A 144,179-nucleotide genomic window follows, 5' to 3' on the forward strand; every position below is an offset into this window, starting at 1 on the left:
GATTGGAAATGTGAATACCATATCCACTAATCCTAAGGGTCTGAAAGATTACATCATGTGGTGGGAAAGACAAGAGTCATTGAGCCCTCTCTCAAGTTCCGACAACCACCTGAATTCTCGTCTGGATTTAGGGGTCTAGAACGCAAAAGTGTCTATTAAGCTGAGTTAGAGTCATGGTTCTTTTCATGAACTATAATTCTTTCTCTCTTCCTTCAACTTAGGCCAAGATCGTAAAGAATAAACAAGAATTATTTGTTATTATTATTATTATTATTATTATTTTGGCTTTGTCTCTCCTCACTTAAATCCTGTGGGATTAAATGAGATTGATTTAACTGAAATCAGTTAAGCACAGGTCTGTTTTGGAGGTGCTGGAGACATGTGTAAATGAGGGTAGCAGTCCTCACGCGCTGTGACAGAGTGTGGCATGTGTCAGGAGGGACAAAAAGACAAGCACATTATCAACGTTAATACTGTCAGGAGTATAAACACAAGAGGACATGAATGAGAAAGACACATTGGCTGTTTTCCGAAAGTTCTGTAGGGTTTATCTGTGGAATATAGGTGAGAGGTTTTCTCTTGCTATTCCTGACGTTTCCCTCTGTGAATGCCTCCATCTTATTTAGTCTTAATCTGCACTGTTTTCCTTCTTCAACTTTTTTAAAAGAAAGCCACTTTATCTGCTAACAGATGAAATGAAATAATGATAATGCAATTAATGCTTTGGCAGCAATAAATGAAAATCTGAAATGCAGAAAACAAATGCTAGAGGTTATATAATTACTTGTAAATATGTGTTTAGTAATTCACATCCAACTACTGGTAATTAATTCTAAAGTTATGTGTCAAAAGAACCCTTTCAGATGCCATTCAACAGAGTCACCTAAAACATTTGGGCTTAAACTGACCTGGGCCATCAAAGATCCGATAACCTTTGTGGGCAGATCTGGTGAGTGATGTGGGAAACAAAGGCAAAAGAAAAATTGAATTTCCTTACCACTTACAGCCTAATGACAAGTCCTTGAAATAGGCAGAGTGACCTTCCTCTAGAAACTCAGCTGCCTTGATGTTAATATTTTGCTAAAGGCAGAAGACAATTCTGGTCTGACTGCCCCCCCCAATCCTATAAGTCTACTTTAACATATAAAGATTCCTTTTGAAACTTCCTTTTTCTTTAAACCCCCACAAGATACGTGTTGGCAGTCATCCCCCAAGCATATGGCCCACTGATACACATCTGAAGGGTCTCATGACTATGGTTTTATTAGACAGTAATAAATGACCTTTTCCCAACAATAGCTAGCTCCCTCAAGGTCCTGGAAAACTTGCTTCCAAAATTCCTTAGAGACTTACACTATCCCTAAGCCCCCCCCAACTTGAAAGTATATAATGGGCCCCTCCTCACGACCCCAGTGCAGCTCTTTCTGCCCACAGGTCCTGTCCCCGGGCTTTAATAACATCACCTTTTTGCACCAAAGATGTCTCAAGAATTCTTTCTTGGCCGTCAGCTTCAAACCTTAACATCTTTTCTACATCAGTGAGGACTTCCTTTAGGGGATGATTTTGAACACAGATTTGAGTCTTATGAGTGACAACTTCATCCTTTCCTACCCAGATCTGTTCTCTAAAAAATTGATGTCCCGCATGCCTGAAGGACAAGAGGAATCTTGGTTTTATCACATACCTGGACTGGAAAGGGGGTGGATGGATTGGAAGAGGATCCCAGAAGGAGAAAAAGAGAGAAGCAAAAGCAAGAGTCTGGCTTTGGGGAAGAATGCCGGAAAATGCGGTCAGAGATGAGTTCCTTGAACTAGAAATCAATCAAACTCTTACTTCCCTGTCTTTTCCGCTGCCGCAAGCTCATCTGCTCATATTTTCAAAGTTCAGAGATAGCAATCGTGTTGGGATTCTGGGGTGTTCCAGCTACTGGTGAAAGGAAGTTTCCCACAGGCTCAAGTCTGGTTGGCTGGAAAGAGAAAAGGGAGAGAGTTGGTGGTGATTGACATGGAAGAAGGATCCTCCCTGGGACTTAGAATCACATCTTCATTCAGGCAGTAAGTAATGGTGGCATTCTTGTTTGCTGCTTCCAAAAGGATTCTGGGGATGGGAAGTGGAGTATAGGAAGAGCGACACCTCGTAAGTAAAAACTTCAATGCTTTTACCTGAACCCCTGTCTTCATGGAGGATCATCTGCTCTTCCATCTGTTAGTGTCTGACTGGGAAACTTGTGTGTTAGAGAGATACGTATTAGTCCATGGACAGTCATGAAAAAATGATACTGGGTATCTTTCTTAAACCACCGAAGAGACTTGCAGTGACCTCAGCATCGTGGGTGGGAGGTAAGCTTATTGACTACACGTTTCCTGTTTCTATTTCCTGCCTGCCCAGGGGGGAGTGAGGCAGTAACCAATCAATTTTGTTTAGATTAACGGGTCAGTGTCTTACTTTACTGACCAGAATAAGGCAAAAACATTAACACAGAGAGATTGAATAGAGACTGTGATACTCCAGAGCTTGAGTAAGGTGTTGTTAACCATGAAACCTTAACTTAAAAAAACAATTAATTGTTGCTATGAAACAACAACTCCTACCTACTGCAATTACTACTCATTATGGAATTCGAAATCTTTGCTTGAATTTGCCATCATGAAGGAAAAAATAAAAAAAACTCAAGTGTTTCAAATTACGTTAGGCTGGAAATTCCTGATTTTCCATGTGTTTCCAGTAAGGTTTGATTTCGAGATGATTTCCGGAAAATAAAGGGAGAAAAAAAAAAGAACCTGGGTAACTCATAAAAGCAAGTAATATGCGCATAATTGTGTGAGAAAGGCTAAAACAACATTTCACAGCTGGTCAGCATAAAAACTGACTTGTCGGTTTTACTTTACAGATAGCACCTGTATGTCTTAAATAATACACATGTACATTATTCATTTGAAGATTTTTATACAGTATAAACTTTCTGTATATAAGAAAAATAAAAATCTATCTTTTCAAAAATTTGTTTTTCATAATATTAAGTAAAACTGACTCTGAAGTGTATGCTATCCATCACAACAGAGAGAATGCTGTGTAATACATCCTAGGCAGATAGCAGAGACAATAGTTTTAATCAGGAATTGAAGTAAATTTCGCTACCAAAAAAAAAAAAATTATCTACTACGCCTGTCTCAAGAAAGTTTTCTTTGCAAAGGGCAAAGAGAAGTTGGTGTGATACCCTCCTCTTACTATTCCAGCTTTATTCTCAGGACTTTCTATGCATGGGTCAGTGGAGCCTAGAGGGGAAACTGAGTTAGGGGTGACTGTGTGTGCGTGCATGCATATGTTGATGTGTATTATGTGTCCAATGTGTGCGAGATTGTGGATTGGCGCGTCCAGGTGCATGTTAGACCATTGTGGGAAATAAGATTTGTAGAAGGAGGTAAAGGGTTGGGAAAGGAGAGAAGAACTGATCAGGTAGAGTTTCATCCTCTAAAAATTTAGGATTCATATCAAAGCTAACATAGTAAATACACTCCTTTCCATATTCCCTACGTGTACTCTTTGGTTTTGTTTTGCTTTGTGGTGAGAACATTTAACACAGAAATGTACCCTCAATACATTTTTAAGTGTACAATACAGTACTGTAAAATGTAGGCACGATGTCAATGATGTACAGCAGATCTCTAGAACTTATTCATGTGGCAGAACTGAAACTCTGTACTCTTTGAACAGCAATTGCCCATTTTCCCCTCTCCCTGGGCTCTGGCAGTCACCAATCTGCTCTCCACTTCTATGAGTTTGACGATTTTATAGGCGATAACATGGATGAACGTGGAGAACATTCTGCTAAGAGAAATGAGCCTGTCACAAAGAAACCAATACAGCATAATTGCACTGCACGAGGTGACTAAAATAACCTCTAGTTCTGAAGCAAGTCTTCTGAAAACTAGAACTTGCAAAGCTGAGTAGCGCCTGAGAGAGGGCTGGCCCAGTGTCTTTAAGGCATTCCTAAAGGGCCTTAACGCCCAGGGGGTGGGGCGAAGTTTCTGCTCCCTGCACCCACCACCAGACCTCAGAGGGAGATGATACTAAGGAAGCTCAAAAGTCAGCAAGGCCAGGGGTAGGGATCTTGATGCGGGAAAGGAAAATTATTGCACGGAGTTGAGAGGCTGTGATTCTCCTCCATGGGAGGTAAGGACCAGGTGTTTGGTTAGAGTGCAATGTTTTATTATCAGTTATTTCCTCAGTAAAATTATAGATGGGGAGGGGGAGGAAATGACACTTTAACAAATGAAAATTTGAGCAAACACTACTTAGGAGGATACACAAACCCTATGGACTGAAGCTGTCCTGGAAATACATCACTCAGAGCACCTGTAGTTCTTCTCTTGCTCTTTTCCCTCCCTATTTGCATTTTCCAGCTTGCACTCCCAAGTATCTCCTGGTAGGATTGGTTCCATCTCTGAACTGTGAGCTGCTCTGAACGTTAGTCATGGCTTATTCATGTTTATGTGCCTCCAGAGAACTTCACACAGCAGGGCCGCCAGCCCTCAACAGATATTTGTTGAACTGGATAGATTTTAAGAGGTGTCGTAGATTGAACACCAATGGAGAGAGTAAAGTCTTCAGGATTCAGGAGAACTGGCCGCTAGTGGACTTTTTATCCATGGGCAATCACTTTGGTCTCTATTCTTAGCTTCTTATTGGTAGATGGAGGAAGTTGCCTTACATGATCTCCAAGATAACTTCCTACTCTAACTGTCTGGCATAGAAAGTCTCGCTTCCTTTTCGGAAATGTAAAACTATATATCAGGTGTGATCACATCCTCCATAAATGCAGGAAAAAGTTCTCATGAAAAATGTACAAATAAAACTGTTTTTTGGAATAATGAAAGACTGAAGTGGCAATTAGTCCACCTAAACACGACTGCTAATATATTTTAGCTTTCTACTGTAAAAAGAAAATAAAAACTTGGACGACTCTCATCCAGTGCAAATTACTTCCTTGGACTGACAAGACATTCATTGTTCTGGAACACAGCACTTCATCCTAATCCACTAGGGTAATATTTGAAAAGTATTACCAAATGAACTTCCTAAAGTATCCAAGTTACTCTCACAGAAAAATAAAAATTATACCCAAGGAGAAATTTTCTGAATATGTAAGAATTGACTCATTATATTTATAAGCTGTTTATGTGCTTTTCTTTGTGAATATGTGGTTCTAATAAGTATTTAGTACTTGATACTCATGATTGGAGCTTTATCTTCTTCTGTCCTGTTCTCCAATATAGTTCTAAACATTTGAATAATCTGAGTATAAATGTCATTATGTAATTAAATTTAGAGGCATAAAATCCAGAGGCATGATTCACTGAAAAAATATAGTGGTTTTTGAAAAAGGAGAAAAACTTTCACTAAGAAGAAAATTCATCTGGAGTTTGCTCGCCATAGACATAAGGACCACAAGGCTTTAAGGTTACTGGAAGGACAAAGAAGACTACTGGAATCTAGGTTCTCCTTCTTTAAATCCTCATCCTGAACATCTCTGGTTCCTCACAACATTCAACCAGTAGAACCAGCTTTGGGCAACTGACCACTTGGACACTGAGGGATTGTGGAATAAGAAGGGGATGATGGCCTTAAGCAACAGCAATTTCCTGCCAAGTCTGGAGGTAGTTCAGAATCCACTAGGGGTTGTTGGGTGGTCCCCAGTCTCAACAATCATTTCATTTATGCAAGTGAACTAATTCTCAGGATATGCTTCCCTCTGCCTCCCAGATGACTGACTCCAGAGGGTTCTCTAGGCACTGGCCATTAGGCTTCATTGCTGGACAATTCTGAGATTCCCACCTGGGCTCACCACCACCCTGAGAACCTCGAATCACCCCAGGACCCTCTGATTCTCTCCCTGAAAAAGGGATCAGGTCTTTTAGCAAGGATCTGGGAAAAACCACCTGCAGCTTAGGGTCCACAGAGGCACCCCTGCTCTCCTCCGCATCTCTGTAAATTAAAGGTAAGAAAGACAGAACTGTGCTAATCATTCCGGATCCACTTTTACTGATGTAATCACTAATTAGCCCTGAAGAATGAAGGAGGGTGGGAGGTGCTCCTGCAGTGACAATGCCACTCACCTACTAAGAAGCACCGACCGGAACCCCCTGTGCCCCGGTCTTTTTTTTTTTTTTTTTTTTTTCTCCTAACAGGAATTTCTGAGAATGATAGTAAATCAAGGCCTGGAGCGATGAGTGGTTGTTTTCGGGTATCTAATTCTCCTTTAAGCAGGAGGAAGAAGAGAAAGTGTAGGCACAAATTTTGCAAATCTTAGGAAGAAAAAAAAAAGCTCAATTTTCTGCCACAGTTAACACTTTCTCGCCCTGCCTTCTTAAAGTAAAGCGAAGGAAGTTCCAATCACCCGGGATTAAGGGACAGATTGCGGGCACCGATGAAAGGCGCGCGGAGAAAGGGAGAGCCCTGGGCTCGCACACAAAGGAGCGGAGTTCCCAGGCGGCTGGCGGCCCTGCCCGGGGCACCGAAGCACTCAGGGCGCAGGGGCGCGCCAGGAAGCGCCTGCGGCTCCCCGGCTGCCCGGCCCCTCTGCTGGTGGCTGGGAGAAGTTAGTCACCCGGGGCCCGAACCCGACGAGCGTCCCAGCGCGCAGAGGCCGGGAAATGAGGAGGGAGGAAACCCGGTACCCGGGCGGCTGGAAGGAGGCGAGAAGAGCGCGGGGCGAGGGGGCGCACGGGAAGCTCAAAGCCCTCGGCTGGTAGATGGAGTTGCAAGGTCTTCGAGACCCGAGCGCAGGGGCGTGCGAAGAGGAAAAACTTGCGGCGGGAACTTCCTACCGAGGGAAAGAAAAGCAGGAGAGAAGGAAGCAGGGAGAGACTTGAAATGTCTCAGTAACTTTAAAAACACACCAAAACACCCCTTGCAAGAGATGAGGTAAGCCGGGGTTAACCAACCCCGATTGGTTGTGAAATATCAGACAAACCCGGAGCCACTGTGGCTTTAAATGAGGCCAAGTTAATCTGTTTTTCTTACCCCAATACTTTTTTTTTTTCCCCCTCGCCCTCGCTCCCTCCCTCGTCCCTCCTTCCACCTCGCCGGGTCCTTCTCGGTCTCCCTTTCCTAGATCACCCCCCTCGCCCGCCCTCCCCCATCTGATTAGGCGCGGACCGGGAAGGGTGGGAGGAGTGGGGGAAGCTCTCCCTTTAAGAGGCAGCTTGCAGTGACGAATTGTTGAAATTGCCATTGCAGGATGGCATGCCGCTATAAATTCATTGTTCCACCTCCTCGCATCTTCACAGCGCTCGCGCTGCTCTCGGCGCTCGCAGCGGCCGACTGGGGATGACCGCGGGCAGGAAGACACTGCATCCGAAGGAGCACGGACGCGCCGCTTCACTGGCTCCCCGCAGGCCGCCCCTTACATTTTTTGTTTTAATTTTTATGGCTTTTTTTCTCTCTTTCTTCCCGTCCTCCTGGTTCCAGTAGAGTCAAGGAAACCCACAAAATAAGAAAGGAAGTGGGCTCCGGAGCTTGGAACCCCCGCCGCCGGCGGGTCCAGAACAGCAAGGGGCGGGAGGCAGCGCGCACCAGTTGCCCGCCTGGTGCGCGGCACCATCCTTACTTTTCTTCGTGCCGCGATAGTGGCTGCACTTGGGGTTGGATTTAGGTTGTTGTTGTTGTTGTTTTCCCCCTTTCCTCGTATTTGCGGAACCTCCACAACCCGGCTTTTCTCTTAATTTTTTCCCTTTTTTCCGGAGCACAAATCCAAACATTTTCCAAACCAACAAAGAAAAGTTCGCACGCTGGCACTGAGGCTGGGACAGGCTGGCGCTGCCGCCGGGTCCCCCTCCTTCCGACACTTGACTCAACCTTGCAAGCAAGTGTGTGTGTGTGCCCCCACCTCCCGCCCCGGTAACTTCCATAGCGAATAACAAATACCCATAAAGTCCCCGTCGCGCAGCCCCTCCCTGCGGGCAGCGCACTATGCTGCTCGGGTGGGCGTCCCTGCTGCTGTGCGCGCTCCGCCTGCCCCAGGTCGCGGTCGGCCGCGACGCGGCACCTGCCCAGGATAAAGCCGGGCAGCCTTGGGCTGCTGCAGCTGCCGCCCAGCCCCGCCAGCGGCAGGGGGAGGAGGCGCAGGAGCGGGCCGAGCCTCCGGGTCACCCGCACCCCCTGGCGCCGCAGCGCAGGAGCAGCGGGCTGGTGCAGAACATCGACCAGATCTACTCCGGCGGCGGCAAGGTGGGCTACCTCGTCTACGCGGGCGGCCGGAGGTTCCTGCTGGACCTGGAGCGGGATGGTTCGGTGGGCGCCGCTGGCTTTGTGCCTTCAGGAAGCGGGCCGAGGGAGACCCGGCGCCACGGGGACCACTGCTTCTACCGCGGTACGGTGGACGGCAGCCCCCGCTCCCTGGCGGTCTTTGACCTCTGCGGTGGTCTCGACGGCTTCTTCGCGGTTAAGCACGCGCGCTACACCCTGAAGCCGCTGTTGCGCGGGCCCTCGGCCGAGGCCGGGCGAGTGTACGGGGATGGGTCCTCGCGGATCCTGCACGTCTATACCCGCGAGGGCTTCAGCTTTGAGGCCTTGCCACCGCGCACTAGCTGCGAGACTCCCGCGTCCCCGCCGGGGCCTCGCGAGCGCCCCCCGGCGCACAGCAGCGCAGACGGACGCTGGGCGCTGGCCCCGCAGTTCCTGGACCAGTCGGCTCCCTCCTCCGACGGAGGCCAGGGACCCCAGACGTGGTGGCGGCGGCGGCGCCGCTCCATCTCCCGGGCCCGCCAGGTGGAGCTTCTCCTGGTGGCTGACGCATCCATGGCGCGCATGTATGGTCGGGGCCTGCAGCATTACCTGCTGACCCTGGCCTCCATCGCCAACAGGCTGTACAGCCACGCCAGCATCGAGAACCACATCCGCCTGGCCGTGGTGAAGGTGGTGGTGCTGGGTGACAAAGACAAGAGCCTGGAGGTGAGCAAGAACGCGGCCACCACGCTCAAGAACTTTTGCAAGTGGCAGCACCAGCACAACCAGCTGGGGGATGACCACGAGGAGCACTACGACGCGGCCATCCTGTTTACGAGAGAGGTAAGTCCAACCTGCGTGGGTGGTCCAGGAGCTGGTGCAAGGAGGTAGGTGGAGGTCCAGTCTTGCTCACGGCCTCGCTTTTCCCACAGACCTCCTGCCTCTAAGGATGTGCTTCACTGCTCCTTGCAGGAAACCCAGCCAGCCTTCAGCCCTGCTCGGTAGTCAGGGTCTCCCAGCAGCAATTCCTGCCTTCAATGATTAGCACTGCACTGACAATCCATCAATCAGGCAGGCTGTTTCTAGTCTGAGACATGGTGTCCTAGATGCATAAATGGATAAGAAGGGACTGGAATGTTTGGGAAAATGTACATAGCTAAATGGGAAGAGGGGGAAAGCAAGTTTGTCTTTGGAATGGGCGATCTCTCTCTCTCTCTCTCTCTCTCTCCCCCCCTCTCCCCCCTCCCCCTCCCCCTTCCTTTCTTTCTTGTTTTGGTGGGGGAGTTCCTCTACTTGCCAGTGAACCTCAATATACAACTTTGTCCAACCTAATGGGAAGGGTTTTGTTGGTTCATCCACTGTAGTCACTTTGATCCACACCTTTCCTTTGTAAAGGTCCATACCTTCTTCCTTGAATCACTTCTGTGACATAAGTTGAGGAAAGACTTTCCAAGGGAAGGACTCTTTTTCCCAATCTGGCTTTTTAATGGAGTTCTTACATGTCCACCTGGTGGAATTTCAGTTTCCGGGAAGGAAGGAATTCAGGAGGGCAGGGAGGCAGGGAGGATATGGAAACTAATCCTGTCAGGTTCCTTAGCAACTCCTCTGCCTAGCCCAATAACGCACCACAAGCACTGCCGGTCCCTCCAGAGCTGCCAGGGAAGGGTCACATCCAGCTTGCATGTTTGGGGTTTGGATGAATATGTTTCTGAAGCCCCAGTGTGGAAAGATCTGGGCAAAGAGTCAAGACATGAGGAAGGAATGTTTGCCCAGGATTTCCCTCTTTTAAGGAAGATGGTTACAGGACGGGAAAGAAACTGATCTTTATAGGCCCAGAGGTTCTGGGCGGAACACAGTATCTATTTGCTCAATCATTCCATCACCGCGCTAAGTGTGACTTTCAGACACAGAGTCTGGGCTGGTTTGGAGCCTTGGCTTGCTCAGAGCTCTGAGCCTACTTCATGACTCTCCTCTGATTGGCAGCTTTAAGTCATGCCTCTTGGAAACCTGGTAAGAGCTGCCTTTTAAAGCTCATTCTTTATTTTATTATTATTATTATTATTATTATTATTATTATTATTATTTGTAGTGTTTGGGATCCACCCAGGGTAGCTGAAGGATTCTGAAATTTTGAAGTGTCATGCAAAAGCGTGGTATGAAATGGGGCACCCAGAGCTAGGATAGGAAATGCACTGATGGCTTGTAGAAAGCTTCAGAATCACACAGCCCCACTACCTAATTCTCTGTTTTTACTGAGGCACCGCTGGTATGAAGGAAAAGTGTCGATAAATTTGGAAAGGAGAAACACTTGTGGTCCATGGGGTGGTTTACATAAATGTAAACCACATGTAAACAAGGGTGCCAGAGGGCAACAGTTTAGGAAGAAGCTGCCAGCCCACGATGCTAGGCACGATGGAAAATCTGCCTTCTCATTAAGTGATCTAAAAACCATCCTTTAATTTCTCTGCGCTACATAAATCTTTGACACGGAAGAACATTTGTTTTTTAGCCTTCCATATGAAGTGGAGTTCTCCTGTAAAACTAGCCCTTTCTTCTTTGGTTTCCAAGTCTTTTTCTTTTCTTTCTTTTTTTTTTTTTTTTTTTTTTTTTTTTTTTTTTTTTTTTTTTTTTTGGTAAGCAGTTTTCCACGTCTGGATTTCTTGCTTTGCTGCATCACAAGAAGCTGCCAAGAAGAAGGCTTCAGAGAGTTTGTGGAAGAAAGTTCTCTAAAGACAGAGGAAAAAATACTTTTGTAAGCACACTACTCCAAAGAGTAGGTCATTTTAATAGTTCAGTTTCATTTTTGAATACAAATGCACATTCTGCAACTCTTAAGACAAATAAAAATTCATAGAAGACCCCATTCCTGCCTACCTCCTGCCCCAGCATTTTCCTTCTTCCCAGAAAAAAAGGAAAACTAGTCGGTGGTTCTGAATGATCTGTCTGCTGCTTTTTCTGGATTTGTGTTTTATTTGGATAGTTAGCAATTCTTATTTTCCAAGTTTTGAAACATATCAGTACATTTTAAGTAGATAAAAGCAAGGGAGAAAGAAATTAACGGTCTATCTTAATGTTAATAAGTATTATAATAACATACATTTTCCAAACTAGTCTGCACATGGAAAATATTTTACACGGGCCTTCCCTGGCCTCCCTGCCAAGCAGAAGGATACTTTTGGTAAAGCAAATCTCGTTTAGCTTGTGGTTGGCCCTCTGGTATATAAATCTAACTTGAAGGGAACCAAATATTTGAAAAAGCATGTGTATGGTGAATATATATACTTAATTTAAAAGAATGCTGTTAATTAGGGGGCTGAGAAAAATATTACAAGACCCTTTCGCAGCACTCATTAAGAGTACTTCAAAATGTAAAGTTAAGCTCCATCTAATACTTCCAGCTGTGGAAAATGAGAGGACTAGAGCAGAAATAATCTGAGCTCTTCTACCATAGAAATCAGATATCTTAAGACCTAAAAAAAAATGTTCATGACTATTTTTTTCTTCAATGAGAAATACCCTGAGTTGGCACCAGGATCCTACTTTTACAACTCTGTTTTGAATGTAAGAAGTACGTTGCTTAGCAGCCAGACGCCAAGCCATCAAATCCATGTTTTGATGGGCTCTGAGCACTGTTCAAATTTTGTGTCCAGATGTCTTCTCTTAAATTGCTTGTTTTTCGGGCATGAAGCAAACGTGTGAGGATATGTCTTCCACCCCTGTTTACTAGCCCAGGCCACCTTGAACGTTGTGTCTGGGAGTCAGCAGAATAGTGCTAGTAATTCTTTTATCAAACTAACACACTTCACCGAGCCCCAGCACTCTAATTAGAGAAACTTAGCACCAGCCAATTTTCTGGAATAGGAGCCGTTTTCATTCTGAAATAGCACTCATGCTGGAATTCACACCACTTCTGCCATCAAACAGTAGAAATCTGATCTCCTCGGGATTTAATTTTGCTTTCCAGAATCCTTTCCTTGTCCCTGGTTTCCTCTTTTATTTTAAAATAGGTTCTTCAAAGACATACTCTTAAACCCACTTTGGAGATCACGCATTCTTCTTTAGAAACAAAAGCCCTACCTGGCGGATGATAAAATCAGAGATTGTTTAACGTCCCCTCATCCCAAACCTCACATGAATCAAAAGCCTTGGACTGAAAATGAACCAGCTACAGACTATGCAAAATACAAGGTCTACTCACTTTCATTAACTATGACTGTGCCAGTTAAAAGGCAATTGTCTCTAACACCTCTCTTTATGGTCTGCCTCTCTTTATGTTCTGGGTCCCACAGAGAGCATTTCTCCTCTACCCGCCAGCGCTTTGTTAGGTTGTGACAATAGAGAGCCCTGAAGGGGGAGACCAGAAGCTAGGAGGAAGAAGAAGGATGTACGGCTTATTTGCTTGCTGACTAGATCGACTAATCCAATTGCATATTTGAGTTCAAATCCCATTTAAAGTCTGAAGTGAACTCTTAGCCGGTATTCCTAGCCTATAGATCGATCCCAATCAATATAAATCTAAATAACTCAGAAATGGGAAGACTGGGAGCAGATTAAACAGCTCTAGTTGACATTTTAAAAACACATGTGAATTGCAAGCTGCTAAGAGAATAGATCTTAAAGGTTCTCATCACAAAAAAAAAATTGTAACTATGCATAGTGATGGATATTAAAGAGACTTATCGTGGTGATCGTTTCACCACATAGACATATATCAAATCATCATGTTGTACCTAAAACCAATATAATAAGTCAATTATACCTCAATGGATAAATAAATAAATAAATAAATAAATAAATAAATAAAGTGAAGAATATTCTGAAAAATCTAATGTCCGTTACAGACAATATACCACAACACACAGGAGGATGTACGTCATGATCGTCTCTCTCTCTCTCTCTCTCTCTCACACACTTTTGGTGCATAGCTAGGAGTGCCCCCTATGTGTGAGGCACTCGTTTATGCCGCTGAAGGCAGCAAGACAGAATATACCTGTTCCCTGCTCCGGGGCTCGTCACTAGGGGAAAGGAAGCAGATGCACGCACGAGTCTCTCTAATGTTTGGAAAACTGGGGTAAATGTTGTGACTAAGTTGTAAACAAAGTCTGTGAAAAGAGAGGGGAGGAGTAATCAATTCTACCAATGGATCTTTATATAGGCTTCACTACAGATGTACAATTGAATTGGCACTCAAAGGATGGATAGCTTTTATTTGGATTCAGCCAGCTTTTATTGAGCATTTCTTAGGTGCTATCCATAATCATAAACCACTTTACAATTAATCCAGTCTATTATCTGCACCCATACTATCATCATAATTGGACAGATAAGGACATTCATGAAAAGAGATAGTCTTCTAAGAGTAATGACTGCCAAATGGCAGAGAGAGAATGTAGTCTTGTCTAGTGCTCTCTAAACAAAATATTATATCTAATTTATTCAGACAGAATAATAAACAGAGAGGGATTCAGAAATTTGAAATGTAACCCCTTTCATAAGAATCTGTTCCAGGAAACAGGCAAGGAAATGGATAATTGTTATATAGCATGATGATTTTTATGATACATGTGGTCGTTAGATATCATGGAAAGACATTAGAAGGTTGACTAACCTGTCTGGGTTCAATTTGGAAGAAGGTCTAGGAGTTAGCCAGGCCCATAAGGAGGACCTAGGCTTGCAGACATGCCCAGCTATCCTGTGCAATGGCCCAGAGGCAACATGTGAAATGTAGGGGGTTAGGAGTGTTAGCTAGACAATATGAGGACAGAAGGGTGACAAGTACAGTCTAGAGAAGATGATAGCAACTAGATTATAGAAGAAATTGTGTGGAGAGAGAGGAGTTCTCTTCTTTTAAGGACACTAATCCTATTGGATCAGGGCCCCACCCTTAATGATCTCATTTAATCTTCACTAGCTTCTTAAGGGTAAGTCTTCAGCATATGAATCAAGTTTTGGTGGGGCAGACACAAGTCAGTCCAAAGCACCCTGCTTAAGAGTTTAAATTGTAAATTAAATCCAGTGGGAATCTATGGAAAGAAAACAGCAGTGACCAGAAGTATGTTCCAGAATGAGCCTTCCAACGTGAGTCGTTGAATTCAACCCAGGGGGAGCCTTTGCAGGCTATTTGAGTAACCTCCAGGAAGAGACTTGAGATGGTCAAAATTAAAGCATTAGCATGAGAAATTGAGAAGCAGGGACCAAATCAAGAAATTTTGAAATGAGGTGGATGTGAGTTCATTAAGCATTTCCAGCAAAAGGAATGTTTGGGCTAAGGTTTGGCACCAAAGGGTTGATAAGATATGCAGGAAAGAGTGCACAAGAGGGGTCATAACTGTGCAGTGAAGGCTGACAGGAAGCCTGACTTGCATTGTGCAAGGTTGAATGCATGGTGCAGGCTAATCAGATCGGGGCTCTAGAACGTAACTGACTGCAGCATACAGGCAGGGGAATTATAGGAGACAAAGGGACCACTTAAAAGCCTCAGATGACAGTGCAAGCAGGAAGGAATAATGGAAGGAAACGAGAAGGAGTAAACAGTTACCTGCAACATTTGGTAGATGGAATCAGTGACTTACAGTGGCGAATCAGACGTGGCAGGAGAGAGAGAGAGGTACAGGAAAAGATGTCCAGATTTCTTATCCAACACTTGCATTTTCTTCTTTTTTGGAATATCTTTCTCAGCACACTTTGTGAGTTTTGTATGCTTCTAAATTATTGAGTCTTACCAAACACACCATAGAGATAAAGACCATGCCGTAGTATTTGTCTCAGTAAAGGAATTTACTTGGCCAGGCACAGATTATAAATGTAAAAGATAACAGTAATGTCAAGAAAAGCATGTGTGATGATTTACCAGTATCCTGGTGAAGGTGGTTCAGGAATTGGGATGTTTAGATATAGGTCTGAATTTTGACTTCCCCAGTCTCAAGCTTGCAACTTTGGATATTTACCACCCCTGAGCTTTAATTTCTCCAACTATAAATTGAAGTGTTTTCATTTAATACCAACAAAGGTAGAACTGGAAAGATGTAGAGATCAACTGATCCAGATTCCTTATGTTAATGATGAGGGAACTTTGTCTCAAAGCGTATAAACAACTTACGTAATGACTCTTACTAATAGCGTTAGAATTAAAAAGTGATCTACTTTGTATTCACTGTGTCTAATCGGCTTCCATTCCTGTTCTCCAAAATGATTCTTCCAGGCATCTCCACTCAGCAATCCCTAACTCGCTGCCTCCCTCTCGCCCTTCTTATGTCATGTTTACAGACAAAATGTCCCATCTTGGAACTCTGGGCCCAGACTGTCTTTCCAGCTTCCCCTGATTGCCTTCCACCCAACAAATCCTGTATTCTCCAGTCATGACAAACTTTCTGTCATTCTCCCAAATAGAACCTACCTTTTACCATCCCCTGATGTATTGATCAGTCTTTCCTAGTTAGGATCCCTTCCTCTAAAACTGTCAGACTTCTATTCATCCCTTGATATCTAGTTACCTCCTTCGAGATATTTTATTGATTCACTCAGGGAGAGCTTGTCGGTTCCTCTTCTGCAGTCCCTCAAAAATCTGTTCATAATAGCATGTCATAATCTGCTTCCCTCTTGGCATATCTGTTCTGCTCACTAGACCGTGATGTTTCTTAAGGTCAAGATCAGATCATATTTATTTATCACAGTGTCAGCAGATTGTGGGTACACATTAACTGTGTTAGGAATAAGTGAATCTGGATCCCTTGGTCCCTAATCCAGCTGGGCTCTGTATGTTCGATATTACCTGGTTGTATTCAGAAGCATGGATAGAGATTGTATAATATGGGTCATTATAATAATCAGACTAATAGACCCGATTAATATAGTTTCTCTTGAGATCTAAATCAAGACCTCTGTGATCAGGGATTGCTGTATAGGTAGCCAGAAAGATAGATGACACCTCAAGAATTGGATGAACAAGATAAATGTAAAATATGGTGTGTAAGTGTATGTGTTTTTTGTTTTTATATTTTTATGCAATCCCAGTTTTTTAAAATATTTTATTTACTTATTTGAGAGAAAGAGTGAGAGAGAGGGAACAGGAGCAGAGTGAGGGGCAGAGAGTGAAGCAGATTCCCCACTGAGCAGGGAGCCTGATGAGGGGCTCATGACCTGGGCAGAAGGCAGACACGTAACTGACTGAACCATTGTATGTTTGTATAATACATATAACTTAAATATGTAACACACCAGATTAATTCTTCTATCACTAATCCCTCTTCATAGGAATTGGGAAGAGAGACAGACATCTAAGACTAGTTAAACCCTCTTCTGTGTCCTTCTCTTGAATTCCATGCTTTACCATGCTTACGAGATGGGAATATCTATGGAAACAGAAGTTGCTGTTGTTTAACTTCAGATTCCATTGTACAAGGTATTCTTGATTAATTTGGGCTTCTGTTGTTGCAATTGTGATGACATCTGCTCTTCTCCCCTTGTGTTTCTTTTGGCTCCTTCCCTCAGTGTGTTTATGCTGCTTGAAAGACCAGCCTACCAGTCAAGGCTAGAAATCCTACAGCCTCTATTACTCATTCTACTCTGTGCATTCTCATGTGTGCTTGGTTCATTTTCCCCGCCCAGTGCTGACCACTGGGATTTGCTAAGTTGCACAGTCTTCTGGGCAACTGCTTCTCATGGTAGCATACTTCACTGGATCCCTACCCCCTACTCCATCCAAAAGAATAGATCTGGGTGCTACGAGGCCTTCTAAATTACATGATGAATCACAGTATTGACATATTCATAGTCCTCTAAATGGCTACACCTGGTGAATGGTCACCATGTCAACGACCTCCTCGTCAAGTCTTCATTGGTCTTGCTGACCATCTCAGCTCTGTTTTTGAGTTACATACGTACTTTTACAACCCTTCCATTTTACTAAATCTTCCTTTGCATTGCTATCTACACCATAGTGAGAAGATATTGATCTTGCATGAAAAGAACCATCTTTAACATAACAAAGATGTAACTTACCTTCTATCTACACTGACCAAGCAGAATAACTGTAAGCACTTGTAATTTAATTAGCTTTGCTGTGGACAGTGTATGTGATTCACATTTTCCCAGTATTCACCTGCCTCCAGATCCATAAGATGGATGGATGGATGGATGGATGATAGATAGATAGATAGATAGATAGATGATAGATAGATAGATAGATAGCTATTGCCACTTTAGTTTCCTTACTCCTGTTCTGAATTAAAAAAAAAAAAATCCTACAAACTTTAAATAAGGTTTGCACCTGTAAATGTTGTTATAAATCTCCACCAGTAAATAGACATGAGTGTGATGTGCTGTATTCTTAATAATTCGATGCACAAGTTGAGTTTTAATCCATTGAAGTGAACCTTGGATCGCAAAGAAATACAGACATTCATTGTAAATCTTGGGAATGAAACCATAACAGGGCTGTCAGGGTTTGAAATTCTGTGAATGAAATTGAGAGGTTGCCAGTTTACATAATTATTGTTACAAAAATATATAGAATATGGCCATGTCGTCAAGGGGTTTTTTTCAGTGTGGTTAAAAAAAAAAACTGCTTCTGTTCACAATTTTGTCACATGCACACATTTCTATGGCAAAGGGCCAAATGCATTTAATGTAATTCAAGGGTAACAAGGACAGTTGATAGCCTCTAATGAGCAACTGCTACCAGCAACAGAGAGATACTAAGAATCCAGTTTAAACTCTATTCAGAACAGGAGGGCCATTTCCATTCACTGTGGTTCTTCATCTGAGCTTATAAATGACATATGGAATAAGAAGGGGAAACAATTCTTGCATTTTATTATTTGAAGATAACGAACCCCAAATCGTGAAGATAAACATAAATCTTGGTTTAAAAAAATGTGTGCAGAAATAACCTACGGTGTCTAGCAATGACAACTGAGTCTTTCGTCTTAAAGTTACTGAAATGATCGGAGAAAAACTGGATTAAAAACGTATTGTACTATATTATTATCTCAAAGACTGATTATTATGCGAAAGCGTGTTCCAATTTCAATTTTAAAAACTACTGATTTGTTCTCAACAGCTGTAATTTGAGATCCCACGGATGACATATGAGGATACACAGGAAACTTGGGGAAGCTATTGCTGGTTTGGTGACTTGATTCACCAAGGCTACTCGGCCGAGATTTCCACTGTCTGAAGCTATAATAACATGGTGGCAGCGATGTAATTCATCACAGCTGGGATCTCATAATATATAGAACACAATAAGGACCTGAAAATGTACTAGAGAGATCATAGGGTATATCTTTTAGATATTCTTTACCTTGGTTAGATTTGTATGCAGCAACATAGGGAAGAGTTAGAAGAGTATGTTGACATTGAGTAGGTGACGTTGGTTATGTACTAATAACATCTTGCACTGACTTCCGAGAATCTGTTGAGATCTTGCTAGCATACTGCATATTAAGGTGTGCAAGGTCTACATTGCATCTGACTGTATGTCACAATTCACCTCCATTAAGCAAATGTTCGTTGAGTTTGTAGCATAAGCCAGACATTGTGGTAGTTGGGGATACAAAGATGGTAGCTGTAATCTTTCATAATAATTGATGTTTTTTTAAAAAATTCTTTCCTTCTACGATTATTCACTTACGGCTTACTAGGATATTGTCTTGCTTTTTTGGATGTAAATGTACATGATGTTAATTAATTTTCATTGAAAACAGTAGTCAAGCATAAGAAGTTCTAATGTCTCTTAATGCTCAAATAGCATATAAGGGAAAGCTGTTTATTACAAATCTATCATGTCAAAAATTTTGGTTTATTTTTTCTCTTTATGCTTCATAACTTAAAATTATCTTGTGATGTCTCTTTCATCCAAATTGATCATTTTTAATGAACATTTTAAGGGGGTGTAATCATGTTTTTCTTTGAGAATCTCTTAAGAGCTCTACAACTTCTCACCAAAAAAATGCACACACTCACTTATACAAACACAATATACTCCATATATTTTCTGTGGATTGATCAAATTGAGAAATCTATATGAAATCTACATCTTCAATCTACATGAAATGCTATGAGTAAGAGCGTATACATTTTTGAAGACACAACCTATGAAATTACAGCTCCATTTGGAAATTGGGAGATGATCTTTCCAGGAATTACACTTTTGGATTACAATTTAGTTTCCCGTTTGAATTACTGATACACTGATATTTTGCCACAAATAGGTGGTTGCAGTGTGCCCCAGTGATGGAAAATAAATTATTAGGCCAGGCTTCTGATAAATTTAACATGAATTCAAGCCAGAATATTAGGGCTTTAGTAAGCCGGACTCTATGTGAAAGTGATCCCAGACAAATGTGCCTGCAGATATGCAGCAGAGCTTTGGGAAAGCTGCAGCGGCTGTTGTAAGGGACAAACCGCAATCCTAGGACATCTTTTTTAAATGTAATTGAGTCCCATCATCCTTCTGTGCCTCTGGGAGCCAGAGAAGCATAGAAGAGTCGATGCCGTTAGTTTATCTTTGGACCATTTCCAGAGCTGAACAGGTGATACCATAAACATATCCCACTCTTGCCGTTTGGAGTGAGCAAGTGGCTCTACAAGGTGGCTCCTTCTGGATGTAAATTGATTTTAATGATTTCTTTCTTTCTCCCGGGCAGGATTTATGTGGGCATCATTCATGTGACACCCTGGGAATGGCAGACGTCGGGACCATATGTTCTCCGGAGCGCAGCTGTGCCGTGATTGAAGATGATGGCCTCCATGCAGCATTCACTGTGGCTCACGAAATTGGTATGCAGCGCCTTTTCCCTTCCCTCGCCAAATCAAACACTCCTAACAGCTGCAACAGGAACCAAAATACTTGGCAATTAATTCCAGATTTCTCCAGGTTCAGATGGACTGTTGGGGATTACATTTGTTTACATTTGCACTTTTAGGGTTAACTAGTTAGGGAGGAGGAAGGCAAAGCCAGGCACACAGTAGATGTTTCCTTTTCGACAGTGTCATTTGAGAGTTTAAAAGAAATTTGCTACTGATCCTGTCTTCTTAAGCATCCGGCCATGACTCTTAGATGGAATTTGTCACAGTTGATTATGGAATGCAGGGATGTCCCTCTTAAAAGTTACTCGAGGCTCTACTGACTCATCCAGGGCTAATCAGTTTGCACAGAAATTTGTCAGGTTTATTCCATTGTGAGTGATCAGAGCTCCTGTCAAAGGTAAACAATAGCTCATGGTAAACAGTCCTGTCTCCTTTTTTAATAGCAAAGACAGTGAAACCAAGACCCTCAGGCAACAGGGTTTGTCTTCCAATGTCCCCTGATTTGTGTGTCCTAAGAAACACATCTGAATCTTACAATTAGAAATTTAGGACTGAGTTCGTTGTTGAAAAATATCCCACCAGTTAGGAAATGTGTTTCCCAGGCGATGACCCAGGCTCGGTGTATGAGTACTTTAGTACTTAGGATTAGACATTAGTATCAGACACATCTGGGCTCAGTTCTTGCTAGCACACTTTCTACTGGTCTTATTATTTAAACTCTCAAAGCTTGTTTTCATATCTGAAATACAGAAATAATGGTGCCGATTTCATGGAGTTATTTGAGGGACCAAATTGGGTAGGTTATAGATACCGGTTGTTATTTAGACCCACATACACTTCTGTTTTTGCTTTTTAGTTAACTAGCTCATTTCATTTTAAATGTATGTGTCACCTTTTATCATCATCCTTTCGGGAGCAAAGTACGGTCTGATACCTTTTTTTGCTGTATTTCTATTAAACGGATTTAGTTTTTAACCTAAAACCATAATTTTTAAACAAAAATTAAAGCTTCCTTTTCACATTCCTGGTAGTAGTAGGCAGAGAACATTTCACAAGGGTAGATTTCTAGCTGCTATGTTTTCTTTGGAAAATTAAAATAACTTCAAAGCAAAGATGTCATTGTGTAAGGCAATTTACATGTTATTAATTAGACTTCTTTAGCCTCAAGATGGAGCCCCATCTCTGCCTCGATGGTCTCTGTTTGGTCTCATGCAAGAGATTCAGACATCCAGTCTCAGTCTCTCATCTATAAAGTGGGCTAATAATGAGGTGTGACTCTCTGGTGTGCTTCTCTAGAAGACCTGGCATATCCTAAAAGCTTTTTTAAAACAATAAGCCACCTGAGCTTCTGGCCTGGGAATATGTTTTCACTTATCTCTCATTCATACCTATTAAACTGATAATAGAACAGCCAGATATAGATCCTTAGTATTTCTTACCCATCTATGTCGGTGCACGAGTCAGTGGGAGAAACACAAGAGCTGCCCAAGGCAACATTCAGAATGTGCAGTGGAAGCCAAGAAGAATTAGCCCAAATCCTTGAGAGGATTGTAATTGAGCAGAGATGATTTCAAAAGTACACCAGTAATTAATCACCATTATTCAGAGTGATGGACGTTCCAAAAGAAAGGTCCTGAATCCCTGGGTAGGCAGAGGCTGGTTCGTTTCGGACTGGGTAAGCAACACAGTTGATTTGTGGCATCATCCATCCATGAGATGACGAGCCCTAAATCCTGATCTCTCAGGAAGGGATTACAGAGGTCTTGAGGGAAGGGCTATCTTTTCCTTCAATCCTGCAGTGATCCGCTCTCACACATTGTTAGCATTGGGGAGGTTTCTCTGTAAGAATACCACTGTGGCAGTAAATGCAACTTCTCCCGGGCTGCACTGACTCTCAAGACAGCTGGGCTGGAATGAAGAACCTTCTAGCATCACCTTTCCCGGCCCTCCTGAATTCCTAAACCAGGGGTTGACACCGGCCGACCCAGCAGTCTGAGAGGTAGGAAGACGGTTGCTGATGAGAACAAATGTTTTATTAAAACGGTGTATGTACAGTAAGACCTTTTCCTAACAGTGCAGGATTGGACACAGTTTTACAAGGGAACGATGCAGGAGAAATGCAGGCTTCTATGTGGAAAATCAAACTTGAATCTTTGATCCATGACTCTGCCCTGGGTCCCCTTTAATTTCTTGGTTGGGCCAGCTCTATTTAATTCTTTAGAATTCTTTATGAGCCGTTCTTCATTCAAACACTGCCTACTTAATTTGTCTTTCTGCATTACGTATAGCCGAATCAGAGAAATTTAAGGTCTGGGGGTGCGGGATATGGACTTAATTTCCCCTTCATAAGGGGATCTGGCTTTCATTTGCTTTATTTTCTAGTTGCTTTATTATTCTTTAATTTCACTTTTTGCCTAAATATTGTGAGCATGTGTTATAAAGTACGAGCCTTAAAGACATTAGAGACGATAACCTCGCAAAATATTTCCTAATCATCTGTCTATGATTACCGTCCTGCCTCTGCAGCGACTGTGATCTTTGGTAATGCTTCTGGCTGATCTGTTTCCAGCGCTTTATTTTTAGATTGTTGCATGAAACCATGGGTCTGAGCTAACCATGCTCTGGATTCTAATTCCACTCCATTCTTATGTAATTTCCTCTCTTCCCTTTTATTAGACACTTACCACTTCCCAGATTGGGAGGTTATATATACAGGCCACGGACGGTGACAAAGTGACCTCAGTCTTGCCCGAGTGCGTTGACTCTGCTTGAGCCCATTGCCAAATGTGCAATCTGCTTCGTGTACACAGAGCAAATATATGACTGTGCTCAAAATGTAAACAGTGGAGAAAATTTCCAGGCTGTTCCCGTAATTTTTCTACTTTATTTCTCCTATATGGAGTAAGAGGATATATTTGATTAAGAATAAGGCTTTTATCAAAGGACTTAAATTCATGCAATGCCCCACTTTGCTGCTTTCGGCACATAGTGGTTTAAAATACAAAGTCATTGTATCTGAATCAAAACTTCCCTTTGGTCTTTTACCCCCTCTATCTGAAAAATGTCCTGACTTGCAAATGAACATGTAAGATAAATAGCAGCAAGTCTGAAGTACCTATCTTATACCTTTTCTATCCATCCTGTAAAAATCAGGATGGTTTCAAGGAACAATTCTGAAAAGTGACTCTTTTCCTAGACCACATATTAATTGTTTTCCTGCTAATTGTTTCTAAAAAAAAAAAAAAAAAAAAGATGGGGCGCCTGGGTGGCTCAGTCGTAAGCGTCTGCCTTCAGCTCAGTCATGATCCCAGGGTCCTGGGATCGAGCCCCGCATCGGGCTCCCTGCTCGGCGGGAAGCCTGCTTCTCCCTCTGCCGGCTGCTCCCCCTGCCTGTGCTCTTGCTCTCTCTCGTGCTCTCTCTGTCAAATAAATAAGATCTTAAAAAAATAACAAACAAACAAACAAACAAATAAATGAATAAATAAAAAGAGCTAGACTCTGAAGGTATATCATCAACTGATGCCGATACAGGCTTCTGGAAAAAAAGATTTTGATAAGTATAGACTACATAGGCAGTAATAATTTGTCTTCCCCCTTGCTCTTATGTATGTGTAAACATTAACTAAACCATTAGGACATTTTAAAAAGTGGCTTTAAACCATCAAGAACACAGTCCCCATCCCTGTGCCTTGAGTGGAGTTAAGAAATGTGGTTATGGTCATTTTACAATCCAAGTGTGAACTGTAGAAAGTTTTCAGATGAATGTAAGTTTACATTTTGAGTTTATATTTTTAACTTGTCAAACTTTTATTATTGGCTTGTAACAATAAAGATTTCACCTGCTGCCCACATGGTTCTTCAAAATAATAATTTTATTGATGTTGGGCCAGCTTCTAATATGCTAGGGGGAACAATCTGATTTTATTTAGACTAATGAAATCCATAATTTGCAAACTTGCTGAAGCTTGGCTTTATAGTAGTTAATTATAAAATGTGCTAAGTGATTCTCTCCACCATGAAAGACTCCAAAGTGCTTCCTAAGCTAAAGTCAGGCAACTTGGAAAGTCGAGCTTGGGTGGCTCAGTCGAAGCATCTGACTTTGGCTCTGGTCATGATCTCGGGGTCCTGGGATTGGATCAAGACCTGCATCGGGCTCCCCGCTCAGTGGGGAGTCTGCTTCTCCCTCTCCCTCTGCCCCTTCCCCCCTTAACTGCCCCCCCTGCTCTCTCTCTCTCACTCGTGTTTTCTCTCTAAAATAAATACATAAAATCTTCAAAAAGAAAAAAAAGTCAAGACCAAATATTCAGCGGGAGGCTAAGGAAGTGGCTGAGAGGCAACCCCATGGCTGCCCATATTTTGCTGTGGTTAGGAGTTCTCTGGTTGTGCTGATCCGCGTGTGACTGTACTCCCATGGATGATTAGATTAAACAAGGCTGGGTTTTGAAAAGATGCAGAGGCCCTAGAAACACTGTAGACCGAAGCCAATGCCCAGAATCAGATGTCAGGACTGGCTGTGAGATGTGAAGTGAAAGGAAACTAGGATTAAACTTGGTATTTACCCCCAAACCTAAAGCTTTAATCAACATGAACTGAGCCTTTTTTTTTTTTTTTCTGTCTAGCCTGGAGCAATGTTACACTGTGTCTTTCTTGGCCCCCAGATGAAAGGTGGGAATGGGTCTATACTAATATGTCCGGCAGCACTGAGAAATTTAGTGTTGAGTGTCAGTTCTGTATTTTTTAAATCCTATCCCAATTTCCATTCCTCTTGCGGAGGCCAAGAGATTGTCTGCCACACGTGTGGAAATCCAAGTTAAAGGTTGCATAAAAAGTAAATATATTACAAACGTAATGCATGATATTTTTTCCTCTAATGAGCAGTCAATTAACCCTTCTCTCCCAAATCGAGAGTGTCTAGTAATATCAAAATTTGTCAAGGCTACTTGAGATTAGAGTACCTGTAAGTAAAAGTATAACAAAGCCAGGATATCAGTGAGAACAATAAAGTTAGCTCACAATCCCTGGGCCTTTTGATATTTGTCAAGCACATTTTCTAAGCACTTTGCATCTTTTATGTCATTCAGTCCTCACTGAAAGCTATGGGGTCAGTACTCTCAATGAGACACCCAAGAGAGGAAAAAACTGACACACAGAGATACAAGTGTTAGTAAGAAGTTTCTAAACCTGAGGTCAACAACTAGTATACTGCTAGGGTAAGATTTGAACCCAGTTCACCTAGCTCTAAAGCCCAGGATCTTCCTGCTACCCTATAATAGTTTGTTAGTGTTCATTTTCCAGGAGATAATCCTGAATTTGATTCAAAAGGAGATAGACACAGCTAGCTATAAGGTGAAAAATTAAGTTTTCTTCCTTCCAATTTATATAATTGATACAACATTTACGTACCATTTATGTTTAATGTTTTGAAATGGGAGTTTAAGGATTTTATCACTTCTACATAAGGATTTGCATTTGAATAGATATGCATGATCCAATATTTGGAGCTTCTGGTTCTCTTCTTCAAGGATTCTGGATTCTGATTCCATGTGAGCTGTTGGCTCCCTCTTCAACCCCTGGCAAGACCTTCTTACACCTCAATAATCCCAGCTGGAAAATTAGGTAAAATAAAAACATGACTTCATTAAGAAACAGATGCTTCATCTGAGCAGTGCTTTCTTAAGTAAACACATTACAGAGCTTCTTGTGACTATTTTTTTAGGATGTAGTGCTGTGTCCATTTGTTCATTGGTCAGTTTGGGGTCAAGAGACAAGAGTTTGAAATTTTGTTTAATTTTCAGACCAAAGTTTAGAAAAACAAGCAAATTTCCCTCCTGAGGTTAATGTGATAAGTCAGCCCTCATGGTATAGTAATACTTGAGCTGAATAAGGAGCTGGACCAGTATTTTCCTTTATAGTAATGTGTCTTCACCTGGTATACATGATCTCTGATTATCTAACGTGATTCATTTGTGAATTTAAGGAGGCAAGATACTTTTTAAGTCTATATTGTGAATATCAGAGATGAAGTGTGTTTAATGAAATGTCACCCATTGACCTTTAAAAGGACGATTATCATACTAGAGAAATTACTGGGTGACTCATTATTTGCTAGTTCCGAGATAACGATATAATTCAGACTCTTTTTTTTTTTTAAAGATTTTATTTATTTATTTGAGAGAGAGAGAGAATGAGAGATAGAAAGCACGAGAGGGAAGAGGGTCAGAGGGAGAAGCAGACTCCCTGCTGAGCAGGAAGCCCGATGCGGGACTCGATCCCGGGACTCCAGGATCATGACCTGAGCCGAAGGCAGTCGCTTAACCAACTGAGCCACCCAGGCGCCCTATAATTCAGACTCTTACCCTATAGATTTTGCTTTGACATAATTTACTGTGAAACTCATGTCCTTAATGTAATCCAAAGAAATTCCTTCCTGATGTCATTTTGTGTGATGGGCACTCATTAGCAAGGCTGTTGTATTTGTGATATGATTTAATATCTGTTAAGAATAGATCAGTATTTTCTCCAAAAGTGCAATTTACACCTTGATTTTTAATAATGATTTCAAAAAGCAAGGTAGAGTTCTGAGGTTTGCATCACATGGGAAAATATTGGATTACACAGTTTCATTATTCTCTGAGTTTCCCTGACTCCTGCAATACCTTTTATTTTCTTACTGTGTATGTAAACACAAATGCCATTAACAAGTGCACCCACGACTCGAGTGCGTTTGTTCCTTCATTGCCTCGGGATTTGAGGTGAGAAGTTTCCAATTACATCAATCAAGAATTAAAGATTGACTAAGAAAGATAGCATCCTGAGCAAGATTGCTTAAAGCAAACTGCTCTTCAATCTTTTGCATGTGACTAATTACAAAATACTAATACCTGCAAATAAAAATACGAGTACAAATACAAATACTAATTCTTCCAAATGCAAATACTGATTGTTCCTTAGAGCGGGACCTTGGGGCCTCTACTTGAAACCCTGACAGGAAATTGTCGCCTTAAATCTAGTATTGGAGGGAGAGATGAACCATGAGAGACTATAACAAACAGGGTTTTGGAGGGGAGGGGGGAGAGGGGATTGGTTCACCCGGTGATGGGTATTAAGGAGGGCACGCACTACACGGAGCACTGGGTGTTATACGAAAACAATGGATCGTGGATCACCACATCAAAAACTAATGATGTACTGTATGGTGACTAACAGAACATAATAAAATTAAAAAAAAAAAATCTAGTATCTGCATTGTCTCTTCTCAGGAGGGGTTTTACTATCTGAGCTTGGCTGAGCTCCTTCAAAACTCTTACCTTCAAAACTGCTCTGACTCCCCTTCACTCTTCTTTTCTACATGGATTCGAGAAAGAAATATCTGAATTGCCTTTCTCTGTGCGTTTCCTGACTCTGTCACCCCGCCTCCAAGGACCTCACCCCTCAACTAACTCTGCTCTGTATTGTTCCAAAAACTCATCCTGAAATATATCTCGATAAAACAAGTTAGTTTAGGGGGTGTAAATATTGTCTCCAACAATTCCTTATATTCTTCATGTACTGTCTTAATCTCCGGCACACATTTGTGTAAATCCCATTTGTGCTAATCCCGCTAGAGCCTGCTTAGCGGAGAAACGCTTCGTCTCCCACCCACCCCTGTAATTTTAAACATCTCTGTGGGTGATTGATCAGCCAACTCTCACTGGAAAAGGCGGATGTCCTAGGAGATCGGTAACATCATGATACATTCTGATTAAGCCTTTCACGACACCTACTTGAACTGTATTACTGTCAGCGACAACATTATATTTTAAATTTCCTGGATTTTTCAGTTCATGAGCTTTTAGGATCGTGGTGTGTTTTCTCTAATGTGAGTGTCCTTTTAAAATAGCTTGTGGTTTTATATGTCCCTTGCCATTTCAGGGCTCAAAGATATGGGCATTTCAGACTGACATTAGATGTCTTAGCATCCTGACTGGGTGATCACATTTGAAAATAACCACCTCTTTTGCTGTTCCCAGCCCTTAGTATGGCTGTCACGTCTCTCCTGAAGAGCATCCAAACATTCCTCACATTGATCTTCCATTTTATTCCTGTCCAGCTCCTGAAGGGAAGTCACATGGGTTTCTCTCACTGTGCCCTGGTTCCAGCTACTGGAACCAGCTGCCTGTTTCCGTGGGTGCTTAAATGTTCTTCGCGTTGACCATGACTCCCGTTGTCCTTGAGAGAGCATGCCTCTCCCAGCCAGCTGACAGACTTTCTTCATGGAAAACAAAACATTCCTCCAAAGAGTCTGTCTCTCAGTTGACCCTTAAGCAGCCCATTCCTGACTCACTTTTGCAGATCTGACAAAATTCACATCTTCTTTTAGCTCTTGCTGAGGTGGAACTAAGATTTGTTCATTCTCAGAATGGCAATCTTTTCCGGTTGCCATATAAAAATTTCTTACATGCATCTTTGGCAGCAATTAAGTTACATTGATAAATTAGTACATTTAGGTAGTATAAAATTCACGATATTATGCCAAGTCACATGCCAAAAGATTCATAAAACTATACCAAAATATGTTTAAATAAACAGCTTTGCTTATATCATTGAAATCTATACAAAATTAGATGCCTCGCCATTCTGTATGAAAGAAAAAATTGAGGTACTCTGCCAGGTTTCTCAAAGCGAATCTGATGTTTGCTGCATGGCCTGTATTTTAAATCAGAAATCTGAAACTTACCTTCCAAATGAAGTGAAAATCACTTGGATGCTATAATAAAAATTCATCTAGGAGCACCTGGTGGTTCAGTTGGTTAAGCATCTGCCTTCAGCTCAGGTCATGATTCCGGCCCTATGTCAGGCTCCCTGCTCTATAGGGAGTCTGTCTCTCCCTCTCTCTCTCTGTACCTACCCCCTGCTCATGCTCTCTCTCTCTCAATCTCTCGCTCTCTCTCAAATAAATAAAGTCTTAAAAATACTCATCTGGAAAGTGCTATTTTTTAGATACATTTGGAGGAAAAGACTGTTGCTTCATTAAATAAGTATGAATATCTTACGAACTAGAGTGCAAAATCACATTTTTCTAAAATATAAAACCTGGATTCAAATAAATGTTATGTGGCAGAGGTCGCCTTAGGCCACTTTCCCTCTCTCTTTTCTATGCCAGGGAAAAAAGCCCAAGTGCGAAATTTCCACACAAATCCCACAGTGTTAGCCGATAAAGGTTCAACGGTGGAAAAGTTCAAGAAGCACGGGATGCCTTCTCAACACGTGTTAGATGTACTAAGTAACTTTAAGCCATTTTGAACAGGGCATGATGAAAGGTTCTGTTTTTTTCTGAGCTGTGGGTTGCAGGAAAAAAATCAACATACCACCCAAAACTTGGACAAAGTCCTGCCAGTCTTTTGCATGTGATTTGGGACTTACTTCACAAACTCTGATGCACATTTGTGCTACTGAGCAAATAAAATGTGAGAGCAGGAGGGTTTCCCATCGAAAACTTGCTAGGCTGGCAAATGCTATTGAAGTAAATAACTGCATAAATACCATAAAAATGTGGGGCTTTGGAAGGTCACCGAGCCCTAGCCACTTAATTTCAGCCACAACAGCAAGCAGCTGCTCAGTGGACAATTTTGTTATGAGGTGTTGGTGATTTAACAAGTTGGCCAAAAGTAGTTGGAATGTGGCATGAAAGATTTCATCTCGGTTGAGTTTTACTGTTGCATGCTGGACTTTCTTTTTTGGCAGAATGGCCAAAAGCCCCTGCTTTTGGCATACAGGAGCCTAAAGAGAATGCATTAATCACTTTTCTGTAGTATTTTATATACCCTTTTTAATGCTTTGTGTATGATTCTATAAAGCTTTATCCAAAAAAAAAAAAAAAAAAAGCAACTAAGGTCTACTTGTCTGCTTTTTTAGAGTCTCTACAAACTACTGTCCTGGAATTTTTTTTAATTGGCGTTTCAGATTTACTGGTGAATGTCATTTTATCCTTAGACTGTATGAAAATTAATCTTATATGATAAAAAACAATTTTGATAATAAGAATGTGGTTAGGATACCTAGCTTGATAGACTGGAAATGCAGTGTGGGATTACAGAAACCATGTGTGGTGGGCCGAAGCAGAAACACCCGCCTCGCTGAGTGCTTTTGGACAATGACTTACCTTTCTAGTATTGTTTTCTCTTCAAGCTCTAACACTCCATGATGGGCTTCTTAGGATTTTAGACATTTCTTCAATGTAAATGGGTATGTTTTCAAAATATGTTACTTATTTGTGGGATTAATCAACATGCAGAAATTTCCAAATGAAAGAATTGAAAGGGTGAAAGCAAGCTTACCTTTGCCTGGAATCGGCGAGTTCATTTCTCTTTCTTTTCCCCCCTAGTCATCTCTCGGATAGCTAGCTACCTATTAACTTGGCCAAGAAAATAGAAGTCACTGATATTCAAAAACCATCTATTAAGTGTTTGCAACTTGCAGAACATTGAGTTAAACACAGAGATTTCAACAGTGGATGGAGGAGATGCTCTCTGATCTCATGGGGCTCATGGTTGATCAGAGAAGGCGGAAAATTAGACAAGTAATCAAAATAATATGTAGTGAGGCTATGACATAATCCCACAGTTGCCTTGCAAATTCTGGATTCTAAATAAGGCCTGTTTCTACATGTCATTGGGCATGTGTGATCCAGATGGATTATGGGAACATCCACTCCTTAGTGTGATTTCTCAGTTTTCCCCTGAATGTTCACCCAAAGTGACTGCTCTGACTACACACAGCTTTAATTTCCCTGGGGGTCCAATCTGTGCATGAGAAGGCAGTAAAATGGACTCATGTACAGCTTGGAGGGGGGGCCCGAGGTGGGAAACCAAGTGCTCATGTAATTGTCATGGAAAAGTAGAAATGCAAAATCACCCATGATTGCATTCCTTCTCTTCTCTGCTTTAGGACATCTCCTTGGCCTCTCCCATGATGATTCCAAATTCTGTGAAGAGAATTTTGGTTCCACCGAAGATAAGCGCTTAATGTCTTCCATCCTAACCAGCATCGATGCATCCAAGCCCTGGTCCAAGTGCACCTCAGCCACCATCACAGAATTCCTGGATGATGGCCACGGTATGTATCATTTAAGACAACACAGGCTCAGTAACAACACTTGGCAGGGGGGTGGGGGGGTGGGATCATTACCAGTGCTACTTTATGACATCCTCACGAAGCAGCAGGCCCCCTGAGACAGTGGTTGTTTAGATAGGGTCAGGGAAGGAGCAGAGGGACGGTCTGTTGGTATAGAATGCCAACGTCCTTGGTGGTATTATAACTATGGTATTTTTGCTTTGGAATTGAGAAGTTCAAAAGAGAAGCAGTGTGGGAGACCACACAGAATGCCTAGCCAGTGCCCTGAAAGCCTGGCTTTTATTCCGCCTTTCACCACTAGCTTCCTGTGAGAATGTTGGCAGACATCTTGTTTCCCTGCTATTAATATGACGCTCAGAATTATTTGTTACATGCCTATTATAGGGGTGTGGTTAAAATGTAGGTGACAATTCTGTCGGATCCTCTTCATGGCAACAGAAAACCAGGAAAGGAAGCTCTTTAGATTTGCATTCACTGGAAGAATCTGGCTTTATCCTGACAGCAGATTCTCCTGAAAGGAGAGTGAAAACTGCAGAACAGAAAAAGAAAAATCAATCTGAATAGTGGGAAAACACTTTAAGAACTTCAAAAGAAAATCTTTGGCTTTGTCCACTAGATACAGTTCAAAAGCATAACCTACTTTATTAAATTCTGCAAATCGAGGATTAGTCCTGTAAATTATATAAAAATACCAAAGAAGTCGCGGTTTTTAGAAATAATAAATTCTGACCGTTAAGTAATCTTCAAAACAAGCTGTTGCTAATTTCCTAGCATCCCTTATGACTTGAAACTGCTAGGGGCACAGGAGGATAGATTCATTAGAATTGAAGTGGTTCAACTACACACACCATGTAGTTCAAGTTTCTCATGTTATAGAAATGGACATATTCTCATTCCTTTTTTTTCTCTCTTTCCAAAACTGGCGGTTGAACCGAATATGAACAGAAATTTTTGATCATAATAATTGTCCATAAGATTATCTCATGTTGTATGGTTTAAAGTTGGCTAAAGGGAGTCTGTGATAGTTGTTTTTCCTAGTTCCACAAGGTTTATGGCCTAATATTTCATAATATCTTAGTGCGGTGGCCACCTTGAACTTTGGCTGCGTAATGTCAAAACAATTGTTGAATTCAACTCTTTTCAGACAAAAAAAAGAATTCTGTCACACAGTTCTTTGGTCTCTCGGAGGAAAAATCTGTTCATTAACTCAGTTTTGCTACATTAGTGGTGAACTGGTAATGTTTTAACTACTTTAAACTTTTTTAAAATACCCTATTCCTGAAAACAATCCATGCCTAGCCTAGTTTACAATTTCCCTCAATATAAACTGTTCTCTGTTTATTGAAAGGACATCCCAATAGCTCAAAGATTTAGAAAAAAAAAAATCTAAGAATCAATGTATTGGGCTCTTCCTTTAGACTAACAATAAGTGATAATTTTCTGTGTAGCTCACTTTACAATGCTGATTTAATGCTGATAAAGTCCTGTAATGAATGTTTACCTAATTATCTCCCTGTCCACATTAATCAAGTCAAATATCTAATAAAGGCCCTTTTGGGTGGAGCCCTACTCTCCACTCCTAATACTGCTTTTGCTGCTTTTATTCAGGTTTTCTGAAAAAGAAACATTAATATTTTATTTCAGTATCACACATTACACATTCCAAAAGTTTGAGCTAAACTTTGAATCCCTAAATGAATGGATTTAGTTGCTAAGGCAGCAAATACTTATGGCTAAAATGGGACCAATTTTTTTTTCCTGTGCAAGTATTAGGTCAGCTAATTACAATGCTGTGCAGAATTTTGTTCCTTATTGCCATAATTTTGGAATGATTCGTTTATTTCATGTTTGTGGAATTCATGATCTTACTTTTTGTGCAGTAAATGTGCTTTCAGTATTGTCTTCATTTCTTAGCATTACTTCTGTATTTAAGAGTCCACACTCAGCTTTTTAAAATTTTGCAACAAATTTGCATATTTTATACATCTCACTATATCCATTCCAGAGATCCTCATGGTAGATAACAACCAAAGAACATACATTTAGTAGACATAGATTTTATTCACTGGCACTAATACAATCTTTTCTGAGTTTCCCATGTACATGTTAAATAAGTTGATTAAATTAGCAAAATTCTTGGAACAACAAATTCTTAAGGAGCCTACTTATTAATTAACTCATTTCATCAAGGTTAGACTCTCTCACTTTTTTATATGTTGGTTAGGCAGTCTTGTGTTATAACAAACACACACACAAACACACACACACAGTGATTTTATCAGTAGCCTATAATGAATAAAGTCATTTCAGAATATGGAGAGCCAAACAAGGCAATAGAACCAAAGTTAGGGTTAGCAAAGCTCAATTATGCTCATTTCAAAACAGCACTCAGAGATACTGAAACAGTGGTACGCTTAAGCACTGTCATTTAAATGTGAATTCAAATAATTTAGTAACTTTTACCCTGCCACCAAAAAACTAACTTAAGTCAGTTTAAGTGAAAGTGTGGTGATAGGAACTAGTAAGCACGATTTTTGAGATGGTTGAGGCTCTGACATTTCATCTTCAGAGCTTAGGAGAGAACCGGGGAGAACATCAAAGTCCTAGAGGAAAGGAAAACAAACAAACACATCTTTCTTGGAAGACTGGACTGATACCAAAAAACCATATGATAAAACCCTTTTACTTTGCTGGTAGGAAATGACTCAGACTTCCATCCTGAGCCCATTCATTCAGAGTTAATAGAAATGGTTCTACTATTTTTCTGTACTAATTTTCTAGGCCATAACAATTTTAAGCAATGAAAGAGTCATGGCACGGGGGTCTGGGGGTGCACTTTAGACAGAGAGACAGAGAGCGAGGAGGGGTATCATTTGACAATAAGGGAGAAACCAGAAAAGCTGTCATGTGTAGCCCTGAATTATTGAAAGCTCAGAGGTCTGGCTCCTTTTCCCAAAGGGTCAAAAGTGGTATCACACCACCATGATCCCTGAAGGTATCTCTGTATTTCCACATGATACCATCATCGATACTCAGAAAAAAACGTGATTTGCAATTATTGAGGAAACTTAAATTGTGGCACTAATATAAAGACAGCAAAGCCATTGCTATGGTGAAGGAAGATACTCTCACAAAACTTACACAATTTTTCGATGGGACCTAAAGAGTACCTTATCTGGAAAATCCATTTATGGCTAATAGCTCATCTGTCTCCCGCTCACCTCTGGCGGCACTAGAGAAATGACGTCTTAAAGCACAATTAAATTCAAATCATTTGATTTGTTTTTAAAATTATTAGCCATAAGTAGCTGGACATTTGTAGCACTCTCCCACTGCCAAATTTAAATTCATTAATACGGAGTGTTTCCTGATTTAGTTCCAAGAACTATGTAGCAATTCGGTTATGGTTGAAAAGTCCACGTGCACACTAAAATAACTGTGCTTGCAGATTTGCGATTCAGAAAAGGAGAGCCATGTCTCAGGGGAAACATTGCCCCCCCGCCCCCCCCGCCACCAGCCTTGCCAAGATACTTGTAGACATTCTGCAGTGTTTATACAAGTTAGTTCTAGGCAAGCTGGAGAGGCCTCAGAAATAAAGGTAAGAACTGGCAGGGAAATTGTGCAGTGAAAGCAGGTTATTGAATTTCCTTTCTCAAATGTTAATAACCTTGAAGCCAAGAAAGATAGCCACATCTGCTATATCCCTAAGTCCACGGTGCCACAATGAGAAGGGCCACCTCCCAAACAGGCACAGCCCAAGAACCCTCTTGACGCAGACTGCTAAGGAAAATCTAGAAACAACTTTGGAATATTAACGTGCAGCATGTTTAAAGAGATAAGTTTACACCCATCCACTAAACACAGAACTTTGGAGATAAAATGCTATTAGAAACCCAGTTCCCTGAATCCTTTGTCTGTGGAGACTATAGGCTGGTAATAAATAAGATCTTAACATTCAGTTTTTAAGGTAGTACTCATTCACAGTAAATGTGCCTTTGGAAGAATCTGCAAATAAGACATATATTTTAAGGACATGGTGACCTGTGTTTTTAAAAAAACTATGCTTCATCCTTTAACAAGGAGACGTTTCCATCTAATTTCCTTGGCATTACCTTTGCTAAAAGGGCCCTTAAAGCTTGTGACGGTTTCACAAACAGATCCCCCCCCCCCGATTGCTTTTGGTTCAGCAACCATGCTCTGTACATTTCAATGCCCTTAAATTTTCTCTGCTACCTGGCCCGTAATGCATCAGTTTCTCTTTTATGTTAGCCGTTCAAATGAAGACCTAAAGAACTTTGAGTTGCCAGGCCAGGGAGATATGTTTGGAAGTAAAAGGGGACAGTTTGCAATGGACGAGTTTCATTAGGAATAGAAATTGATTTCTGATATGCTGTGGATATTTGGGCCGATGCCTAATTTCGTGCATGTGTACTGGACAGGAAGAGAGGACAGAAATAACCATAGTGTTGGAAACAGAGAAGAAAATATGAAAAGACTAGAGAACAACTAACTTTGATCTGATAATTTTCATTAATCATGAAAATGAAGGACAAACAGTGCTGGCCGTCAGATACAAAAAAGGCAGCGATTTTTCTGTTCCATTTCCCGGAGGTCTGGCGTGCCTTCCATCACCCTTAGTGCACTCTGTGGCCGTGGGGTGACTTCCGCTTTCTTTCCTTTGTTTCTCCGTCACACATCATTGCCTTTTACTTTTTAATTTTTCACCTTTAAGCATTTAACTGAACACGGTAAAAACAAATATGCATTATGAGCACACTTCTGTTGTCTTTCTTTTGGAAACTATCCATTTTTATACATAGGAAACGTTAAAACAAAAGAAAAGAAGGAAGCAGGGAGGAAAAGAAAAAACAAGTTGGCAATTTGTGAAAAAGAACAAGCAGGCAAAATGTAGGTAGCAAAGCCCAGATAGAAGTGAAAAATATGTGAACTAGATAGGAAGAAATGGTTGAAATTAAAGGCCAAGCAGATTAAGAAAAGTCAGTAGGAGACTGGCTGCTTTTAGAGCTCAATGCAAATGATACTGAAAGATTGACAGATCTGTCTCTTTCACTCTTCCCCCAAACTGTAACATTAAAAAAAAAAAAATGGACAATGTATATCCAGTTCACTATTAGATTTTAAATATTTCACACCATGAGATTCAGAATCGGGCTCTAGATTCATTTTTTTTTATTTTTGTTCCATAGTACAACAATGGAAGGCATTCCATTTGCGAGAGACATCTATACCTATTTTATTGCAAAAGGACATAATTCAATGTATTGATGAAATTGATAGGCTGTATGTTTCAGGGTAAATAGAAACTAATGCAGCAACAAATCCTGATGAGAACATTGGAATAATAAGTTAATGGCAATTCTGAAATAAATCATTTGATTATTAGCAGGAAGTCATCCCCAGGTGACCTCTAAGGGAAAACCATAGAGCTGAGATACAGTATCTTTCAAAGCAAAGCAAATGTGTGATTCATTTTTAAAACTTACACTTTGGACCTGAGACTAATGTAACATCATGGGTCAGCTATAGTCAAATCAACAAAAGCAGAACAAAACTTATACTTTGGTATTAAGCTTTTTAAAGAGATGCCACATTTTGAAGTCTCCTTGTTATAAGTTGATTTCAAATTGAATTCTACATTTCTTTCTGCCCATCATGTCATAATGAGGTAGAATGTGGTCAGTGACTATAAGTCCACAAAGCGGTGGTGAGTTATTTTGGCTCGAGACAAACAAGGTAGACCCATGCCACGTGCACCCACACAAGTTAGAAACTTCCTGGCAAATCCTTAAGTGACGCAGTCTTAATGGTTCTGTGCTTTTTAGTAAAAGTTTCTTAAAACAGCACTTGTGAAGAATTGGAGAGCATTCTTGCTGTCTCAGAGATTTGTTGACAATCTTGTAACATCAGCAATCTGTCAAGCCTTCCCTGGTTTATAGAGTCTTCTTTTTTTTTATTTTATGTAACAGTGAGATAACACTTCTCACGGAGTTCTTGGTGCTTCATCTTACCGTCTCCTAAACAAAGCTTAGTGAAGGTTTACTGTCATTCTTTCCTATTGACTCGATGTTGTTTTTCTTTTAACTTGATGTTTTTCTCCCAAAGTTCCCTTTGGCTGGATACTTACTTTTAATGCTTTTTCTGGCTTGCCTTCAGAAGCTTTACCTCTTCAAAGATTCTGGCTCAGAAATTAAATAGGAACTCTGCTCTGTATTCATTTTCATATAATGCTTCCATCACAGATTGACAAGTTCTAAGGCATTCACTTTGAAGAAACTTGAATATAGTTGTGAAAATGTTTGCAATATACTTAAAACATGCTGACTATTCCATGTCTCGGTGGAAAGTAGGATTGAAATGTGATTTTCTTTTGTTAGGTAAAGAGAATGACTCTAATATGTCTAAAATTGTTGAATACGTTGAGCATAGTATCAACTGTGATTGTTTTGTATTTTTCTGGTCACCCTCTATATCTCTTATTTTTACCCTTACAGTGTCACAATGAGAAGAGAAACATTTCACAGAGCTTGAAAATCATTTAGAGAGAGGTTAACTGACTTGGTCAAGAACACTCAGCCACTTAGGGTTTCACCAGAATTAGACTTTAGACTGGGTGTTTCTACCATTAGCCACGGTATCCACCCTTTAAAGGATCCCTCCACACACACACCTTCCCGGTCAGCAATAAAACAAGAGATCTATCCACATGCAGAGCAGAAGCGAGATGGTATATGATGAGGAAAGCAGGCTCTGAGCATAAACCCCTAATAGCTCTGTGACCTTGGCTCAGTGACCTGTTTTTTCATTTCTCAGTTTCCTTATTTGTAAAATAAGGAAAGTACTAGAATCTGCTCTGTAGAGTTCTTGTGAGGATTAAATAAGTGAATACATTTAAGAAAGGGAGAATAGTGTAAATGTGTAACAAATATTTGTTATTTTTAGTACTCTGAATAGTTAATGAGCAAATCCCAAAATCCCAAATAAACAAAAATGGGCAGAAACTGATGGGCAATGTGCATGCTCCCATAGGCCCAGAGAAAATTCATGGTGTTAACCACAGGTCAGGGATTCTTAGGGAAGCTTTTGAGGGGAGGGGAGGCACGTATCATCTTCTGAATTTGCATTGCCCTCATGCGTGCTCACTTCTATTGATCCCCCCAAACTCACTCCTTTATACCCCCCGTATTATGTAAGGAGAACACCAACTTATTGGTGTGACATACGTCGAGCACCCAACAACTACTAGTTGCATTAAAGAACAGACCCAAATAGCGACAAAGAAGAAGGATTAAAAGATGAGCTTCATCCCCCAAAGATAATGTCTTTTCTTTGCCCACTGCTCCTTTACTCTGTGACTCTTGAATTCTTTACTATATTTCACATAAGTCTAGAGGAAATGTTTCTCCACTTTATTGGGAGACCCTGGGGGGTGGGGGTGGATCTGGGTCATTTTTGTGTTTTCCCAATATCTAGTGTGTTTCCTAGAACATTGTAGGTGTGACCAAATGCTTATTGAGGGCAAGAAGGAATGAGGTCTGGCCTTGTTATTATTTATGGAATTAATGGGGAGGAGACTTGGGTGGGCACATGAGGAAGAGAAAAGCTGAAAGTGAAGAAGCCTATAAATAGAGCACATGGATAAACTGTTTCTTAGAGTTGTAAATGCTTATTTACTATTATTGTTGTTGCTGTTGTTGTTATGACCATTATATTATTTCCTGGAGGTCCATCCCGATTTCTCCTAGTCCCTCAGCACAATGGCTATTTTCATAACTAATTTTTACAAAATAATTTTATTTGATCATCCCACTGCCATCATTAGCTATGCCCCAGAGCACATAGCCCATTGAAAATCCCAGAGGCGGGGCGCCTGGGTGGCTCAGTCCTTAAGCGTCTTCCTTCGGCTCAGGTCATGATCCCAGGATCCCGGGATCGAGACCCGCATGGGGCTCCCTGCTCAGCAGGAAGCCTGCTTCTCCCTCTCCCACTCCCCCTGCTTGTGTTCACTCTCTTGCTGTGTCTCTCTCTGTCAAATAAATCAAATCTTAAAAAAAAAAAAAAAGGAAAGAAAAGAAAAGCACGGAGGGGGTTGGTGAACGCAAAGAGGTGCTGCCCTCCGTCCGGGAGGGAGTCCCCCTCCTTCCCTGGGGAGTCCCCCCTCCTTGCCCGGGGGAGTCCCTCCTCCAGGGCTTCAGCCTGCAGATCTGTGGGTGCATGACGCTCCCACAGCACCTGGAGCACTGCATTTTCAGATCCACGATTTTCTTAATTTGAAACCGAAACACGGAACAGTGGTCCATCTCGGTTATTCTTCTAGGTAACTGTTTGCTAGATCTACCACGCAAGCAGATCCTGGGCCCCGAAGAACTGCCAGGACAGATGTACGACGCCACGCAGCAGTGCAACCTGACCTTTGGGCCCGAGTACTCCGTGTGCCCCGGCATGGATGTCTGCGCCCGCCTCTGGTGCGCCGTCGTGCGCCAGGGCCAGATGGTGTGTCTCACCAAGAAACTGCCAGCTGTGGAGGGGACACCATGTGGGAAAGGGAGGATCTGCCTACAGGGCAAGTGTGTGGACAAAACCAAGAAAAAATATTATTCAGTAAGTGATTTGCTTGTCACGCAATGCCTGGAGACACGGGATCTGAGGTCCATTCCTATGACATATGTGGGTACCATCTCAGAAAGGCTTTCTTTCCTGGTTCAAATATGTTTCCTCGAGAGGCCCAAGCAAAGCATTTGCTGGCTCTCCTCTGAGTTTCAAAGTCCCGAGGAGAGCACTGACACAGGGCACAATGCTCATGTCTTTCAAGACTACCGCATGGGGCGCCTGGGTGGCTCAGACAAGGTTAAGCGTCTGCCTTCGGCTCGTGTCATGATCCCGGGGTCCTGGGATCAAGCCCCGCATAGGGCTCCCTGCTCAGCTGGGAACCTGTTTTTCCCTCTGCCTGCTGCTCCCCCTCCTTGTGCTCTCTGTGTCAAATAAAAAATAAAAAATCTTTAAAAAAAAGATTACCCCACAACTGTGCACTCTCAGATACCCTGACAGCAGCCCCAGGAAGTTCTTCACCCAGTCCTTCAGCAAAGGAGTTTATAATATTCTTCCCTCTGGAAGTCTCTCCGCTTCCTGCTACCATGTTTCCAGAATGATAGACCTAGAGTCTTTTATTCCCCCGTGGTGTGGGCGCTCGTGATGTTTGCCTGGGGGGGTGGGTGCACTTCAATATCTGTCACATTCCCTCTCTACGGAAAAGGACTCTGGTCTAATGAGGACTGAAGCCCAACTCAGGTCAAATACATTTATGCATGTGAGGGAGGGTCTGTCTGATGGGATGTGTGATATCAACAAAACGATGCAGAACATCAGTGCCAAACAGGGAGAAAAAAAATGTAAATAGAACCAACTCTTCCAGCATCATGCGAAATCTTTAGCATCATATATTTTGTCAAAGATGAAGGATCAGAGTTGACAGAAAGTTAGCTATGGTTCAAGTGGTTAACAGAAATGCACCGTATCAGAAAGCGCAGAGAAACCTGTGTGCTCAGTACTGCCAGGGAAACATTCAGATCCTGGTGCCGGGGGACAGCAGGGAGCAGAAGAGATGACTCGCTTAGAATTGGAATTACACAATAATTCCAGAATGTCCAATATCTGTAGCCATGTTCAATTCAGTGAAAATTTATACCTGTGATGGGGTTGTCACTAAGGCATTGAATGCGGGTGATTTCCAAATGTGCATTTTGAAAGTTCTTTTTTTCTCCCTTCTGTGTTAAAATGTCTTCTGTTTTCTATTTCAGACATCAAGCCATGGCAACTGGGGATCCTGGGGGTCCTGGGGCCAGTGTTCTCGCTCATGTGGGGGAGGAGTACAGTTTGCCCATCGGCACTGCAATAACCCCGCACCCAGAAACAGTGGCCGTTACTGCACGGGGAAGAGAGCCATCTACCGCTCCTGCAACGTCATACCCTGCCCACCGAACGGTACGCTGCTCCCAAGTGTCAGCAACCACCTTGTGCCACGTGTAATTTGTATTCTAGCAGTAATAAATAAAGGAGGCTGGAGAAATAACCTATTAATCTCATACTACACAGTTCCACCAGTGTGCAAATCAATAACAAATACATGAGTGATTTTTTTAAACTATTATTAAAAACAATTAGGTATTTAGAGAGTAGGAAGAAAATAATAGTTGCTTTCAACTCCTGTGTACAGATAAAATCCAATGCTGGCGTGTAAAGAGGCTCTGAAAAATAAAGTTCGCATCTTCCTGTTAAAATTACTTAAAATGCACAAGATTCTGTCTAAGTTTCAGAATAGACAAAGTAATAACATGACATGTTTGTTTTTTAGGTAAATCTTTTCGTCACGAGCAGTGTGAGGCCAAAAATGGGTATCAGTCTGACGCAAAAGGAGTCAAAACATTTGTGGAATGGGTTCCCAAATATGCAGGCGTCTTGCTGGGGGACGTGTGCAAACTGACCTGCAGAGCTAAGGGCACCGGTTACTACGTGGTGTTTTCTCCAAAGGTAATTGCACACCAACTGTCCAGAAACAGTAGACTTCCTTGCGGGAAATTATTTGGTAGAATAAAGCCTAGAGATACCAAATATTAACAGTCATTGTTTATTGGCTGACTAGATTTTGGAGGGTTTTATTTTCATCTCTATAGTGTCTATATTTGCAAACCTTATACAAAGAACAAAAATTATGCTCTAAACAAAACAAGTAAATGGTTTAAAAGCTATTTTTTGAAAAGTTGTAACTCTCTGTCAGGGAAGGTGAAGTGTGACCTTCACTTCAAAATTGCCATGAAAACAACTAGAATTTCCTAGATACGTTTGTACGGGAAACTAAAAGCAAGAAAACTTTCTACTTTTGTATCATTTAATTAAGAATTCCTGTGGTGATTTATGAAGATGGGTTTCAAGATCATCATCTCTGATCCAAACCTTTAAATGACTTGCACCCTTAATATGAATCAATGTCCCTATAGTTATAGACGTTACAATATATGCACATGAAATTATCCCTGATTTTTCACAGGAGAGCATTTTCTAAATTACTAACAGTTTTATTTCTCACAATCAGTGTTATGCAGCAATTTAAAATACTGTTTATCTAATTTGTAAGCAGGTGCTACATTTCAAATCACCTCTGAAAGGGACCTTCGGATTTGTATGAAATATGACTGAAAAATAAGTTAACGTCCAACTTACATAATTTTTAAAATACTTTATCTTTTTATTGCAAGCTAATACATTGTCACTTAAAAGATGTGACAAAGAATAAGAGCAGAAATATCACCTGCCAGTGCCACCATCTGGAGAGCTATGAGCCAGTTGAAGTACACCCTACTTTAGTTCACACACATACACACTCAAATACTTACATATGAAAAGAATTGTATACAAAACACCTCAGTTTATTTACATATACGACTACATATGTTACTTATATATACTCACATGCACAAACTACAGGGTCCATATATGTATATGCACTCTTTTATAACTAGCTTTTTAAGTATATAGTGATTCCTTTATTCAAAATATATTCCGTGTCTCCCAGTAAGTACTTCCCTCTGACTTCCCCAGACTCTTTCTACACTAATTTGTTGGTCTCTATTTCAGCATCTGACAGTTCAGCCCGTGATAGGGAATGCTTTCCAGCCATTAAGAAGGTTTTGAACGTCAAGTTCAGATTCTCAAATGTATTACTATAGTAACAGTTATGCCACAAAGAGGGATCTCAGAGATCTTGAGCCTGCTCATTTTCTGCTCTCCACACAAGTGACAAGTCCCCCAGGCTAAGTGAAATGATTGTTTCTATCAATGTACAAAGGCAAGAGCATACCAGGGGACTGTGCTCTGCATGCAGAAAGCAAGATGAATACCTTGGGTCTCCTGGCATATTTGGAATTAAGCTCAAGAGAGAAAGGGCATAACCCAGATTTATCTCAGATCTGCTACTGCCAAGACGTCAAGGATTTTTCAGTTAGATACTCTGGGGCAGGGGCACCTGGGTGGCTCAGATGATTAGGCGTCTGCCTTCAGCTCAGGTCATGATCCCAGGGTTCTGGGATCGAGCCCCGTATTGGGATCCCAGTTCAGTGGGGAGCCTGCTTCTCTCTCTCTTTCACTGCTCCCCCTGCTTGTGCTCTCTCGATCTGTCAAAAAAATAAATTTAAAAAAAATCTTAAAAAAATGAAAAAGATACTCAGGGCACTATGGTTTGGGGTTGGTCATCTATTTTTCGATGCACTATCCCAGTCAAACACAAAACTCCACAAATTAGAACTTGCTGTTTTACCATGGAAACCAAGTACCTGTGCACAGGTGTCTTCCCACCGCTAATGGGGTCCTTGTTATTCAGGTGACGGATGGGACTGAATGCAGGCCATACAGTAACTCCGTCTGTGTCCGGGGCAAGTGCGTCCGCACTGGCTGTGACGGTATTATCGGCTCGAAGCTGCAGTACGACAAGTGTGCCGTGTGTGGGGGAGACAACTCCAGTTGCACAAAGGTGGTTGGAACTTTCAATAAAAAAAGGTAAGGTGATAAATTGTGGCCCTGACAGGAATCAAACAAAGCTTTAGACTTGCACGACCGAAGAAGGGGCCTCGTGTCACATCATAAGCTGTCTGTGGGAAGTGGTCCAGCATGGCCCCAGTAACCTATCATACATTGAGAACCAAGGTGGGGCGGCGGGGGGGGGGGAGAAAGTTCTGTTTGCAGAGTGCAAACACCCAGCCCCTCTGGAAGCAGATACACTGCAATGGCTCTGAGGTCACGATTTTGCAGCGTGCAAACACTGAAAAGAAAAGGGCTGTGACTGGGACGCCTGGGGGGCTCAGCCAGTTAAGCATCTGCCTTCGGCTCAGGTCATGATCTTGAGGTCCTGGGATTGAGCCCTAGCGGGTAGCCTGCTTCTCTCTTTGTGCACACTCTCTCTTTCTCTCTCTGAAATAAATAAATAAAAATCTTAAAAAAAAAAAAAAAGAAAAGAAAAAAGGCTGTGACATCCCTGCTAGCAATCTCTGGCAGATCTATTATTCCTGAAACATCATTTAAGGAAGGATAGCCGGTTTCCATCATAATTATTTCGTTTTACAGACAAATTTTCACCAGGCTGTATTTTTCTTGAGGAGACATCTCTCATTGCAAAACGTAAGTTAGTGGCAGGGATGTAGACAATAATATTTTATAGTTACCTCTCCTGGTTTACTCTATAAAGAATTATAGAAGTATATTTAAGTATATATTATAAAGAAGTAATGTCTGCTTCCTCTTACGGGCTTTGACTATGCTTTCGTTTTAAATATGTAAGTTTATAAAGTACCAGTTTCTGGAATTAAATATTTTTTAAGGTTTATTTATTTATTTTAGATAGAGGGAGAGAGTGCACAAGCACAAGTGAGGGGAGGGGCAAAGGGAGAGAATTTTCAGACGCCCCACGGAGCCGGACCCAGGGCTCCACATGGGGTGCGATCCCATGACCCATGAGATCATGCCCTGAGTCAAAACCAAGAATTGGTCACTTAACTGAATGAGCCACCCAGGCACCCCTGGCATTAAATATTATGTTATCAGTGAGGATGAGGGAGCCAGCTTAAGTGTCTGCTGGAATGCAGGATTGTCTTTTTTCTTCACCAAACCACTCTTATGCTGAGTGGTATTGGTCCAGCGCCCCCGTATTCTTGATGTATGTGCTATGTTGTCTTTAACTGGAGGGTAATATGCAAACCATATTAACAATAAGGATTTATTAAGACAATCACATGCCATGTTATTGTGGAAAACTGGAAATTATCCTTGATATCATAAAAAAATTGTATGGCTGAAGAATTTATTCTGAGTTTAAATACGCATTACTAATCCTATTTGCTAGTGATTTAGTAATTATTTTTTTTAAGATTTTATTTATTTATTTGACAGAGAGAGAGAGAGAGAGAGAGTACAAGTAGGCAGAGTGGCAGGCAGAGGGAGAGGGAGAAGCAGGCTCTCCGCTGAGCAGGGAGCCTGATGCGAGGCTTGATCCCAGGACCCTAGGATCACGACCCGAGCGGAGACTGAGCCACCCAGGCGCCCCTGATTTAGTAATTAGTCATCCAGTTGTATTGAGCTATCTTTATAAAATACCCCACCTGTCGATCATATACTGCATTTTTATATATTGCAAAGGTGCAAGACACCTTAGAAATGATGAAGTCTGCCTTGTTGTTTTACAAATGACGAAATTTGGACTCTGAAAGTTTAGGATTTATCTAATTTTGCATGGCTGATGAATGCCAAAGCAAAGGCTATACCTTAGGTTATAAGAAGAAAAAAAAAAAAAACAAGGAAAGAAGGAAGGAAGAGAAAGAAATTCAGGAATCAAATAGGAAATAAAATACCTGATGTCCTGGGGCGCCTGGGTGGCTCAGTTGGTTAAGCAGCTGCCTTCGGCTCAGGTCGTGATCCCAGGGTCCTGGGATCGAGCCCCACATCGGGCTCCCTACTCGGCGGGGAGCCTGCTTCTCCCTCTCCCACTCCCGCTGCTTGTGTTCCCTCTCTCGCTGTGTCTCTCTCTGTCAAATAAATAAATAAAATCTTTAAAAAAAAATACCTTATGTACTAATAAAATGTGATGTTTATTCTTTCTACATAAACTTACAAGCCATAAAAAGTGGCTATTTATTTATTAAAAATAAATACTAAATTTGGCATTTTGTTTTTTCGATTAGCAACCAGTATCTGCACATGTGTTGTCCCATAAAAAGATGAAGGAATTCCTGATAGTGACAAGCGGTGGGCAACCTGATAGCTTGCAAACTGATTTGACCAAGATTATATTATGTGGTACAAGTGATCTGTTTAACTTTTCCAAATAAATTACCTTGGCCTACTGTGATGTATAAAAAAGGACACTGATCTTGGAGCTGAAATCTCTGTAATCGAGATCTGTGTGATCTCACAAGAATCACTTTTTTTTTTTTACTATCAGAATTCTTGAGAGTTGAGTGGAATTAATAGTAATTTTCTTGCAAGTTAATATTGCTGTAAGGATCCAGTGAGATCATGCATATTAAAATATTTCATTGGAGCGCCTGGGTGGCTCAGTTGGTTAAGCGACTGCCTTCGCCCAGGTCATAATCCTGGGGTTCTAGGATCGAGTCCCACATTGGGCTCCCTGCTCAGCGGGGAGTCTACTTCTCCCTCTGACCCTCCTCCCTCTCATGCTCTCTGTCTCTCATTCTCTATCTCTCAAATAAATAAATAACAAAATCTTAAAAAAAAGAAAATATTTCATCAAGCTCAAACCTCTTCACAAATATGACCCTACCTTAATTCATCCCTCTCTCAATGCTCTTCATCTCAATACATGGCAACTCAGTCCTTCCATTGCTCAGTACCAGGAGAACAAGAGAATCATATTTTATCAAGGCACTAAGAGATCAAGGCACCAGTCCTCCCACTGACCGTTGCCTTATGAAGCTCAGACTGAAGACCCCTGCCATGCTGACAATCCCAACGGATTCTCATGAATCTGAGACAGGCTCTCAGGAATAAGGATAGAAAAAAAAGCTCTCCTACCTGATTCCCTTACCCTGCATTCTTTATTTGCTTTACACCATGATAGGTATCATTTAAACTCTGAATAGAAACAGAACATATTTTCATGTAACTGTTAGAAAGTATGACTGGCCGAGGTAAGGGGTTGGGGGATATCGGGAAAGGAGTAAACTAGGAGTAAGGGGCCATGGCTTTTGAGCCTAGCACTGCCACTGGATCTAGAGTGCACTTGTTCAAATACTTTAATATACCTCCACTTCATATGTTTTCCGTGTAAGACGAGATACTCTCTCCAACATCCCTCCCAGTTTTGTTTGAAGCCACTGTAGGTTTGCATATGACCTCTTGCTATTAGATATTAAAAAAAAAAAAAGTCCTGTAACAAATCCTCATCCAAAATGCCTTACAAAACTAAAAGTGATGAGTCACGTTGACTGGATAAGCAATATCATCAGTATTGTATCTTCTCTCTCCCAACTCGGTAAGAAACTCTGACAGCTGTGTAGCTGTCAGTCCTTGTCCATCAGATGCTCAGTAGACAGTGGGCTTCCCCGGGGAGGAGCCTCCCCTCTAATTCAGAGGGAATGGCGGGGCAGGGAAAATACACTTGGATTTTCAGGGTATGAATCAGTTGCCCTATCACCTCTAAACCTGAATAAGAATTTAACAGTAGGTAATTAAATTTCACACACATCAAACTTCACAATTTATTTATTTATATTCAAATAACTAAGAAAGCAAAACATGCGGTGACCTTATTATAAAATTGCTTATAGAGGCAAAGAGTTTCACAAATGACTCCTTACTGGTGTGGTCCCTTGGCACTTAATTAGTATTTCTGTCCTAGCCTTTTTCAAAACCTGTGATCAATACTAGAGGTATTGATGCCTTTGCCCATTTTCCTGAGGAGATGATGGCTCATTAGAGACCTACTTTATTTGTCACCCATCATATAAGCTCACTCAATCTATCATAATGTTCGTGGACATGATGTATCCGAGGAAATTTGCTATGGCATTAAAGATTCATTTTTTTTTCTTTTGATGATACTGGTAAGCTATGGTTACCCACTTACAGAATTTTATATTTCATGTGTTGTCTGCTCAAGAAATCCAGTGTTCTAGTAGAAATAGAAGCAGAGTTTCTACTCTGTCTCTAGTTCAACAGTTAAATCCATGTTTCCCCAACTACTCTGCACATTTGGAACGACTCCCAAAGTCCTGCTGCCTCTGCCCCATCCTGACAGATGGGATTTAATTGGCCTGGGGTCTGGGGATTTAAATTTTTAAAAGATCTCCACATGATTTTAATATGCAAATGAGTTTGAGACACATTAATTTAAAGCTTTCTATGAGATTGAGGGCAGATTTTTGTTTATGTTTACATATATCCCATTTTGTGCTGGAACGATAGGATTTGATAAGGATGTTGTAAGTTGGCATGCATTTTTTTAAAAAAGGCAGGTTGCTAACATCATCCTAATTTTGAACATCATAATAAAATGTATACAATATCATAGTCTAATTGTAATTTTATTTTGTTAGAAGAAAACTAATCTTTGAAGCCAATTTTAAATGAATTTCTTAACTACATTAAAACTTTGTGTTAAGATTAAGTAAGACTTCTAGAGAATTTTGATTTGTTTATCCATTTATTAAGTGTTTACTTATTTTTTCCTTCTCTCCCTGTCTCTCTGTCTCTCTTTTCTCTCTCTCTCTCCCCCCATCTCTCCTCTGGGGACATTTTTGCTTCCAGTAAGGGTTACACTGACGTGGTGAGGATCCCCGAAGGCGCAACCCACATAAAAGTCCGACAGTTCAAAGCCAAAGACCAGTCTCGATTCACTGCCTACTTAGCCCTGAAGAAGAAAAACGGTGAGTACCTTATCAATGGAAAGTACATGATCTCCACCTCAGAAACCATCATCGACATCAATGGAACCGTCATGAACTACAGCGGTTGGAGCCACAGGGATGACTTCTTGCACGGGATGGGCTACTCAGCCACGAAGGAAATTCTCATAGTGCAGATTCTTGCAACCGATCCAACTAAAGCGTTAGATGTCCGTTACAGTTTTTTTGTTCCCAAGAAGTCCACCCCAAAAGTCAACTCTGTCACCGGCCATGGCAGCAATAAAGTGGGCTCACCCAGTCCACAGCTGCAGTGGGTGACAGGCCCATGGCTTGCCTGTTCTCGAACCTGTGACACGGGCTGGCACACCAGGACGGTGCAGTGCCAGGACGCCAACCGCAAGTTAGCAAAGGGATGCCTTCTCTCTCAGAGGCCTTCCGCGTTTAAGCAATGTTTGCTCAAGAAATGTTAGCCTGTGGTGATGATGTTCTGCAGAGATAACTGGGCGTCTCATCACAGAGCAGTCCTGGCCAATGGTGGTGATCCATCGTGGTGAACGAGAGGTCTATGTAAAGCACAGAAAGTCGCACTTCGATGGCATTGTCAACTGGAGTCTAATTATGGGCAGAATCTGCTCTCGGTGACCAAAGGAAGATGTGCACTGTTCCGTGTGAACAGTGGTGACCTTGGAATCTAAGAAACACTTGGGAGTTATTGAACATCCCCTGGGCTACAAGAATGAAAAAACACTGATGAATGTAGAATCAGGGGACATTTGAAGATGGCAGAACACCATTCTCCCCCTTGTCACCTACCTCTTCTAGAATGTCTTCAAAGGCATCATAATCATTATCATCCACAATACACAGTAGCTTATTTTTACTGTTTGTACATACATTCTCCCTTGATATGTCACTTTATATCACTTGGTTCTATTAAAAAATATGTGTGTGTATACACACACACACACACACACACACACATATTTCTATAAAAAATGTTTGACCAAAGTAGGTCTGCAGCTATTTCAACTTCTTCTGGTTTCCAGAAAGAGCTGTGGATGTTTTACTGGAAATTAAGAACTTGCTGCAGTTTTAATAAGATTTCGCATACTTTCAGACTACAGGAGATCAAATTTTAGTCAAAAACCATTTTGACAGCAAGCATCTTCTGAGAAATTCTAAGAAGAAAAAGGATCTCAGTGTATCTAGTCATTTAAATACATACACGGGTCCATTTCCTTAAACTTTTGACTGCCTGCATTTTTTTAGGCAGCCAGCCGAACTGATGCATAATTAGGATGTAGAAATAGTGTTTGCGTGTGTGTATGTTATGAGTATTCAAGAGTCTGAAAACTAGTTTCTCACCCTAAAAACTAGTTTCCTCATGTTAGAATTTAAGAGGAAAAAAAAAACCGTATTTCACCATAGTCTCGATTTATATTTTCACACCAATTTCCCCGTTCGGAAGCTTTCATCTGATACCTTATATTGTGTAATATTCATACAAAACACACTGCAGAGAGTTTTCTGTTCGCATCCAAAACCTTCAACACTGGTATACCTCTTACCAGCAAGCCTTTAAAATGTGTTTGTTTTTGCTTGTCTGTTTAAGGGTTCTGTAAGACCTACAATGTTTTGTACTTCTTGTTGACTTAGTTTGATAGGAGTATTAAAGATCACTTTGTAGTTAGCCACATCTAGAAGTGGTTATCATTAATGTGGCTCATGCAAAAAAAAAATAGTGGTTAGTATTAATAAGACTGTTTCCACACCTTACAGGCAATAATTCTTTGCATTTTCTTTTTAAATCCAAGTATACTGATACTGTACTTAAGATTTTTCCCAATTGGAAAGCATTTGGTTGTACCCCTAAGTGTTTGAGTGATGAAATGTGATGATTTTTGAGAAGTTTGTCTCTTCTATTTCTGTAGTCTGTCTAGGTAGGTTGTTAAGTTTGGATATTAGATATGGAAAAGTTTTACAATCACATGCATAAAAATCCCTTTTTAAACAGTAAACTGCACCCCTCCACCCCATAGCTCAGAAAATCCAAGGTGTTCAATTTCATTGGAATTCCTTTTTCTTTATGAAATATTACAAAGCCAATTGTTTGTTATAAATTTTTATAATAATCATACCAAATGTGCCTACTCTTAAAGATTTGCATATAAAGATGTTAGGGGACCATTGTTTGAGTTCCCTTAAGCTCACAAGAGTTTATTTTTATTAGAAGATATTTTTAATATAAAAGAATTATATAATTGATCTAGCTATATCACATTCATTTTAGTGGGCGAGGAGAATGGATGTCTCACTGTTTTACCAATTATTTGGTAAAACAAATAATTGTTCTACAAAACTGATAATCATCCTTTGGCTTTTCATAGACTGTCTTTGCTTTAGACGTGGTCATTTTTCTTAATAAATTATTAATTAGGGAAATGAGGCCCATATAGAACTTTTGGCCTCCATACATTTGATGGAGGTCACCAGATAAAAGGCAGACGGAAGGAAGCTAGTCAAATCAGTCAGAAGAAAAATTTTAAATTACACCAACTATTTAACTATTCCGAGAGAATTAATAGTGAGGCCAACGTTACTTTTTCCCAATTTTTGAAATAATTTTTATCAATTAACTCAATTCTGATAAAGTTTATTTTTATCTTTTGTGGCTATATTCACAGCAACATTAAGAAATAACTGAAGGGCAAACATGCTTGTCTCCTACTCTGCTCCTCTCTACTGTATTCCTAGAGGTTTTTAGCATGACCTATCATTATTTTCCCGCATATAAAGAAGTTTTACACTTCTCAATGAAACAAGTCTAGAGAGCTTAAAAGGAATAAACCACTATTCCATGCTTTTAAGGAGTTTTCTTTAGTTTTTTCATATGAGTATCAATAGATTGACTGAGGAATGTATGTCTATCTAAACTCCTGAGAAAAACTATATAGACTAGAAACTGAAATTCAGAGAAATGGAGTGTTCAGTAGATACAAAGAATGATAAAGGGAAAATCCTCCATAATGAAATCTAGTTCAGTCCAGTTGGATGTTGGACTATTCATTTCACCTTTACAGACTTGCATCGTGAAAAGAAGAGTCTGAGATTCATGATGCTGAGGCTCCTTCCTTGGGAAAAAAAAAAAAAAGTTTGTCTGAAAATGCTCAGGTTAGTAGGAATCTAATCCCACAAAACGAAACACTCCAGATTAAGTTTCACTGAAAAAAGGGAGCCCAGAAGAAAACAGCATTTCTTTCTTCTGGAACAGAAAAGGCCAAATTAAGCCCTGCCTTGTTGTTTAAAGGTTTAAGGGTGTTATTTTGATCTATTCAGTCAATTCAACTTCCTTTGCCTTCCTGTGGAAACAGTTTTATCCCATTAAACTAAGAATTAAGGGATTTATCACAAACAAAAATAAAGTTGCAGCACTGAAAAAAAAGTAATTTATTGTTTTTGCGACTGGTATGTGAATTTGTGTGATAAAAATATTTATTCTTATTTAACAAAAATATGTGCAAATTCTATATTTAAAATGTTTTGCTGTTGTCCTACTTTTAATTTATGCTTCATGTTTGTGTATAAAGTACACTTTGTGAGTTTACATAATATACAGCACTGGTTGCTTTCGTATTTTTTTACAGAAGGCTTTCTGCGTGAAACAGGCATATATGTTTATATTCTCCACGTATCCTTATTCTGATAATATACTTTTCCTTTCTAAGGAAGTTTTAAATTTAATCTTTCTTAACTAGTAGTGTTCATTACTTGTAGTTACATTAATCAGTCTTTTTGGTTTCATTAATACTAATTTTTCTAAGTCACAGATAAGAAAAACACTTATTCAAGCAACTAAAGTCTAATTCTAAACTTGATATATAGATAGCCTGGAAGCTTGCCATAGAAGCTAAGACACAGTTGAAAATCAGGTCCATTCATTTCACTGATAAACCTGGACAAGGAGCTGTTGATGTATTATATGAAATTTGTGTACATACAACTTCCCAAGAGACACTGATGATAATAAAACCAAATATTGTCCTTTGCTGCTTTAAAAACACTCTTTAAAGTTAAAATCATTTAGTCTCTAGTACTGGTAGGATTCGATAGTGAGAGTAAACAAATTGAATTTAAGTTTTTCAAATATTAGTAGTCATGGATAGTTCTGTGACTATGGGGTCTCCATTTGATAGAATGTGACTTTGTACTACTACTAATGAATTTCATAGAGTGCAAATAGGACTTGGGACAAGCAGGGACACCTTTGATCACATCAGCTTGCCTCTGACTAGGATTTCAGTCTGGTCACAGCAAAAAGGCAAAGCACCCTTGGATATACAATTGACCAGATCAATCTCTGGTTCTGACATTCCCCCCCTTGACTCCTTCCTTAGTAACAAGGTCATTGTAATGGTTTATGTGAGCACAACAACCAGATTCAATGAAGTCCAGAACCCGTGTATGACTTAAGAGTTCACTTTTTTTGTGAAGTAAGATTGAAATTTACAATGGCCAAATTTTGCTAATAGTTTATGGCTGAGGATTGGTGACTATTACTAATCTATTTATAATTAAACTTGAGGTGATAAAAAACCCCTTATATTTTTTAACATTTCAAAGTTAGTGAATGAATAACCATGAGTACAGAAATGATTATCCAAATTTATCATAGAACCAAGGTCAGGGTCAAGGTAATCTATTACTTAGAAACACAAAAAGGAACTTGTATATTTTCTCTATATATCAATTTTCTTATTTGCCAACAACCTGTAGTTTTAGACTGTCAAACAGGTAGATCAATTTAGCTAATTAGTCCACTGAAAAAAAATCTTCCTAATAATCTCCCTGCCAGCATGAACTAGAGAAATACTTCTCAAGTTATAGGATCACGAAACATATCAGTCTATAATGTATAATTATCTTCTAGTCCATTAACATATGGGAACATATTGAAATAAGAACCGATTGCATTAGTGAGACAAAAATGCAAATATACCTTATGTTCAGATCACAAAAGTATTCGACCTGCCAGATGTCTTTCTGGTGCAGTGATACCATAATTCTCAATGAAGATTTTGTGGGAGAAAAAATAAAAACATGTTGTTAGAAGTTGTTGGTTTTAAAAGAGACTAAGCCTGAAATGTACATATTAGTTAACCCAGTTAATTGCACCTTCTTAATACAGTAGCACTTTAGCAATAACTTGGCTACCTGTGGTTCTGATCCTGGAGCTCCACCAACTGGTCCATGTGGACTGCTAGAGGTCAAATGAAAAACCAAATGGCCCATCATCTTAAGGCATGGCCACATCAGAGTGATCCAAAGTCTAACACTGTGAGGAAAACTGTGATTTGTAAATAAAGCAGCATTCTTTTTTCTTTTTTCATTTTCTTTTAGCACATCCAATGAACAACTGTAATTTTTATCAAGGTGCTAATATCTTCAGCGATCAACTGTCAAGTGTGGGATTTGTGAGTTACTATTTTATTCTACATGATTTTTCAATTTGCAAAAGAGAACTCAGTTTTGGGTCAAGGCAGGGCACAACTTGATACTCAGTGTTTGGGAAGTTGCATCTAATGGTCAGTCTGATTAGCAGGGTTCAATGACATAAGCTATGGGTACATCAAGGATGTTTAAGGTGACATCAAAACTTGAAGAGTGTCAGGCTAAAGAACAGACTGTCAGAGGAGTCCTGTTTCATCACTTACTAAGCCATCGGTGTTCCTTTCAAACCTGCCTTTCAAACAAACTTGTTTGTTTCCTATATACAAACTTGTGTGTATATTTAGCCTGACTTTTTTTAGCTTTGCGATATTTTATGTCCATGGTAAACACTTGTCTACTACTTCTTGGTCTTTTCTTTAGCAATCCACAGCATATTAGAAGCACTTCAACCCAGACTGAGTATAGGAGAATAGAAGAATAGAATAGGAGATCATGTTTTGTGTGACTTTGTGAGACTAGACTTTTGATTAAGAAAAATACATTGTCTCTGGATGGTGTTTTTGGGTTACACACTCAGGCATGATATAAACGTAGGAGTTGACAAATACTGCTTACATTTTAGTATGATGTATGAGCAGAAATCATACGCATTCTTTGTAAATAGACCCCAGGTAACTAAACAGATTGCAGAAATGTATTTAATTTGATGTAACCAGTGGCACAAATATTTGATTCCTATAGTAGAGTCTGTGAGTTAAGACAGGTGATCAACCTAAGTGGGTACAACTGCCATTTTTAAATCTTGAAACATGCTTTCAAGGTAGAGTAAAATATTGAAGATTGACATGTTGTTGTATATAAGCAGTAAAATGTAAACTGCTTACTATCTTCAACTTTTCAGAAGTGATGATATTTTTCCATAAATGTTAATGCAGTTGAAAAACCAAAATCTTGGAAAACTAAGACGGGTCTTGTTTAAAATGTCTCTTCAGTTTTGGCAAATTTTGAACCTGAATTGACTATTGAAAGCATTACTGTGTCTTGTAGCCTGCATTCCACGACAGCTCTGTTATTCAGGAAAACTACTTGAACTGAGTCGTTTGGGACGTATACTGTAATATTTTTCATTAAGGAACAATATCCTATTTTGTAAAGCATTTCCCTATGTGTGACTTTAAATTGTAAAATTAAACATTGGCTTTGTGGTTTCAGTGGGCATAATAAATGTTAATTGTAAACTAGGTTAAAGTATGTACTGCATATAATATGTTTTAGAGTTGGAAGCTATTGTCCATTTATTTCTAATTTTCCCATAACAACAGTAGGACCAAGCCGGGACTTAAGGAAGCCCTAGGCTCTCTGTAATTTCTACCATTCTTCTTCCATTTGGCATAGACAATTCATACTTCTTCTACAATGGTTACAGGACTTTGGACTTTCTGTTTTAAGTTCTTCTTACCAGACTATCACCCCCTAAAGTCTGTCTAGTGTTGAAACTCTGGTGTTAAATTAGGAACAGCAAGCACCACAGTCTACCTGCTTCATTTTTACTTTTTTAAAGATAAACTTATGCCACATAAAAAATGAGTCAATACTAATGCATGCATGGAAATTCAAAAAGAATTGGCATTCATTCACTAGAAAAGCCTATTCATTTGGTAACAAATTTATGGCATTAAGGTTCCTAAGGACATTGATTCCTTCTAAACCTGAAATCTTTACTGTTTAGTATACATTCAAACATGGAATTTCTCCCTCATATCAAATAATATTTCAGAACTCTTGTGCTTTAAATTCCCTTCTTAGTAGGATATATAGATTTTAAAGAAGTAATTCTAAACACCTTAACTTTTAAAAGATGGCATAGAAACTTAGTCATCATCATAATACTGCTAAGATTGGTTGACCATGTCTTTGGGTCATGCCCTGTATTAGACATCTCACAAACTTTCCCCCACGTGTTTCTCCCCATGACCAGTATGAGGTTGGTCTTAAGATCCTGATATTGCAGATGACGATCACGTTGTATAACTGTTAATGATGACCTAGCTGTTAGCAAGTGTCAGGCATTGTGATAAGAACTTTAGGTATTTATTATCAATTTCTAGCTTCCTGAAGCACTGAGAGTCTTCAGTCCTCATGGAATGTGAGTCTGAGGGAGCAACTGTGTGGTGAATGGAGGACTGTGTGAGATTGGAGGCATGTGGGGAGTGTTTCGATGGCCCAATGTGTGGTAGGCCCCCTGAGTAAATGCAAGAGCAGTCCTGAAATTCCAATAAAAACAGCAAGGAAACTATGGAGAATCAGAGAAGCAGCGAGAAGAGAGGCAAGTGCTCAGAGTGTACAAAAGACTGTTGTTTAAGGAGAGAGGAGAAGAATTCGACTTAGAAAACTAGCAAATTGCTGGGAAGAATTTTTTTAAAAAATGAGTATTTAACCTTGCAAACTCCTTCACAGCTCATAACGAGCTGGTTCAGACAAGGTCAAAGGCATAAAAATGGTCCTGAGGGGAGCTTTGAGATTAGGAGGAGAGTGAACAGAATGGTTAGAAATGGCACTACAGACACTGGAAAGGTCCAAATCATCTGTAATTCCTAGATTCCGTGAGAATCTTTCTTGATGTTTTATTGTTTTAGCTGTTCAATTAAACTCATGTTTTCCCACAGAATGAATGATCACCTGTCTAAATGCAAACACAAGCAAGGGGCTGTAACTTCTTTTTCTCTGTTCCCCCGTCATGTCAATCTCACAGGTGAAAAGAATCAAATCTCAGGATGATCAACTATCCGGGCTGTTCCTGGAAATGGAGAAAGATACGAAGCAGGCCCAGGACCTCATCTGACATGAATTCATAACCTTTGCTGTAATATTGATTTCTCTTTTCACTTCTAGATGCCCATAGCATCTTGTCTCCCTATTTCAGCCTTCATCAAGGTTTGCCTTGAATTGGAGTTACAGACCTTTTGTTGTGGTTGTTCATTACTGAAAGCATCTCAATCTTGGGGAGCAGGAAAGTGTATTCCTTAATCACTTGGAAGTAGACTCATTCCAAAAACAGCGGCTGAACTAGTTTTAGGTTAACCGAATTTTTCATCTACAAAAGCATTGGGGGCTGTTAACTTACTCATCTTTTACGTATGTCTGGTACCTACCAGGCATTGTAAGAATGTACCTAGATTGTTCCTTTGCTCTTGAGCCTCTTTATTATCTCTTTGCCTCTTCAAAGGTGTTTGTTTTCTTTCCCTTCCTTGGATCTTCATTGCATTGTTTTAGGCGCGGTTTCAAGATGAGAGCTCAGACTTTAGAGCTGGGTAGGACTGGGCAGAAGATAAGACGCAAGAGTCCACACAGGTGGAACCCAGAAGAGGTGCCTGGAGCCGTAACCGCAGTGGGCGTGCCAGATAGGATATTAGTGTCCAGGAACAAGCAACAAAGTTCCCTTCCCTCCCCCAGATTATGCAAGAACAGCTTCTTCTTAGCTGCTCCACCGCTATCCCCCTAGTGCAAGCCACCAACGTTTTCTACCCTGAACAACGACAAATGCCTCCTAATCAGGCCTCCTGCTTCCTATGGTGCAGACTGATCACAGAAAATCATGAGTCAGATCAGTTAGCTTCTTTGCTAAAAATTCTCTGACATCTTCCTACCTTATCCGAAGTACAAAACAGTCACCTTTCCATGGCCTTCAAAGTCTTCAGGGATCTCTTGCCTACCTTCTACCTGACTTTCCCTCCTAGTTCCCTCACCCTGGTGCATCGCTCCAGCTGCTGTTCCTTACCGTACCAAGCATGAACTCCATCCAGAGCCTTTCACCTAAAACATTCTGCCCCAGAGAAACACTTGCTTCTTCCCTCCCTTCAAGTCTCTGCTTAATTGATACCTCTCAGAGAGGCCATCCCTGACCACCCTAAGTCAAATAGAACCATTCCTCCTTCATTTTTCCTCATGGCCTTTATCAACACTTGAAATTGCATTATGTAATCATTGCATATGTCTGGTATTATTATACATACATTTATATGTGTACATACTTTGAGGGCACTCTTTGTTCTTTTCACTGCCATATCATCACTACTAGGAAGATGCCTGGCATATAATAAGTACTCAATAAGTCCTTGTTGAATGGAGGAATGAAGAATGGATGAATAGATGGCAATCCAGGTCAATAATCATCATCGGGGGGCTTCAGGAAACTGTCAGTGGAGTCGAAGTGAGTGGGCAAAATACGGTAATGGAAATATTTTAAACAGGTCACACTGACATTATAGACAAAAGGAAAGCCAATTTTGGCCAGGGAAACAGAGAAGCCAGGGTAGATGGGTGGTAGCAAGCACTCAGCTCCTTGATTCTGAGACAGATCTTTAATTCCTGAGATGATAGGTTGTAGAAAGAAGAATACTAAAGATATCCCTCCATAATTCCCATCCCTTGTTTATTCAATCAAACACTAATGCAGGTACTGATGTGAAAGTATTTTGCAGACAGAATTAATGTTACCAACCCACAAACCTTAAAGTCGGGTGACTATTCTGGATTCACTGGAGGGCCTGCTGTAATCACCAGTCAAGGAAATGCAGAGTCTAGAAGCTGAGAACAAGCCACACAGGGACTTCAGTTCTACCACTGCGGGGCATGGGATTCAAGCAACAACATGAAGAAGCTGGCAATCAGATTCACCCCTAGAGTCCCCAGAAAGGGGTATATCCCTGCAATACCTTAATTCCAACCTGGTAATGTCCAGAGCAGAGACTCACTGGAGCCAGGCTGAGCCTCAACATCTATAAAACTGGGAGATAATACATTGGTGTTGTTTTAAGCTGCTAAATGTGTGGCAATTCTTATGGTACCTATAGAAAATGAAAACGCAGGTGAAAACAAGGAGGGATCCCAATCTAGAATAGAATATTAGAAAGGCTATCAGATTAGACCCTTAAGGAGAAGGAACAAGGTTACGGCCCAGTTACTGGGGCTACAGTACAAAGGCGAAACACAAGACAAACACAGAATCTGAGTTACTAGAACTGGCACAGACGAAGGCATGGGATGAGACCCCCATTTAAGCTAAGTTTGATATGGGGTCACTTGGGCTGCTGGACGAGAGATCCATATGTACACCCTGACTCGGGGACAGGATTAGTGAAAAGCTTGGTGTGAAGTAAGAATCACAGTGATAAGAACAAGCAAAAACAGGCTGAAAAGGGACAGGAGCTGATGGACGGGAAAATGTATCACCTGAAACAATGTTTTCCAAAATGCAGCTAACAAATCCTCTGTTGCAGTATATAAATGAAGAGAGGTTTTTGTCAAATAAGTTAAAAATTTAACAAGGATGTTTTGATTCTATATTGCTATTAACAAGCCATCCCAAAACTTAGTGGCTTAAGACAGCGGTTTATTGAACCTCATGATTCTGTGAGTCAGGGCTCTGTGGAACAACATGTCTGCTCCACAGGTCAGCTGGGGTCATTTGGTGAGAAGCGTCTGGTGGCTGGACTGGAGTGGAGTGGCCAAGACTGGTTCCCTCACATGCCTAGTGTCTTGGCAGGGACAGTCAGAGGGCCAATGTCAGCCCTGCCCTTCGCCTTTTATGTAATCTCAAGCCTTTTCCTGTGCTATCTTCATCAAGTTATGGTCCGTTTTCTTACAAGGTGGCTCTGGGTTCCAAGAACAGGTGTTTCCAGAGAACCAAGTGGAATCTACAGGGTTTCTCATGGCTGAGACCTGGAAATCTCAAAACATTCTGTTTTAACACAACTAATTAAAAATCCCACTATGTGTGAACTGGCCACACTTAGAGATCTTTTCTTGATTCTTCCAAAAGTTGATACCATACAATATGCCATTTTTTGTAGTTTGGCTAATCAGCCTTTTAAAGTTATTTTTTCTTGCTACCATGTCATTTCTACACACATAAAAATGGAGGTTTTCATTTCAGAAACAACACTGTTTAGAATTGCAAAGGCATAATAGTTAACAATTAAGTGGAAATCATTACCCTTTATATTTATTTTTGTATAAAACAAGCAAGCTACAGACAGTAAGTCACACAGTCTTGTAATTATCTTGGTATACCAGCCCTGACTCTGGGGAATCTCCTTGGTTGGGTGGGGAAGATGAATTGATTTTTATTGTTATTTGTTTTGATTTTGTTTTCACAATCTGTATGCCTTTCCCTAAAATAACATTTCAGCATGTCTAAAAATTGTTGCCATTCTATGGACCACAAGTGCCTGACTTAAGAAGGCCCAAAATTTAATGTTGTAAAGAAAGGCTTTAGTATCAATCGTCCATGTGGAGTTGAACACATAATAAATCTTTTTTTCCAAAACATATTAAGCCAGATGTATATAATAGCATAATAAATTGTTCAATCACCTACAAGTCATTTCACGAACAAGTAAAACCCTTCTACTTTACCTTAAAAGGATGAGGACTCAGAAAATGTGTCATTTAAGAGATACAAATAGCATCTAATACAACTCTATTTAATGTAATGGTCAAGTTCAAATTCCTTTAAAGTGATGGACCTTGCTTCTAATCCTACCAGTTCTTCTGCCATTGGTCCTATGGGGGCCAGTCAGATTATGGATGAATCAATATATAAATCCATCAACCAAGATTATAAAAGGTGTGCACTGCTGAGAATGGATCAGGAGCTTTTAGGAAGGACACTTGTGTATTATATCTTTCTCCTAGTGAAAGAACAAAACCATTTAATATTGGAGTAGAGTGTTTCGGGAGCCAATTATTTTATGCCTATAATCCAATAAAGATAGATTCCTAACACTTTTTTTTTTTTTAATTTCAGCATTGACTCCTCTCCAGTATGTGAGCTCAGTGACAGAATTTGACATGAAACCCAGGCCTGTTACTGAAGGTGTTTTTGTTTGTTTGTTTGTTTTTAACTTTAGGATCATAGAAAGAAACAAAAATCTCCCAACAAAGTTTCCTTTCTGGTTGTCCTATTTTCCTGAAAATAATCCTCCTCTCAAAGTACTTTTCCTTTGATCTTCCATTTATCCTTTTTTCGGTTAAATCTATATTGTATAAGAAGCTTAAATTTCTTGAACCAAATAACACTTTAATAACCTGATTAAATCTGAGGTTTACTTAATAAATGCACACGCACACAAAATATTATGTACAATTTCTAGAGAATTCATGGACTTCCAGTAGCTCAACAAGTAATTCCAATGTAACAGAAAGAAAAGTACGTATGTTCTAAATGACAATTTTCTAATAAACAACTTGCAAGTGAAAATTTTGCTCCTAAGTTTAGAGCATACTTAGTACACATTGGTAATTTTTAAAAACATATGTACTGATCACTTATGTAATGTGGTCTGTAATAATATTGGAGTATGTTAGCAAATAACACAGAGTTCCAGGATTCAAGGACGTAAAGCCAGGGAGATGCATATGGAAGTGACAGAGAAATCATATTGTAGTAGAATTGTTTCTATAATACAGTTAAAAACAGTGTCTTTTGGGACACCTGGGTGGCTCAGTGGGTTAAGCATCTGCCTTGGGCTCAGGTCATGATCTCAGCGTCTTGGGATCGAGTCCCGCATCAGGCTCCTTGCTCAGCGGGGAGCCTACTTCTCCCTCAGCCCGCTGCTACCCCTGCTTGTGCTCTCTCTCTGTCAAATAAATAAATAAAATCTAAAAAAAAAAAAACAATGTCATTCATGCAATATAATCGCCAAGAAAAGAGCTAGACTCCTGAAGCTCATTGATAGAACTCTATACCTAGCGATCCTCTTTCTTTTCTGCATGTTGCAGATGCTGTTAATGCTAACATCCCTTCCACCCTCCTTCCTGTGTCCATATTAACCATGGTGGGGCAGATGGTCAGGGAGAGACTGGGTCCTTGAGCAGTTTAACCAATGCCAACAGTCAACCGTCTGTGAAATTCTCGTTCAGTGGGAACTTTTTAAAGGTTTTAAGTCCTTACTAGATTTTCTTTTTCTTGCAGACGAAAGCATTTTTACTTGATTCGAGTTTTTATTTTAATCCTGGAAATCCTAATTTAGGAATTATATCAGCAGACTGAAACTCCATTACAGAAAGAAATGGGAAAGATGAATGAACTTAAAACTATGTTCTACTTTGTATGATGAAAAAAGTTGGAAAGGGACTTTAGAACAACATAGTATATGTTTTCATATAGTTTACAGGCTAATAATGGGGAGGAAAAATTATGATTATTTTAAATAACCAGGAGGGTAGATTTAAAACCAGTAAGTTGGTCAAAATAAGAACCAGTGTAGAAAAACGTCTCTACCATTCTTACATCCTAATTTTTCTTCCAAACACAGTTGATTCAGAAGTACCATAACTATGAAGGTTCATTTTTACCTCTCCCCTCCCCCCATGAAAGTCTTCTAAAAGTGTCAATGAATACTGTGTGGATGTACTATTTCTAAGTATGTTTAATAAATATTTGTCTTAATCTCTTTCATCCTATAGATTGTTGTACACTTCTTGCATTCATTCATTATGCAATGCTGCCCATTGTGAAAACTTATTTTTATTTTTTCCCAAGTACAGTGGTTCTCATTCAGGGGAAATTTTGCCCCCCATAGGATATTTCGCAATATTTGGAGATATTTTTGATTGTCACAATGCGGGGAGGGGAGATGCTACTGGCTTCTAATGAATAGAATCAAGGGATGCTGCAATGTACAGGATAGCCCCCACTCCATGACAAAGAATTATCCCATTCAAAATGTCAGTAGTGTTGGGGTTGAAAAACACTGCTTTAGGGATGCCTGGGTGGCTCAGTTGGTTAAGCGATTGCCTTCGGCTCAGGTCATGATCCTGGAGTTCCAGGTTTGAGTCCCACATCAGTCTCCCTGCTCAGTGGAGAGTCTGCTTCTCCCTCTGACCCTCCCCCCCATGCTCTCTCTCTCCCATTCTCTCTCTCTCAAATAAATAAAATCTTAAAAAGAAACAACACTGCTTTAGTGGATCCCTCCCGTCTCACTCTGCCTGTGTGATCTCAGGGGACTACTTCTTACCTTCTAATGAGATGTGAGTCAACATGCCTGTGACTCTTTTCTCCTTGCTACTATAGAAGTTGGAGAAGCAGGGGCTGGGCCCAGTGCTTCATTCTTGGAACATTGGCACTTGGTGTGTATTTCTTCACGTAAGAACCAAATAATCTCAGGTAGGTTAGGAGCCTGGGCATTGTCAGGACAATCGATGGATTATGCAGGTGAATATGGATGGCATAGACTGATGACAGACAATTGCTATAAATCACTGTTAGTCTTACTTCCAGGCACATGCAACTGATTGCAAGAAATGTACAGAAACCAGCCCCAGCCCGTCCATTTTAGAAAATTAGTCTTGTGCCCAAAGCCAAGTCTGCACATTTTCTGAATGAGCTAAGTGGAATATTTTCCATATAACCAAATGAAAAGAATTGAGAAGAATGAAAGTTTTGTTCCTTCAAGGGTAATTTTACACAATATTTTATTTTAGGTGAAAATAGTATTTATTTTTAAATAGTAAGGGCTGTAAGTGAGCATGTTTTAGTTTCTAGGGAATGTTTGAAGTACGAAAACTTTAGGAAATACAAAAACACGATAATACAACTGACAATCCCAAGTCAGTTTTCAATGTGAGCCACTAACTATAGATTGTTGTTGTTTTTTTTTTTGGTTTGTTTGTTTTTAAGATTTTATTTATTTAGTTCACACAGAGAGAGAGAGCATGCCAAACAAGCAGGGGCAGCAGCAGAGGGAGAAGGAGAAGGAGAAGCAGACTCCTCGCTGAGCAGGGAGCCCGACGTGGGGCTCCATCCCAGGACTCTGGGATCATGACCTGAGCTGAAGGCAGATGCTTAACAGACTGAGCCACCTATGGGACCCCAGATATTAGGGTTTTTTAAGAATCTTTTTTAAGGATGAAAGCTGTATATAGGCTTGTATAGGAAGATTTATGCCAAAATATATATATTCTCAAACTTGACTGTTTAGAATAGCCCTAATGCTATTATGATTGACTAAAGAGGGGAGAAAATGGGGCTTTATTTTCTTTTTCTTTTTTTTTTAAAACCACAATTTCCTAATTTTGAGAGGAAATCACCAGCAATACAAAAGCTGGAAATTTGGTCAAAACCAAAAAGAAACCAAAATACACAGTATCTTAAAGACGAAGAAGAATGTGAGACAGAGTAGGGGTGGGGCAGAGAGAAGGTCACAGGCATTGTGGTTAAGGGCAGGTAAGATCAGGGGATCAGGGGAGGACACACTATGCAATTCTGCTTACATTTTCATGAGGCTATTATTCATTTTCAGATATATACAGTGTACTTGCCACTGGATTCCATCAGCCAAACCAGAAAGATTCCTGAGGTTCTCGTTTATTTCTGCTGTCTAAAGCCATTACCTTCCACCTCCTAAAAGACTCAACACCACAGCTTTCAAGTCAAGGCCAAAGACGCTACATCTCTAGAAGCGAGTGTACCATTTGAAAAATGATTGCGCTTTGATGTGCTTTGTTTTTCTCTCACAGAAATGATTTTCAACCATGAAGGCCAATCTTGGCTCAATTCACTACCTGATACACAGTGACTGGTATGCTCACACAAGTCATCAAAACTGAGCACCATCTCTAAAAACATATTACCTTGGTTCTGAGTCACTGCGAATGTGATATAGATGGGGGTGACTAATTCTTTTCGTCAGTTCAAAGCCAAATGCTGGAAGGAGCGTGTTTTCCTGGATGTTTAACTAAATCTTCTTGGCTAAGTTTACCAGGCTAGAGCTACAAACTTCCAAAGCACTGTTGCATTTAGAAACATAGTGGGTTCTCATTTGTGGGGATTCCACACTTTGAAGAGTATTTACAGGTCCATTCTTCACGCCAGAGGGCCTGGCTCTGGAATCTAGAAAATGATGGATGGTGGGTACTCAGAGCATTTAAATCCCAACCAACTTTTCTAGCCACACATCTGATTATCATATCTGACCATGCTACTCTGTGTATCATTATATGTATTTGAATGGGAAGTTAAAAAGAGGTATATTATTAAGCATGCCTAATGTGCTAATCCAGAAATCTTACTAACTTCGATAATCAGTAAAAAATAATAAAGCTAGAATCCCGGTGTTTGGCCTACATTCTATAACATTAAATACCAGTTTAGGAGCTATACCTGGATCCCTTCTAGCACCCCTGACCCTGGTGTCTATGCCTTATGCCTAGATCTCTGGTCCTGAAACATTCTTCCGCTTGTCCCCATGGAAGCTTAGGTTTTGTTCATTCAACAAACCTGCTTCTGAATGTTCAATCTACAGCTCTCGGCAAGTTTTCAACCTCTCAGCCTAACTTGCCCTATCTGTGTAATGGGGAATTTGGCATGCCTATATAATGCATAGCACAGAGATATAGCTCCATAAACATTGGTCGTTCTTCATTTCTCCTTCCTAGTGTACCCACTTTCTCTTCGTGGAGCTCTACTTAAAATTGTCAATGTCTACGAAGTGCCAATTATTCAAAACAAAACTCCTAGTGCTGGCAGCCCAGGGCATATACAAGCCTAATTTTCCCACTTTTTCTCCCCCTTTACCTTTTTCTGCACCATAAGGTCACTCTCACTCATCTAATAAGGGTTGGCCCTCCACGCGTGTCCTAGCATTCAAGGATCCCATCCCTTCTGTAGGGGAGGACTCGACCCCATCATTTTGTTGCTGAAATTGTGCTCTTTTTCGAAGGGCCAATTTAACTGTCACTTCCTCCAGGAAGCTAGGAGAACCTCACTCCAAATGCATTCTTCCAAATTTAGAGACTGAAATTCACCCTTTGCCTTTTAAAATCAGAAGTCAAATAAACCAAGAACACACCAAGAACTTATTTAAATTCACAGTAAAGTCAACAAATGGAAGAGAAAACAAATACGCCTGAAAAAAAGAAACACCATTTGTTTCATTTTAGTTTAACCTTTTGTCACTCTAAAAGAAGAGCCTGTGTTTACATTAATTCTCTATGTAGATGAAATTCTTAGATCATTGAGGGGTCTGGTATACATCCTGTTTGCAAACTAAGATTTCTTCATGAATGGAGAATAAAATGTGCATACGCAGGCCTGAAACAGAAACCTTGCTTTGGGGCACTGCTATTAGTTTCAAACTTTATAATCGGCATCTCGGAAATGTTCCACTTTTCCAAAGTACAAAGCCGGGTTTCATAGTTCTCTCCTAACTTGTTTTCCTAATGCACTCCAATCAGTTTGATGCCAGTGAATTTCTGTTGTGTTTATTATATTTTGTCTTCTCTCCACCCAGACCCCTACCCTCAGATCCCACATTGTGAGCAAGCCTTTGAGTAATCAAAAGCTTATTAGCAAATTTTCCAGCAAATAGAATTTTTTGGAATTTTTTCCACCCTTGGTTGATGGGCTTACAACTGAAATAAACCAGTCGTGTTTGTGCTAGCCTTCTACTGGAACTTCGTTTCCAGTCACATTTAATGAATGAATGACAGACTGAATATACCAACAAAATCAAGCCATGAGTAAAAATAGAGAAAGGCAGATAGACACTGAGTAAAACAGAACCAATGTGGGAAGGAAAAGTTGGGAGGGAGAATGAATGTTCACTCTGGACTCCTGTAACAAAAACCTAAAAAATATAGTTTTCCCTACATTTAATATGAATATGTGAATGTCCGAGAGAACTAATTTAAGTAGCTAAACTCTTATTTTATTTTCATGTAGATCTATTCCATAATCATGACATCAAAATATTGATAAATCTACTGATAACATAAATGTTAAAAGTCACAAAATGAGCATGAGATCACAGTTAACTGAATTTAAATACTAACTAGATATATCCAGGTGAGTGGAGAGCCACATGATAACAAAGCCTTATCCAGAACGTCAAACAAAATGGAGGGGATCTAAACGTCCTTACTTCTGAAAAGTTTCCACCTCTCAACTACATTCACTCCCTTAGTATTGGGTCACACGTTAAATCCTTTCATTTAATTTTTTTTCCACTTAATTTCTCTGCATCTTTCTTATTACCTTTCAAAATGTACCAAAAGGTTAGCTTCGAACTAAGATGAATAATTTAATACCAATAGGAAAATGAAAAGAAAAAAAAGAGCCACCAAAGAAATAACATCTTGTAAATGGAAACACCTTGAAAATGGTCCCGGGCGCCTGGGTGGCTCTGTTGGTTAAGCGACTGCCTTCGGCTCAGATCATGATCCTGGAGTCCCGGGATCGAGTCCCACATTGGGCTCCCTGCTGAGCAGGGAGTCTGCTTCTCCCTCTGACCCTCCCCCCTCTCATGCTCTCTCTCTCTCTCATTCTGTCTCTCAAATAAATAAATAAATAAAATCTTTAAAAAAAAAAGAAAAGAAAATGGTCCCATTTCCATCCTCTAAATCACAGCTTCATATCTTGACTCAACCTACAACAATGTATTGTTAATTTAACTGAATTTTGTTTCAAGGATCTGAGAAGACCTGAGGTGATGATCAGCACGTACATCCTGATCCTAAGTCATGCTAACACCTAACAATTTCTAAATACCTCAAGATCCTTCTAAAACCTCCAGCTACTAGATAAATGATAATAATTCCTTATACATAAGACAGTACCGTGTATTGTTTTATAATTGCTTTCAAATATTGCATCATATTTTGACTGATTCCAGATGGGTGCTGACTCAACTTGCTTCATTGGATTAAAATATATAGAAATCATGTGAGAAACTCATGAGTACTATGGACCTGGGAATGAGAAGTCAAAGTCAACGTTAGGTTGGAGACAGTACTAGGTTTGTATGCAGCCAAATCAGAGCTAGGGGCCAAGCTTGGTGGAAGAGATGACACACCAGTGCAGCTGGAGTTAGTTTATTTACCTGAGAAATAAAACATGTACACAGGGAGATGACTAGAAGCTGATGATGCCAAAACTAATTAGAAAATGTGTGGTCACCTGCCCTTTTGCATTTTTATGGAAGAGATTAATAATTCATGACTAGAACTCAAATTACCTGCTAATGCTGCTAACAACATCCTTTCATCTACTGACTCAAAAGGATCAGGTACACATCCATGTCCTCAAACACCTCACATTTCCATGTCACTTTAGGATGCTCTTCTATGGCAAGCATGGTACTATGCCCAACCTCTCTCATTGTTCCCCGCTCCATCACACACACTGACCCAAACCAACACTTTTTTGAGCTTCAGGGATTCAGGAAGTACACAGGACTTCTGGTCCTCACTAGGAATTTGAACTGTCCTACTTGTGAAGCTCTGTGCTGCCTCTGTGATGTGTCAGTCTGATTTAGAGCAAGAGCAGACAGGACCTAAGAAGGGAGAGTAGATAAGGGGATCAAAGTGAGATTGTAACCAGAGTTGGAAGCATTGGGTAGACATGACTATGAACAGAAAGGAGTCTCTTTAAAGTCCTGTTTGGGGGCAGAATATTATTTAAACGTCCAAAGAGAAACACTGAAGCTTATCTTTATATATTATATGCCAGGGTGCACTAAATGTTTACTTGTCTCTTTTGTGAGTGTTTATTTGCATGGCAAAATAATCCAAGAAAAGAGAGCAAAGAAGTTTGCATTCAATACATGATTTTATGTGTGTGTATGCTGATACTCTCATTTTTTCTTGTCTTTTTGCTTTGTTGCTTTGGAACTTAATGCAAGAATATGATTCTAATATGCAAAATAAGATAAATGAATGAAAATCTTACAGTAGTACTAATTCATTCTAAACATGAATTTTACTCTGAAACTTGTAAATGAGAAACTGAAAGAAACAAACACATTTCGCCGCTTTTGGGGGATTGGTTTGTTAAAAGGTTTTAGTCTTGTATGCCATCATCAAAATTGAAGTCATATGATTCAGACAGAGATATCTAAGAAATTCTATAATAAAATCTTCTAATACTACTTCCACTTAAGACCAGTGTGTATAACAAATGCAGATTTTGAAAGTATACAATCACAAACTATTGTTTTGACATAGATGTAAATTTCCAATTACAATTTTAGCAAAGGACTGTCCCTTCTGCCTGCTACCAAGTCATAGGAATCTGGGCATGCCTTCCCATCGTAAACAACAAGAAAACTGAAAAAATATGCAAAACCACTATTTTCAGGTATAGGACAACTGGCAGTCTAGGACTGTGCTAATGGAGAGAAGGGAAACGTGGGAGGTGACCTGTGTGATCACCACAACTTTCTTCCTGGAAGCACTTGCTCGGTTTCAAAGCAGGGAAGCAAGGTGTGGCAGTCTCACTGAGTTGATGAGGCAGGGATTAGAATTTGGAGATGAAGGCAGGTGGATTTGAAGGCAGAATACTGATGATGAGGAAGTTCAGAGAAATTGCTCTAGAAATCTGCATGGGACCCCTTGAGACCTTAACTGAACAGTAAGTAATGTGTGCAGAGGGTAAAACTAAACATGGCATAGAGTAACATGCAGTAAGACGGGGCAGAGGTAAAAAGGCACAAGGAAACTAGAAACTGAATAAATCTCAAATTCCCACAGGGGTGGGAGACTATCTTTTCTGACCACTCCATCTGGAGAAACCTTGTTGAGTGCCTGAGCCATTCAATAGACACCCCAGGAAAGGTCTTTATGGTAGAGCTACTCCATACTACCCCAAACAAGCTGAAAGATAAACTCAAAATAATCCACAGGTATCTTCATTTCCTGCCAAAATAGACTTCAAAACTCTTGAAATGAAAACTGCAAAATCCATACACTTATCACTGTAACATACACAGTGTCTATAATCATATAAAAAAATACTGAACGGGGGTGCCTGGGTGGCTCAAATGGTTAAGCATCTGCCTTCGGCTCAGGTCATGATCCCAGAGTCCTGGGATCAAGCCACGCATTGGGCTCCCAGCTTGGTGGGGAGCCTGTTTCTCCCTCTCCTTCTATTGCTCCCCCTGGCTGTGCTCTCTCACTCTGTCAAATAAATAAATAAAATCTTAAAAAAATATACTGAATAAGAAAAGGAGAAAAATTAGCTCATAATCAGAAGAAAAGTTGGTTAGTAGAAATAAACTGAGAAATGACAGATAATGGAATTAGCAGACAAGCATATTAACACATTTATCATAAATATTCTCAAAGATTTAAATGAAAATAACAACATAATGACAAAAGATATGCAAGATTTTTTAAAAATGTGATAGAGTTGACAAATGTAATATTTGAGAGGAAAAAGTAACAGGATGGGCTAAATATCAGATTAGAGACTGGACAGTGAAAGAATAATGAACTTGAAGACATAGCAGTGGGAATGCAAACTAAGTGCTAAGGAGAAAAAGGTTGAAAATAAATAAACAGAACCTCCATTATCTGTGTAACAACTTAACTGCCAGAAAAAAAGGAAGTTAAAAGGCAGATTAAAAGGAAAATAAAGAAAGAATGGTCAAAATTTCTCCATAAAGCTGCAATAATCGAGAAAGGGTGGTATTTCCAAATGCATAAACTTATCACTCAAGGGAATATGATAAAAATCTTAGAAATAGTTCCCCACATCTATGATCATTTGAGTTTCAATGTAGATGCTAAGGAAATACAATGGGGAAAGGAGTTTGTTCAACAAATGGTGGTAGAATAACTGGATATCTATGTAGCAAAAAAGAATGTCAACATTTACTACCATAAAGACAATTTTCTCAAAATGGATCATCAACCTAAATGTAAAATCTAAAGCTACAAACATTCCAAGAGAAAACATAGGAAAAAGCCTTTAAGAACTTGATGAAGACAAGGATGTTTTAAGATAGAAACAAATTGTTGTATACCTATATAACAGACTCAGCAACAGAAAGCAATGAACTTACATGATGCACACAAAAACACAGTTGAATGTCAAAAATGTTCTCCTAAGTTTCAGAAGGTACATACCATACTGGTGGCTGGTGCATGACACATGGACATACAGCATATACTTGTCCATTCAGAAAAATCCACCAGTCTTCAGATTTGCTGCTTGTAAGATAGGGAAACAGAAATGGTAGGGAATCCATTCTAATGCTGGCTGCAACCACATATATTTTCCAGAGCCCCAGTAGAAGTGGTGGCACCCAGCAGTCTGACCTAGAAGTGAAGGTTGTATAAGCTGAGACACCATCTATGCCATTATCCTTGTCTGACGTTATGGCTGTCTCCCAGCTTCCTTTGCTCATGACAATTTCCTGAGCCTTATTCTAAGGCTTTCTGGCAATCCCATGAATTATGCAACATCCATTCAATATTCTGTTCTTCTTGAAATGGTCCCTGTTCATTTTTGTTTGCTACTAAGAACTGTGATTTATACAAATTATGTCAAGTACCATGCATATGGTGATGATTTGAAACTCTGTATCAGTAGCTTTAATTCCATCTGTAGACACATTAACACCTCCTTGAAATCTCCCTTGGATACAAACTCAGCATCTATAAAACAGAAACAGAATTCTCGGGGCACCTGGGTGGTTCAGTCGTTAAGCGTCTGCCTTCGGCTCAGGTCATGACCCCAGGGTCCTAGGATCGAGCCCCACATCGGGCTCCCTGCTCAGAGGGAAGCCTGCTTCTCCTTCTCCCACTCCCCCGCTTGTGTTCCCTCTCTCGCTGTGTCTCTCTCTGTCAAATAAATAAATAAAATCTTTTAAAAAAAAAAGAATCCTTAATCTCCTCCTCCCCATGAAGCAGTAATTGGCCAAAGGATATTATTTTCTTTCTATAGTACATCAATTTGCAGCAACCAAACAGCTCCATCTTTCTTTTCGTTATCATTACTATCAAATTATACAGATGTCATCCAATCCAGTAACCCCTTTCTATTTGTATCCCATCCCAATTCAGCACAGGTAAAAGCATCAGCATAATACAACCAGCGGGCCAGAGGTTATCACCCCTTCACTTTATCACAAACAACAGGAACTCTGTTGCCATCTGGCCATTGCATGATCCAGTTCTTGACTATCATTCTGAGTCAGCTTCCCAGAACCACTTCCATCCAGTACCTAGGATTACTGGCATAGGGTTGGACTCCCCTGGGGCAAATACTGAGATAAGGATTTTTGAGACAGTAATGCATTTCAAATACGTTTAGCAAGTAAGTGAAAGAGTAAGAATGTGGGACCAGGAAAGGAAGGAGGACAAGAAACAGTGGGGTACCACAAAACCCCACAGAGTGTAACTTAAGTTCAATAATTCAAAGACACCCTGCCTTCCATGTAGGTCTCACCTCAGAGTTGGCCCCTTAGGGGACACAGTATTTATATTCCCTCATACATTGGCTAAGAGCTGTTTCTAAGGAAAACAAAATTCGCACGCATGTCTCCTCTCTGTGCTTGCAGGCAAGGCGGGTTCCAGCAGCCTGGCACAAAGCCCACAAGTGTTTGTTTTTGTGCCTCTCCTAGTAGACTGTGGGTCACAGGAGGTCACAAGCCAGGTAGGTCATCCCGAACAGTGCTGTATCAGTACCTAGCAGGGTGCAAAACAGCAACCATGCCTTTTGCCCCCAGGTTGGCACAGGTCCGGGCCCCTAGAGTTGGGGTGTGGAAGTGGGAAGATAACACTTAGGAAGCAGCATTCTGAGGAAAGCCATGGGAAGGAAGTCATTTAGATCAGAATTTACAAGTGCATCGGGGAAGTGACAAGGAGAGTGAGCCTCTAAGACCAAGTTCAGAAATCTTCAAGAATCAACATATAATTGGGACTGAAACAGACAGAATTAAGAGATCCTGAAGGCATTACCGAATCCAAAATATAAGCAAAAAATATTTTTAATGCCATGCTCATGGCTGTTGGCATAAGTTAGCCTGGAGAATTAAGGGGGTCAAAGAAGAAAGACCCCTTGGAACACTAGGTAACTTTGCCTATCTGATAACAGTGCTAAGAAACGACAAGATACTCACCATGGAACTGGGAAATCGCATGGAAGAATCAGAGTTATTTCTCCTTAAACCAGTTATAAAATCATTTAATGAAAAACAAACACATAGCCATCATTTTATGGGGAGAGAAAAGGGGAGAGATTATGCCTTTAAGTAATTTAGATGTCTTTGAGCCACTACCGAGTACAAGGCAAAGCTGAGCTGTCTGATAGAAATATAACACAAGCCACAAAGTCATTTTAATTTTTTGGTAGTTGCATTAACAAAAAAGTATGAAGCAATGGGTAATATTATTGTTAATAATATACATAATATGCTGTATTTAACCCAATATATCAAAAAGTTACCATCTTCACATACAGGCAATATAAAAAAGTTAATGACATTTTATATTGTTTTTAAGTTTAAAGAAATTAAAAATTCAGTTAAATTGAAAATTCAAACCTTCTCACTAGCTATATTTCAAGTATTCGATGTGTAGCTAATGGCTACTACATCGGACAAAGTAGCACTAGAAGCAAATATAATGACAATGTGAGACTATCTGAAAAACACTGAATTTAATGAATTTATCTATTGCTTATGTCAGTGAAATTCTTACTCATCTTTCAGGAGGGCAAATTTTTAGAAAATTCACTTACTGAAAGCTTCTTAATGACAGATTATCAGTGAGGCTACTGCAAAAGCCAAAACAATCATCACTTACTGAAGAGCATTTTGAGTTAAGCTGCTTTTATTTAGAATTTGGGGCTCTCTGAAATGATCCATGACTTCAACTTGACCTTTCCACTCAGTTTCCAGATGTGTTGCCATATAGGGATCATGTGCTCACTGTGATCAAACTGTGAGAAGAATGTAGAGTTCTAAATAGTTTTGATGTAAGTATCACTGAAAATTTTGGTGTAAATTTCTCAGACTCCAAATAAATACTATCAGTATTATCCTACCCAAATCGAGACACAGCAACACAGAAAATGTAAACTCTAAAAATAAAGCCAAATATTAAAACGTTCTCTTTTTTTCCAAAGATTTATTTATTTGAGAGAGATTGGGGGGGAGGGGCAGAGGGAAAGAATCAGACTCCCCATTGCCCAACACAGGGCAGGGCTGGATCTTATGACCCATGAGATCATGACCTGAACTGAAACCAAGAGTGGGGCACTCAACCAACTGAGCCACCCAGGTGCCCCTAAAGCTCTCTTATAATAACTTATTTTGATCCCTTCTCCCACTTCCCTTCTCATTCCTCCTCCCACTCCCGGGGCAGGGAGGAGGGAATCATGCAAAATCAACTTATTGCACACTGGAACACAACTGGATTTGAAAACTTTTTGTAGTTGGGAATTTATTCTTATATTATAAAATCAAGGACACCTCCTAGCCATGAAAAATGATCAGGAAATATAATCATGAGTACAATGCAATTTTGTAGGCATTTCTCAGGGAACACAATTTTTTTATTTTGATAGATAGCTCAAAAATGGCTTCAGGTCCAGTAACTTCCATTTCAAACCTCTCTTGAAATAATCCCCCAAGTGCACAGATAGTATCACAATATTGTTGCCAATAGTAGTCTAAATTAATTTAGTCTGAGGAATTTCTCCGAATTATCATACATATTTCATCACTCTTGATACATGATGACCTGAAAGGACAGGAGAGATCACTAAGGAAATTCTGGGAAAAGTTTGACCAAGATTTACTGGGTTTTCAACCCCAACATGCCCCTCCATATTCCATATCAGGAGCTATCTTGATTGCCACTTATGGGACAATATCTTACCATTCACATCAATCATACTCTCCCTCCCAGATTGAAAAGGAGCTCACAAGACAGAGAAGGATCTATCTTGGATTCCGTTTGATCTCCACATACCTTCTTATCTCACCTGTATTATAAAAGAGTAGACTGTGCTAGACAAAGGACCTACGGCAAAGTGGTTTAACCCTGCTATAACCATATTCCACGTGAAATGGGTTAGAAAAGCAGTAGTACATCATCAGTCCAGGGGTACTTGGATGGCTCACTTGGTTAAGTGTCTGCCTTCAGCTCAGGTCATGATCCCAATGTCCTGGGATTGAGCCCAGCATCAGGCTCCCTGCTCAGTGGGGAACCAGCTTCTCCCTTTCTCTTTCCCCCTGCTTGTGTTCTCTCTCTCTGCCAAATAAATAAATAAAATCTTTAAAAAAATGAAAATAATCAGTCAAGCATTCTGCTTAGGATAGCTTGGTGGTATCAAGAGCTGTCTTCATTAGAGCTCTCAGCTCTTTATTAGTGATACATACATAAAATTCATTAAATACATATTTACATGTACACATACATGCATATATGTATATATCATATATCATCATACATACATGTATGTAGACAAAAACACACAGGCACACACTTATCTAACTCTCACCAGAATAATCAAATGCGAAAGCAACTGATAAAGTGAAATTTCCAGGACTTTCTGCATCCACTAGTATGTACAGTTGAAGCTCTATGAAAGGCCACTTGTTTGTAACTCACGGATGGTAGCTGATTCCATAGTTGAGAGCTGATATTCAGATCCAAGCAGTCTGGATCACATCCTTGACCACAAAAGCAACATAAATATTCACATAAATATTCATCTTTGGAATTTGAGAGGCTCCCTTATCCAACTCACAAATCAATGTTTAATGTCAATATCATCCCTGTCAGTGTATTAATAATTCTCCTAGCAGTAGGGATAGGAAAATATTTCTGAAGCAGAAGGGATATGTCAGGGTGTTTTTTTTTTTTTTTCCTGTATGACAATCAAAATAATTCAGCTACTCCATAGGCTGTTCTGCTCTCTGATTTCCAAATTTTGAAGAATTACCCCCTCCCATCTGCTGTTCCATAATCATCTCTTTTTGTTTACTTAAAGAAAGGAAAAACTCACATCCATGAGAAGTAAAATAATAAATGTAAATCAATGAACTATCATTCATTATATATTTTCTAAGATGTCTCTGTAGCTTAGGGGGAAAAAAGAAAAACTGAAAAGTGCTAGAGTGAGTTATAACATTAACTGTGTAGATGTATTAAGCCCATCTATATAACATGTCTAATACAGCCACGCTGGTCTCAGAAAATGCTAACTAGGTTTTCAAAAGTATTTTTCACACATTATGACTCATGTGTAATCTCCATTTTATCCATAAAGGAATTCAGGCATTCTCAAGGTTGAGCTCATCTCTATTTGCAGAAAGAGAACAATTGTTGATATCTAAAAGAACATACTGGAAATGAAAGAAAATACAAACATCATCAAAATTGTGGTTTCAAATACAGACCAACTTAAAGTCCTTCCATAGTTTTTGGAATCAACCATACAAGCAGTTCTATCAACAAAAGAGATGGGGTTAGGCATTTTGTTGTGTTCTACAAGCAAAACTCCCAATAGGACTATGGTCTTGCTTCCCACTTTTATATAAACATCCTTCATGGTGGTTCAACGGCAGCACAAGGACTGTCTGGCATACCAAACAAAGCCAGAGTTGGCACAGGTATCTCCCTAGCTCTGGAGTGAGATTAGAGATGGAAGAAATATCAACATCTCCCAAGGCCAGTGGAAGCAAATTTAAACTCTCTTACCACCAAACAAACAACCACAGCGGCATCTTAAAAGCCGCCATCAGGATGGTGGTTCGGGCCCACAACCCTGAAGTGGCTTCTTCCATATCTGCCTCTTACAATTAGTGGCGGGTGTTTCCTCCAGACACTCAAGAGTTAGAGATTTGGTTTGAATGTTGTTCTGAAGTTGATCCAAATCAGGATGGATTTTTTTTCTTCTGTGGGTGTTCCTCCCTTCCCTTGCATGTTTTCTTTCCCACCTCACTCTCTCCCCATTTCAATTTTCTCCTGCAAAATCTATACATTTCCTTCAAAGTCTAGAATTTCCTATTGTGTCTCATGAGTTTAGTGCTTGTATTTTATTTTCTAAATGTTCATTTTACTTTCCACAGACGAGATAAGAGATTAAATTGGTTGTCAAAGAGTGTGGCCACATTGAAAAAGATCCAAGTTCCTTTTAGCCAGAAGACAAATTACTCATGCCCGTACTTCACAAGCTTCATTTTTGTTTTTAATTTTTTTTTCAAAACAGAAAACAATAAAGGAGAAAATCAGCATTGTCTTCATTTGCCTTTATTGCCTTCTTCTTCTCTTCTTAAGAACCCCACGATTTCCAAATGTTAGAGGAATTCCCCTCTTCCTCTCTTGTTGGACTATAATTAGGGGCCCAAACCTCTCGTAGTTAAGCAATGGAGATGTTTTTCAAGGTGGGCAATAATTCAGAGCCCTCTGGAACTGGAATCTTGAACACAGGAACATAGGGACAGAAAGTTGTGGTTCATCTGTTTCCACCTTGGCTTCCCGACTAGATCCTTCACGTTACAGAACATTTCCTGGGGTTCTTGCTTGGTTCTCTGCATCTGCTTTTCTTCCCACCTAGTTCACATTAGAGTCAGTTTCCACTGCCTGTAACCAATGAATCCCAAGGATTATTCAGTTAAGACCTGTCACTCATTCCTAGATGGATAACACATATACTGGATTCACTGGGTTATGTGTAATCCGTACAGTCCTTGGTGCTGGAAAAATTACAAGAGAAAAGGAAGACACTGACTTATTCTCAGGGGGTTTGCTGTATAGTTAAGATTATTCTCCGTGCAACAGTCACCGTTCCCAGGCACACAACGACCTGGGGAGGAATGTGTTCATTCTCTGAGCAATGACTTTTCTTGTCACTCACTTAGTTTCGCAAGCCTAAACCTGTAACTCTTCCTTGACTATTCCCTCCTCCTCACCCCACACATCTAATTAGTCACAACTCATTCAGTGAGAAAATATTTATTAGCAAACCATGTGGATTGTGCTGATTTTACGTCTCCTACTTCTTTCCATGGCCCAAGCCTCTGCTTTAATTCAACCTGTCACGATGCATTTCTCAACCTAACTTCAGCAACTGACTAACTGGCTCTTCTGTCTCTGTCTTTTTTTTTTTTTCCTTATGGCCCCTTCTCTTCTAAAAATACAGCATTTTCTTCCTAAAGGGCAAATCTTATGTTGCTTACCTGAGATTTGCCAACATCTTAGGAAAAGCTCCAACACCTAACACATGAAAGCATTCAATAAATGTTTCATTGACTGACTAGATATACATAAAATGTTTTCAGGAATAACGCCTGCATAACCTATTTTATAAACCCAAATAACAGAGAAGACCCGGAAAGAATAAACGCAGGAAACATCCTCATACCTCAATGTTGTTGCTTCAAGACTCTCTAAAAATGCCAACCCTGAATTATAACAAATGTATTACCTCAACAAATAAATTTTCTAGATTTATGCGAAGTTCCCATTGACTCAGTGCTCCATAAACTCTCATAAAAACATCTTTAAAAACTATAGATTTTCATAAAGCTCTGGATTTTGTGGGATAACACTTTATATATTGATGCATCATGCATACTTGGAAGTATAAGCTAGTCCAGCAGAATTGGTTTTACAGAAGGAAAAGGATGAATTAAGCCAAACTGTTACAGCCGAGGAGGAAATATGCAACATTTTTTGGACAATATTCTCTGATTAAATGAGGTAAGACAAAAGGAATGGAGAGCGGTACAAGAAACAAGGAACAAGAAAGTTGCTATTATGGCGGATACTGTCCTAGGATGAAGTCAAAAAAGTTACAAAACATAAACATGGTTCCAGAGGCATTTGTCACAACAAAAAAGGCAACATGCATATGTTGAATGTGGGTATGCTAGTCATAAGAAATAGTTGCTATGGTCCTTCAAGAGCTTGTCCTCCTTCTTCTACCATGAACAGGTCTCTGCCATCAACCCCATCCTTCAGGAAGATGACTCTCTCTTCCTATAACTACTATCTTAGGCCAATAATGCCCACCATTTAGCATTAATCCCAAATTTGTAACTCCCGTTCTGGCTTCTAATTCAATTCTTATATACAACTGTCCTTTATATACCACTGTCCGATGAGTTGGTCCTTATCACAATAAAATTTACTCAATCATCTTTTGCCAGCCAGCACCTCTTTCCAACATCTATTTCTGCAGATACTACCAATCTTCCAAAACCATATCATTCTCAACTCCTTTTTCATTCTTTGTATCAGACCTCTCTCTCCATCTTCGTGTCTCTGGCTGCCATCGTAGAATGCTTCAGGAAGTCAATTCATGTAGTTCTAAAATACCCCTTACAGGACAGATTTTTCTGATACTAGAGAATTCAGTGGAATATCATCTTATCTACATATTGTGAGTCTCACTGCCAAAGTCATGCCCCTGAACCATTGTCTACTCCTTCCGTCTTGCCACTTCTCATCTTCCTCAAAGACCTTCTGTGGATTCCTAGTCTGTCTTCTCACTCTAGATTCATCATACCTATGGAAATTAATCTTGTATAGTGTTAGAATTTAAACTCTTTCTTTGGGGCACCTGGGTGGCTCAGTTGGTTAAGCATTTGCCTTCGGCTCAGGTCATGATCCCAGGGTTCTGGGATGGAGCCCCGCATTGGGCTCCCTGCTCAGCTGGGAGCCTGCTTTTCCCTCTCCCACTCCCCCCTGCTTGTGCTCTCTCTCTCTCTCAAATAAATAAATAAAATCTTTAAAAAAATAAACTCTTTCTTCTATCTAAGCCAGTTTTACTGTATCACAAACATCTCTTTCCCAACTTTGGTCAGAGTCCCCTGCTAAATACGCCTCCATGTCTCATTCAACTTATCCCCAATTCTACCTGTCTTCTAAAAAACTTGCTCTAGGGGCACCTGGGTGGCTCAGTCGTTAAGCGTCTGCCTTCAGCTCAGGTCATGATCTCAGGATCCTGGGATGGAGCTCTGCATCAGGCTTCCAGCTCAGCAGGAAGCCTGCTTCTCCTTCTCCCACTCCCCTGCTTGTGTTCCCTCTCTCGTTGTCTCTTTCATTGTCCAAAAAAAAAAAAAAGCTTGCTCTAATCTCACATTTATGAAGATTTGCACAATTCCACCGTTAAATCCTTTCTGATAATATAATAGTACCTCCAGTGACCCATGCAAACTAACTTGGATTCTTTTTATACACAAAAGCTCTAGATAACTCTATTGTCAAGATTGGCTCATTTATGCTGTACTAACAAAAAAAATCCCTGAATTTCAGCGACTTAACAGAACTTTATTTCTCATTTATACTGTATGTCCCATGTGAGTCATCAGCGAGCTCTAGTGTGTGATCACTCAGGTATCCCAGCAAATAGAGACTCTAATATTTGGTGCTGCATCATCCTCAGTTGCCATGGCAGGGGAAGAAAAACCAGAGAATGATGCAGAGGATTTCTTTTGCTTCTGATCAGAAGTGGCATAATTCCTTTTAGCTCACATGGTCTCACCAAACTGCAAGTGGGCCATGGAATGTAGAGGAACAACAGAATACTTAGGGAGCTCTGCTATTTCCATCACAATAAATTTGTATTAATAATCTCAGCTTGGCTTGTGTAAAAAGGGAAGGTCTCCACCCAAGCGTTACAGCATTTCACATTGGAACGTTACTATCTGAAGGAAAGTAATTGAAGACTATGACTGTCTCTCCCGTATGTCTCCTGCTGTTGGAGATCAAACAGAAAGCCCCATGGGTAGGAGCATAATCTCAAAATCTTAAACCCAACAGCCCAGGCACATTAGCAGCTCCCTAGTCAAAGCAGCTCCTTCCAAAAGACTGCCACTTACTGATGTTTAGCTAGGCTGACAAATAAAGATGGTCTTGAACGTATCTGATGTGATACAGCCAAACTGCCTTGAGCTTCCAGAAAAATATGCAAGATGGGAGTTTGCAATTGTTTTGTTTCACTGTATCACTGCTTCAAGGGTCTATGTGTTCTCCATAATTAGAGAGAATTATGCAATCACAGGAATTGCTTAAGGTAGATTCCCCCTTGTGCTCCGGCACCCTATTATCAAGAAATACTCAAGGCTGTTTCATAGTGGACAAGAACCTCTTCATTAGAAAGACTGTTTGAGGAGGGGCAGGAAAGATGTCTTCACTCCTGGCCTTCCCTTCTATGTGAAGAGGGTTCCATGGTTGGCATACTCCCCAGTCCCCTTACCCTCCCTCTCACTCCCACACAGCTTATCTAACTGGGGAGTTTGGAAAGAGAAACCGGGCTACTGAAACCAGCATCTTCTCTTTTTCTCTTGAGAAACAGCTGCCTATATGTTCTACTTTACGTCTCTGTGGGCTAGCTGTATTTTTGGAGGTAGTGCCTGGGCACGCACTCCCGTGACAAGGTGAGTAAGGCTCTACAGAACTCTGTGTATAGCTTCATGTACGGAAGCCTACATCCTCCCAGATGCAAAACACATTCCCCAATTTCAGTTTGAACGGTAATAAGGGTGATATTTTTGTTCTCCATATGTTGGCTCATTTATTGTATTTCTTAATCGATAAAGACTTTGAGTGGGAAGCAAGGTATAACTTGTTACATCCCCCAAATAACCTCTAAAGGTAGCATGTTGTTTTATATTATTTATTTAAATACATTTGTCATCAATATTTACAGTAGGCTTTTTTCCACTGCTAACATACTACAACTACTACTGTAGTATTCAGTGATACAAATACATTTTTGTTAGTTATTAGAATGTGCAACTATCATGAATTTTTCATTGTAATATGAAATAAATATTTGCAAATGTAATTTGCAATATACATGCATTATATTCTTAATCTACTTGTATTGTGACTTGGTTATTTACTTAGAGGCAAAAAAAAGAAGCAAATAATAAAAATCAACTTTAACATAACATTTTTACTAGCATATTCTATAACCCATAGACATGTAATAATGTATTCATTTGGATTCAGATAAGAGCATCTGTTCATTCAAAGTTTATGGTAGAAGCGAAACTTTAGAGAAAATCAAATTAGCCTATAAAGGCCAATGTTTTCTGACGACAAAAACAAAACAAAACAAAACAAAACAAAAAAACCCACTGGTCTTAAAAGCTAAAAGATATTAAACACAGCCACAATTCAAATCAACTTCAAATGTTTCGTGTTGGACTGAAAATAGAAGTCATTTCTTCAGTCTGTACAGTCTACGAGCTGCTAAGAAGACAACGTATGCATTGAAACATAAAAGAAAACTGAAATTTGTCAACCATCTCTCTCTCTCTCTTTTTTTTCCCCCCTTCATTAAATTACATTTACTGCAAAGTCACATAATGACTATCTGCTTTTTAGTGCCACCTTTTGGGGGGGTCTTGTTATTACATAACATCAAAATCGAAAAACTAGAAATTTGTGCATGTTAATTAAATTCTACCATATTAATTATGATTTTTATTTTTCCCACTAACTGTACAGTTTATCGATATAAGCAGATATACAGTTTAATGAATATCTGCACCCCTATATTCTGTAATAAAACAGGAACTGAAAAATTTCCTTAGAGCTTTCTGACTCATGGGAATCAACCCCTGTCCATCCCCGAAAACAAACCCCAGCACTCACATCCATAGAAGCTCTGATCTAAGCTATGTCTACTCCTCCCCTTGTATGAAACTTAAAATTCAGTGGACAACCATGGACACTGAGAAGGACTGTGTCATCGATTGACAGACACAGCCAGAGAAAACTCCATGGCTTTTCTGATGCCTCACGATTTGCAGGTGGTGGAGCTAAACTCAAACCCAAGTCCATCACGGTAGTTCTATGAATGACATTTATCCGCTTCAAAGAAAATATTGGCTCTAACAAACATCCTCTGGTACTCCTGTACTGGTGGAGTGGGTTGAACTCCAAGGAAGATGAGAAGTCGGCTCTCAAAATTTCACAACAAAATAACAGAAATGCTAGCTGACGTCTGGTATTTTTAAAATCACAGTTCTGAATTTGGCCAATGACAAAGACTGCTTTGCTCTAAGTTGGAAATGGGGAAACATCATTGATTGACCCAGCAGCACCTGTCACTGACTCCCAGAAGTCTTTCATTAAAGAGTCTATTTGGCGTATTACCCACCCATTCATCTAGACTCCCAGAATCCCATTCCTATAATGAGTTATATCATTGAAAAACAAGAAACCTAAAAAACATTAACTTAGTTGAAATAATAGAAAGAAAAATGTGAAATAGAAAATATTTCACAGATTTGTAGTATGATTTTCAGCCTTCAGCTCAGTAAAGAGATGATGTTTTTACATCATCTCTTTAAACATGATTTTTGAGTGTGTTGTAAAACCATAGTAGTTTGCCACTGAAATTTAATGTTCCTTATACAAGTACTTCTTTTACATTTGACTCCTGAAAAAAAAAAACTGTTGCAAGTGAGTTTGTATAATTTAAATTATTATGACTATAAAAACAAAATTAGCCTAAATCTCTTTGCTTCCAGGCAAATCAAACTTTGTGCCCAATTATGGTAATTAGATCATCTCAAGTACTTGATCACATTTACTTTCCCTCTCTTTGCTGTTGACCTCTGTTCTGTTTTGTTTCTATTCCAAATTGTTCTACCTTATGCTATGTTTACTTTTACAAATTGTCTTAAATCTTGTTGGATGTAGCTCAAGTGCTAAAATGTAAGGAGTTAATTCAGGAATTCAATTCCAGCAAGGAGGTTGTCGTTACTAGACCTTAGTATCATCCAGGAGCAGTATGGAAGAGCGAGCAAGACTTCATGGGTCTTAGCTGAGGCCATCGATAATCATTGCCAGCAGAGAGGTAAAGCAAAAGAAAATGACAGCAAATGCAAGCAAGCATAGGAAAGAGATGCATCAAACACACTGGGATAATAGGCAAGAAGACTTGCAATCAGTTTAAATGGAGCTGAAGATTTTTAAGAGAAGACTTATGAAGCCCCCCGGGGTCTGAACAAAAAGCTGAGTTAACAAGAGTTTAATTACCAGTGAGAAGTCAGGGCGTCCTTTTCTTTTTAAGATTTTATTTATTTATTTGACAGAGAGAGCGAGAGAGCATAAGTAGGGGGAACAGTAGAGGGAGAGGGAGAAGCAGGCCCCCCGCCGAGCAGGGAGCCCACTGCGGGACTCGATCCCGGGACCCCGGGACCACGACCTGACCTGAGCCGAAGGCAGACGCTTAACCGACTGAGCCACCCAGGTGGCCCAGGGTGTCCTGTTAGAAGCAACACCACGGTGGTCAGGTATTTAGGAGCTCATGACAATGAACTACAGAGGTAGAGGTAGCACTTGAGAAGGGTCCAGTGCTTCCCTCCTGGACCTATCCATTCTGAAAAATACTGTCTCCATGTGAGAAATGAGGAATAGGGTAGAGGAACAGGACGAGTCAATGAAGTGTATAAATGAATACATTCCATACAAGAAAGAGTACAGGACGGCATCATGTTCATTGGTTTTTCTAATCTAATCTAGTCTCCGTAAGTCACATGGTGTGATGAAACACAAATTTGTTTCGAAGTCTTTGTCCTCGGGAAAGGTAGGTTGCCCACTTCGGATTTGTGCGTTGACAAATATTAAAGTCAATAAAAGATGTGCTACACATTAGAGGGGAGAAGAACTTTGTTTGGGAATCAACATAAATGCCCACAAACATAGGAAAAACTACAACTTTTCAGATTCTTATTTGCTTTAAATTCTCCCTCTCTCTCTCTGCCTACCATTCCCCCTACTTGTGCTCTCTCTCTTTCTCTGTCAAATAAATAGAATCTTTATTTTTTTATTTTTTAAAGATTTAATTTATCTATTTGAGAGAGAGAGACAGAGATAGTGAAAGAGAGCATGAGTGGGGAGGAAAGGGAGAAGCAGACTCCCCACTGAGTGGGGCACCTGACGAGGGGCTCGATCCCAGGACCCTGGGATCGTGAGCTGAGCCAAAGGCAGACGCTTAACCGACTGAGCCACCCAGGTGCCCCAGTTAAAATCTGTAAAATAAATAAATAAACACATAAAACCATGCAAATCTCATTGCCCTCTTTGTTACTACTTCAAGAAACTATTACTTCTGGTAGTAGAAAAGAAATACAGCATCTGTGATAAAGTACTGTTTCTCTTTTCTATTTACAGATTCTACAAATTAGTCAGTTTATTGTTTACTTAAATAGAATCCTCACATAGTGCTTAAACACCCCATAGACTTGTCTTCATATTTGAGAATTTCAATATATTGATTGTTCCTCTTTCACAAACTGGAAATACAGCCTCAGAAATTACTTGATTTTCACCAAGTTCATTCAAATTTGACTTGCTCATTGAACTCTAGGAAATTTACTAACTTAATGCTGCTTTTGCATTTTATATATTTATATGTTAAAACCCTAAAGAATGTCCACAGTTATCTGTTCTGCCCATTTGGCTCCCAACAGAAGATCTGGTTGATACCGAGAGACCTTTATCTGAAATTTATACCTGGATTCATCTAAAAGAAATGTTTTCAAAGGTGGATTTATATCTTCTACAGGCAATTATATGTTTTATATTGCTTAAATAAGAAAAAATTATGTTATATGACTTCTAATTATAAAATTACATTAAATGTAACCCAATTTTCAGGAAACGCAGTTTTAAAACATTAGTTCAAAACTAAAAATGATATTTATTATTGTATACTATATAGAATAAGTTTACATGATAGAAAAAAAACTAAAAACTACCATTAATCTATAAAATCCATAATATTATCTGATGCACCTAGAAAGTAAATGTCTAGGTCCTTTTATTAGAGAGAGAGAGGGAGACGGTGGGGAGGGTTTGAAAAGGGAGAGGCAGAGAGAGAATCTTACGCAGGCTTCACACCCAGCATGAAGACTGACCCAGGGCTTGATCTCACAATCCTAAGATCATGACCTGAGCCAAAATCAAGAGTCAGACACTTAACCGACTGAGCCACCCAGGTGCCCCTAAATTTCTAGGTTCTTATGCAATTTCTCCTTTTAAGTAAAAAAAACTTCAGAAATTCTGATATATACATAAGTGAAATAAAATGTTTACTTAAAAATTACATACATTATTCTCAAATAAACTTTATTTTTAATAATTCCAGATTTATAGAAAAGTTGCAAAGAAAAAATACATGGAGGTCTGATATACTCTGCATTCAGATTTTCCTAATGTCACCTCTTATGTAACCACGGTTTACTTGTTAAAATTAATGAACATTGAGACATTGATTGCTTAGGTTACAAACTTCATTCAGATTTTACCAGTTTTTCCAATAATCCTTTTTCTGTTTCAGGATCCAATCCAGGAAACTACATTGCATTTCACTACATTATTTCTGATAAAAACATGTTTATATTTATTTTGGATAAAGAAAATAAATATCAATAAATCTTATTAATTTTTAAAATAATGTAGTATAAGTAGAAATCTAATGCATTTATTTACCACTAGGTTTTATAAAACTTAGAAAAAAATTTAAAATATGTCTCTGATTTTCGTCCATTTGGTACCTTTAGTGTAATTATTATTTTCATTTGCTCTCGGTTATTATTAATTTACATGAGTCTATTGTAGAAGCATAAAATTATATGAAAATATTGAAATAATAAATTCACATAAGCTCTGAAAAAGTGGAATTTATATTTTCACGTGTTTATTATAGTATTATTTGCACAGTATATAGAAAGAGGTGGGGGGATGGGGTAACTGGATGATGGGCATTAAGGAGACCACATGATGGACTGAGCACTGGGTGTTATATGCAACTGATCAATCACTGAACTCTACCTCTATATGTTAATTAATTGAATTTGGATAAAATTAAATTAAAAAAATAAAGATGGGTTTCCATGACCACAAAGTATCTGAGTTAGAAAAAAGGACAATTTATGTAGAGATGGTAGATGACATATCTGAGAAAGTGGAGAGAGAGGGAGAGAGAGAGAGAGAGAGAGAAACTTCAGCCATATCAGGCTTGGGTATATCTGAGGAATTGTGAATAGAGAGCAACCTTATTAAAGACTTTTTAGAAATTGAATCTGGAACTACTACCTATGGACTTGTAACTGATATCATAGGAGGTATGGCAGGCAGGAATCAAGAGGTCATTAATCCATTGCACTCAGGAGTCGTCAGTTATACTGAACAAGGTTTTCAAGCCAAAAAGTAAGAAAAACTCAGAGAAGACCAGAGGAATCATGCAAATTTGGTTAAATGATTAGAGAGCACAATCTTTGAGACATGGAATTATGTACTCTAAAGAAAGTAAGCTAAACTCAATCTTCAGTTTGAAGCTTGGCTACTACCCAGAGGACGCAATTACTTCATCTACTGAACCCCTAACAGATGGAATTAATTGTAACAATGGAAAGATATATGTGAGATAAAGAAAGAAAAACTTTTCCTGATCCTGGAAGTTATTAAACTGTTGAAAGTTCAACAGTGTTTTTGTTCTTAGTAAATAAAATGAAATAGCAATTTTAGCAGAATTGCATGTTTATCAAGTCCTTGATTTTCTTTAGATTGTCGCCACTTACATTTCCTTCCTTTAATAACATGCCCACGTCTGGGTGTTTCTAAACTTCATACAAACAGAATGATACTGTATATATTCTGCAATATATCTTTGTTTGATCAAAATTATATTTATATAAATTAATCCATCTTAGGGTCGTGGGGTTTTTTTGTTTTGGTTTTTGGATTTTTTTGAGAACGATCTTATTTTCTGGCACCATAAGGTATTCCGAGCACATCTTATATTTCCTCTTCCCAGCCAACCACTTCACAAGGAGCCCCGGTTCCTTCTATTGCAAAATGATATTTAAGAATCAAGATCTGGGCTCCAAGTGTGCTTATTTCTACTGGGTTGTCATTACTTTTAGACCTGCTCAGCACATAGAGTTCAAAGATATGTTTATGTATACTAACCCATGCATACATACACATTATATGTATTTCTGTATCTATTTATTTGTGTGTTGAAAACATAAATAAATATTTTATAGAAAATGAGATGCAAGTATATATATTGAGAATATTGAAAATATTAATATTAGATATTCAAATATATGTATGTATATATGTGTATATATATGTATGAGATATATATATATATATATCTCACGAGTTCATACAGATATTTCCAATTCCCATCCAACACCACAGGGTTCCCTCTTGCCTTTCCCTCTTTGCCTGTTTATAAGGTTTTCCTCAGACAATAAGAAAAAAAATTTGTCTCCCATTTTCTACAATATATTTATTTATGTATTCAATCATAATGTAAATCATACTACGGTTTCATAATTACTAACCCATACCTCCTCTATGAAAAACAAATTTACTCACTACCGTGCATTATTTGTGTAACACATATTTTGTATTTGGCTTTAGATTATCCACTTATTTTTTGTGGTGTTGATTTTAAAAAATGCAAGAAGTCATGTATCTGCCATTATTGTTGTGATATCAAACAGTTTCAACTTCCCTCAAATCCTCTCATGTTGAGAGGATTGTTATCAACATCTCCCTTCACTTCTTACCCTAGCAACTATGGATCTGTTTTCCAGCCCTATAATTTTGCTTTTTCCTTAATAGTGTGTAAATGGAATCAAGCAATATGTAGTCTTTTGCAGCTGGCTTCTTCTACTTAGCAAAATACATTAAAGATTTATCTATATTGTATAAATCCGTAGCTCTCTTTCATTGCTAAATAAATATTCTATTTTACAATTGTACAACGGTGTCTTTATTCATTCATTGGTTAAAGGACAAGTGAGTTGTTTCTAGGTTTGAAGAATTAGGAATAAGGTTGCTGTACACATTCATAGAAAGGTTTTTTATGTTAATATAGGCTTTTATTTATCGTGTGAAAATACTGAGGAAAAGGATTGTTGAGTCATGTGGTAAGTATATGTTTAACTTTATAAGAATGGAGTAAAGAGTTCAGTGATATTCATTTAAATGATTAACATGGTGCTAATGTAATTGAATGGGGGAAAGAATGATCTTATCAGTATATGCAGTGGTGGAGTAAGGATGGCCACAAATTTGTAGATATCCCTTCAACTGAGACATAGTCAGTCTCTCTTCCCTTGAGCTTCCTTTGAATTGAGCTTCCTGTGATTTCTCTCCCCAAAAGAGTATGAAGGAATTGACACTTCATAAGTGGGCTAACAGTTTCCACCTTGTTCTTTTGATATCATGAGCTGCTATGTAAGAAGGCCAACAATTCTGAGGTCACCAATGAGAATCCCAAGGCACATTAAGAAGCCCTAATTGAGGATGAGCCACCATGTGAGATAGAGAGCAAGAGAGAATGGTCAGGGAGCCTGATCACCACACATTTGAGCAAAGAAGCCATTTTGGAAGCACATCCTTCAGGTCCAGGTGGCCCTGCTGATAACAGAAATCAGAAATGAACCACCTTACCAAGCCCTCCCAGAATTCCTGATTCAAAAAGTTTTTATGGCGAAAAATGTAAAAGTTGGCTCCTACTTCATTTCACATATTCAAACATTATTTTGAAATGGATTATGACTCTAAATGTAAAAGGCAAAATTATAAAATATCTAGGTAAAACATTGGAGAAAATCTTTCTGACCTAGGATTAGGCAAAATTTCTTAAACAAGATTCAGAAAACACTAAACATAAAGGCAAAAAGTGATAAATGGTACATCATTAAAATTAGGGGCGCCTGGGTGGCTCAGTTGGTTAAGCATCTGCCGTCAGCTCAGGTCATGATCCCAGGGTCCTGGGATGGAGCCCCTTCTGCTGTCTGCTCAGCAGGGAGTCTGCTTCTCCCTCTCCCTCTGCCCCTCCCCCACCACCCACACGTATGCTCTCTCTCTCTCTCTCAAATAAACAAAATCTTCAAAAAAATTAAAACTTCTGTTTTTCTAAAGACACCATTTAGAATTTTGAAAAATTTGCCCACAGATTGGGACAAGATACTTATAACACATACATTTTTTTAAAGATCGTATTTATTTACTTGTTAGAGAAAGAAAGAGCACAAGCAGGGGGAGAGGCAGGCAGAGGGAGAAGCAGGCTTCCCACTGAGCAAGGAGCCCAATACGGGACTCGATCCCAGGATCCTGGGATCATGACCTGAGCTGAAGGCAGACATTTAGGCGACTCAGACCCCCAGGCGTCCCTAACACACAGATTTTTTTAAAGTTTTCATTGCAATCCTCATTTTCAATCTATATATATTTTATGCTTCTTAATTTAGACATAAAAATTATGGAGGTGGTTCTTTTTTATTATTTTAATCTGACAATTTGTGTTTTAACTGGAATATTCAGTAGACTCACATTTAATGTATCTACTCATACAGTTACTTTGTTTTCTATTTGTCTTATGCTGCTATTCATTTTTTATATATGAGCTATTTATTCATAACTCTCTAGTATGTATCAAAAAATATTTTATTTTAATTTTTATCCAGTTTTTGCAATTAGTCCAATGGAAACAATGGTCTGCTTTAACCTTCTGTATCTTATCAGAAGCCTTCCATATTAATTTTTCTTATCAGATAAAATTTCCCTTTGCAGGAGTGTGATGTGTCCCTCTCTTCTTTCTTGTAAATTTTAGGATCAGTTTGTCAAATCCACTAATAAACTTTTGAAGTTTTTATTTTAATTGCATTTCATTTATTGATCAATTCAAGTGCTATTTTCTTTAGATATGTTTTTCAATCCATAAATGTATTATATTTGTCCATTTGTCTTCTTTAATGCCTTTCACTAAGATTTTATATTTGCAGAAGCATTGTATCTTTATTTATTTATTTGAGAGAGGGTGGGGGAGAGAGAGCGCAAGCAGGAGGAGGAACAGAAAGAGAGGGAAAAACCGACTCCATGCTGAGCATGGAGCCCAGAGCCCAATGCAGAGCTCAATCCTATGACCCTGAGATCATGACCCTAGCAGAAACCAAGAGTTGGGTGCTTTAAACGACTGAGCCACCCAGGCACCCCAAGACTTGTGTATCTATTATGAAATTTACTCCTACACACACATTTTGTTTCCAATATAATTAAAAATGGCTTATTTTATTTGATTTCATTTTCTGTTTATTAATATTGAAGTGCAAATTAGTGTTGTATATTAATCTTTTTTCTTTTTTTTTACTTTTTTTTAAATTTTCTTTTACTATGTTATGTTAGACACCATACATTACATCATTAGCTTTTGATGTAGTGTTCCATGATTCATTGTTTGCATATAACACCCAGTGCTCCATGCAATACGTGCCCTCCTTCATACCCATCACCAAGCTAACCCATTCCCCCACCCCCTCCACTCTAAAACCCTCAGTTTGTTTCTCAGAGTTCATAGTCTCTCATGGTTCATCTCCCCTTCTGATTTCCCCCCCTTCATTTGTCCCTTCGTACTATCTTTTTTTTTTAACATATAATGTATTATTTGTTTCAGAGGTACAACAGGTCTGTGATTCATCAGTCTTACACAATTCACAGTGCTCACTCTAGCATGTGCCCTCCCCAGTGTCCATCACCCAGCCACCCCATCCCTCCAACCCCCCACCACTCCAGCAACCCTCAGTTTGTTTCCTGAGATTAAAAGTCTCTTATGGTTTGTCTCCCTCTCTGGTTTCATCTTGTTTCATTTTTTCCTCCCTTCCCCTATGACCCTTTGTCTTGTTTCTCAAATTCCTCATATCAGTGAGATCATATGATACTCGTCTTTCTCTGATTGACTTATTTCACTTAGCATAATACCCTCTAGTTACATCCACGTCATTGCAAATGGCCAGATTTCATTTTTTGATGGTTGCATAATATTCCATTGTGTGTGTGTGTGTGTGTGTGTGTGTGTGTGTGTGTGTGTATACTACCTCTTCTTTATCCACTCATCTGTTGATGAACATCTTGGCTCTTTCCATAGTTTGGCTATTGTGGATGTTGTATATTAATCTTATGTGCAAAAATTTGATACACTTTCTTATTAATTCCAATACCTACAAATTATTTTTATTAGATCTTCTATAATGACAATCACAGAATTTACATATAATTATATCTTTCCTTACTCTCCAAAAAGAATGTTTATTAAAATAGCTGTGGCAGGTATCCCTGATTAGTTCATATGTGCAATATTTCCAACACTTTTCCATTAGTATAATTTTTACTATAGAATTTTTATAGAAACCTTTGGTTAGATCATAAAAGTTCCTTCTATCCTTGGTTTCCTATGAAACCATTATCCATTTCAGTGAATGGATGCTAAGTTGCACTTACTATTTTCCTGTATCTTTTAATACAATTGTCACATTTTTCCCTTCAAATTGTTAATTGTAGTAAATTGCATTCACTGGTTTTCTTGTATTAAACTTCTACTGCACTTCAACACCTGGCCAAACAGTATTTATCTTATTTTTTACACATTGCTCAGTCAGGTTCACTAATATTTGGCTAAACATTTTTGCATCATTGTCACGGAAAGATGGCCTGAAATCTTCCTCGTTCATTCTTTTGGTCTAAAACTTATGCTATTCTTATATAATGAGCTGGAATATTTTCTCCTGCTATATACTCTAGAATCACTAATGGTAACATTTAAGTTGTTGACTGACACCCCCCCAGAAAAACCTTCTATCTGGGATGATGTGCCTATTTTCAAGTACATATTTTAGGTTTTCCTTATTGAGAGTTTATTGCAGGCAAGTTCTTTTAGGTTTTCTTTATCTTAAAATGCCACTATTTTGCGCTCATTCTTGTCATCTTTCTACTACATTATTCTGCACTGATAGCTATTTTTTCTCAGTATGTACATTATTGTACATTCTTTCACTGTTGCTGTTAATAAATCATCTCAGAATAATTGTCATTAACTCTAAATGTTACTGTCTATACTGCCGGCTGGGGTTTTAAAACTATATCTTCTATTTTTCTTAAGCTGTATTCTTCTCTTTTCCACCCCATGGGCTCTCTTACATTCATGGAAATTTCTCCATTATTTCTCTCCAGTTCACAGATTTGCTCTTCATCTTTGTCTAATATACTGATAAACTCATTCAAATTTTATGTGCAGTCATTTTTATGGACTCTTACTTATATTTTGTATCTGTTAATTCCAATATATAATGTTTTTGTAGGTTTAACTCTGTGATTTGTTTGTCTGGTTTTTGTTTTTGTTTTTGTTTTGTTTTGTTTTGTTTTTTTCCCTGCTGGTTCTCACTCAACATGGCTTGCTTAGTTTGTTTTATTTTATTTTGCTTTGCATTGTTTCTGTTTTTACTGTGAGCTCACATTACTGTAGATATTATTTGAGCCCTGAGTTGAGGTCTTTTTGTTTTTTGTGGGGTTTTTTTGTTGTTGTTGTTTTGTTTTTAATGAGAGAAAACTTTTGTCCTGCCATGTCCTAAGGGCACTGCTAATCAGGGACAATTTTTTTTTAAAGATTTTATTTATTTATTTGAGAGAGAGAGAGAGAATGAGAGACAGCACAAGAGGGAAGAGGGTCAGAGGAAGAAGCAGACTCCCTGCTGAGCAGGGAGCCCGATGCGGGACTCGATCCCGGGACTCCGGGATCATGACCTGAGCCGAAGGCAGTCGCTTAACCAACTGAGCCACCCAGGCGCCCCAATCAGAGACAATTTTACACTGAATACTTGTACGTTGAGTATCGAGACCACCCAGGAAGTAGGAATTCAGTCAGTAAAACTAAAGTCAGTTGGCTGTGATTACTAAGTATAAAAGAAAGCTTTTTATTCCCCCTCCATACAGTATCAAAGTTCAAGACAAATCAATTTTCTTGTCCTCTTTCACCATGTGGATGTATGGAGTATGGAGACCCAATTCCCTGTGAGCATCCCATCTTGTATATACCTCGGGTTTAGCTGTGTTCCTCACTTGCAAACAGTTCCAGAAAACAATCTTTATCCATACAGAAAATTCCTTCAAGGGGAACTGATTCAGAGTTTTGTTTTCCTCTGTTGATTCCTTGACTTCTAAGAATTCCTTACTTTCTTAACTATTCACAGTTGCATTCATAAAGATTTTATTTTTAATATTTCCTCCCTTTTTATTTGTTTTCAGCAGAAGGGGTCTTAAGGCAATCTACTTCATAGCACTGCCTGAAACAGAAATAAAATCCTGCTCATGTTTAAATCCTATATTATAAATTGAAATACCAACTCTCAGTTATCAACTCCTGTATTAAAAATTTCTTGTCTAAACTGAGGGTCACCAGAGGGGAGGTGGGGGGTGGGGGATGGGGGGAAATAGGTGATGAGGATTAAGGAATGCACCTGTGATAAGCACCAGGTGTGGTATGGAAATGTTGATTCATTATATTGAACACCTGAAACTAATATCACCCTGTATGTTAACCAACAGGAATTTAAATAAAAACTTTAAAAAAAAAAGAGCAGATCAACAATTCAAAAACTAAAACAGTAAAGAGTTCTTGTCTATAACAATTAAACAGTAACTTAATAACTGTTGTTTTAAATTATGAAAGATCAAGGAAAACATTGAAAAATCTGTCTCCAAGTAATTCCCTCATCATAAAAGAATTCTTTTAAAATATGCCCTTATTTGCATCCCATCATGGGCAAGCATCATTTGTATATTAGTCTTAATAATCTTCAGTTCAGTTGACCTGAAAGAAACATTTGTTGGCTGAGTGTCTATAATTAAAGAAAAAAAAAAGTTGCAGGTGGAGATAAGCCAATCCCTGCCTTCAAGGACTTTACCTTCCAGGGGGAGAATTATATAAGTAAACAATTACCAAAATTTGATAGATATAAAAAGTAATAAAAGAACTATGGATACAGCAACAAAAATAGAAGAAGTGTGCTTATTACCTCAGCCTGTCTCTTTGTATGTGGGGGAGGAACTGGCATCATCCAGCATTTTTTCACCATGGAGTCATCATAGAAGCATCCTGGAAGTAAACAAAATTGCTCCAGCATAGAAGACACTAAAGGGTGTTTTGGAATTCAGGAGGGGCAAATAGAACAGAGAAAGGTACAAAGATAGAAAGCAGCATTGTGCATGCAGGAAACAACAAATAGTGTTTACCCTGAAGACTCAAAAGGCAAGAAGGCCTGTGAAAGGTGAGAGTGTACACATTGCCATGGGTCATGGGAAGGAGTGTGAATTTTATCTGCCACGTGAGTAGGAAGCATTGTTTTAAACAGCAAAGGGGCAAAACAAACTGTAAAACAGATATGTTATTTAGGAAATTTATGGAGGATGGAATATGTGAGACATGCCTACGTGGTTTTTTCTTCATTCTTTATTGAATTTCTTTATTTTGGGCTTAGCATTTTTTACAGATTCTTCTATGTATTTCTGTAGCATTTATTTATCATTATAATGGAAATATATAATTTATCACAAAGAAAATCAATTTGATACACACACACACACACACACACACACACACACCATCAGAAGTTATATATATCCTATCTATACATATCTATAGATAGATGGATAGATAGCTAGGTGTATATTTACATACAAATTTTGTTTTATGCATGTTTACATGGTTTTTTAAAGCATATAGTACATAACACACACAGTTCACAATGTTTTGTAAACATTTTATTAGCTTAAAAAAGATACCATGAAAGGGGCTAGCATCTGACTCTTGATTTCAGGTCAGGTCACGATCTCAGGGTCACGAGTTTGAGCCCTGCATTGGGCTCTGTGCTCAGTGTGGAGTCTGCTTGAGATTCTCTCTCTCTCCCTCTCGCTACCCTCCCCCCAATAATAAATAAAATCTTAAAAAAAAGGTATCATAAAAATTTGCCAGGGCTTTAAGGTTTTTTTTCACGATATTTTTATGTTACATGACACAAAATCATATGTCATTATTCTAATTTACTTAAAATTGCTTATATTAGGGATGCCTGGCTGGCTCAGTCGATGGAGAGTGTGACTCTTGTTGTGAGTTTGAGCCCCACATTGGGTACTTAAAAATAATTTTTTAATTACTTAATTTAATTTAATTACTTAAAAATAATTTAAAAATCTTAAAAAATAAAATAAAAATAAAATTGCTTACATTGGAATATATTTTGATTTTTCACTACTAGTAAAAAAAAATCACACAGGGAAACATCATCATACATAAATGCTTTAGCATACCTTTAGGTATCTCTTTGAATTATATAAATAAAAATGGAATCTTTCCCAGTTAAAGGTGAAAAATATGTGGAAAACATTTGTGGCACATTTCCAAATTGACCTCCAAAATGTTATGCTCATTTTCACTACTCCAAAGAGTGCAAAAGAGTGCCAATTTCTTCATACTCTCTTCAACATGGGAATGTAATCTGAGATTTAATTTGAATTTATTTGGTTATTAATAAAGGGTTTCTTGATATTTATTTTGAGGTCAACTATGTTTCTTCTTTGGTGAACTGTTTATATTATTTTAATTTTTTCATTGCAACACCCCAATTGTTTTTATTATGTTATGTTAATCACCATACATTATATCATTAGTTTTTGGTGTAGTGTTCCATGATTCATTGTTTGCGTATAACACCCAGTGCTCCATGCAGTACGTGCCCTCTTTAATACCCATCACCAGGCTAACCCATCCTCCTACCCCCCTCCCCTCTAGAACCCTTAGTTTGTTTTTCAGAGTCCATAGTCTCTCATAGTTCGTCTCCCCCTCCGATTTCTCCCCCTTCATTCTTCCCCTCCTACTATCTTCTTCTTCCTCTTTTTTTTTAACATATAATGTATTATTTGCTTCAGAGTGCAACGCCCAAATTTTAATGATTGTTTGTAAATGAGCTTTGTGTTCTAAAAACATGGATACTTTGTCATACATGTGTTAAAGAAAATATATGATTCAACTGATAAAGAACAGTAAGGCAGACTTTATTCAGGGGACCATAGTGATAGGTGTAGGGACCACTGCAATCGGGTTTTGCACTGGTGAGTGAGATGAGGCTCTACTCCAAACACAACAAGGAAAAGTAGGAATTAGAGCCAAGGAGTACTGCAGGGGTCAGTGAATGGAAAACTACCCAGAAGAAATAGCAGAGGTAAAAGGAGATTTGGCATAACTGGCCCAACAGGATTCTCTGCTGAAAGCAGGGTGGTCAGACATCACCTGGCGGTGGGGGGGTGAGGAATGAGGAATATGATCAGATATGGAGGATGATCAGATACAGAGGACGGGGGATTCTAGCTAAACTGACTTAGCAAGATTCTTGCTAAAATTGGACATTGCAGAGATAAACATGGAAACCCCCAAATCGAGGATTAGAGAATTCAGAGGAACTTGAGTAGAGTTTGGTCAAAGAGAGAACCTTTGTCACATGTTTTTTATATTATCACAATTATAATCAAATGTTTTCTTACATTTTTTGACACATGACAATTTTTAAAGATTTTATTTATTTGAGAGAGAGCAAGTGAGAGAGCACAAGTGGGGGGTGGGGGCATAGGGAGAAGCAGGCTGCCCACCGAGCAGGGAGCCCAACATGGGACTGGATCCCAGGACCCTGGAATCATGACTTGACCTTAACCAGCTGAGCCACCCAGATGCCCCAACACATGATAACTTTTAAGTTCAATCTATCAGTGGTTTCCTTTTAATAATTTATTTGCTGTTATGCTTTAAAACACTTTCCTTTCCCAGTGATAAAACAGATATATATGTCTATGTTCTTATTCTCTTATTACTTCAATTTTTAACTTTAGTAGTTAAAATTCAACTAGGATTTGTTTGGTATGTGGTATTAGAAAACCAACTTATTTCTTGAGAATTTGGCAAATTTACTAAAGTGCAATAGTAATATAGTCTCTACTATATTAGTATACTCTATTATATTATATAAAAGAGACCAAAATATCACTTTTGTCATAAACTGATTTTACAAATAATCATAAGTTGTTCATAGACATCTATTTTGTGGTATATCTATTCATGAACTAGTTGTTTGAACAAGAGTAGCTTTATGACACTGAATGCCTGTACATTCTCCTTCATTGTTGTTTGTCAAAGATTACTTGCCTCTTCTTGTCTATTAATTCTTGTATATGAAATTCAAAATGATTTTATCATATTACCAAAGTAACTTCATTTAGCCTCTTCCAAGTGTCAAAATGTTATTACTTTTTCTCCTCATAGTTAAAAAATAAAAGGAAGGGGTGTCGGGGTGGCTCAGTTGGTTAAGCATCTGCCTTCAGCTCAGGTCATGGTCCCAGGATCCTGGGATCAAGCCCCATATCAGGCTCCCTGCTCAGCAGGAAGTCTGCTTCTCCCTCTCCCTCAGCCGCACGCCCTCCATTTGTTCTCTCTCCAGCAGGCACACATGCTCTCTCTCTCTCTCAAATAAATAAATAAAATCTTAAAAATAAATAAATAAATAAATGAATAAATAAATAAATGAATAAATAATTTAAAAAAGAGAGAACAAAAGGCCACAGAGAGAAATGTGTCTCCCATACACTCCCAAATGCTGAAGTCTCCCCTGCAGAAACAATCTATTAATTACTGTGTATCTTTAAGATATATTTCATGCATATACATGAAAATTCTAATCTATTTACCTTTCTAGTGATGTGGGAAACAAAGACAAAAGAAAAATTAAATTTCCTTACTACTTACAGTGCATTGGCAAGTCCTTGAAACAGGCAGAGTGACCTTCTTCTAGGAACTCAGCTGCCTCAGTGTTAATACTCTGCTAAGGACAAAAGGCAATCTTAACCTATAAGGATCTTGTAAGTCTACTTTAACCTATAAAAATTCCTTTGGAAACTTCCTTTATCTCTACCCCCCAAGACACATGTTGGGAGTCATCCCTGAAACATATGATCCACTGATACACATCTGAAGGATCTCATGAGTAAGGTTTTATTAGACAGTAATAAATGACCTTTGCCCAACAATAGCTAGTCTCCTCAAGGTCCTGGAAACCTTGCTTCCAAACTCCTTAGAGACTTACACTATCCCTAACCCCCTCCCAACTTGAAAGTATATAATGGGCCCCTCCTCACGACCCCTCTTTCTGCCCACGGGTCCTGTCCCTGTGTTTTAATAAAACCACCTTTTTGCACCAAAGACGTGTCAAGAATTCTTTCTTGGCCGTCAGCTTCGAACCCAACATCTTTCCTGCATCACTAGTATACAGCTTTTTTTTTCCTGTTTCTTAAAAAAAAATATGGATTTCTGGGTTAAAAGATTTATTTCCTGTCTCGGTGCAGGAAACGTGTCACTCAGTTGTCTTCTGAGTTGCATTGCTGCTGATAAGAATTCTGCTGTAACTTTGATACTCATTACTCTGTATGTAATGTTTCTTTTTCACTGGGTGCCTGCAAGATTTTCTCTTTGTTTTTTGGCAGTTTAACTATGATGTATCTAGGAATTTATTCATATTCTCATTATTTGTCACTCTTGGGGTTTTCTGTGTTTCTTACATCCATGATTTTTTTGTCTTTCATTAATTTTGGGTAACTCTTGGCTGTTTTTTCTTCAAAGATGTCTTCTGCTTTATTCTCTCTCTTTTCCCTAACTGCAAGTCCACTTACTTGTATGTTAACAATTTGAATATCACCCCACAGATCTTGGATGTGCTAGTGGTTTTTGATTTTTTAAAATATGTTCTTCCTATTTAAGTATGAATAATTTTTATTGGCCTATTCTCTTTATTAGGGACTCTTTCCTCAGCTATGTTCAGTTTACTGATAAGTCCATCAAAGGGATTCTTAACTGATGGTGCATTTTTATTTCTTGCATTTTCATTTTACTTCTTTAGAAAATTTCCATCTCTCTTTTGATGTGACACATATGTTCATGCATGCTGCCTACATTTATTCATAGTTATTTGCAAGTCCTAGATACTTTAAACAACTGTGTCATTCTGGGTCTGGTTCTGTTGACTCTTTTATCTCTTGATGTTTTTCCTCTTGCTTTTTTAGGGTGCATTTTCATCTTTTGTTGAATGACGGTCATTGTGTGTAGAAAAGTAGAAACCAAGGTAATTGGACTTTATTCCCAGAAATGGGTACACCTTTTCTTTGGTTCAGTCATTATATGGGGGAGGGAGAGAGTCAAGCTACTTAGTAGTTGGACTGGATTAGCCTCTGTTACCTTCAGTGAACCATAGACTTCTACATTGTGTTCAGGGTAGTGTGTAGGGTACCGAAGGGTTTTTATGTTGCTGTGCCATCCATGGACATGGATATGACATCATTTGACCAAATCATTTTGCATCTTTCAAAAGTTGTTCTAAATTTGTTATGTTCCTGTTAATTTTTTTTGCCATGTTCCTGTCCAGGATTTTAATAGTTTTTTATGGTTGTAAAGGAGGATTTTCTTACATTGTATCTTTAACCTACTTGCTTTCTATATGTATGAATATTAAGACCATACTAAATTATCTTATGTTATATAATAGTTTTTACTTGACTTTCTTAGTTTTAAGTAAAATATCAAATTGTTGAATGTGGAATATGTTACTTTGCATTCCCAATTTTTCCTGTGATTTATTCCTCATGCCTAATATCATTAGTTAGGTCTTCCAGAAAAATGTTAGATCATATTGGTAATAGTGAAATTCTTACATTGCTACTTCTATTTTTTTGCTCACTTACAAAGATGTTAACATTTGGGTAGGAATGCCAGAGAATATTTTTAAAGTATCTAACTTTCTTATTTTATTAAGAGCCTTTATGATTAATGGATATTATATGTATTAAATGCTTTTTTCTGCATCTAAGGAGTTCAGAACATATGGTTTTTCCCTTAGATCTATTAATAATAAACTGTTAATAATTCATGATAATGAATTACCCTTGCTTTTCTGGACTAAAACACACTTGTTTATGATCTTGTTCATAATCTAAGTAAAACTGATCTAAATATTTTTGTGTGGGAGAAAACTTTGTGAGGTTTAAATATTAATTATATGGGTTTTTTTTTCCAATTACAGGTTTTAGGTGAATATAAATGAATTAGGTTTTATTTTTATTTTTTTCTTCTTTTTTTAATTTAAAATTCAATTAGTCAATATATATTACATCATTAGTTTCAGATGTAGAGTTCAGTAATTCATTAGTTGCATACAACACCCAGTGTTCATCACATCATGTGCCCTCTTTAAACCCCATCACTCAGTTTCCCCATCCCCCCCACCCATCTCCTCTCCAGCAACCCTCAGTTTGTTTCCTATAGTTAAGAGTCTCTCGTGGTTTGTCTCCCTCTCTGATTTGGTTTTATCCTTTTTTTGTATGAGTTTTGTTTTGTTTAGATTCTATGCATAAGTGAGATCATAGTCTATATCTTTCACTGTCTGATTTATTTACTTAGCATAATGCCCTCAAAGTCCATGTATGTTGCAAATGACAGAATTTCTTTCTTGTTTATGGCTTAATAGTATTTCATTCTGTGTGTGTGTGTGTGTGTGTGTGTGTGTTCATTTTCTTTATGCATTCATCCATTGATGGACTCTTAGGTTGTTTCCAAGTCTTGGCTTTTGTAAATAGTGCTACAATAAACATGGGCATGCAGATATTTCTTCAACACAGTGATTTTGTTTTTTTCAGATATATAACCAGAAGTGGAATTGCTGGATCATACTGTAGTTCTATTTTTAATTTTTTTGAGGAACCTCTGTTGTTTTCCATAGTGGATGTACCAATTTACATTCTTGTCAACAATGCCTAAGCATCCCCTTGTCTCCACATCCTTGCTAATATTTGTTATCTCTTGTCTTTCTGATGTTAGTCATTCTAATAGTCATGAGGTGATACCTCATTATGAATTTGATTTGCATTTTCCAAATAAGTGATGATGAGCACCTTATTTTGTACCTGTTGGCCATTTAGAAAAATGTCTATTCAGGTTCTCTGCCCATTTTTTAATTGGGCTATTTGAGATTTTGCTTTTGAGTGGGATGAGATTTGAGATTTTTTTTAAAGGTATTTTGGCTATTAACCCCTATCAGATATAGTTTGCAAATATCTTCTCCCATTCCATAGATTGCCTTTTTATTTTGTTGATTATTTCTTTTGCTGTGCAGACCTTTTTAGTTTGATGTAGTCCCATTTGTTTATTTTTTGTTTTGTTGCTTGTGCGTTAGGTGTCATATTCAAAAAATCATTGCCAACACCCATGTCAAGAAGCTTACCCTATGTTTTCTTCTAGAAATTTTATGGCTTCAGGTTTTGCGTTTAAGTCTTTAACCCACTTCAAGTTAATTTTTGTGAGTGGTGTCAGACAGGGGTCTAGTTTCATTCTTTCACATGTGACTATCCAACTTTCCCAGCACCTGTTGAGGAGATGACCTATTTATTCTCCATTGAGCATTCTTAGCTCTCTTATCAGATAGTGGTTGACTAATTTTATGAGTTTTTTATAAAAAGAATTTAGTGTATTTCCTTCTGTTTCAATGGCTATGGGAAAGCTTAAATAACATTAGGATTATCTGTTTGTTGTTTTGTGGGTCCTCTTTAATCACATTTGTTCATTTCTTTTGTAGTAACCAACATTAGATTTTTCTATTTCCTCTCCAGTCACTTTTGGTAAACTATATTTTCCATGATTTTGTCAGATTTTCAAGTGTTTTTGCATAAAACTTAATTAGCTTTTAATTTTTGTACGTGTGGTTATTTCCCACCCTTATTATTTGTTATTTTATGTGCACTTCTTTCTCCTTAGGTTAATGATTCATCTATTTTATCAGTTTTTTTTTCAGTGAAACAGGCTTTATGTTTATTTATTAGTTCTAAATGTTTTCCCCTCTTCCTATTAATCTCTGCTAAAATTAATTCTTCTTTCTGCTGTCTTTTGGGTTATTCTGTTCTTTCATAAAAAATTATCAGATGGAGGCTTACTCACAGATTCTCAGTCATTCATATAAGTTCTGCTAACGTAATCTTTTCATCATCAATATATTCTAGATATACTTACACTTTGTATATCCTCCCTGACCCCCAAATTGTTTACATTCCCTTCCATTTTCATATCTATATGTTTGAGGATTTACATTATGTACCACTTTAGAAATCATATTGGAATCATGTCTAATACCAAATTAATTTTTATCATTACAATATTGAATTATTCTATCCTAGACTATTACTTTTCAACCTGTTATTAAAGTCTTATTTTATGTCCCCAAATAAAAGCATATAGGTTGTATTTATGTTTTATTTATATATGATTTTATATTTAAATAAAATGATTTATATTTTTATTATGATTTTATATTTTAAGCTGCTTATATTTTCATTGCTATTGACAATAAAAATTTTCCATTATATTTTATGTTTGGGATTTATATAAAATTCTTGATGATTTTGTAATCGTTTTGTTACCCTAAATCTTTTTCATGAAACCATCTTTATAATCATATTATTTTTTGCTTTGTTCTCTTGAGTTTCCTGAGTACTATATCATATTGTGACTGTCACAATGGAACAGGGGTATAATTTACAGAAAATTGTGCATACTCCTAACATAGGATACAATTTACCATAACAGAAGAAAATGTCATGACTTATTACACACAGACAGGAAGTTTAACTGGCCTTTACATTTCTATAATGTGACCAGCAGCTGATGATACAATATGATTTGGGAAGATTATCTTGCAAGTCCCTTGAGAAATTCCTTTGGCTATTCTCACTGACAATCTGTGGGTGCTAGGGAACCAAATGTATCCTTCTGCCTCCTTTCAACTGTTAGAGACTCTGACTGTGTTATGTGAATGCCTGTTTATCAGATGCAACTTCTGTTAAAAGCCCCAGAACGTTCTTACCAAAATGCTAGAAGAATGTAAGATTAATTTTCCATAATAAATGATTCAGACATACAACATATGTGGTAAACACAGACTTAAATTTATATGGAGTCTTCTCCAGTACATTTAAATAAAATACACATCATATGGCATTTCTATTTTTATTTATTTGCAGAAACTCTATACTGTTCTCTACAGTGGCTGTACCAATTTACATTCCCACCAACAGTGTATGAAGGTTCCTTTTTCTCCACATCCTTACCAGCACTTGTTATTTCTTGTCTTTCTTATTTTAGCCATTCTGACAGATATAAGGTGATATCCCACTGTGGTTTTGATTGACATTTTCCTGATGATGAGTGATGTTGAGCATCTTTTCATGTGTCTATTGGCCATTTGTGTGCCTTCTTTGGAAAAATGTCGATTCCATCTGCCCATGTTTTAATCTGTTTGCTTTTTTGGTGTTGAGTTTTATATTTTTTAAAATACATTTTGGATATTATCCTCTTATCAGTTATATCATTTACAAATATCTTCTCCCATTCAGTAGTGTTGTACACCTAAAACTCATGTAACATTATGTGTCTGCCATATTCAAATTTTAAAAAAATTAAATAAATAAGTAAAACAGATTTTCTCCTCTTTTCCACATCTTTCTTTCTAATATTTTCTTAAGGCATTTGCTAAAATTTCCATAACAATGTTGAATGATAATGCTAATAATAAGTATCTTTGTTTGTCTTTATTTTGATGGGAATAACTCTAGAGCTTTTCAAATGAGTTTGATATAGACCATGTAGTTATTCTTTATCACATTAGGGGAGTTTTATTTTGTTTCTAGAGGGTAAAAGAATTTAATTTTATTTCAATTCAAGAATGGATGATTAAAATATTTTCAAATTCATTTTAAGTATCTATAAGACAATTTTTAAAAAGATTTTATTTATTCATTTGAGAGACAGATGGAGACAGAGACAGAAAGAGCACAAGCAGGGGGAGAGGCAGAGGGAGAGGAAGAAGCAGACTCCCCGCTAAGCGAGAGCCCGACATGGGGCTCGATCCCAGGACCTGGAGATCAGGACCTGAGCCAAAGGCAGACACTTAACCATCTGAGCCACCCAGGCACCCCTATAAAGATTATTTTATGATTTTTATTTGTATTTATTGATAGATTTAGTTATATTAATAGATATCTATTATAAGCCATTCTTTTACTCCTGGAATAAAAATAGTTCTTATTTTAAATATTTTTCCCAACTTTTAAGATATAGACTAATCAATCACTTAGCCTGGTACCTGTATAAAAAAAGATCATGAATGGCAGCTGGTTAATAATTCTAATATAGCTTCCTAGAGTAATAATTTGCTGCTTTATTGCTGGTCACGCTTTTCAAGGTCACCTTGGTTCTATTATTTTATCTGTCTAGATGGTTTAGATTATATGGCTACATATCTCCAAATCTCAGAGGTTGAAAACAAGGAGTTATTCCTTACTTATACTATATGTCTATTATAGTTGGCTTCCTCATTGTCATATCACTTTTCCAGGACCCAGGCTGATGGAGCAGCCAGTTTTTCAATATAACCATTACAGAGAAGAAAGAAAGAGAGCATGGCAAATCACTCAGTGGTTCTGAGAGTTTTCAACTGCAAGTAACATTCTGCTCCCATATCATTGGCCAAAACAAGTCACTCTGTTCACAGTATATTAAAGGAAGTCACACAGACGTACCTAACTTAAGGTGGGTAGGGAAATATTAACATGTGCTTATCCTCATAATCACATATCCAAATCAATTTCATTCAAGTATTTAAAAATATTTTATATATGTTTAGCTTGTATCATCCAATATTTTGAATTATGTATGTCTTTGATTCTGTCATCAATCAGAAAAACTTACATTTGATTATGATTATTTTCTTAATTCTTTTTGATTATTTGGTGACTATTCTGGGCCTATACATAAATGTCTACTTCAGCATCTACCAGAGAGTGAAGGAAAAAAGGAGTCATGTTGAATAAGTGTTTCATTTATTTTTTTAAAGATTTTATTTATTTATTTATTTATTTATTTATTTATTTATTTGAGAGAGAGAGAACAGGAGTGGGGTGAGGGGCAGAGGGAGAAGCAGACTCCTTGCTCAGCAGGGAGCCTGATGCGGGACTCGATCCCAGGACCCTGGGATCATGACCTGAGCTGAAGGCAGACGTTTAACCAATTGGGCCACCCGGGTGCCCCAATAAGTGTTTCATTTAAATGGCACTTTCAGTTCTTCAAAAGATGCATGTTTAAAAATATAGTATATTATTCAAAGTGCCAGTTCAGAAAATGTGCTCAAAATTGCAGTATTACCACAATTTGTAAAAATATGATTGAAGGCATATATGGACTTCTCTAATACATGTGTATATAATATCATGCCAGAAATTAGTTGTAGGATAAAAATTAAATTACTTTTCATAAACTATTTTTATTCCTTAATAGAAGCATTTCCAATCTCTAATCTGAAAAAAGAATGCAAAGGAATCTATTTTTCTTAAGAATATAAGAGTCTCTTCATAGCTTCACTATTTTGTACCACTGTTAACAAGAATCATTAGGAAAGTAAGGAAACTCCATGTAAGGAGCCCAAAAACTTATTCCTATTACTTTTCCCAATCCTTTTTGAAAGAACAAATAAATCGTGTAAAGGAGAAAATATTAGAATATTAAAAATATTAAAAGCTTTAATATTAAATTGAAGTGTTTGAGGTTAAGGGTTTGTTTTGTTTTGTTTTACAATGCCCCAGTCATTCTTTACACCAAATAATAACATTTTAGTATTTTAGTTTTATAGGGATCCATAATCTTTCCTTTTTTTTCCAAAAACAAAGAAACACATTGATAACATTCCTAAATGATACTAAAGAAAAGTTTTGCAGAAATGCAGAAAGAGTTAAACAGTACAAGCCATTCATTAGACTTTCAAAATTTGATCTTACCATAATTTTCTTTCTCCTTCCCCTACTGTTAAATGGATCTAAACTGAATTTTTCAGTAACTAATCCCTTTCATCTGTGAATATCTGTATTATCATACCAATTCTATGTTGTTTCTATACAGAATGATTAATAAAGATAATTTAGTAGGATGTAGAAACTAAGCCATACAAAACAATTTGTGCTAGGCAAAATGACAAAAAATTAAACTGAAAAATAATGTCTAAAGTATATGACCCTTTTCATAAGAAGAGAATTTTCCCATATTCTTACCTACTTAGAAAAGGTACAGAAGTGGTGGTACTATTCACATACAATGTATTTTTATGAAGTTTAAAAAAAAAAGAAAAGAAGAAAATCAGATTGAAAACTCCTCTTTTGTGAAAACTTCACTGCTGCCCCCCACCTGCCCTTGGACAAGGTTAATGCCTCCATCTTTAAGCCATCCCCTCCACCTTATCTGTATCCCGTGTGTAGCCCTACCTACACTGGGAGCAACTATTTAAATACATTTGTATTTTTTAAATTTAAATTCAATTAGCCAACATATAGTACATCATTAGTTTCAAACGTAAAGTTCAACAATTCATCAGTTGTGTATAACACCCAGTGCTCATCACATCTTGTGCCCTCCTTAATGCCCATCACCCAGTTACCCCATTCCCTCCATCTCATCTCCAGCACCTCTTGGTTTGTTTCCTAGAGTTAAGAGTCTGTCATGGTTTTTTTCCCACTTTGATGATTTCCCATTCAGTTTTCCTTCCCTTCCCCTGTGACCTTCTGTGCTGTTTCCTGTATTCTACATATGAGTGAAACCATATAATTGTTTTGCTCTGATTGACTTCTTTCACTCAGGCTAATACCCTCCAGTCCCATCCATGTTGATGTAAAAGTTGGGTATTCATCCTTTCTGATGGCGGAGTAATATTCCATTGTGTATATGGACCACATCTTCTTTATCCATTCATCTCTTGATGAACATCTTGGCTCCTTCCACAGTTTGGTTATTGTGGACATGCTGCTATGAACATTGGGGTGCAGGTGCCCCTTCAGATCACTGCATTTGTATCTTTGGGATAAATACCCAGTAGTGCGATTGCTGGGTCATAGGGTAGCTCTAAAACGAAAAACAAAAAACAAACAAACAAAAAAGAGGGCACTTGATGTAATGAGCACTGGGTGTTATACGCAACTGGTGAATCACTAAATTTTAACTCTGAACGAAGTAAAAAAAAAATGCTTTCTATTGGGAATCATGAGTGATTCCACATTAAAATTTAACTTCCCACATTTACAAAATAATGGAGAAAACTTAGATGATTGCCTCAATAGATTAATAAAATGCACAAAATAAAAAAAATACATTTGTATGAGACTCTCAAAAGCAATTATTTAAACAATCCTGTATAAGACCGTGAAATTTCAGGGTGCAGGGTGAATATCATTAATGCCCAGTAGGGCAACTGACATCGCAGATACGTAATAAACATTAAAAATTTAAAAAAGGAGGAACACAGGAGAGAAAGATGGGAAAGAGGGAAGATGGGAGGGAAGAAGATTGATAAAGCCCCAAAGGAAAAACTTGATACAATTGCTAAAAATCCATTTGAATTGGTAACAAAGTTTCTTCTCCCATTTTTTTCACCAGGATTTTATGCCTACAGTGAATGACTTGAAGCTTTCAGCAGCCAACTAAAGTGAGTAATTTTCCTGGAAATAGCAAGATGGCTGTACTGGTTGTAATAGAATCGAATGTAAAATGTAAAAAGGAAAAGAAAAAATAGCAATATAAAATACCATCCTAAAAAAAATGTTCTTAATGGTAATGGCTACTTTATTTCCATGAATAAATTAGGAATAAACTTAAAAATCAACAACAACAACAAAAAATCTTAAATCTTAGGAAAGAAATGGCTGAAGTCATATTATCAACTTAAGGGATGTTTTCACATTGTGCACTCATTTTTGATTTGCAAAGTCCGTAAACAGAGATATCTCTAATTTGACATGCCGCCGATGGGGAGAAAAACCTAACTTTTTTTTCGGTCTTTTTGGTTTCATGACATGAGTTTTATACTGTCCTTAAAATCATCAAGTCTATTCTTAAACCTCAAGTAAGAATTGCTTTACCTCTTGGCACCTGGGCTCCAGACAAGGAATGGGTGGGCGACAGTCTCTGTGTTCTGTCAAAAGCCATATCCAAAGACCCCAGCTACTCAGAAATGACATCTGGGTTCGAAGGCTAATTCATTATGTTCTTTAAGATGGTATGGTTTTGCCTTATACTTCCGGCTCAGTCCATGTCATGTCACTAATTCCCTTATGTTTTGTTTTCTAATTTGGCCAAAAGAGGAATAAGTGCTTGAGTTGCGCCTTCTCCCTCGCTGTAGTATTTCTCAGCATCACCCTGCATGCGTCCCTGCCCTGCAGTTGCTGCACAGGTGTTATGACCCCGGCGCTTGTGCCTAACAGGTGTGTTTCTGCAGCTCTTTTGCAACTTTCTTTTAGGTTTCACCTGCTTCCTTTTATTTGATCTCTAATTTCAAATGAGAATATATATAGCTCGTGCAGTTGCCTTGAGTTTGGATGAACATCCGTTGCTGAGCAAGTCTGAGCAAGTGTCACATTCTTCTAGGTAGCAAAGTTGATTTGTCCTAATTGTAAAGTTTACCATCTTTTTATCGTTTCTTAGTTGAAACTTTCTCGCATAAATTTAGGAGTGGCTTTTTGGCAGAGCTGTAATAACATGGATCAGTCTCTGTCCTGAAGTATTCAATGTATATTAGAGATGAGGATGGTGTTGATGGATTCCAGAAAACATTACATTTACCTACTCAGAGTCCAGTGTACTTACTTTAAAGTTACAAAGCCATAAAACTAAAGACTTTATTTTATATTTCCTGCCTCGGGGATACAAGATGGAAATTTGGAATCTATTTCTTCTTTCTGATACATATATATAATATATATATACATACATACATAATATTTATACTTATGTGATGCACATATACATATGTGTGACTTTTCAATTAAGTCATAGAATCTACAAGATGAAACACTGAATCCTTTGGAAACTAAATCCCTTTATGCCATCATATTCTCCAGTTCTCTTATAGGTTTAATTATGGAAGACAAAATCGTCTTATCCCATGTCTCAATTCATTGTGTCCTCACACTGGTGACAATACCATTAACCACAGTGGTTTCATAGAAAAAGAAAAAATGTCTGATTTTCTCATATGAACAACATTCTAATTATGTTAAGATTTTATTGAGGAATAGTTGCTTCATCAAAGACAACGGCATATAATTAATTGCTTGCACAGCAGAGTTATACCATTAAACAAATATACAGCGATTTAGATACCTATTGTCAAGTGCTAAATTACCTTTAAATTATAGTATATTGGAGCTGGCACTCTCCAGCCTGCCTATTTCACAGATTTAGGAACTAAGTTCCAGAGAGTCTGTGATTAAGGTCACTGGGCAGGTGGTTGCACATCTGAAATGAGTTGCCCTGACTCCTCACCCAGTCTTCTTTCTTGTATACTCCCACCACCCTTAACAAGTTTTAACTAGAGTTGTATACATATTGTGCTTGATTGTATTAAAGGTTAAAAGAACAGGTTACCTGATTCTATCAATTATTAGCTGTGTGAGCTTGGCCAAATTTCTTAACTTCTCTGTGCCTCAATTGAGGATTAATTAGCTTAAATATACAGAGTATACCATGGCATACAGTGAACATTAAAGAAATACCACACATTATTGTCATGGAAGAGCCTACGAAAACATGAATTCAGATAGAATTGCCTTCACAATTGGCTCCCTTTCCCTGTCTGGTTTTCTTGAGCGTCCTGGAGCTCTTAACTGAGGAGCAGCATGAAAAGAAAGGCACAGCTTTAGCAAGTAACAGTGGGCAGCCACTGCTCAGAAAACAGGGAACTGGAAATGGAGGAGGAGTTAGCCAGGGGCGCCGGGATGGCTCAGTGGGTTAAGCGTCCGACTCTTGATTTCAGCTCAGGTCATGATCTCAGGGTGGTGAGATCAAGCCCCCCAGTGGGACTCCACACTGGATGTGCAGACTGCTTAAGATTCTCTCTCCCCCACCTTCGGCCCCTCCCCCACCTCTAAAAAGAAGAAAAGAATAGGGGATTACTGCTCTACACACACACACACACACACACACACACACACACACACACGCACCATCAGTGTTCTCCTATCTCCCTAGATCAGATGGACAAACAGAAAGTCTCCTAGAATTATTGCTACTAGCCTAGACTAGAAATCTCAGGCAGGCACCAGATAAGAACCATCCCCACTAATATTAATCCATAGTGGACAAGCACCTCTGATTCTCAGAGAGCAGGTGGGACTAACCTGTTTTTTGGCTATCACTGCTAGACCCCCAGAATTTCTTGCTAGTTAATTGCATATACTCCAATATGCATATCCATAACTAATTCACCTTAAAATAATACAATTCTGCATTTTCACTGCAGAGATTTTGTGTGTGATGGCAAAAATTTTCACAACACCATAAAAAACTCTTCTATAATGTCATATGTATAACCAAATTGTCTTATAATTGTCTTAATCAAATATAATTTGATAGCATTACCATTACTAATGCAGTGCTTTTGACTAATATTTTTTTCCATTCTTAGATTTTAGAAAAGATTTGGGGACCGTAATTTGTATGGCCAATGTTTCTTCAAAAAATTTCTCCAGGAAAGAAGAGGCTAGAAATGCAGGAGATGGGGCAGACATTAAGGAGGGCAAGCATCTTTCAGAGAAGCACTGAACTTGGCCCTCTGAGAACTTTAGGGTCTCTTGGCAACAGGAGGCTGCTCTGGGGTCCCAAAGACGTGATACCTACTTCTGACAATCTGGAGGGCCCAGGCGAATGTGGAGGTTCAAGATTCTCAGGCTAATCCACCCAGCTGTCTCCACCTTATGTCTCAGGGTCCCACGTTTTTCTATTAGGACCCTGACTTTGGCATAAGGCAACTGTAAGAGGAGGCATTTTCAGATTTTCAGCACCATCTGCTCTCTGGCCACAGGGGATAAGAATCAGACGTGCCTTGAAATTAAGAATCAGAAAAATAATCTCTCTTCTTAAAAATGTTTTCGGGGGGCGCCTGGGTGGCTCAGACGGTTAAGTGTCTGCCTTCAGCTCAGGTTATGGTCCCAGGGTCTTGGGATCGAGTCCCGCATCGGGCTCCCTGCTCCAGCGGGGAGCCTGCTTCTCCCTCTGCTTCTCTCTCTCTGTCTCTCATGAATAAATAGATAAAATCTTTTAAAAAAAAATGTTTTCGAGGCTTCTCAAGCAGGGGTTACCACACCTTTTCATAAGGGGCCAGATAATGAAGATTTGGGGCTTGTGGGCCACGTGACTCCTTTTGCACTTGTCCAATTCCACGCTGCCATGCAAAAACCGTCAGAAACAATACAGAAACGAACAACTGTGGCTTCCTTCCAGTAAAACTTTATTTACAAAAATAGGTGGCCAGCCCACAGGCTGCAGTTTGCCAACCCCTGCTCACTCCTAAGCAACTGTCGAAAGCCCTCTGACCGCACACCCTTTTTATTACTCTTCTCCTCATTCTCTTTATGTGCCTGGCTGCCTCACCCCAGTGAGAGTCTTTGCCATGATAATGTCACTGCCTGCCGCAGGCGAGGCTGCCCCACTCACCAGCAGCAAAGGATGTTTATCGCTGTCTGATCAGGGAGCCGACTCACCCACCACGTCTTCCGATACTCATTGTTTGACTTTCAGTGGAGCCCAGAGAGCGGCCTCAGGAAAGGGCTTGTGGGCATGTAGTCTTTGAGGAAGTGGGCAGGGCACCACTGAGCAGGTAAGAGAGAGAGACATCAAGAATAAGGTGGAGAAAGGACGAAGCCAATGTAAGGGGGCATTAGGGACACTTGGAACTTGGTTCTATCAGCGCCCTATGAAGAGACACGTGTAGTGGATCTCTACACTGTCTCCAAGGAAAAGAAGAGGATGACACAGAGCAAGATGGAGTCACTCATGTCAAGCAGAGACTCAAGCACTGAAGGGTGTTGCAGCTAAGATCATTTATTGCTGAGACCAGCACTGGGGGATAACACACTCAGAACTGACAAGCTGCAGAAACAGAGGAGGGAGGTCTGCAAAGGCCCAAGACTGATTAAATCCCTTTAAAAAGGGAGGATTTTTGCAGCAAACGTCAGACTCTCCAGACACTGACTCCTCTATGTCTGACCACTTCAAAAAGGCTTCTGCTGCTGAAGGTTCTGCCAGACTGATCTCCAAACAGAACAGAGATCCTCCACCGCTTGAACATAATAAGCCGTGAGTGCCAAGAGCTGACCCAGACCGGACAGGGGCCTCACTTCAACTGTGCGTCCACAGACTGACCTTGCATTTGGTTTGTTCACTTCCTATCCCATTCTATCTTGTTTGTTGTGGGACTTGTCTTGTTCTTTGCTTTGTGTGATATGTCAGAATTTAAACACGTGGTAAAATGTCCTTGAGTTTGGAATCCTGAAACTGCTTTATAGTTATGTTAACCTTGCTTTGTGACTGCATAAAGCTGACATTGTGGAAAGACACAACTCTGTGTGTGCCTTCATAGTGTGCTCATGACAAGGACCCAATTCCCACTGGCTCCTATTCTGGTCAAGGGCTACTGCTTGGCTATTAACTATGCTGAGTTCCCCAGTGGCATTGCAGGACCATCACTCTGCAGCTTAGACGGGCTCCAGGTGAGAGACATTCAAGACATAGGGTGCAGCTGGGAAATACCGCCAGGTTACACCTGCCCAAAAGTGTTTAGTGCAGCAATGGCCAGAGTTGAGGGCCCAGAATAAGGGCCAGGAGAATGGGAGGTAGGCAGCAATCCTAGGACTTTGAAGATACTCAAATGTCAGTAATTCTGAATTACTCATTCTAATCGCCATAGTGAATTGCCAATAAACCACAGAACTTCATAATTCAGTCATTGGTTATCAATAAAATACAAAGGAGCATTGTAAAGTCATAAATCCTTCTTGTAGGAAGGAAGCTTAGAAATCATCAAATTTGCTCTTTGGAATCCCAAAAATCACTTCCAAAATATTTGGACAATTGATCTTCCAGTCTCTGCTTAAATAGCTGGGGGGAGGGGCAAAAAAAGAAAAAACCTTCTATCTCAATCAGCTAATCAATAAATTATAAGCTGAGTGGGAATAGTTTAAATTTCTTATTCTGTGGTCTCATGTGCCTCCTACTGACTAAAATTGTCCACTTCTCATTCCAGAATTTATTAAACTAGAGATACTATGCTAACATTACTTAATTTTAAGTAATAAAACATCCTTAATACAATTTTAAGTTCATGTGACCTTTGGAAGTCACTTGTATCTGAGGTAGTCATTTTCATGAAGTACGGGCACTTCGGAGTGATTTTAAATTTTGTCGTTTGTCACCACCTGGTGGTAGAACATCTTCCCATTTTCTTAGAATTTTGCATTTGAAGTTCTTTTTTGTTGCCAAGGAAAATCTCTAAACCAAGAAACTAAGTTTAGCAAGTATGTAGCTTTAGCCTTGATAGTCAAGTATTAGGCACTTAATAATATTTGTTTAATGAATGAATTTTTGTCTTAGTAAATTGCAATGTCTATGATCTTTTCATTTGAATCGCCAAAAGCCCTCAAATGTGATGAAAGAAAGTGATCCACAGTATTACCTTATCAGAGGTAGTTTCCTCTTTTTAAAGCTTAATTGATTTTTGGTTTAAGCTAATAGAGCTACATGATTAAGAAGGAGTTGGCTAAGGCATTTTATTATTATTTTAAGGATACAACTACATTTAAAGTTACAATATTTAAAAGATATTTTCCATGATACCAAACGGTAAGAGAAAATTGGGTGAAAATGTATCAAATAAGATTGGAAAGGTGTAAAAACTGCAAGTTCCAGCCTTGAACTAGTCGAAAAACAACTGAACGTCATTTGTTGTAGAATGTTGCCCCCTCGTGGACAAAAAAGGAAGTACCAAAGGCTGTGGCGTTTTTTAAGGTGGAAATTTTTTATTGCCAGAAAGTTCCTATTTATTGCCAGAAATTTTTTATTGCCAGAAAAGGTGGCACATTTAAAAACTACTGTAACAGAATAAATAAAACTTAATCATTGGAAACAACAGCAATGACAGATCTGACAACATACTTACTTACCAAAGCAATTAATTTGTTAAAATTCCCAAAGGCATTTGATGAAAAAGTATGAGCCAGAGTTATTTCTAAGTCCCCAATTTGGCTATATCTTAAGGCAAGTCACTTGACCTTTAGGAGGCTCAATTACACATCTGTCAAACAAGGGGAGTGGATTAGACAGATCATACTCTTTCCAGTTCTTGCAAATGCGTGACTTTGAGGTCATAGCTATTTTAAATCCAAATGCAATTTACAGCAATTTTTCTGTTTTTATTATTTGTATTTCTGGATATGTAACTGGCTTAACATAGATGTTTTCTATCTATCTTCTCATTTACAATCAAATAAAATATCCATTTGTCTACTATAACTTAGGACCATATGTTCCCCCCACAAAGTACTAATGCTAAACAGCTTTCCTCTTCTAATTGGTAAATCCTCTGGTTTGAAAATATGAGTAGCATTACATGTTTATGAAATATGTGCATTGTTTCTGTAGACAATGGTTACACTAAAATAATGCAAATAGCTCATGTATTTTACCAGATTCCTTCATTTCATGGCTACTTGAATACTTAATTTGGTAGACTTCTTGAGAATTCTGAATATTGTGTCTATAGTATATAAATAAATGAAATACAAACATGCAAAGTATAAATAAGAATGAACACTGTTTATTCCTTGTACTTTAAAATGCACGAAACGTTTTCTTTTCTCTGTTAATAGAGGACACGATGCTTTTAAAAGGTCAAACGATTAATTGTAAAAATATTTTTATGCCAAATATTTTAACTTTTATTAGGTCATCTCTACCAATAATAAAAACTGGTTAAGATCAATAAATTAGAACATATCAAGATTTACGTTTCCATCAGCACATATGTGTTCTATAAAAAGAAAACCAGAAATATGGTAGGGGTGAATTCAGCATGTGAGCATCAGGTACACATTTAAATCAAGAAGCAAACTTTAATGAGTGGGAGTGCAAAACTGGCTTACAAGGATCCAATATCACATGTCACTTTTACTAGCGCCACGTACAAATTTGATTCCTTTGGTCTTGTGTATCTAGTAAAGCATGTTTTTCAATTCACAATTTTGTTTATAAATATACTTACACGTACATATTTGTGTCACACTACAAATGCCTGAAGAGAGTGCTGGTCTTTAAAAACAAAAAAGTGAGTAGATTAAATGTTCTTCTGAGCATGGATGGAGTTTTTCAAGCTTAGGAATTGGCAACTTCTACACCCATGCCTCTGTTGAAGCTATTAAAAAAGAATCATTTCCCAGAACTACAGGTGCACAACAGATTGGAGTCATTATGCAAAAGAACAGAAATCTGGAGAGAAACCCAGTGAATAAAAAAGCCATGTTCCTGGCCATCCTTTTGTTGTTAGCTCTCTGTTTTTTCAGCTCTATTTGTATATACAACGTGAAATCTGCAAAAATTATAATGGATTTGAAGCAAACCATTCAAGATTAGGAATGTATGCCTTGAATTCAACAAACTTCCATTAAGAACCCCACTGGAGGCAGAAAGAGGCTAACAGCACAACTTGCTCTAATAGAAAAGTTAAATTTTATGTAGGGGAGTTCAAAGTTGGGAATGCATTACATGATTTGTTTTTAACTACACATTTTTTTTTTTCTGCCGGTTTTCTGAATTTCCCATCCTGTCCCCATTCAAGGGAATCACACTGAACCATACTGATGTGGTAAGTCTTTCAGCCCCTGGGCCACCTCACATATCTGACATCTTCGTCTCAAAACCAGTCTGATCACCACCTTCTGGTCACCATCTATTGTTTCCAGAACCCTCCTCCAAGCAAGGGGTTTGAAAACTTACTGGTGGCTTTGCCATCATGTTTTCATGATTCCAAAGTCAGTATCTTGTAAGTGTAAAGTGACTTTTCCTCAAATGTTCTCTCAAGTATCTTACTTTTCTTCTAGGTAGAATGAAAGAACAAATGAATTGAAATCATTGAAAGGTGGCACATTTAAAAACTACTGCAACAGAGGAGAGAAATGTGAAAATGAAGAAGAAGAAGAAGACGGGAGGAGAAGGAAGAGGAGGAGGGGGTAGAAAAAGAGAAGAGGAGGAAGAAGAAAGTCTAGAAACCGAACCTGGAGGGGCAGGGCTGTTTGCACGGGAAGTGACACTCTGACGCAGAGTGAAGTGAATCGCTTAGTCCCAAGATGAACAGAAATTTAGGCTAGACGATGTAGAAGTGAATGAGACCACTCAGGAGTGTAGGTCAATATTAAATTTGAAGGAGAAAGGCAATGGGGTAAGTAGGCTGGGAAGGGAGGCTGGGTGGAAGGAGGCGGGCAGAAACACAGTGCCAACATGTTAGCTAGATGGAGGGAAAGTGGAACAGCAAAGACAAGGGGGAAGCTGGTCATCCACGTACTTTAAGCTGCTATTAAAACGTAAGTCATTCTCGGGTTGATCCTTCAGCATTTCACTATGACACTGACCTTAGCCAGGGACAACTGCATTCAAGAATGCATCCATCCCTCAGCGTGTGGGGCCAGGAGTTGTTACTGCCCCTAGCAAGCGTGAAGCCTGTGTGCTTCTCTGTGCCATTCTTTCCCATTGGAGCTTTCCTAAAGAGTGGCAAGCAAGGCTTTTGAGTTTGTTTTTTCCCAGCAGGCAATCTAGAACTCTGAGAGTAGAGGAAGTTGGAAAGTATTCTGAAAGCAAAAGTTGGAAGAAGGGCGCGTGGGAGCACTTGGAGGGGCGCTTCTGGCTGGGGCAGAATGAAGTTGGGAAGGTCCGGGGAGGAGTGAAAGGGCTGCCACAAAACTTGGTGAAAATGGAGGGGCGGGAGCGGCGAGACAGGACACCGGGCAAGGAAGGGGGAGCCTGCGCGAGAGGGACACAGGTCTGCCCCGAGACTGAGGCGGCCGTTCTCACCATTGTCCCCTGGTTTTCCGCCTGTGGAAGCATTATGAAACATTTCCTTCCTCTGTGTCATTGAGCCCCTCCCTCCCTCTTTTTCGATGGAAGAGGCGGTTCAGCTTTTTCTTAGGAACCTAAGAGGTGGAAAGGCTCATCTTTGCTCTCGCTTTCATAACACGGATGCAGACTTTTCCCTTCCCGGTGGGAAGAAGAGGGAGGGGTCAGGGAAGGAAGCCAACTTCCCAATTTCCCCACTGCACACTTTCTAGCCCCAGCGATCCCGTTGGTCCCCTGGAAAAGTGGGATTCTTTCACGGTTCTGCCAGCCTGGCCTACATTCTGCGGCGGCTATTAGGTAGAGGAAGGCAGACTGGGCGGGAGTTGATTATTTCTGGAATGAAGAAGAGAAAGCGCAAGTCCCTCCCTAGGCTCTAGGGAACTGAAACGCGTTCCAGATCACCTATTCCGGAAGTATGAGCCTGGTCCCCAAAGAGAAGTCTCTAAGTCAGGGGATGAGAGGGGTGGCGGTAAAGGTCAATGCGGACACATTTTGAAACCTAGAGCCTGGGAAGTGTCCCCCAGACCCAGGCATGCTTTCTAGGGAGGCACTGACCAAACAAGCTTTCCCCAGGAAATGTTGGGGCGAAGAGAGAGCAAGCTGCACAAACCGGCTGCGGCAGGCCAGGGAGATGGGAGAGGTGGGGTGGGGTATTTTTCTAGAAAGGGCAGTCCTGGCTCATCTCACAAACTGGGGAGTAAGGGGCTGCAGGAAGGGGTGACAAAGGGAGGAGGCCCAGTGACAGCCCCCCGGGCAGGGAAATCTTGGAGCAGGGACTCAGCTCTCCACCCCCACCGTCCCTTCTGGGAACTGCAGCCCAGCGCGCGAACCGCGCTCCCGCATAAGGGCGGCGAGAAAGGAGGGTGGTCCGGGAAGCCCGCGAAAGGGAAGGCGCAGTGGAAGGGAGTACCTTCTCCCCGCATCAGCCCCAGACGCACAAAGTGCTGGTCACAGCGCCCCTCCTGCGTCTTCCGCCCCCAGATTGACGAGGCCGTGGCGCCCTGCCAGCGCGGAGGCCGTCCCCTCCCCCGCCCGGGCCCGCGGCGCTGAGAGCGGTTTAGCACCGACTGAGTTTAGGGGGCGGTGTCTTTGGGATGGAAAGGCGGCCAAGAGGGAAAGAGAAGGGCGGGGGGGGGGGGGGAGGTGGAGACGCAGTCGAGACTATAAAAGGGCGGCTCTGGCTGCCTGGTTCTTTGCACTCGCTGGAGAGCGGCTCCACGCCAGGGGCCACTGCAAAGCCAGGGCGCAGCAAAGTAGGGCCGAGAGGACCGAGTCTTGCGCAAAGCCAGCAGCCCTGCGGCCAAGGCGGAGACCGAAGAGGGGCTCCAGGCACCGATCATCGCGTTGCCCGCTGCCCCCTGCCCCGGAGGCGTCCCAGGGCACTCCTCGTCCCTGCAGCAGCCTCCCTGCCAGTCCCTGCTGCGCGGTGCCTCCAATTCTGCGCTAGAAGAAAAACTTCCCGCGCACCCGCAGAACTGCATCGCCTCTTTCCCAGTGACTCCGGGAGTCCCGTCCGCGGCCGGCTCCGCGCGCTCTTTCAAAGAATAATAGTAACTGTAACAACCCAGAGTGAGGCCAGCGAGGCTCTGTGCTCCCGACCCGAACAATAGCCCCCTCGCTCCGTGCACTGCGGCGCGCGGTGCCTCCCGGGACTCGGGTGCAGCGACCGGTCCTCGCGGGGTTTCGAAGGCGCACAGGAGGCAGCGACATGCGGAACGCGGAGCTGGCGCGGCGGCCTCGGGGCTCACAGCCGGCGCCCGCGCTGCTACTGCTCGCGGCCGCTGCAGCACTGCTGCTCCTGCCGGGCGCGCGCGGGCGCCCCGCAGAGGAAGACGAGGAGTTGGTGCAGCCCGCCTTGGAGCGCGCGCCGGGACACACGACCACGCACCTCCGCCTGGACGCCTTCGGTCGGCAGCTGCACCTGGAGCTGCAGCCCGACCGCGGCTTCCTGGCGCCGGGTTTCACGCTGCAGACCGTGGGGCGCAGGCCCGGGCCCGACGCGCTGCGTCCGGAGGCCGCCGGTGACCTGGCGCACTGCTTCTACTCCGGCACGGTGAACGGCGACTCCGGCTCGGCCGCCGCTCTTAGCCTCTGCGAGGGCGTGCGCGGCGCCTTCTACCTGCAGGGCGAGGAGTACTTCATCCAGCCCGCGCCCGTCGCAGCCACCGTGCGTCTCGGCGCCGCCGCCGCCGCCGCCGCCGCCGGGGAGGAGCCGCCGGAGCGGCCCCAGTTCCATCTCCTGCGGCGGAGGCGGCGAGGCGGCGGCGGCGCCAAGTGCGGGGTCACGGACGACGAGACCCGGATCGCGGGGGGCGCGAGCCGGGAGGGCGAGGACGCCCGGGCGCAGTGGCCGCGGCGGGACCCGGCGCCGCAGCGGGCGGGACAGCCGACAGGTATGGATCCCTGAAGAGTTGCTCTCACTTGTCTCTCCATTCATCCCCCTTTCCCCACTGTCTCTGTGCGGCGCGTGTTGAGGGTGAACTCCTGTGCGCAGGCAGGCACATATGTCTGCGGACAGGACGGAGGCCTGGTGTGGAAGAATGTGGCTTGAGGTCTGGGTTGTCAAACTCAGCCCATGCTGCTAGAACAGAATCCCGTTTGCCCGAATAATGAATGATCAAGAGAAGACAACGACTTTCTACTAAGGCGCAGCGTTTCGACAGGGAAGGGAAGAGTTGGTAATCCTACTCCTTCCACCGTAGTTTAGTGTGAGCGCGTGTGACTTCTTCCCGTCCTGTTAGTTTCTTTTTCACGCCGGTGCATGTGTTCTTCGGTCGGGTTGCCACTTTGCGCTTAGGTCTCGTAGGTGCTGCGTGTGCGCGCACCCTGCGCCCGGAGGAGGGCGGAGATGGAGGGCGGAGGAGCGACGGCGACCTCGCAGAGCGCAACCCGCGAGCCTGGACAGCTGCGCTAGGATCTCCGTTCCGCTGGCCTCCGCCTGCGCCCCCTTCCCCCTTAAGAGGCTGACCCCGACCGGCTGGCGGCGGCGGGGCCCCTCTGCAGAACCTGCTTGGGAGGTCTTTGCCCAGCTGGCCCCGCCTCTCCGCACCTCCCACCCGGCCTCCCAGTTTGCGCTCCCTCTCGCGGCCAAAATTCTGCTCTCAAGCTCGCTTGCGCGTTAGTCACTGCTCATCTTTCCTGCAACGCCTCACCCTCTCAGTGGCATGCGGTGCTTACTGTCCTGTTCTCTTCTTTCTATCACTTTGGTGCCTTTTTTCGTCCTTAACTTTCTCGCGTGTCTTGTTTTCGAATGTTCCTCTTTTCCCCCTGGACAACTGCTCCTTGAAGCCCTTACAGGGTCAGCGTCCAGTTAGGGCTCCCCTGGGGGCTGGGTTTTCAGTCAAGAGTCAGAGGGCTCTCTTTTGTATAATCAAACGTGGCCCCACAGCTCAAGGCAGGAACTTTAGTTCCCTGGGGCAGTGGGAGTAGGGCAGTAGGCTGCTGGGCAGAGTGTGTGGTCCTTGTGCCCGGATTTGGCAAGAGCAGCACACCCCCAGGGACCCCTGGAATGAGAGAGCAGAGCAGGCTGAGATTCCTTCAGGCCCGGCCCCTTGGCAGAGGCCCCAGCCCTGCCCTGGGCCTTCCACGTGGAGTCTGATGATCTCATTCAGGATTTGAGTCCTGGCCTGTGAAAGAGTGACTCAGGGGCTCTGTGGGCTACCCTTGCTCCAAGTTTTTACTACAGCTGGGTAGGGTGATGAGCATTCTGCCTTGTTCAGCTTATAAGATTTCAAAGAGGACAAAAGAAATCCTCACCAAAAAAAAAAAAAAAGGCTGACCCCCCTCACTGACTCGCATGGCTTTTTTATTTCAAGTAGACAGAAAAATTATAATCATAAAGGGGAAAAAACTTTAAAAATAACACTCTCAGTGAAAAGAGATGCAAATATTTTTGTTATTGTTGTTCCAGGTATATTTTTGGCTTATTTGCTTTGACGGGTTAGGCTTTCCTTATATATTCTGGGAAGGTCACTATTCTTGGCAAGACTGCCCCTGAGCAAAGGATCTTTTTTGTGTCTTGACAGGAACTGGAAGCATAAGAAAGAAGCGGTTTGTGTCCAGCCACCGCTATGTGGAAACTATGCTTGTGGCCGACCAGTCCATGGCAGAGTTTCACGGCAGTGGCCTGAAGCACTACCTTCTTACCTTGTTCTCGGTGGCAGCCAGGCTGTACAAACACCCCAGCATTCGGAATTCAGTGAGCCTGGTGGTAGTGAAGATCCTGGTCATCTACGAGGAACAGAAGGGGCCAGAAGTGACCTCCAACGCCGCCCTCACTCTACGGAACTTCTGCCACTGGCAGAAGCAGCACAACCCGCCCAGTGACCGGGATGGAGAGCACTATGACACAGCGATTCTCTTCACCAGACAGGTAAGAGCAAGACCCTGCAGATCAGGACTGGCCTCTGGGGAGACCACTTTATCACAAGCAAAAGCTCATGAGGCATTTCCCCAGTGTTTTTGCACTTCCTTTGCACTTCCTTTTTTTTTTTTTTTTTAAATTGGCTAGCCGGGTCCCTTTTCCTTAGGTCTTCCTTAATTTTAATATTTCAAGTCTCACAGTCCTATTTGGATAGCATTAGAGAAAAATCTTAGTTAAAGTCGCCCAAAGTGGTCCCCAAAGGACAGCTCAGCAACAGTGAATGGAAATGCTCCCAAACAAACGTGGAGATACATGTTGCCAAAAAGTTAGGTCCCAAGGTTCATGCTCTCTGTCCCTATGAGTCAGGACCCACCTCTGTTCCTTTTAGGACCTGTGTGGGGCCCAGACGTGTGACACTCTTGGGATGGCTGATGTTGGAACCATATGTGATCCCAGCCGAAGCTGCTCAGTCATAGAAGATGATGGCTTGCAAGCCGCCTTCACCACAGCTCATGAACTAGGTGAGTCCGTTTCAGAGTAGGAGTGGAGTCTGCTTCATGAGTTATCAAACCAATAAACCGTGTGCTCATTTAATGGGGGGCGGGGGGGCAGCTGGCAGGTTATGTTGCTATTTTAGATTCCAGAGCTTTCTAGAAACTGCGGGAAGCATTTTTTTTTTCCCCACTATTCTAAACACGGCCAACCTTATTAGGATTCAAAATAACATAGGAGGGGCTCTGGACCTTTGGAAATTCACATATTTGTTTGCACCTTGTGAAAAACAGGCACATCGTGTCCAAACTAGATTGTTTCTTCTAGAAATATCACTTTGAGACAGGTGAATCGCCGATGGGGAAGAAAATGCTGCAAATGACCTATATTTTGATGTGGGTTTTGGGTTGCTCCTTAGGCCACGTGTTTAACATGCCACATGACGATGCAAAGCAGTGTACCAGCATTAATGGCATTGACCAGAATTCCCACATGATGGCGTCAATGCTTTCCAACCTGAACCACAGCCAGCCTTGGTCTCCCTGCAGTGCCTACATGATTACGTCATTTCTGGATAATGGTCACGGTAAGATGCTTGAGCTCCTCTTTCTAGATGTAATCCAGCTTCCACATGGAACGTTCTAGTTAAACCAGCTCTTTCTCTCCTTTTTTGTTCTTTTTATTTCTCCTCCTTCCAAATTACTCTCATTGTCAAGAGCATACATTTTTAGATCTTAATTCCCAATAACAGATAATTCTTCTGGCCAAGGAGCTCCTAACGTACATTAACTTGAGTTTTTTAGCAGAACAATAACTTCCCATCACTGTTAATGCAGAAATACCCCTTTGAGGACAATCTTTTACAAATCGTTTAAACCTCTCTGGCATTTTCCCAGAAGCTCTAGTGTTCAGATCACTCTGCTATATATCATGTCCTGTGATACATATTTTCTGAAGCTGATCTGCCCTTGCTGTGTTTTCATATGAGTTCGCATTTCCTTTGCAGGGGAATGTCTGATGGACAAGCCCCAGAGCCCCATCCAGCTCCCCTCGGATCTCCCCGGGACCTTGTATGATGCCAACCGGCAGTGCCAATTTACCTTTGGGGAGGAGTCCAAACACTGCCTGGATGCAGCCAGCACGTGCATGACCCTCTGGTGCACAGGCACCTCTGGCGGACTGCTGGTGTGTCAAACCAAACACTTCCCTTGGGCAGACGGCACCAGCTGTGGGGAAGGGAGATGGTGTATCAACGGCAAGTGTGTGAACAAGACGGACAAGATGCACTTTCATGTGAGTTTTTCTATTGCAACATGTGCACACTCCTTTAAAATTCAGAATTGGAAGGAAAAAAGTGATGCTAAAGTATCAGATACCAGCATAAACATCCCTGTCTGTGGCTTTGATAATTCTTTTTACAGCTGATTCTATATCCCTTATTTTTCTCTTTTATTTCCTAAAAAGACCTCTGTAGAGAGTTCTAATGCTGATCACTTGTGTCCCTGTTTAGACTCCTGTTCATGGAAGCTGGGGACCATGGGGACCCTGGGGAGAATGTTCGAGAACGTGTGGTGGAGGAGTTCAGTACACAATGAGGGAATGCGACAACCCGGTCCCCAAAAATGGAGGGAAGTACTGTGAAGGCAAGCGCATGCGCTACAGGTCATGTAACATTGAAGACTGTCCAGACAACAATGGTGAGTAGACATGGGGCAAAAACCATGTGGCCACAAGCCAGCAGGTAAGGGTTGAATACTGATGATGTCATTATATCCTTTTCTTTCCAGGAAAAACCTTTAGAGAGGAACAATGTGAGGCACACAATGAGTTTTCTAAAGTGTCCTTTGGGAGTGGGCCCGCAGTGGAGTGGACCCCCAAGTATGCTGGAGTCTCACCCAAGGACAGATGCAAGCTCATCTGTCAAGCCAAAGGCATTGGCTTCTTCTTCGTTTTGCAGCCCAAGGTAGTTACTTTCATTCATACTCTTGCCTAAGAAACGAGGGCTTGAATTGTGACTTTTTCACACAACCTATGATGCAGTTCCATTAGTTTATATATAAACATGTTCCATTTCAAATCGGATCTCCTTGTCTTCTAGATACATTGGTAACTGCCCACTTTGAGTGTACTGTCATTGTCAGTTATGAATAAAGCTTGAATCCAGCACTCAGGATTCTTATCATTGCTTGTTATTACTCTGATATACAAAGAAAAGCCCATTATGGTTAGATAAATTCACATGGCAACCAACCAGTGGTTTTGGAAAATAGCTTAGGCAAGGACCAAAGTACTAACTGGTGATTGGCAGTAGCATGTGCAAATGGACTTATTAAAATTAAGTCTGAGCATCAGTAACTCTTGTGTTTGAGGACATATATTAAACTAGAAAAAGCATCATTTTGTTGTTTTGCCGAGGGGATAAATCTGGTTCTGAGGAAAAAAAAAGGAAATGAATTTTGGTTGAGGTTGTCATGTGCCGTTATCACTGTAGGCTATGAAAATACTTCCCAGGTGCAGATGTAACATATAATATTCAGCATCTATGATTGCTGGATGTTATTCTAGGCACGGAGCAGACCGCAGTAAACAAAGTGACAAGTTCTGCCTTCGTCGACCTTACCTAGAAGTGAGATAGGTCAATAAACAAATTATCAAAAAAATTTATAGTTTTTTCGGACGTCTACATCTACTGTGGGTAAAAAGTCACCAAGAAGGGTAGTACGTGACAGGCATCGAGTTCTGTTTTAACTACGATGGTCAGGAAGGCAGAGGCATATTAACGAGAGAAACTTTCCTGATTATCAGGGCATTATCTCTTTCCCTCGTTAACGCGTGACACCAGATATATTGCTCTTCTCTTCTTCAGGTGGTTGACGGTACCCCGTGTAGCCCAGATTCTACCTCCGTCTGCGTGCAGGGACAGTGTGTAAAAGCTGGTTGCGATCGTATCATAGACTCCAAAAAGAAGTTTGATAAATGTGGCATCTGTGGAGGAAATGGATCTACGTGCAAGAAAACATCAGGCTCGGTGACCAGTGCAAAGTGAGTTTTAAAACGTCATACTCCCAAAGATCTTATCATTCAGATGTGATTTTACGAGTCTGATAAACATCACATGCTTACTGATGAGCACGGTTTCACGCTAAGTAACAGAATTAGTCAAGGGACTGAGAGATTCTTCTGTCTGTTTTTTCTCCCGCAGACCTGGATATCACGATATTGTCACAATTCCGGCTGGAGCCACAAACATCGAAGTGAAGCAGCGGAATCACCGGGGATCCAGAAATAACGGGAGCTATCTTGCCATCAAAGCTGCCGATGGCACCTATATCCTGAACGGTGACTTCACTCTGTCCACTTTAGAGCAAGACATTACCTACAAAGGGACTGTCCTGAGGTACAGTGGGTCCTCTGCCTCGTTGGAAAGAATCCGCAGCTTCAGCCCTCTCAAAGAGCCCATAACCATCCAGGTCCTCACAGTGGGCAATGCCCTCCGCCCCAAAATCAAGTACACCTATTTTGTGAAGAAGAAGAAGGAATCTTTCAACGCCATCCCTACTTTCTCCGAATGGGTCATCGGAGAGTGGGGCGAATGCTCCAGGTCGTGCGGACGGGGTTGGCAGCGGAGACTGGTGGAGTGCCGGGACATTAACGGGCAGCCCGCCTCCGAGTGCGCCAAGGAAGTGAAGCCGGCCAGCACCAGGCCCTGCGCGGACCTGCCCTGCCCCCGCTGGCAGCTCGGGGATTGGTCCCCATGTTCCAAGACCTGCGGGAAGGGTTACAAAAAGAGAACCTTGCAGTGTCTGTCCCATGATGGGGGGGTCTTGTCTCACGAGAGCTGTGATCCTTTGAAGAAACCGAAGCATTACATAGATTTTTGTACGATGGCAGAATGTAGTTAAGCAGCGTCTGTGCTGAGGGAAGGACTAGGTGTGGAAGGGCTGATGCACTGAAATCAAGAAGGCTGGAGGAATCCAGTGTACCTTGCCAGTGAGCGACAAGGAGTGTCGAGGAGTTGGGAGGGTAGAGGTAGGTAGAGAAGAAGTTAGATCGTCAGAATATCCTGCCAGTTACAAATCTGATAGGGTAGTTAATGAGGGTTATTAATCTCTGAGCAATGATATAGCATGATGAAGCCCCAGGGCATTATTATTATTCCTTTTGTTACATCTATGACAAGTTTAAAAAAAAAATAGAAACGATTGTCAAACTTAGTTTAAGGAGTATACAATCCCTGTTTTGTGGTACTAATTAAATACTTTGTATCAGGCGGTTTGGGGAATGGAAAGCAGGAGAGAGAAGAGACTTTTTTAGTTTCAGACAGGGCTTACTTTACCTCACTAACAACGGAGGGAGGAAAGGGGTACAGATAGCATCTTTAACCAGTGCTGATTATGGCTGCTACCATTTCGGAGAATGTTCCTGCCATCTTTTCTACCCAGAGGTAAGAATTCAAGACTGTCGACCACAAGAGAAATAACAACCTCAGATGACTCAAGTGAACTCCATCTTTACTTTCTTGTGCCCTTGTTGTGTCTTTATTTGTGATTTCATTTTGACAAACAATTCCACGTGTTTGTAGAAATGCAGGAAGTCTACAAGAGTTAAAAAAGCAGCGATGAATCAGATGCTCAGAAAAGCCAGAGGAGTCAAGATGGGCTCAGTACCTCCTATTTTCTTTCCTCTGTATGTAAGCCTACTTTAGGAATGTGGATGTTAAAAAAAAAACAAAAACAAAAACAAAAAAAAGTTCATGTCTCAAGAAAGACCGGTGATCATACAAAAAGGATGTAATGCCAATATAAGAATGGGGTGTGTAGAATGGGATCCCCAGTGTTTGGGGACATGGAGATCACTTGTCTCACAGTGGGGAGGCTACTGAGGGGTAGCAGGTCCATCCCCAGCAGCTGGTCCAACAGTCATATCCTGGTGAATGTCTGTTCAGCTCTTCTACTATGAAAGAGAATATGACTTTCTTTTTCCATATGTATATAGTAAAATATGTTACTATAAATCCTACATACTTTATAAGTATTTGTGTGTTCCTTCTAAGAAGGACTATAGTTTGTAATAAAAGCCTATAATAACATATTTATTTTTATACATTTCTTTCTAATAAAACTTTTAAGTTATATCGCTTTTGTAAAAGGGCATATAAAAATAGAGTATTTATACAATATATGTTACTAGAAATAATAAAAGAACACTTTTTGAATGTGTGTCTTTTTTTTTAAATGGGAATTAATTCTTGGGAAGGAAATCTGAGACACAAATACTGAATTTGAAGACTGAATAATTTTCTTAAATTCTATAGAAATAAGGTTTCATTCTAATTAAATGTATTTTATGTATCCTTAATGTATGTGATTGCTACCAAAAAAGAAATCTATTATATCATCTGTGATAGATTTTGTTAAACGTACACCAATGGTTGGCAAATGTTTTCTGTGAAGAGCCAGATAGTAAATACTTTCGGTTTTGTTGGCCAGATATCTCTGTCACAACTACTCACCTGTGCTGTTGTAGCATGAAAACAGCCAGAGACAATACATCCATGAATGGGCATGGTGGTGTTCTAATAAAACTTATTTACAAAAACCGGGCCAAATTCGTTCTGTGGGCAGTTTGCCAACTTTGGACATAGAATGCAAATGAGAAAAGGTGGGGTTCCGGATGCATTTTGAACCTGTGTCTTTTCGATTATATCATATGAGTAAAATTTGTGAAAGCATTGAAGGTACTGAGTAGAAAATGACGCCTCATAAATAACATTTGGGGATAGACCTACATGGTGAGCCCAGCCGTCTGAATGTTCTACTTGCTCTTCAGGAACATGAGGTGTTTGGAGAAACCCTGGAACACTCTGGGTGGCCTTCCATAAATCACTGTAATTTAAATACTAAAAGGTACATCAATGATTTTAAACATTGAGACCGCTTCCAAAGTAACTACATTTCTCTGAGGAAATAGCTTATTTACTAGAAGACTCGGATTATGTGGTTAACCACAGACAACTCCCATGTGACATTTTCATCCTTTTTTTCACCCTCCTTAGTTTTCTCAAGTAGTTCTATACAACATGCTAATTTCAGTTTGAGATGATCAGGACACAAAGAGAAAAGCAGCCAAAAGACGTTCCACCATCCCCTATTCTCCATCCAAGGCAATGCCAAACAACTTTCTAAGTTGCCTCATTATTTTTTTTCAGCCCTCTGTTGGTAAGATTTTCTTTTTATCAATAAACCAAGCAGTTTAAGATACTCGATTTGGGCAGCAAAGAGAGTTTAGGTCAAAACACACATCTAGTGACTTTTCCAGGGAAACCCTCCTAAAACCCTTAGCTAGGTGATACTCTAAAAGCACTCTGCACTTTCCCTTCTTGTCACTTTTCACAAAAATCCTCTACTCTTCTAGCTCTGGGCCTGTTTTGCTCACTCTTATTTCCCCAGTTCCTAGATTTTTTGCCTGTGTGATATTTTTATTCAATGAATAACCCTTAAACTTAGTCAAACTACTGGACATAGAAATTTTCACTCCTTGGAATCTGTGCTAAATAATCAAAGTTCCCAAAGATTTATATATGACTGTTACATAAATCTGAATACAGGCATTAAAGGAGCATGCTGAGGACTATTTATGACAACAAAACGTGAATCACAGACAGTAATAATGATGGCCAACATCCCTGGAAGTTAACTATGTGTTTTACATAAGTTAATTCTGTTAATAACCACCTACCCCCCCCAAAAAAAACTCTGATGTAGATATTATTGCTATTACCATCTGTTAGAAAAGGAAACAAGCAAAGAGAAATTGAACTACTTGATTGAGATAGAACAGTTAGCAGGCAGCTGAGCAAGGATTCCAATCCAGGTAGCCAACCTTAAGAGCCTGTACCATCTCCATTCTTAAGCATTAAACCATATTAGGGGCACCTGGGTGGTTTAGTTATTTAAGTGTCTGACTTGATTTTGGCTCAGGTCATGATCTCAGGGTCCTGGAAGCAAGCCCCACATGGGGCTCCATGCTCAGTGTGGAGTCTGCTTAAGGATTCTCTCTCTTCCTTTCCCTCTGCCCTTTCCCCCACTCACACCCTCTCTCTCTCTCTTTCTCTCTCTTTCTCTAAAATAAGTAAATAAATCTTTAAAAAAAAACATATTATTGCTCCAAAGTTGTATATACAAACACATACACACATTCTCACACTTACAAATGCATATACACAAAAATAACCCAACTGGCTATTTTTATTTGCTTCTTTGTACTTTTATGTATTTTCCAAATTTTCTACCAAAACACAACTGTATTTTTTTTTATAATCAGAAAAAAAGTTATTTTTTAAAGGGTAGGAAAACCTTGAGTGGTTTTCATTGTGTGAATTCATTCTAGTCAGTAATTTAGAGACACTGTAAATGTTATGTGTTTTTTTGTTTGTTTGTTTGCCCCCAATAAGCCCTTTAAAAGCTGAAGCATTTTTGCAATACCATAACATTAAGGAAAGTCAGTTTGGTGGATATGTAAATGATGATGGCCATTCTGTGTGGAGGCAAAAATCAAGATAGAGAAACTGGTCAGTTTGTACTATAATTTTAGTATATATGTTACTTTCCAAAGATATGTATACTAAATATCACTAAAAATTATTTAAGAATCAATTTCAGGATGCCTGGCTGGCTCAGACAGTTAAGCAGCTACCTTCTACTCAGGTCATGATCCCAGAGTCCTGGGATCAGTCCCACATCAGGCTCCTTGCTCAGCGGGGAGCCTGCTTCTCCCTCTGCTGCGCCCCCTGCTTGTGCTTACTCTCTCTCTCTCTCTCTGACAAATAAATAAAATCTTAAAAAGATATATTTAAAAAATTAAAAAATAAAAATCGATTTCAAATTCAAGTGTGTTTGGATTTTCCACCATTTTATATTTTTCTACCTCCCTATTCCTATTTGTCAATGAAGAGGATGAATGAGCAGTAAATGCCCAAGAATTTAGAGTTATTGACACTTTAATTTAAGAAAAAAAAAGTGTGTACCTAGCAACTGGAGGAGATCCAGGAGAATCAAACTCATAAATTCCTATCAGGCATAAAATCCATATGGCTCGTGTATCTGTGTGTGTGCGTTTCACTGTGTTTGGAAGAAGTGCTTTAGTTCCCAAGCTGTGCAGGGTGCAAAAGTAGCCAAATGTTAGTGTTAAGGAAAAAGCTGGGCTCAAGATCCACACTGACATTCTCAAGTATCCTAGATTATCTACAAAACAGAAGCATTCATCAAAGCTAAGAGCAAAAGAACAAAACACAATTTTCCATATAGACATATGCATAAAAAGGCAAGATAAGATCTGACAATATTCCTCTTTATTTACAAAAATTTGTGAAAATAACTTTCACATTACTTCAGTTGTCCTCTTTAGTTGTCCTAATTTTCTTTATGGAAACTGTCAAGATGGGCAGAGAACTTTTTTTTTCCTTTTAGCCATAGACAAAAAGGATATCCAAGAAGCACTAACAGTAACATGTTAAGATGGAATAATGGCCTTTTAATTCAGCGGTGTTTATTGCCTTGAACAACACATCAGTGGAAAGGTCTTATCATCTCCTAAACGAGGAGATATTTCCAAAATGTCTCTTGTTTCAAAAACTAAAACCAGATCCTGAAGTAAAATGATATGTCTGGAATTTTCTTTAAAATTTTCAGGCAAAAATAGAAAAGGTGGAGACAGATGAAACAAGACCAGCAAAGTGATAATTGGTAACGCTGAGTGATGGATAGAGACTCATTATCCTTTGTTCTCTACTTTTGTGTAATTAATTTTTTTCTAGGATGAAAAGTAAAAAGAAAAACCAAAAAACTAAAGAGAAATTATACTTCTTTTGTCCAATTTACAAATCAAGTCAGTCTTGAAGTAATTGAAGATATAACATGTATTAGTCTCCTTTCCTACTCTCCCATGTGTTTGGGGGGAAGAATAAATGTACTTAAAATACATGCACTTAAAAGCACCGAAACACTCTCTAAAACAGGTTGGTGTGGAAGGCAAGAGGCAATCACGTGGTAGCTGAGAGAAAGAAAGGAAAGAAAGGAAGGAAGGAAGGGAGGGAGAAAGACATTCTTTTTACTTGTAGCACACTGCAAAATGTAGAGTGATTCAGTGGGTTCTCTGTTCTAATCGGCTGTGATTTTATCACTTTTCTACTGAGGCCCGATTTACATATTATCAGAGTCTGAAAAAAAATTCACTATTACATGTTACAAGTTTTGCATCAAGAGGAAGAAAAGCAAGTAAAGAGAATGAAAATGGAAAGTCACTTTTATTCATAAATAGATATGAAAGGCAAGGTGAGTGGGGGGGATACGAAAAGACCCAGAGGGATTCTCAGTTCCCCAAAGCTGAGGGAGGTGAGGCCACCGCTCGCGAGGCAGGAACACAATTTTGGGCACAGACAAAGGGCACATTTGGCAACCTTGAAGTTGCAGATGAGGGAAATCAGCTGAAAGATTTAAGAAATGGGCAAGGATCAAAGATCTCTGATTTCTATCAGAAGCTCTCCACCAGATGTATTAGATTAGCTGTGTGCAGAGTTTCTTTCCTTTTTTCTTCTTTAAAGTGGGCTAAGACTTGACCAGTTCACGCTGCATGGTGCCTAAAAGCAGGGAAAGGCACCAGGTAAAGAGCACCAGAGCCGAGCAGCCGCCTGCAATGAGGGACATTATTATATTGTCCTGGCTTTTCACTTATTTCCAGTTGGTTTGCTCAGTTCTGAATGTTCCAGAACCTTTCACCTTCAAAATTTTCACCAAAGTTGTTAACTAGAGTAGAAGCAACAGGCTTGGCTTTCATCCCCTCTCTCCTCAGAGCTTATCAGAGGTAATGAATAAAATGGGACTCACTCCAAAGGATACTGGAGAGGAAAGGGAAGAAGAGCAGGAGCATACACCATCCATCAGCTTGATAAACAAATTCTGAATAAAAAGGTCACAGAATCTCAAATGCTAGATCTTCAAGCCTATGGGCAAGGTCCTCCCCTCTGACAGATCCAGAGAGATGATATCTAGTTCTTAAGGTACAAGATATTCTGGAATGTTCCCCAGAATACTAGGACAATTTCTTTTAGAAGCTGGACAACAGTGAAACCCTGTGTTTTTCTAATTAAAATACTCTAATACTGACATTCCAATACCGTACCTTGTTAATATCCTACAAGTGGTAGCAGTGATAATAGAATTTTCTTGCATAGACCTTGAGTGTGACTTTAGATTGGAGCTCCACATTTAAGAAACAACTGTGCAAGATTGTTAAAGAAATTTGGTTTTGGTCTAGACTTTCTCTTTCCTTTTCTTAAAACAAAGGCCATTGGTTTTTCTACCAAAAGTCATGGTAACATTGCATTTTATTTTCTTTAACAACTGTGCCTGTGAGACATTTAAAAGATCAAAATGCAAACAAAGCTGAACACCTGGACAAGCTGTGATCCCATACAGAGGTAAACATGTCTAAAATCCTCACTTTGGGTTACACTAAAAATTGCAGGCACCGCAGAAACACAGGAATATTCAGTTCTTAGCATGACTGGGACAAGACAAAAGGTATAATTATACAAAAACAAAAACACAAAAACCAAAAGGCATTATTGAGAGTCCAGATTCAGATAACTGAGCTTTTATTTTTCTAAGGGATTTTGCCATCCACAACTGTGGGACTTTAGGAGGAAAAGTACCATACCATTGGTTCTTTCTAACATATCTGACTTAAATTATCAATAACCACCAAAAAGATACAATCTAAAATGTGAAGTTTTGTTAATTACAGAGCATCAATCACAATAAAGTTGCCTGTGTGCAGATTGCTGGATGTCATACTTCTTTGCCTTAGAACCCAAAGGAGATAGGAAACTAACACTGTCAAAAACAAATGCTTACTTTTCAGCAATATTTTGGCAGAGAGTGCTGAAAAATCAAACTGTCAACCGCAAAGGTTTAATGGAGCAAGAAGAGCCATTATATTTAACAACCTATGTTAAAGAAAAAAGTCACTTGTTAAGAAACCCTTCCTTTCCCTAAAATATAATTACACATCTTTCAAGAAGTATATGCTCAAGAAACACACGCACACAAAAGAAATTCCACCTGTCATTACGAGGAGCTGGGAAAGATTGGGTCACATGAATCGGTCACTTTGGCTACTGCTCTTCCTCTCCCAATATCTGGAACATGTCTGCAGTGGACTGAATGTTTGTGTCCCCACAAAATTCATAAGTTGAAATCCTAACCCCAAGGGGGTATTAAGAGGTGGGGGCATCCCTGAGCCCCTATTTTGTACAAAGCACCGTCCTAGGAACTGAGGAGCCCAGGAGAAAAAGAAAGTGAGAGAAAAAAAGAGGATGGAAGAGATAGAGCAAGACAATCTTGCCTTCAGGCTTACAATATAGCTGGACAAATAAAATGTATACAAGTGAAAAGTTAATTAACAATACAAGGAGGTAAGTCCGAGGAGTTGTACGCGTAATGTGAGCTTAGAGATAGGGAAGGGAGAAATCACAGCCGGTCAAAGGGTCAAGAATAATTTCAGAGGAGTGGAGATATAAACATGACACTTCATATCAAACGGAATTGAAAAATAAGCAGGGGATGATGTCTTAGCTCGGGCTGATGATAAAGTACATAGACTAGGTGGCTTATAACCAACAGGAGTTTATTTTCCACAGTCCTGGAGGCTGTAAATCTTCGGTCAGGGTGTCAAAATGGTCAGGTTCTGACGAGAGCTCGCTTCCGGGTTACAGACTGCCAACTTCTCGCTGTATCCTCACATGATGGAAAGAAGGCAAGAGTCCTGTCTGGGATCCCTTTCATACAGGCACTAACCCCATTCATGAGGATTGCCCCTTCAAGACCTAATCACCTCCCAACGGCCTCCACCTCTTAATACCACCTTGGGGTTGGGATTGCAACTTATGAATTTTGTGGGGACACAAACATTCAGTCCACTGCAGACATGTTCCAGATATTGGGAGAGGAATAGCAGTAGCCAAAGTGACCGATTCATGTGACCCAATCTTTCCCAGCTCCTCATAATGCCAAGTGGAATGCATAGATGGCGCCATCAGTTGGACTGAAGAAACAGGGAAAAGAATAAAAAGCATGTGTATGAGACCCCGAAAGATGCTTTTTGCCTTGCTGGCTTCATCCCAACGTACTCCCCTAGGTAAGCCAACTTAATTTGCTGAAAAATTACCCAGAGAAAGTATTGACTATTTGAATATTATAATTTTTAAATAAACAAACAGAAGTTACAGAAGCAAGTAATGTGACCTTTGAAGATAAATATGCCAAAACTCACATACCTAAATTAATGACCCCCTACCCCCAGATTCATCCCTTTGGACTGTAAGTCATGAAGCCAAGAGCAGCCAGTCAGAGAAGCAACCTGTTTTGTTGCCTTGCAGCCGTGTTTCATTTTTGACCAAAAATGGCATAATCAGCTTAGATACCCACCTTAGTCATCATACTTGGCTGCAAAGACCCTTAGTTTCATCCAAAATAAAATCCTCCTTCAAAGAGCGATTTGCCACCACAGGGGATAGTCAAAGAATGAGCTGCAGGCTCCAAAGGCAATTTCAATGGATCCATTCCAAAAATATTGAAGCCATGGAGCATTACCAGGAAAGGTGTATGTACTTCCCAAATGACAACCTTAAAAGGACCAGAGTGTTGTTGAACGTGAGTTTTGGTTTGCCCATTGTAATTAATTCTATCCTGATAACAGAATTCAACTCACAAAGTTGCACAGAGAGGCTGACATCATGCAGCCATTTTCTTTTAAAATGTTATATATTTTTTTCATCCCCCCCCATTATACTGTCATTTTAATTGTTTGTTAAGAAAGAAATACCAGATTTGGTTTAAATGACTTTTTTTAGCCCAGAATCACTTGAATGTTTTCACTTTTAACTGCATTATTTTTCATGTGCCAAGCTCTCCAGCAAGCATGCATTTCCCATAAAAGCATTCATCCGGATTTTATGCTCTTTTGTTATCTCTCTCTGAGTGGATTTTATGTTTCTTAATAATAGAACCACATTTTTTTTATAGCTCTCCCTCCTGTGGAGTTCCTAGAATTGTAGTTCACACGTAGTAGAAACTCAATAAAAGTTGTATTCATTGACAAACGTGCTTCCCGCAAAAAGCAACCATGGCTTCAAACATTCACCAGTTACTAGGGATGAGGTGACTTTGTAAGGGAATCTGCCTTCTTGCAGCTCCTGAAGCAGACAGATCTGGGCTTGTATATTTCTTTGGCAGCTTGCAAATTACTTCATCTCTTTTGAGTTTCATGTTCCTCTTTTGTAAATAAAGATCTACCTAAAGGATTGTTCTAAATAAAATAAAGGACATTCTAGGTAAAGCTTCTGACACACCAGAGTAATGATACTATTGTTATAGAGATTAGCATCTGGCGCACATGACGCTCAGTCCCACCGCTACCTATGGACTCACCAACTCAGTTACTTTAGAAGGTTTCTCGGTAATAAGAACTGATCTGAATTAAATTAGCTTGCAGAAGCTTCTAGAAACTGACAAGTTTATCAGCTCCAACAAAAGCATGGACAAACTGGAGTTATCCATGCCCTGGAGGATGCTGCACTAGAACAAGTCATCGAGTAGTAAAGTCTACTCCACAGGATCAATCTATGTTTCCAAGTATTGAGTTAAGAGTGAAAATATTTTTTTGATGATGAAAGTTAATCAATTCCCAATTTTATGAGTGTCTTTTTGAGAGATTTTATTTTCACTATAATTGAGACCAGATGATGACGGCAATGGCTCTCCTAGATGACCAAGGTCCTGGACTACTACTTTACTGTCTCAGTGCCTGAAATCAACATTCCATGTTCCCCCTTTCCTGGGCTCACATTTCAGAATAAATTATAAAATATATGGAATACACTTTTGATCAGTTTACTGATGGAAAGTCAGGGCTTCTAGAAATATCAAATCACAATTATAAGAAAATGAGAGCCTGTGGGTGTTATTTTTTTTTCTAAGTTCACTAGAAATGACACAAACTATATTTCTCATTTATTGTGATCTTTTTTTCATGTAAAGAAACACGTTGTCATGTCTATTCAGATACACAGAGTATTGTGACTTCTTAAAAAGATTTTTTATAAGATGACCAATGTTACCTTAAGAGGAAATGAACAAAAGTTTAAACACTGGGAAAAGGTACTAGGACTTGTTTTTATTTATCATGGATTCTAATAAGTACCTTTACTCTCATGGCAATTGCTCTTTTTAGCAGTATTTGGTTATCAGAGAATCCACAATAGCAGTATCTTAACTTTCCTGGAAAAAAAAGTAATATAAACTGAGACCTCTAGTGGGGTGAAGTGGGAATGTTCCACTTGCTTTCACCTCACACAGTGACAGATTTTCCCCTGAAATATGTAGGGGTTTCAATAGCTTTTTAAAACCTGTCTTCCTCCCTTTTGAACAGTTAGTAGTAACATTTTATTGTATCTTTACATAGTTAAGAGTGAAAATGATTATATATAAATTGAAAAACCAGTTGTGGGGCACCTGGGTAGCTCTGTCGGGTAAGTGTCTGACTCCGGGTTTCTGCTCAGGTCATGATCTCAGGGTCATGTGATGGAGCCCTGCGTCAGGCTCTGGGCTCAGCTCAGAGTCTGCTGGAGATTCTCTCTCTTCATCTCCCTCTGCCCCTTCCCCTGCCCAAGCTCTCTAAATAAATAAATAAGATCTTTAAAAAAAAAAAAAAAAGGGTGCCTGGGTGGCTCAGTCGTTAAGCGTCTGCCTTCGGCTCAGGTCATGATCCCAGGGTCCTGGGATCGAGCCCCACATCGGGCTCCCTGCTCCGCGGGAAGCCTGCTTCTCCCTCTCCCACTCCCCCTGCTTGTGTTCCCTCTCTCGCTGTGTCTCTCTCCATCAAATAAATAAAATCTTTAAAAAACAAAACAACACAAAACCACTTTTTACGATTATAAATGCTGCTGAGAATTTAACATACAGTCTGAAAACTAAAACTTCTTTTGGATGGAAAGCTCTTTTATTCCCTAGTGAAATGACTCAATGTGATTTTGAGCCCTGGGCTTGAAGGGCACACTGGGAGTCTGGAATCCTGTCGCAATGATGATGCAGAGACTAAAAATACTTGACATTTCTACGCTGTTTGACATACTGTGACATGAAAGCAGTGTTGCAGTCCTGTATCACTATCCGAAGCCCAAACCAAATGATACACACTGCACTGTACCTCCTGAAATATGAGACTAATTTGGGAAGGAGAAATGGTGAAAGGGAAGTTATACAAAATATCAATAATGGGACTGGGAACAGAACCTAAATGTCTGCACAGATTTAAACAGCTGTACATGAGTTTGCTGAAAAAGCAGTTTAGTTCGTGTGCTTTTCCATGTACTTTAATTTATGGTTTTATTTATTTGCAATTGTAAAACAAAAACCAGATTGAGTCTGAAAAGAGCATCCCTAAGGTGTCATTTATAGATAACTCTAGTTGGAGATTATCCAAGGGGAATGAGACGATTCAGCTTGGTAAACACTGCGTTCAAGTGAAATAGTTCTGCATTCGGTAGGGGAAAAAAAATGCTCAAAAGATAAGGTTTTGACATGACCATTAAAACGTCAGTGATTCAAAATGGAAAAATGTTGTTCCCAAAGTCATACATAAACATAATGTCAAAAACACTTGCCCAACACATATACACTCACTATAAACCCAATGTAAAGTTTAGAAATGCACAGGATTTATCTTATACAGAGAAGGATCGTGGTATGTTTTGTTTAATTCATTTTGGGGGAAAATACTCATTATCTCTCTGTACAGAGAAGGGTAAAGCAGATAAAATAATGAATTTCTCCATGCTGAACTCTCTTTTGGAAGGCCAACATCAGATGAAACTACTAAACAACAAACACGTGTAGTATGCTTTGTGACCAATGGTTAAGTTACAGATAAAATGGGCCATAGCGTGAGCAGAGCGTAATAGAGACTTGGATGCTTGGGAAAGACTTTGTGGAGGAAAAGGAATGTGAACTATTCCCTAAACAATGGGTGGGATTGGGATAGGCAAAGAAAGGCATTCCTAGGGGTATGGCAGGAACTGAGGCAAAATCTTAGAGCTAGAAATGAACTTAGGACAGGAGTTTCTTTTAGGGAAATCATGGAAGAAGAAAGGTCTACAGAAAAAAAGACCCACTGAACCATTTTGGACTTGGGATAGAATGGAGGTACTAACTATAAACCACAAGGATTCTGATGGGTGCTGTGGGAGAGAGGCTGGTGATTCTAGGAAGGAAGTCAGTGATAACTTGAGGCTTCAGAGGCTCCCTATCAGTATTTGCTAAACAGTGAATTTCCTCTGAGTGCTTTAATAGATGATATTGGTAGGATATTAAAAAATATAAATCTTGATCCAAGGTTTAAGGAAAATGTAAGTCAATTGTCAAGATAAAATTTGTCCTCAAATATATTTGGAAACACATACAAATAACTTATGAGTAATATGAAACCTGATGAATGGCTAAGATAAGTCAGAGGCTAAGAAATGATGAACGAATGAAGTTGCAGAATTTAAACTTTCTATATATTCATCCTGTTTTTAAAGGAAGTACATTATTATTATGATGGTTAAGTTTATGTGTCAACTTGGGTAGGACGCAGTCCTCAGAGAGTGGATCAAACATGCTTAGATGTTGCTGTGAAGCTATTTCCTAGATGAGAATAACATTCAAATCAATAGACTGAGTAAAGCAGATTACTCTCCATAATATGGTGAGCCTCATCCAATCAGGTGAAGGCCTTAAGAAAAAGACTGGCCTCCTCCAAGGAGGAGGGTAGTCTGCCTACAGACTGCCTTTGGACTTGAACATCAGCTCTTCCTTGGGTGTCCAGCCTGCTCTCCGCCCCTGCAGATTTGGGACTTGCCAGTCTCCACAATCACATGAACCAATTCCTTAAAATAAATTTTTGTCTCTGTCTCTTTTTACACACACACACACACACACACACACACACACACTCACACACACGAAGATAAAAGCAGCAAACAAATCCCTGCGTGTAGAGGACTTCATCAGATGTTCAAATGTGTTTTGTTGGGCTGTTTTCTGTTTTGTCTTCTTTTCCTTGGAATGGAAGATTCATTTCAAAGCATGATCAGAAATGAAGTCAATTAGAAGTGGAAACCAGTGAGAAAATGGTCTGCCCTAACACAGGTAGTGGTGAATTGGCCTAGAGTCATATGATTTATGTTAAGCATTAACATAACATGAATGAAATGCAGCCATTAGGAAAAAATGAAAAATTACACAATTTTTTATATCACCAAATAACATATTTACTAGGAGGATGCTCCTCTTTCAAAGTATAGATTTTCTAGTATGGCAGTTCCTCAAAAAACTAAACATAGCGTTGTCATATGATCCAACAATTCTACTTCTGAGTATATATCCAAAAGAACTGAAAGCAGGGACTCGAACAGATATTTGTATACCAATATTCATAACAGTGTTCTTCGCAATAACCAAAAAGTGGAAACGAGCCAAATGTCTATCAGTGAATAAATGAATGAACAAAATACTTTATGTTCATGTATGATATATGATATGATGATAGAATATTACTCAATCGCAAAAAGGAATGAAATTCTGATATATGCTACAATATGGGTGAACTTGAGAAACATTATGCTAAGATGGGTGCCCGGTTGGCTCAGTCGGTTAAACATTGGGCTCTTGATTTTGGCTCAGGTCATGATCTCAGGGTTGTGAGATCAAGCCCCACATTGGGCTCTGCACTTGGCGTGGAGCCTGGTTAAGATTCTCTGTCCTTCTCGGCCCCTACCCCCCCTCCCTCTGCTCCTATTCCCTCCCTCTCTAAAACAAACAAACAAGCAAACATTCTGCTAAGAGAAATAAACCAGAGACTAATGGTCAAATGTTGAATGATTCCAGTTACACGAGGTACTCAGAATGGTCAAATTCATAGAAAGAGAAAATAGAATGGTAGTTACTAAGGGCTGAGGGAAGAAGGGAATGGGGAGCTCCTGTTTAGTGCGTACAGTTTCTGTTTGAGATGATGAGAAAGTTCTGGAGATGGATGGTGGTGATGGTTGCACAGCAGTGTTAATGCCCCTGAACTGTATACTTAAAAATGGCTAAAGTGGTAAATTTTGTGTTGTATATTTTACCACAATAAAAAAGTACCTCTTTTCTGGGCAGGCAAGTGAGCCTGCAAAGAGAGCTGAGAAAATTAGTAGCTATCAGAGTTCGGCAGAGACATCCTGAGTTTAGGAAGAGAAAGATAATTAGACTGGGACTAACACTGGACGGAGATAAAAAAATCTGCTGAATGTGAACTTGAGGGTCTCAAGACAATGATAGTGTCTGTATCCCGAGCCAGTAAGAATTGAATGAGCCAAAATACACATAGTAGTGAGCAGCATAAGCCCCTCAGAGGATACACCCCCACACAAAAACACACACAAGAACTTTCCATCTAAATATTTATTCATGAATAATACTGGTGATTGCAAACAATCCTGAACTTGTTCTTGAAGCAGTCATATAATTAAAGTAAAAAAAAAAAAAAAACACTTACTGAGTTCTAACTGAGCACAGAAAGAACATGGGCTATATGTGTTTCCCATTTGTCTCCGTTTCTCATCGTATGGATAAATTTAATTAAATATATAATGGTCATTTTATACTTCTTTACTAGAGGAAATTTAATTCCTTAGAAATATTCAAAATGCAAATTTTCAAGACCCTGATATAGCAAGACATGTTGGTTGTCTACTGCTACAAACAAAACTCCTAAAAAAAATGTAGTGACTTCAAACAACCATCATTGAATTAACTCACAAATCTGTAGTTTGAACATAACTTGGTAGAAGAGATTCTTCTCTGCTCCCTGAGGCATCAGCTGGAACAACTCAGTACAGAACCTGAGGAGCCACTTCCAAAAGGGTTCATCCACGACTGGGAAGGTGATGCTCGCCAATAGCTGAGAGTTCATCAGAGCCTGTGGGTTGATTCCTCTCCACACGTGCCTTCCATGTGGCCCTAATCCCAAGCTGCTTGGGCTTCCTCACAACGAGGGAGTGGGATTCCAAGAGCAATAGACCCAAGAGAACATGTTTTTTAGAAGGTAGCCTTGGAAGTCCTATTGGTTCTAATGTAAATTGGCTCTAGTCTTAGTTTCCCTAGATCAGTTTCAAAGAGGGAGGAGAAGACTTAACTACCCCTCACCACTCAACAAGATGAGTGTCAACAGCACAGTGTTAAGCACAGCATGTGGAATAGATATTATTGCAGTCATGTCGGGAAAATACCATCTACCATCCTGGAAATGATAAAGGAGAAATACAGCCAAATACCAATTTTAAAATTTGAGTTTAGTTAAATTTATGATGAATATCAGACTTAAATACATGGGCTCCCCTAAAAGTGATATCATGAAGTTGAGCTTACTTTTGGCACCTTATCAATTTACCAGTCCCTCCTTCTACTCTACCTACTCCCCTTGGGCCCTTCAGTCTTCTACAGGTCAGTTCTAGAAGCTTCATTAGCTCTGCCCCTGAAGGTGGCCTTCTGATAATCATGACTGATAGTATTATGTTATTCTTCCCTTACCTTTAGCTCCCTCATTTTGAACCTACCAAATAATTGTTATAGTAAATTCATATCTGATATAGAAAACTGATAGAGTTTGAGATATATATATGTATGCATATGCTATGTGTGTGTGTGCGTGTGACACATCTATCTTTTGATAGGTGATTTTTAAAATATGATAAAATCATGATTCCCATATAAATATAAAATGGATATGTGTCAAAGGTTTTTTTTAACTCCTTAATTAGTGAGTGAACCAATGAGATATGATGGCAGGTTCAAAGAACTCAAAGGACCACACATTTATGTTAGAAATGTTGAAATGAATTTATGGATGCATGCAAAACCCTCAAAACTGCTCAATATCCCCAGGGTGATGATCATCACACGATCTCCAAGGGACGCAATTTATACTTTCACAGACAGGAACTATTTCCATTTCTATTGATTGCTACAAGTTAGCTTCTGTCTCTATGGAGATGTAAAAGAACCTAATCAAAGATAAAGGCACACCCCCCTGTAGGATAACTCAGTCTCCAAAGCCTCCTGCATTTCACTGAAAGGAAATTCAATCATCCCTTCCACCCATTTCAAAATCTAACATGATTCTCCCTAAATCTTAAAGTATCATCATTACTGACTTCACCATCAGGCCCCATTGGTTTTTAGTGGTAAAAGTAATAAGACCCTAAGATCAGATACAAGGAATAGCAGGAGCAGGCAAGAGGGTGTACATTGGTGGATTGTTCATTTCTAGATCCTTTCATCTCACCTTCCTGATTCCTATGCACATTGACTTTCCTGATGTGTACATTCTTTTCCACCAAGACCGTGCTCGAGAAAACACATGCCCGCTTCAGACAGTCCAATGGATGCAGTGAGAAGAAAAGAATTCCCAACAGATGAACTTCCAGATGGTTGTTACGGCCTTATAGACAACCATGTTTCCACCCGTGCCCAGAGACAAACAGGATACCATTGTGGAACTCCCAGCTCAGCTGTTCAGGACTTAAGATGAACTCTGCAGAAGCCTAGTCCTACATAAACAGGATTTCTGGGTGGTCATCCTGGCAGCATGAAGTATGATTCATTGAAGTAGGGAGTATTAGAGATGACAGAGGCACAGATGACCCCTACAAGGTTCAAATTAGAGAGAATCCAGGAGCAATAACGACTCCAAAGAGAAATTGAAGCTGAATATTATTTTGTCCAAATTCAAACCACTTTCTCAGCAGGGAACATAGCCCATCAACAAACATCTCTTCATTTTATTGGGCTTGACACCAAACCAGATTTCCTCATTCAACTCTCTCTGTTATGCTCAGGCTCCATGCCGGAATTAACATGCAGTGTTTGTCTTATTTACTCCTGACTCTTTCAGTGGGAACTAAAATATTTGGATTACATTACCCATGACAATGAGAGTTCTGGTGGTAAAAACATGGTCACAATCCGTTGCCAAGCTCATCAGATACAATGTTGCATGCCATGCATACACATTTGCTTAATGCCGTTGGTGTTTGTGTTTTAAGTTCTTTCCACACATTTCCTTTTTTAAAAAAATTCCTTTTATCCTCACAATAAGTTCTAAGATAATTAAAGCAGGTACTGTCATCATATATGGTAGGAAAAAAAGCTGAGTTATAGCAACTTTGAATTTATTTTTCATATCATACAGGATTGTGGTGATGAATACTTGGGCAAAAATCACATGCGCACATGACAGGAGCTAGAAGTAAACATTCAGACACCAAACCTGTCTCACCATTTATATGAATAACAAATGACAAGTTGAGAGCACCACTGGGGAGAAGAGACAGTGTCAGCCAGATGTTTTCAACACAAATTTCAGGCTCTTGAAAGGGTTTATTTATGTTGGTTTGGCGTTTTTGGTCATTAGTTTTGGAGTTTCAAAGGGGCTTCGACCTTGGACATAAAGGTAAGTGGACATGAAAGGCAGTTTCTACAGCATGGAATAACACTGATGAGTTTGC

The 144,179-nt window shown here is 39.8% G+C and overlaps 2 protein-coding genes across 7 annotated transcripts; both read left to right on the forward strand.

The window, feature by feature from the left end:
- The first annotated feature begins 6,093 nt into the window (after positions 1 to 6,093).
- On the forward strand, positions 6,094 to 61,249 carry ADAMTS5 (ADAM metallopeptidase with thrombospondin type 1 motif 5). 6 transcript variants are annotated; one of them, XM_073891492.1, is made up of 11 exons: positions 6,094 to 9,069; positions 19,875 to 20,007; positions 30,964 to 31,131; positions 39,485 to 39,768; positions 40,965 to 41,148; positions 41,519 to 41,694; positions 43,541 to 43,716; positions 48,475 to 48,593; positions 53,970 to 54,043; positions 56,773 to 56,883; positions 60,829 to 61,249. In XM_073891492.1, the coding sequence occupies exons 1-10, from the start codon at positions 7,972 to 7,974 to the stop codon at positions 56,860 to 56,862; spliced, it is 2,502 nt and encodes an 833-aa protein (XP_073747593.1). In that variant the 5' UTR covers positions 6,094 to 7,971; the 3' UTR covers positions 56,863 to 56,883; positions 60,829 to 61,249. The 6 variants fall into 6 exon arrangements, with proteins under 6 accessions (XP_073747593.1, XP_073747592.1, XP_073747597.1 ...); XM_073891491.1 differs by lacking the exon at positions 60,829 to 61,249 and having other exon boundaries at positions 56,773 to 57,581; XM_073891496.1 differs by lacking the exon at positions 56,773 to 56,883 and having other exon boundaries at positions 6,095 to 9,069; positions 60,829 to 60,849.
- Positions 61,250 to 118,863: 57,614 nt separating this feature from the next.
- Positions 118,864 to 127,754, forward strand: ADAMTS1 (ADAM metallopeptidase with thrombospondin type 1 motif 1). The gene is made up of 9 exons (XM_025872521.2): positions 118,864 to 120,077; positions 121,710 to 122,056; positions 122,436 to 122,568; positions 122,958 to 123,125; positions 123,546 to 123,832; positions 124,050 to 124,236; positions 124,327 to 124,502; positions 125,406 to 125,581; positions 125,742 to 127,754. The coding sequence occupies exons 1-9, from the start codon at positions 119,393 to 119,395 to the stop codon at positions 126,439 to 126,441; spliced, it is 2,859 nt and encodes a 952-aa protein (XP_025728306.1). The 5' UTR covers positions 118,864 to 119,392; the 3' UTR covers positions 126,442 to 127,754.
- The last annotated feature ends 16,425 nt before the right edge of the window (positions 127,755 to 144,179 follow it).

The sequence above is a fragment of the Callorhinus ursinus genome, unplaced genomic scaffold (genome assembly GCF_003265705.2).
Source record: "Callorhinus ursinus isolate GAN/ISIS: 27379988/994484 unplaced genomic scaffold, GSC_fseal_2.0 scaffold1, whole genome shotgun sequence".
Lineage (NCBI taxonomy): Eukaryota > Metazoa > Chordata > Mammalia > Carnivora > Otariidae > Callorhinus > Callorhinus ursinus.

Bases quoted from the DNA above. Each gene is read 5' to 3' on its own strand.
- ADAMTS5 (XM_025867934.2), top strand. From the start codon at position 7,972: ATGCTGCTCGGGTGGGCGTCCCTGCTGCTGTGCGCGCTCCGCCTGCCC. The intron at 20,008-30,963 runs GTATGCAGCGCC...TCTCTGCTTTAG, and splicing joins CACTGTGGCTCACGAAATTG to GACATCTCCTTGGCCTCTCC. The intron at 31,132-39,484 runs GTATGTATCATT...TTATTCTTCTAG, and splicing joins ATTCCTGGATGATGGCCACG to GTAACTGTTTGCTAGATCTA.
- ADAMTS1 (XM_025872521.2), top strand. From the start codon at position 119,393: ATGCGGAACGCGGAGCTGGCGCGGCGGCCTCGGGGCTCACAGCCGGCG. The intron at 123,833-124,049 runs GTGAGTTTTTCT...GTCCCTGTTTAG, and splicing joins CGGACAAGATGCACTTTCAT to ACTCCTGTTCATGGAAGCTG. The intron at 124,237-124,326 runs GTGAGTAGACAT...TTTTCTTTCCAG, and splicing joins AGACTGTCCAGACAACAATG to GAAAAACCTTTAGAGAGGAA.